The sequence below is a fragment of the Carcharodon carcharias genome, chromosome 2 (assembly GCF_017639515.1).
Source record: "Carcharodon carcharias isolate sCarCar2 chromosome 2, sCarCar2.pri, whole genome shotgun sequence".
In the NCBI taxonomy this organism is placed as follows: domain Eukaryota; kingdom Metazoa; phylum Chordata; class Chondrichthyes; order Lamniformes; family Lamnidae; genus Carcharodon; species Carcharodon carcharias.
Window position 1 is genome coordinate 84819100 of NC_054468.1, and position 141031 is coordinate 84960130.

The window sequence follows — 141031 nt, forward strand, 5'->3', positions numbered from 1 at the left end:
CTGCCACCATGGCATCCAGTTTTACAGCATGCCTGGCCTCACCCCCATCTGCCAAACTGCGACCTGCTCCTGGGTGGGCGGGGAGGGGTGGGGGGGGGGCTGTAAAATTCCACCCCGAGTGTGGTGCAGTCAGAGACAACTAAGGATTTCAAAAGGGAGTTGGATAAGTGCCTGAAAAGAAAAAAATTGCAGGGCTGTGGGGAAAAAACGGGGCAGTGGGAATAGCTAGGTTGCTTGTGCAGAGAGCCAGCATTTTTGCAGAGAGCCAGCATGGACCTGAGAGTCTAAATAGACACCTTCTATGCTGTAAATATTCTATGAGTCAATGTATGTGTGTGCATCTCAGCACAGTGTGAGGGAGTGTGAGACAGAGTGTGAGAATGAGAGTGAAAGTGAGAGTGAGAGTGAGAGTGTGAGAGTGAGATTGTGTGCGTGTGTGTATATCTCTGGACCTGGGCTATTTGCATGCCCTTGTATGTCTCAGTATCTGGTATGTATGTGTGTGTCTCAGTACCTGGTGTATATCAGTACGTGGTGTGTTTGTGTGTTGACAACTGGTATGACCTGGGTTCATTGTTTCTTGCTAAAAAAAGACATTTTGTTGAATCTTTTCATCTTGCACTCATCAGGACAATCGCAAAAATACCAATGTCAAGGGAAGTAACAACTTTATACTATATGAGAAGAGAGTGCTGATTGGTTGGCAAGTGGGCTCTGATTGGTAGAGGCACTGCCATGGAGAATGCACCAGTTAATGGCCACTGACAGTTAACTGCCGAACATTATTTGAAATTTTAAACCAGGCAACTTGACCCGGATTAGTCAAGGAATTGCCATGAGGAATGAACCAGCGAATGGCTGTTACTTATTTTGTTTAGCTGAAGCAGACACAATGTATGTATATGTTTTTTCTGTCTGCAAAGAACAGGGCCCTGTGTATTAATATATGTAGCTTCCAGTACACGCAACCATGCCACACTGCAAGCCCGACTGACAACCTTAAATTGGTTGTCAATCTAATTTTTAGCACACTGAGAATTATTTAGCAAATGTTGTCCAATCGCAGAATCACATCTAATGTTGAACATCGTGTTTTACAAGCACGGGCTGGTTGGGGACGGTCTGTACCTTGCCGTTGTAAACAACAGAAGCGACATGCTGTTTGATATGATCCACCAGTCTCTGGGATGTACAACCTACATATCTAGCAACACATTGGCACTGAAATTCAAACATCAAATTACTCATTTGTGTGATAGACAGGATGTCTTTTTGGCTTGGTAGCAGTAATACTCAAGTTCTGTACTATCAAATGACTATTCATTGTTTATGCTGAATGGTCTGTTTAATGCTGTGATCCAGGGTTCCTTATAGTGTGTTGTTCTCTTACCTGGCGTAATCTTGTTGTTGGTGCACTTTGTGTTAGTGACGGGTGCGTTGGCTGATGGCTCCTCGGAAGATTTCCGCTTCAGTAGAGGCTTTGCTGTTACCTGGTCAGGAGACATTTTGGAGGCCTTCCTTCCTCGTCTCAGTTTATTGAGATCTAAGTCTGTAAATTCCAAGTAGCACAGTGATTTTTTTCACCTTCTTCCTGCTGTTTCTCTGAGTTTTTTTAAGAGTGGTTCTGTTATGAATTGTTCTCTCAAATTCTACGGGAATGGCCAATTCTGGTAGGAAGCATTCCTGGAGTTTTGATCATGAGACATTCTGACCACATGACAGCTGACCATGTGATGCATTTTCATGTTATATCTAGTTACATGATCAAATCTTTATCCCATTCCCTTTGAAATTAAATTTTAGCCTCTATTTCAACACTTACATGTGGTAAAGGATTCCATGGTGTGCTAATGCCTAATTCAAGAACCTTCCTCCTCCCTTCATTGTTTCTTCCATTGAGAATCCTTGGTTTCTACTCTCCAGTTCCCCATTCACCCACAAGTGGAAATAATCATTCACAAATCACTCACATTTCACTGACCCCTTTAATTGGCTGCTTCTCTCCTAGTGCCGCTCTCATTTACCACTTCACTGTTGCCCCCACTTTTGCAGGAAATGCTGGATCTTACTTCTGTCCCCGCTCCATTCTCCCCCTTCCTACTTGATCTCCAGTCCAACAACCACGTGTACTTTTCTCCCCTCTATCTCTAGTCTCATCCTCGCTTTGCAACCCCATTGGTCAGCGTGCCTTTCCCCTTGAGCACCCATTCTCCAGTCTCCCTCTTCCCTCAAGTCCCAGTTCCTGCCTCGCTCTTTGAGCTCTCATTCCCTAGCTCCCTCTTGCCCTCCTCATTCTGCAGTCACCCTCCCCCCCTCCCCCATTCCCCAGTCTCCATCTCCCCCTCTCCCATTCTCCAGCATTTCTCTCTTTCTCTTTCCTCCCCACTCTGCAATCTCTCTAAGCCCCCAGTCCTCAGCAACCTTTTTCACATGTTGCCTCTCCCACTGTCAAGACCCCGCTGGATTTCAGAAACTCCCCAATTTCAGAGCCCTGCTCACTGATTTCAGATTCTCCCTTGGCCAATCATGTCCGCCTGCAGGTATTGGCTCTGAGCAGCAGTCAGTGACAAGCTCCATGGAAAAGGCTAGTAATGATTCTGTTTATAATGAGTATGGTTTAACCAACACCAAGCTAACAGCTAGTTATTAATTATACTACCTCGCATGCAAGAAATTTAAATTGTTGATCTCTAGGCTATTGGAGGCATCACTCAGGATAGGAACTCAGAATTTCTAGAAATTTGCAGTCATTAAGTGCAGGTTGGGAGTCCCAACTGGGAGCTGGTGTTCCCATCAGCAAGTTAGTCAACAGACAATGGTCAACAGCAAGCACAAGGGCAGCCATTTATTTCCCAGCATGCTCATCTGGTTAGAGATGCCCAATAAACTGCTGTATATTCTTAGTACGAAAGACAGAGAAAGAGAGTCTCCCACAAACTAACTGCAGCACATGTCCAAATGTGACAGAGACAGGGAATTGTTAGATAATGTCAGACACAGATCCAGACAGAAAGATTGAGCCACATAGTGATATTGACTGAGACAGATACAAACAGAGACATAGGCCAGACTTTCATCATCGAGGTGGGAATTGTGAGTTGGACCATTTGTCATGTCACCATCCTGCCGCCTGCTCCACATTATTTTCATGCAGGGGTGGCAGTGATTGGTTGCAGCCTCGTGAAGCAAACCTGAGGCAGGAACAGAGGTGAGTGGATGCTGAACTGAGCAGGTTAGCAGGCCTACCTCTGTTCACTGGGGCAAAAGGCCAGTTCTGTGCATGACTGTTAGGCACACTAGCCCTTACCTCTCTCCTCTACATATCCCTCATGCTCCCTCCACACTTCCATGCCCCCTCATTTCACCCTATGCCACCTCATGTCCTCATGCTTAATTACCCAGCACCCACTATGTACATAACTCATGAGCCCTATTGGGAAGTCTTTGAGATGCTCACAAAACTGTTAAAATAAACAGCTGTTCAGAGATCTGTTCAAAAATTTTTAATTCTCTTCTGAGCTCATAAGACTGTTTGTCAAAGAAACAGCCATTCAAACCCCACTTGAAAAAACACTTACTTCTCTTAAGTGGTTATAAAATTTTCATAAAAAACAAAAGCTATTCAAAAACCTCTTCAAAAGCTTTAATCTTATTAATGCCTCATAAAACAGTCCATCAAAAAAAAGTTCACAGTCCCATTGCAGCTGCATCAACAGCCCATGCTGAGTTACATCCATTAGTGGGTTTGAAACTCAGCCCAGCATTTATAATGGGATTCCATTGCACAGCTGTGTCAACAAAACTTCCAGAGTTAAATACATTAAAATCTTTGATGTCATTGGAAGACCTCAGCCATCTGTTCAATGTTTGAAGCAGGGGAACAGATGCATCCCTGTTCCACTGCTTCAAAAGGTATTAACAGCTAGGTGGACTATCACTCAAAGAAAAGATTAAATCACATGGGGGATTTGAACACTAAAATCATAATCTCAATATTCTTGAATACAAAAGAGTACTTCATTTACTGGATAAAGTACTCTAATACATCTGAACACTTTCACAATGCTAATAACTTTAATTATCAATTATCTTTTCTAAAGAAAGCCCTATCATTAAGCTAATATTAAAAACATATTTAGTTTATTATACACACATTACATTATGACATGTGAAATTGTCAACACCTTTTGAACTTACCTGTCACAAAGTTTCCTACTCCACTCTAGGTGTCTCCACAGCTTATCACTCCTCTGAGGTGCTGTGAACCATGTCTCCTACCAAAACCAGCCCAACTCCTTGAAAATAGCAGGGGAGCCAAAGTACTCATTCACAAGAACACAAGTAGTAGGAGGAGTAAACCATATAGTCCGTTGAGCCTATTCCACCATTTAATATGACAGTGGCTGAACTTGGGCTTCAACTCCACTCTCCCCACATCCCTTGATTCCCGGAGACACCAAAAACTTGTCTACCCCAGCCTTAAATATAGTCAATGATGGAGCATCCACAACCCTCTGGAGTGGAGAATTCCAAAGATTCACAACTCTTTGAATGAAGAAACTTCTCTTCATTTCAGCCTTAAACAATTGACCCCTTATCCCGAGACTGTGTCCCCTTGTTCTAGATTCCTCAGCAACCTCAGTGTCTACCTTGTCAGGCCTCTACACAATCTTGTATGTTTCAATGAGAATACTTCTAATTCTTCCAAAATCATAGGCTCAGTTTACTCAGACTCTCATCATCGGACAACCCTCTCATCCCAGGGACTAATGTAGTGAACATTCACTTCTACTTCCAGTGCAAGTATATCCTTCTTTAAATATGATGACCAAAACTACAAATAGTACTCCAGCTGTGATCTCACCAAAGCCCTGTCCAATTGTAGCAATACAACTTTATTCTTGTACTCCAATCCCCTTGCAATAAAAGCCATTTGCCTTCCTCATTGCTTGCTGTATCTGCATGCTAACTTTCTGAGCACCTTGTACAAGAACACCCAGTTTTCTCTGAATATCAACATTTATGAGTTTCACATCTTTTAAAAATATTCTTCTTTTTTATTCTTATGACCAAAGTAAATGGCCTCACACTTCCCCACTTTAGACCCCATCTTCCATCTTGTTTCCCACTCAACCTGTCTACATTTCTTTGCAGCTTCTTTGTGTCAGCCTCAAAGCTTATATTTCCACCTAGATTGGTGTCATCAACAAACTTAGGTACAATACTTTCTGTTTCTTTGTCTAAGTTTTTAATAAATATTGTAAGTAGCTGGGACTTAAGCACTGATCCTAGCGGCACTCCACTAGTCACAGCCTACCAATTTGAGAATGCCTGGTTTATGCCTACTCTTTGCTCCCTGCCCATTAATCTATCCTCTAACCATATTCCCTAACTTCTTGAGCCCTTATCGTGCCTGTTAACTACTTGTGTGGCACCTTATTGAATGCCTTTTGGAAATCCAGAAATACTGCATCTATTGTTTCTCCTTTATCTTCTCTATTAGATACATCCTCAAAAATCTCTAATAGATTTGTCAAACAGGATTTCCCTTTCGTAAAACTATGTTGATTTGTTTTAATCATACAATGCTTTTCCAGGTGCATTGCTAAGACTTCCTTTATCATAGATTCTAGCAGCTTCCCGACCACAGATGTCAGGTTAACTGGCCTGTGATTCCTTATTTTCTCTCTGCCTCCTTTATTCAATAATGGTGTCCCATCTGCAAACTTCCAACCTGCTAGGACTGTTCCAAAATATAGGGAAGTTTGGAAAATCATTGCTGTACCATTTTCTATCTCTGCAACTAACTCCTTTTAGAACCCTAGGATGTAGGCCATTAGGTCCTGGTGATTTCAGTCCTTTAAGTTTCTCCAGTATATTTTTTTCTGCTGATATTAATGTCCTTAATTTCCTCACTCTTTTTAGCACCTAGGTTACCCTCTATTTCTGATAATGCCACTTATGTCTTCTACTATGAAGACAAGCTCAAAATATTTGCTCACTCTCCATCATAATTTCTCTTGTTTGCTTCTAGGGGACCAACACTTACTTTAGCTACTTTCTTTTTTATATACTTTATTATGAACATTGTATCATTTTAAGTTGAATTTATATATATATTTGTGTGTTGAGGAAGATAAAAATGATTTCAGTTTCACTTAGGTTTTGTTTATGAACCTTGGTGCCTGGGAGTTTGAGTAGACTTGTGCATAAAAGCTTTCAGTGAAACATAGAAACTAGGAGCAGGAGTAGGCCATTTGGCCCTTCGAGCCTGCTCTGCCATTCATTATGATCATGGCTGATCATCCGGTTCAATAGCCTGCTCCCGCTTTCTCCCCATACCCTTTGATCCCTTTCGCCCCAAGAGCTATATCTAACACCTTCTTGAAAACATACAATGTTTTGATCTCAACTACTTTCTATGGTAACAAATTCCACAGGCTCACCACTCTCTGGGTGAAGAAATTTCTCCTCATCTCAGTCCTAAATGATCTACCCCATATCTTCAGACTGTAACTCCTGGTTCTGTGCTCCCCCACCATCAGGAACATCCTTCCTGCATCTACCCTGTCTAGTCCTCTTAGAATTTTATAGGTTTCTATGAGATCCCCCCTCATTCTTCTGAACTCCAGCGAATATAATCCTAATCGACTCAATCTCTCCTCATTTGTTAGTCCTGCCATCCCAGGAATCAGTCGGGTAAACTTTTGCTGCACTCCCTCTACAGCAAGTACATCCTTCCTCAGATAAGGAGACCAAAACTGCATACAATATTCCAGATGTGGTCTCACCAAGGCCCTCTACAATTGTAGCAAGACATCCCTGTTCCTGTACTCGAACCCTCTGGCTATGAAGGCCAACATACCATTTGCCTTCTTTACCGCCTGCTGCACCTGCATGCTTACCTTCAGCAACTGGTGTACAGGGACACCCAGATCCTGTTGCACATTCCCCTCTCTCAATTTATAGCCATTCAGATAATACTCTGCCTTCCTGTTTTTGCTACCAAAGTGGATAACCTCACATTTATCCACATTATACTGCATCTGCCATGCATTTGCCCACTCACTCAGCTTGTCCAAATCACACTGAAGCATCTCTGCATCCTCCTCACAGTTCACCCTCCCATCCAGCTGTGTGTCATTTGCTAATTTGGAGATATTACATTTAGTTCCCTCATCTAAATCATTAATATATATTGTGAGTAACGGGTCCCAGCACTGATCCCTGCGGTACCCCACTAGTCACTAGTTTCAAGTCTTTTGGGTTTGTTTGTTTATATACATTTTTATTGAGGTCTTACAGCCCCTGAAGTTAAAGAAATGGGTTAAAAGGGGTTGAAATTTCAGTGATTCTGGAAAAAAACAAAACACAGAGTAGAAAGGCTTTACTGTTGCCTAGCGACAGTGAACTAGTGACACAGATACAGAAAGACAGGAGTTGAAAAGGGGAGTTCAGTGTTTGTCAGAGAGAAAAAACATGGATTTTAAGCACTCTGAGAAGAAAAATCTACAAGGCTTTTGGGAGAGTAGTTAACTGAATAATCAGTTATGGGACTCAGTAAAGTGATAAGTTTAGTAGAGGTGCTACTGGAAGACTGAGTTTAGAGAACTCATTTATCTGCTCTGCAGTTGAAGAGACAGTGAGTTTAGAGTGAGGTTTTTGGATGTCTCTGGGAGAGGTTAAGAGTTGGGTGAGAAGCATCAGTAAAAGTTCAGGAATTCACTGGAAGAAAACCATTTGAACTATGCCAGTTCCAAGTGGAGAAGCCTTGCATCAAACTAGTGGTAACTGGTTTATATGTCTGTAAAGATTAAACTGGAGTAAAGAAATAGTGGGAATTTAAATCGTCTTCTTGTGTGTATTGAGATCTTTCCAACCTTTATATCTGGTGTAATATCGTTCACTTTTCTTGTTTTAATAAGTATTTTATTCTTTGTATTAAAAGTTCATCAGCAAACTCCTGTTGTTGCTCAGGAATATATCTCCATGGTTTCTAAAAAAGAATATGAGGATCTATCAAATCAGGTTTCACTCTGGGATCTGATTTGTCCAGTATTAACATCAGCTTCTAAACTTCTAAAAGCTCTTACAATCTGTTTTTATATTCCAGGGTATTTTGCCCTCATATTCTTTTTTTCCCCCTTTTTATCAACTTTTTGGTGGTCCTTTGCTGGTTTCTCAAATGCTTCCAATCCTTGCTTGCTACGGTTCTTTGCAACATTACAAGCATCGTTTTCTAAAATCTAATGCTATCCTTAATTTCCTGAATAAACCATGGATGGATCTTTCTTGCTGAATTTTTGTTTTTCAATGGAATGCATTTTTGTTGAACATTTTGATTTGTTTCTTTAAAGTTTTTCTACTGTTTATTTACAACCGTACCTTTTAATTTATTTAACCATTCAATATTAGGCAGTTCTCCCATTAAAGCAATTGGCTTTGCTTAAGTTTTGGATTCTTGTTCATGATTGGAGCACATCACTTTCAAAATTTAACATGGAATTCAATTGTATTATGATCACTAGTTCCCAGTGGATTACTTATGATGAGATTACTAATTAACCCTGCTTCATTATACAATAGTAACTCTAAAATAGCTTTAGCCTAATTGGTCCCACAATGTATTGCTTCAGGAAACTACCACAAAAACATTCTTCAAACTCACCCTTGCCAATTTGATTGGTCCAGTCTATATGAAGATTAAAGGTCCCCACAATTATTACATTGCCTTTATTGCAGGCTCCATAGTTCCTCATTCAATGCTCTGTCCTCCACCAATATAGCAACTGTTAGGTGGCCTATATACTAGTCCCACCAACATTTTCTGACTCTTGTTAATCCTAGGCGGGGTTTTCTGCTCCCGATCGTGGCAAGCACGAGAGTTAAATCTCGCAAGAAGGCCCAAAACCAGTTTTACGAAGATGTAAAATGAGGAAGCAATTCTGTGCTTCAGCCGTCCATGGCAGGCTGCGGTTCCTGCAGCCAAACATTGCATACGCCATTAGCATGAATCAGCTTCTTAGTCTGATGCCTGCTTACCGGAATCATCCCTCTACGCTGGATTAAGAGCCCATGTTGGCGTACAATTAGAATGACATATTTCACAACAGGATTTAAATGACGTATGGCTGGTGGTCTGCATTTCACTGTAGATTCTGAGGTTAGCTCATATACCTTGCATCATGCAGCGATCCCCTTGGGGGGGTGGGGGTGACTTTTACTGTGCTGCAGGGCAATGGCTCCACTGTGGAAGGGGCCAGACAGGACTAAGGGAAGGGAATGGATTTCATGGCAAAGGTTCCATGGGGGCAATTGGCCATTGACAGGTCAGTGGGTGAACAGCTGATTTCGTTGTCCACCCGCCTTCCTAAAAATTTAAATGGCCCGGGATGATGTTGTGGATTCCTCCCAACGTCATCCTGCATCATTTTCCCCTCGGCGAGAGGGCCCCATCCCCAAATCGCCGAGGGGAAAATCTTGGTCAATACTTCCAAAATGAGGACAGAGACACAGCTGAGACAGGTTAACAGCTGTTCAGTTGACATGCAGGGAGCAAGGAAAGTGAAGCAATAAGGCCCGTTCATTCAACACTGATTCCTCAAAATGGCAATGATTGTTCCTCTAGTTTTAACCCCTTGTTTGCAGCCTTCAAATTCATCAGAGTATTATGGAGCTGCAGAACTATTGGGCAACTGGACAAGTGTGAGAACCTGCTTGGAAAAGTGGCCATAGAAATGTAGCCACTCACAGAGGAGAATCCTCTGGGCCCCCTTAATTAACCTCATGTACTCACTGAACATTAACCTTCATGTTTATTCCAAACAGTGCAGTCTTAGAGTGCAGGTAATGATGATCCCAGCACCTGGGCTGAAAGCAGAACATCTAGTCACCTGGCCAAAGCTGTGGGCAGTTGGTAATGTGGGCTGGGGGTAAGAGAAGGTTTGTGGTACCATTCATGCGCATCCTGCACCGGGCATCATTTCAGGGGCCAGTGCTCTCCGGCATGTGTAAAAAGACCTTGAGCCCACAATCATAGACAAAGTGGACCTTTGGAAACAATGCTGACTCTTGCATGTTTCTTATTGATACGGCAGTGAGAAGACCATCAGGAAGATGGAGTCTGGTGTTATCGCTGCCTACATTATTGCTTATAGGCAGGAGAGAAGAATGAAAAGAAGGCGCCTGGCTTGCTGAAGGGAGGAGCAGAACCCTTAAGACCAAGTAGCAGCAAGGTGTATAGATGCCACTTGTGTTATCTGCAGACGAGCAAGAACCAGTGTTGGAGACACCTCTGCATTTCAAGGGATCTGGTGACACATTTGCCACCTTCTGCAGGATTTGGCAGCATGGGAGCTTGGAGGGCATCTATTGCCAGTGACTGTGAAAGTAACCGCCCCACTCAACCTCTATGCCAGTGGCTCCTTCCAGGGGTCCGCTGGGTACCTCTGAGAGATCTCCCAAGCGCCCACCCACAAATGCATCCAGGACGTCACAGATGCCATTTTTGCAAAGGCCCACAATTTTGTCAATGTCGACAGAGACCAAGCAAGCCAAGACGCCAGAGCACTGAGCTTTGCTGAGATTTCTGGATTCCCACATGTGCAAGTGTGCCATCGGCTGCACTCATGTGGCTATAAAAGCTCCCTGGCAACAGGCAGTGCAATACGTCAATGGGAAAGGCTTCCACTCACTCAATATGCGGCTGGTGTGCGACCATAAGAAACTTATCATGCAGGTGTGAACCAGGTACCCAGGAACTGCCCACAGCTCGTACATCTTGAGTAGGTCTCAGACCCCTGACACCTTTGAGGGTCCACACAGGATGCAGGGTTGGTTCCTCGGGAACAAGGGTACCTGCGAAGGTCATGGCTGATAAGGCCTGTGTAGCGGCCTGAGACACCTGCTGACAGAAGGTATAACGAGGCTCAGACTGCAACCCAGACATTGGTGGAACACGCCATAGGGATCCTGAAAATGCAATTCCGATGCCTGGACAGATCTGGCGGAGCACTCCAGTACTCCCCAGAGGGTCTCACGCATTATTGTGGCTTGCTGCACACTGCACAACCTGTCATTGTAAAGTGGGGAGGACTTGGCAGATGGTAAGATGGAGGAGCTGCACGTCTCCTCCGATGAGGAGGATCTCGAAGGGGATGATGGTGATGAGGTCATGGAAGCTGAGGATGCACTCGTAGAGGCCATTGCATAGGCCAGACAAGGCAGGCACGCTGGTGGGGCCTTCATTGCCAGCATATTTCAGGAGGGAGATAACGAGGTGTACTGAGGATCCTCCTGGAAAACTCTTCTCCATCATGGGCCAGCATGACCACCAGCATAGCTACTCCTCCAAGTTCATCCATGAACTTCCAGATGACAGTGCATCATTGCACAGAATGCTCACATTGTACTGATGTTGTGAAGGATGACCTAGTCTCGAGGACATGTGACCATGCTGGGATGTGGTGCTACCTGGAGGAGGACATCCTGGATCAGACATCTGAAAGTGTTGCTTCTTTACTTGTCCATCCAGAATCCCAGTTGCAACAGTGCCCTACAAGGTACGGGGGCACTTGTACGATTCTCAGTAGTCCAGTGCCTGCATACCTTCAATCTCGCGAGTCTCCTCATGGAGATTCATCAGAACCAACACAGCCACGCATCAATGGTGAAACAGAAACGTAACACTCGTGACAAGGCAGCCGATGAAATACCCTGCTGTGGCTGCACTTAGAGATGACTCAGCTGGCTGTGGTACACTTCCTGAAATGACACAGACATCCGGCAGTTTAAGTCAAAGATCCTGAGCTGCATTTCTCCTAACCCTACTGTGGAAACAGAGCAGCTGAGCATGACAAGGTCAGACACTTGGCTGCCTGATACTGAGATGCCTCCTCTTACACAAACCATGTGCCCTCATGGCCAGCCCTGCCCTTTGTGACTTCAAAGATGATCAGACAATATGAAGCCCTCAAGAGCATATGTCATTGTTAATAAAGAGCACTGTTCGGCTTCATCACATACTCATTCCTGTCCCGTTGCTCCCCTCCATATTGTCTGAAGCAACAATGTACGATCCCTTAGCATGCTTAATGGCTGTTTTGGCCTTTAGAAATCACCACAGCATCAGTAACCATTTGGAGTGTCAAGGTGATTGGATGCACACTGCTGTCTACCAACTTTGTGACCAGGCCCTTCTCCCCACAACAGTCACAACTGCAGGGTGAGAAACCTTAAGGTTGGATGTCTCAGCGCCTGCACACAAATATGCCATTGTTTTGTCACCTTGAGGTGGCAAGGTGCTCCCACTTTTTACTGAGCTCAGCAGTTTGACACTGGGAATGTCGGAAACCTGTATGGCTGAGGGCAGTGCTCATAAGCTCTGAGGATAGGCTCATTGCATTATAACCCTGCCGAGAGACAGCAGGCACATGGAGTTGGATGGTACTTGAGCCTTCTCCATGTGTGAGCACATTTCTCTTTAAACACCACACCTTTACCTTTCAAGAATGCAGACTAGATAGGGGTGCACCTCTGCCTCAATTGTACAGTGCCAAGAATGCACATGACAGGACTCTACGAAGCATGGGAACAAGGTCCATTCTACAAGCACACTTAACATGAAGGTGCAGGCATTACTGATAGGAGAATTATGTAGAAATGAGACACTCACTGTGGTGAGATGATAGCACACTGCGCAGAAGAGGCGTCCAGGATAGAGACCATTACCATAAGTAGGTGCAAGAACTAAAGTATCACATGATTGCCAGCAACACAGCTCATGATGAGAAGGAGGCATGGACAAAATGAGATATGAAATGATTGCGAGTCTACTTACATTTGTGAACATTATATACTCATGGTTAACACATATGCCAACATTGTGCAACTACATCTTCTTCACTTTCCTTACTCTGCCACTACACCTTGGTGCTCCCCCAACATGCACAGTGGAGGTGGAGGTAGCTTGCTGACTGCTACACCTTGTTGCCTGAGATGAATTTGGTGGCCACCCTCTGGAGGGCCGAGACCTGGAAGTCCCTGGCCTGCTTTGGTTGTCCTGCTGTGTGGCAACTGTACCCTCCTCGGCCTGTGGAGCTGGAGCTGCTGGGGTCACAGGAAGAGATGATTAGGATCAGCCGAACATTCCTGGAGTCATCTGGGTGGATGGCCCCAGGGTGTTGAGCTGTTGGTCCTCCTCTCTGTAGGTGCCCAAGGGCCCCTAGCTGACTCCTCGAGGAGGAGGAACAGCTGAAGTAAGATCAAGGAGCCCCACACACCTCTCACATTGACACTGATGGATACCACCAATGGTTACGGCGATGGAGCGTAGTTCCAGCACCAGTACAGGATCGGTGTCCTGGACCAAGGTCTCCATGGTGGCTGCCATCCTCCCAGTGTTGACCTCAGTGCGTTGGCATGCTGGTGCTATCACCTCAGGCTGAAGGCAGACGGATTCCTCCATCGTGCATTGCAAACTGAGGAATGCAGCTGACAACCCATCCTAATGTTCCCAAGCTTGTTGTTGCAGCTCCAGCAACTGAGGTATGACTGAGTCCAGAGGCTGGTCATTGGACTTGGACTCAGCAGCATCATGGCCTCATGCAGTTCTCCGAGAGCTGGTCACCTCTGATGTCCCTGCCTCTGCCTGCTATGGACCAGACGGTGCGCTGTGCTCACCAGATTGTGACCTCAAAGCTAATATGGAACTAGACCTCACCCAGGTATGTGCCTCTGCACTGGTGGAGGGTGTGCATGAGCGCTGTGATGAGCTTTCAAAGGTGCTGTCCTTAAGTTCCTCATCTGAGGTGTTATCGGGGCTTGAGTTGAGGGTTTGACTCATTGATGCCCTCGGCAGCTTCCCAGGAGCTGACTACAAAAGAAAGGAGAGACAATTAGTGCATGGCAGGTAACTCTGAAACAGGAGATGTCACTCACGGTATGGATGTCTAATGAAAGGCAGGATCCTCACTTGGATGTGCGCTGCCCACCTCACCGTCTGTGTAGGCCTGTCCATGTCCTATCCTGCCAGCTCTATGGCTCTGTTCTCAAAGTCCATGAGAACCTTGATCTCAGGAACTCCACCCCCACCCCCCCACCACCCACCCCGGTATGGGGCCTTGCTTCTTATTGTGAGCCAGACAGTCCTGCATGAAGACTTTTGGAGAAAATGTGAGCAAGATGCTTGAGAGGGCAGATGATAAGGATGCCTGGCATGTGTGGGTAGCGAGTGGAGACCAAGACAGGATTGGGATGCAAACTCCAGAGGAGAATAGGCCAAATGGAGATGTCAGGGTGTGTGAGAGTGAGTGGTGATGTCCCTTGAAGTGGCAGCAAATGAGATCCTTGTGAATGTGTGATGGACTTGAAAGTGTGTGAGTTGAGAGAGATGAGATAGTCGACTTACCCTGGCGGAACAGAAGAGATCATTCATTCTCTTCCTGCACTGGATGGGTGATCTCAACTGCAGGGCACTTGCACTGACCACCGTTGCGACCGCTTACCAAGCCAGATTGCTCAACTTGGTGGAAATCCTGTGGCCAGAGCGGGGGTAGAGAAGATCGTGGTGAGCCTCGACTGCATTCAACAGGCACACCAGTGAGGTGTCACTAAATTTCACAGCATGCCTTTGGGAGCCATGTCTTCACTGCAGGAGTCCTAGGCTGCAGAGAGTGCAAACACTGTGCAGGGGTGCCATTTAAATACGGTGCCTGGAGTTAGCGTGCGCTGGTGTCACAGCAGGGTGGGCAAACCAAATGCCGCCTGCCAGCGGAACAGTGTGTTCCCCATGGATGAATAATTAATGCAGTCTGAAGCGCACAATATGGTGTGAAAACCTGCCATTGTGGCTGGAGGGTGGAACACTTTTTTTATGCCCACTAATGCACTTAGTGCATTTCATGGAAAATCCCGGCCCTACTCTCCACCCATACTGATTCTACTTCTTGATCTCCTGAACCAAGATCCTTCCTCACTAATGTCCTTGCATCATCCTTCACTATCAGGGCTACTCATCCCCTTCTGTCATTCTGTCTGTCTTTTCGAAATATTGTGTATCCTGGAATACTTATTTCCCAACCTTAGTCACCTTGCACCCTCATCTCTGAAATGGTGATTAGACCTAAACCATTTGTCTCCATTTGGGCCATTAATTCATCTATCTTATTATGGATGCATTCAGATAAAGAGCCTTTAATTTCATTTTTTACTGCTATTTTCTACATGGATCTTACTTGCTGATGTACAATTACCATTAAACTTTCTGCCCCTTCCTATTCCACTCTGCTTGTTTTTACCTGCAATGCCACACAATTTTGTTGCCTCAACTTACTCTTTAGATTTCTAAATCCCCCTTCATTTGACACACCCCACCTCCACACCCCCACCCCCCACCCCCACCCCTCCCGCCCCACCCCCCATCCCCTGCCCACTCTAGTTTAAAGCCCTATCCCCAGCCCTAGTTATAAGATTCACCAGGACATTGGTTCCGGACTGGTTTAAATGGAGCCCTTTCCAATGAAACAGCTCTTTTTTCTGAGTACTGATGCCAGTGCCCCATGAATCAAAATCCTTTCTTTCCACACCAATCTTTTAGCTACATGTCGAATTCTCTAATCTGCTTGGCGCTATGCCAATTGGCATACGGCTCAGGTAACAATCCAGAAAGGATTAACTCTGATGTTCTGTATTTTGCATTGTGGTGTGTGGCATTACCACTGTGCTAAATGGGATAGATTTTGAACAGATCTAACAACTCAAGACTGGGCATCCATGAAGCGCTGTGGGCCATCAGCAGCAGCAGAAATGTACTCAAGGACAATCTGTAACCTCATGGCCTGGCATATCCTCCACTCTACCATTACCATCAAGCCAGGGATCAACATTGGTTCAATGAAGAGTGCAGGAGGGCATGCCAGAAGCAGCGCCGGGCAAACCTAAAAATGAGTTATCAACCTGGTGAAGCTACAATTCATGACTACTTGCGTGCCAAATAGCATAAGCAGCAAGTGATAGGCAGAGCGAAGCAATTCCACAACCAACAGATCAGATCTAAGCTCTGTAGTCCTTCCACATCCAGTCGTGAATGGTAGTGGACAATTAAACAACTCACTAGAGGAGGACGCTCCACAAATATCCCCATCCTCAATGATGGAGGAGCCCTGCACATCAGTGCAAAAGACAAGGCTGAAGCATTTGCAACTATCTTCAGCCAGGAGTACCAAGTGGATGATCCATCTCTGTCTTCTTCAGAGGTCCCCAGCATCATAGATGCCAATTTTTAGCCAACTCAATTCACTCCACATGATATCAAGAAATGACTGAAGGAACTGGATACTGCAAAGGCTATTGGCCCTGACAATATTCCGGCAATAGTACTGAAGACTTGTGCTCCAGAACTTGCTGCACCCCTAGCCAAGCTGTTCCAATTTAGCTACAATGCTGGCATCTCCCTGGCAATGTGGAAACTTGCCCAGAAATGTCCTGTACAAAAAAAGCAGGACCACACCAACCCAGCCAATTACCGCCTGATCAGTCTACCCTCGATCATCGGTAAAGTGATGGAAGGGGTCACCAACAGTGCTATCAAGCAGCAATTGCTTGGCAATAATCTGCTCACTGATGCTCAGTTTGGGTTCTGCCAGGGTCACTCGGCTCCTGACCTCATTACAGCCTTGGGCAAACAGCTGAACTCCAGAGGTGGTGAGACTGACCATCCTTGAGAGCAAGGCAGCATTTGATTGAATGTGGCATCAGGAACCCTAGCAAAACTGGAGCTAATAGGAATCAGGGGGAAAACTCTCCACTGGTTGGAGTCATACCTAGCACAAAGGAAGATGGTTGTGGTTGTTGGAGGTCAATCACCTCAGTTCCAGGACATCAGTGCAGGAGTTCCTCAGGGTAGTGTCCTAGGCCCAACCATCTTCAGCTGCTTCATCAATGACCTTCCTTCCATCATAAGGTCTGAAGCAGTCTATGTCAATATGCAGCAAGGCCAGGACAATATCCAGGCTTGGGCCAACAAGTGGCAAGTAACATTCGCACCTCACAAGTGTCAGGAAATGACCATCTCCAACAAGAGAGAATCTAATCATCACCCTTGACATTCAATGGCATTACCATCTTTGAATCTCCCACAATCAATTTCCTGGGGATTAGCATTGACAAGAAACTGAACTGGACTAGCCATATAAAAACTGTGCCTACAAAAGCAGGTCAGCGGCTGGGAATCCTGCAGCGAGTAATTCACTCCACAAAGCCTGTCCACCATCTACAAGGCACACGTCAGGAGTGTGATGGAATATTCTCCACTTGCCTGGATGAGTGGAGCTCCCACAACACTCAAGAAGCACGACACCTTCCAGGACAGAGCTGTCCGATTGATTGGCACCACATTCACAAACATTCACTTCCTCCACTACCGATGCACAGTAGCAGCAGTGTGTATCATCTACAAGATGCACTGCAGCAATTCACCAAATCTCTTTAGACAGCACCTTCCAAACCCATAACCTCTACCATCTAGAAAGACAAAGGCAGCAGATACATCAGAACACCACCACCTGCATGCTCCCCTCCAAGTCACTAATCATCCTGACTTGGAAATATATCACCATTCCTTCACTGTCGCTAGGTCAAAATCTAGGAACACCCTCCATAACAGCACCTACACCACATGGACTGCAGCGATTCAAGAAGGCAGCTCACCACCACCCTCTCAAGGGCAATTAGGGATGGGCAATAAAGGCTGTCCTCGCCAGTGATGCCCACATCCCATGAATGAATAAAAGAATTTTTAACTTGGACCTAACTCTTCAAACCCTCTCAGCAGAACATCATTCCTAGTTCGACACCTATGTCTCGCAATGGACATGGCAAGGTTGGGATTGTTGGGTACAGGCTTGCTACCTGCACACCATTAGCTCAGGGCCATAAAAATCCCACAAATGTGAATGAGGATGGGAATCCTGGAATCAGGTCATTCTGTGTGTCATTTTAAAATCCTGCCTTCCTCAGTTCCAACATGGACAGAGGCACGAAAATCTGGCCCTTGGACTGAGAGTGAGAGAGACAAAGAAGGCTTGATTGAGAAAGAGGTATGGTGGAGAGAGGGAGAAACACACATAAGGGAAAGACACTGACACACACAATTTGTTTGTTTCATGTCTTCAGGTACACTTTCTTCCTCATGGGGAATAGTGGGGAAGTGTTGGAAGGATTAGCAGGCTGATTGTCAACCTGTTGAACTGTATCATTAACACTCCAATAAGTCCTGGAGTCGTACCATGACCAGGAACTTCTAGCTTAGAGGCAGGAGCACTAGCTACTGAGCCACAAGACATCCACAATGCTGACAGACACAAACAAGGACAGGGACAGAGCTAGGTGCATGTAGAAGAGAGACAGACGGGGAGAATGACATACAGAAGTTGAGAGAAAGACAGTGACAGACAGTAAGAGAGAAATAAAGGGATGTTACAGCCAGATAGAAGAGAGGAGCAAAGACTCAAACAGAGATGTGTGCACATGCATATATACTTAGCACAAGAAGAGAGGCTGGAAAACCTAGAGTAAACCTAGAATAAAAAGAGCCATACATAGAGAGAGATAGGGAGGGGAAAACTGACAGACCCAGTAGACAGAGAGCAACAAAGTAACTACATTTGAACTATCTCCCCCTCAGGCTCTCGTAACACACTCTGCTCAGACAGAAATAAAAAGAGAGACATGCAGATAATTGAATGGAGCCACAGGGGATAATTTTGGCTTTGCATGGTATTGTAGAGTGAGTGTTAGTTATTGGGAGCACAGTTTATCTCTTCCTCGATTAAAATCAGAAGAGATGTAAAAACAGTTGTCAATATCTCACTACCACCTGGCTCTCACTGTCAAATAAAGGGAAATGCTTCCCCGCTGGACAAGGACTGAGACACAGAAACACACTCACAGAAACAGAAACAGGAAACTGAGAGAAATAGAGAGAGAGAGGGCGAGAGACATGCACGGGGTGGTGGGGCGGGGGGGGGGGGGGGGGGGGGGGGGGGGGGCGGCGGGTGGCGGGGCGGGGTGGTGGTGTGTGTGTCGGGGGCTGGGGGGTGGTGGGGTGTGGGGGAGAGCCCAGACTCAGAAAGAGAGGGAGAGAGAGAGAGAGAAATATTGAGGGATAAACAAAATAAAATCAACACCGACAGACAAGCAGCATGCACAAGGAGAAAAACACTCTCTCCTTCATCTCATTGTAATACTCTCCCTGCAAGATCTCTTTGTATTGTATTGATGTTCTGTTCACGTGTTTATGACATTATCACAGCTTCCTGAATTGTAAGAACCTTTGTTACAAACTTGTTTGTTTCCTGTGTGCTCAGTGGCAGATATGCATCAGGGCCATGAATTTACACCTACTTTTTGAAAAACTGTGGTAAATTGGTTGGAGTTTGGGGTACCGCTCCAGATTATAATCTTTGAAGAGATTCCTCCAGAACTCACTGATGGAGCCGTTGCTCTTCTCCAGGAGCCATGTGAGGACAGTGTACACAGCCTTGTTGCTGCCTTTCTGTTCCTTCAGTTGTAATGTTTCCTGTTGAAAATAAATGAGTAACTTGTCATTAATCTGAAACCATTCGGGGAATTCAGAGGGAATGAGAGTTTGAGACTGGGTGATAGAAGGATAGAAACTGTTCTTTCAAATGTTAATCAAGCTTAAAGTCAAACACATCTGCGAAGTTCAGGTCTTCTTGCTATCACTCACACCTCTTTCATATTTTCATTTGCAGCCTATTTCACACAGCTTCTGTGTTTCTCATTTTCTCTATTCTCTCTTTCTCTACTTTTTTCTTGGCTTGCTTGCTTGCTTTCTTTCAGACTTTCATGTTCACTCCCTTTGGCACTCACATTTTCTCTCTCTCATTTTCTCCCACCTTCTAATTGTTTCTCATGTTTTCTTGGACTCACTTTTTTCTTGTTCTTGCCGTCATTGTCTTTCTCGCATCATTCTTTCTCTCATGTTTCCTCTTTCGCCCTTTCCCTACTCTGATTCTCATATTCTCTCACTCTTTCCCTCTCTCACATTTTCCCTTTCTCTCAGGCTCCCTCACCTTCATTTTCTCTGAATTATTTTCCTATCTATCACAATTCTGCACATGTTCTCTTGTCGCTTACGCTCCTTTTTTCTTTCTCAGACATTCTCCTATTCTCTTAGGCTTCCTTTCTCTCACACACTCTCACTTTCTGTCTATCCCACCCCTCCCAAATGCATTCTCGCCATATTCCCACTTTCTTCCTCACATTTGCCATCTCTCATATTCAGTTTCTCACACTCTCTCTGCAGAACTAAGCCATGAAGTGGATTTATGGTCAGCACGGAAAATGGCTGCATGGACCTGTCACTGGAGGTCAATCAGCCTCACAGCAGGCCATCAATTTCTCAAAGAACCTCACACAAGAACCTGGGTTAAGCAGCTAATGATGACTAAACCAGATCTGCAGCATTGGCTGGGAAATGGTTTGTGACCATGTTGTGGTCAGAGGATAAGCTGTGGCAATGCACTTGCACACTTTACAGTGAGTGGGACTTTACATTATGCTGCTTTCGAGAAGCTCCTAGTTTCTTCCGTCCAAGTGAGAGCTCCAACCCATTTAAAAGAGATTTTGAAATCTGATACGTGAGCCAGGCACTGTTGATGGGTGAACAGGTAGCCTAAATGAATAGACTTGATAGACTTTCTTGGTGCTGAGATTTCCTATGTTTCTGCAAAATGAAAGCAAGGGATGGGATAAATTTGTTCTATCACAGGCTCACTTCTGAGTACCTCAATTTGCATTGCCAGGGTCCATTGTCATGAAGTCAATTGCTTGGCTGAGGGTGTGATCCAATTTCATACCTTGAATACTTGCTCTGTGATGACATCATGATCTACCAGTCCATGAAGAAAGGGGAAGAGATCATCGATGGCCATTGAAATCTCTGTCCTGTTCACCCTCAGTATCTGCATGAGATCCAACTCAGGAGCTTTATCACAGCCTGACATTCTGTGGATGAAATGAAGGGTGTAAACAGTTTATGGAGGCATGTCTACTGATCTAAACATAAATTGGAAAGAAAGCAGCACCTTAACCAGAACCAGGATCTATAAACCAACCAGGAGCAGCTCCTGAACCAGGACCTGAAATTACACCCAAACCAGGAGTAGTTCCTGAACCAGGACCAGAAATTACACCCAAACCAGGAGTTGTTCCTGAAACACGACCAGAAACTACTCACAAACCAGGAGCAGCTCCTGAACAGAAACTACACCCAAACCAGGAGCAGCTCCTGAAACAGACCCAGAAACTACACCCAAACCAGGAGCAGCTCCTGAAACAGAACCAGAAACTACACCCAAACCAGGAGCAGCTCCTGAAACAGACCCAGAAACTTTACCCAAACTAGGAGCAGCTCCTGAAACAGAACCAGAAACTACACCCAAACCAGAAGCAGCTCCTAGAATAGAAACTTTCCTCAAACTGGAAACAGCACATAAACCAGAAGATATCACGATAGATGGATCAGAACCTAAGACAAGACCAGAAACAGGATAAGCATCTGAAATGTGAACCAGAGCTTGTTCGCAAGTTGGAACCAGAAATTTACACAAACTGGGACCAGTACATCCATTAGGACCAGATTCAGGACCACTTGAACCAGGGCCAGAACCAGTAACCGAACTCAGACCAGAATCCAATCCAATGTACTGCAACCAGAAACAACTGAGAAGTCACAAGTAAAATTTATCAGCCTTGAACAGGGCTAGAGAAAGGACTTTTTCCTTCCAAGATAGTGGAATAATTGAGTTATAGATTCTTATGGCACAGGAGGAGGCTATTTTGTCCATCATGCCTCTCTACCCAATCCTTGAAAGAATTTAGTCTCATAATCACAATTCTCCCTCACAGTGCTACAACTTAGTCATTTTAAGTACATATTCAATTGCCTTTTGGAAATTCCTATGGAATGTGATTCCAGTACACTTTCAGGTAGTTGTTATAGAATTGATTTTCCATGCAACTTTTCTTGAACTTCATTTACAAGACAGCAGCAGCTATACATCCATCTAACTCGATAACTAAAGAAGGAGACTCTCCTAGAGGTTCCCCCAATGCTAACTCATTGGTTTACACAGATCATATGATCTTACAACACAGGATTAGTTTTAAAGCTACAGTCCTACATTTGTCAAAACTATAATTACTACAGTAGTGCATTCCAAATCTTACCCTGCGAAAAATGTTTTGAATTTTCCCTCCAATTCTTTTTCCATTTATTTTAAATCTGTTACCTTTGGTTACCGACTCACTAGAAGAAACAGTTTCACCTTTCTTTCTCCATCAAAACCCCTCATAATTTTGAGCAGCTCCTCCCTTCTCTGTTCTAAGGAGAACAATCCCAGCTTTTCAATCTCTCCATGTGACTGAAGTTCTATATCCCTGGTATTATTCTAGTAAAGTTCCCTTTGCTAAAGCCTTGACATCCTTCCTAAAGTGTGATGTCCAGAACTGGACACAATAAACCAGCTGAAGTGCTGATTTGTAAAGTGTAAGTATGACTTCCTTGTTTTTCCAACCAATGCCCCTATTTACATAGTCACTGATCCCATATCCCTTCTTAATTACCTTATTACATCATACAGCTGCCTTGAAGGGCGTTTTGGGTATACCGCCTCTTTGTTTCATTCCTGAAAGTGCATTATTTCACACTTACCTGAATTGTTTTGTATCTGGCATCTGTCTGTCAATGTCACCATTCTGGCTAAGTCCTCCTCATTTCTGTTATTTTCTTCCTCACTATTTACTGCCAAGTTTTTGTATCATCCACAAATATTTAAATAGTACCCCTTAAACCCAGGTCCTAGTCATTTAGAAGAAAAGCAATGATCTTAATCCTGACCTCTGGGGTTTCCACTGCACACTTTTCTCCAGTCAGAAAAACAACTGTTCACCACTACTCTCTGTCTCCTTTCCCTTAGCTAAGCATCCAAGTTGCCACCATTCTTTTAATCCTATCTGCTTCTATTTTCTGAATAAATCTCTTTTGTGGTTCTTTATCAGCTGCCTTTTGAAAGTCCATATATACAACATCTACTGCTCTATCTTCATCAACAGGCTTTGTTACCCCATCAAAGAACTCAGTCAGATTAGTCAGATATAACAAATCCACAATGGTTGTCCCTTATTAAGCCATGCTTCTCCATGCAAAAAATAATTTTGTTACGTCCTTAACAATGGACTCCTGGAGTTTTACCCACCACTGACATTGGACGGATAGACCTGTAGTGATGACATTTGTCTAGGTCTCCCTCCCCCATTTTTTTTTAACAGCGGTATAACATTTACAATCTTATTGCAAGTAGCCAGGATAGAAAAAAGAGGAGCCTCTTTGGGATAGGTAATAATCTTTCAGAAGTTTGATTCTCAGAGTCAAGAAAAGAATGTAGAGTTCTAGGGTGCATATGTCCATGGTAGAGGGTGTTATGAATGAAAGAAGTGGGCAGTTTTACTACCCATAACAAATTTGGCTCAAAAGAATACTTCATAATTTTTTGTAATATGTCTCCCTCTCTCAGTGATGGCAATCAGTGGTTAAGAATTATTCCTATTCACCACCAAAATAATTTCATAGAATAGATGGTTTCCTCTACAAACTACAATGAAGTTGGATATCAGGAATATGATATTCCCAATGCTCCACATTGCCATAGCACAAGGTTCAAGTGTGGGATTTTCCTGACCTATGCTGCTGAGCTAACCACTGGGGAAACTCTCTGTGCCATTGAAGAAGCCCTAAAGAGGGAACTTCACCAACTGACTTCAGGATCTCTTACGGAAGGAGTCTCATCCATTTGAAGTTCCCAAAAGAGAGTCTTACTCATTCAGACCCCTTGTACAGCATCTATTGGAACCCTATGTGGAGACGATATCCCCATTTTGAGCCCCTTATAGAGGAATCTTACTAGTTCAGACCCCTCATTTATGGAGTCTCTTTTGTCAGGGCTCCTCAGGGGAGAAATCTCATCCTTTGCAATACTTCAAATCTGCTTTATTTATGATACATCCACTTAAGTTGATCATTTTTGAACATCTTTAATTAGCAAACATTGGGGAGCTAAATGTCTGCGGGTGCCATTCTATTTACCTTTCCTTCAGTACGAAGTTTGTGCAACTCTTTCAGAATGAAGAGGCACTCAGTTTACTGACGTGGAACCTGCTGGGCTAACTGCTTCTGCACAACAACTGTGGCTCAACTGTGTCGGTCACTGAGCACCACAAAATGCTTTCTGCATAAGCCAACTGAGGAAGCCTCTGAAAGAAAAGATGAGGTCCTCAACTTTGCTGTTCAAAGTAGTGCATTAAACAAACAGGCTTTTATTACAATGGCTTAATATACATTAGATGGGCACACCTTTATCACAATGTAGTTGATTAGTTGATAGTACATTAAAATAACATATCTTCTTTCAAATGGATTAATTGTACAATAAACGATTTTATTTTACCAGAATGGAGTATTAATGCACTAAATTAATCTACTGTTATCAGAACTAAGTTAGCATACCTTGATCACAAAGGAGGAATCCCCTGAAGTTTCGACAATGAATGCAGGAGGATTGTAAATCTTTTTTATAAGAGCATTAACAAATGAGTGTAGCTGGAATTTTATAAAATACCTAATGTACCCTGTCAACAAAGACATGTTTAGAACAGACCAATCCAACCTCAGAGTCTATTGGCTTGATAGGGGTCTCCCATGATAGAAAATCAGATATTATTCCAGTGTTGGGCTGGGCTGGCAGAGTGCCTATTGGGGTGTGAACATGATTAACCCCATATACAAATTAGTTTGTCTTTCGCCTGAATACACCCTCACTGGCCATTAAACCATGTCTTAGACACAAAGATTAATCTGATTTTATTCTGCCAGGTTCACAGGTGAGCAAGAAATGATCCAGCGGGGTTGGGGGGGGGTGGGGTCATCAGGTCTTGAGTATCATTGGTTAAGTGGGTAGTAGGTTGTCAGGGTAACATCTTTGCAGTGGCTGAATAAGTCAACTTTTGTTTATATTGCATGAGATGCCTTTGTTTTTGCCAGATGGTCTAAGGATTGCGTTCATAATTTCATCCTTCTTTCCATGGAAACCAAACATTGGTATGTCTCACTGGTTAGAGTGACCATCAGTTCTCATGCTCTATAATGGGCTGTAACTTCCGACTGGCTTCGGAAAGTGCTGGCCCACAGGAATCAGAAGGAGTAAATGGACATTTACCTGGTCTTGAAAATTGTGCTGACACTTCCATTCGCTGGAGCTGCTTGGGGCCTGCATCGAAAAATACCCCGCAGACCCCAGCAAAGCCTAGCTCCAGCGAACTCAAGGAGGCCATGCCCCCTTTGTACAGCACTTGCTGCCATAAAGCAGATGAGTTTAAAGGGCCGGGGAAATTGACAGGCCAGGGGGAAGGTAAGTGTCTAAGGTAAGTGAATAGAATTTGGGGGGTGGGGGTGTCTGGGTATGGTCCGGGACAGGGTTGGACGGAGGTCTGTGGGGGAGGTGGGAGGGGGTTTCCTGTGGAGGTGGGGGGAGGATCGAGGTTGGGGAAGAGAGATTGTGGTGGGGGGGGTGGGGTGCGGGATCCAAGGTCTGGGGGGATCCGATGTGGTCTGATTTCCTTGGGGGTGAGTGGGTGGGTGGGCGTAGGAGGAAGTGGGGAATTGGGGGTGGGGGGTGTCAGAGGTTGGGGCTGGGCGTTCAGAGGTCAGGGCGTTGAGGTTGTTGGAGGTCGGGGTGGGGTGTGTCGGAGGTTGGATGTCGGGGGTGGGGTGAGTCAGAGGTCGGAGTCCCATGGGGAGGGGTCATGGGTGGAAAGGTAGGGAGGGAGTCCCGTGGGGTCGGTCTGGGTCTTTGCAGTAGTCACTCAGAAGTTAGATGAGGTTTTAATTGTTCTAGCTTTTTCTAAGTAAATATTGTTAGAGCCCTGTCAGAACCAATCTAATTTTTTGCGATTCAAACTGCATTTTCGGATGGTTCCCAGCACTGGGCAATTGTGCAGAAGAAGTGTGCACTTCTGGGCAATTGCCATGCAAACCCTTACCTGGAACTTCCCAGGGGGATTCCCCAGCACATTTTTGGGGTATGCCCCCAAATCAGACACTGGGGAGCTCAGAAGTTATGGGCTTTTATGTCTTTAGTTAGCTTTCATTGGCAGAAAGAATGAAAAGGCTTGTCTGTTTTAGAGCAGCAATAAGAAATTTCGGTAGACATCCCAAGGAGCTAATTTTATCTTGGTTTCCCTATGTTGCTCCCTTGTTACAAAACCAGAAACAGAAATACCTGGAAAAACTCAGCAGGTCTGGCAGCATCGGTGGAGGAGAGCACAGAAGGTTGAAGGGTCATGAGGACTCGAAACATCAACTGTGCTCTCCTCCACCGATGCTGCCAGACCTGCTGAGTTTTTCCAGGTATTTCTGTTTCTGGTTTTGTTTTGGATTTCCAGTATCCACAGTTTTTTGCTTTTATTTTTTTCTCCTTTGTTACCTCAGATCTACCATGATACCTCCTCCATTATCATGCACTTCCCATGGAACTGCTCACGGGTCCCCAGTTTTCCCACTGAGCTGTTCCAACCTCCTTGGATGTGCCAGGGGGCTGACGATATATTGTGGATTATTTTTCTACTTTAAAAGTTGGAAAAGAAAGTGATCTGTTCATTTCTGAACGTACATGAGCAATGCCATGAAGCAACAGCTACAGCGAATTTAAGGTGTTGGGGTGCATTCATTGGAAGATTTATTTTAAGATGAGGCATACTCATGTTGTCATTGTACAGGACCTTGGTCAAGTTTCACTTGGAACGGTGTGTCCAGTTTTGATCTGCGCACGTTTGCTGATCTTGAGGCTCTGGAAAGGGTGAAGAGGAGGGTCACTAGGCTAAACTAAATAAAGCACCTTAGTTATCAAGGTAGGCTAAAAAATGAAATTGGGTTTCCACATGTTAAGGAAACAAAACTTAGGATGGATCTGATCGGGTTTGTAAGACATTGAAGGGCATAGATTAGGTTCCAGTTGATGGTTTGTTCCAATTCAATAGATTAGGGAAGAGGAGGGGTCATCATTTTAAGTTGTGTAAAGCCAGTTCTAGGTGAGATGTCAGGGAATTGTGAACCTCTAGTGTGGTGGACACAGGTTTGCTGAATTCCTTCGAGAGAGCACTGGACCTGTATCTGGCTGGGAGAGAAAACACCTCTTACAAAAGCAGGTAATGCCTCACCAGTGATCTTCTGGACTTGTTTGATCGCCTATTTGGGTTGGTCCCAGACTCTTTTGCCAGATTGACTTGGGTTTTTATTTGGTTTCCCGTCCTCCCCTCCCCACCACAAACCCTCAGGTGGTCACATGGCTTTGGGTGGTGCAGCAAGTGTATAAATTGTGATACATTTTATCAAAATTGTGTGGAACAGGCTGAATGGACCAGGGGGTCTTGACCTGTGCATCATTATTCGTACATTCATTGCAACCCAGGGGTCTGCATTAATAATCCAGGGGATCATAAGCTCAAATTCCAACAAAAGTGGAAGTTTGAGAGATTGAACACAATTTTAAAAATCTAGAAATAAAAAGCTGGCAACAGTAAAAATGACAATGGGCAGGATTTTACCCCAGCAGGATTTTATGGTCCTGCTAAAGTCAATGGACTTTTGAGTGACTTGCTGCATTTTATGGCCCCGTCCCTGCCCCAAGAAGCTGTTAGATTGCTGTAAAATTCCACCTGGCTTATGATAGCGGTGGTGACAGAGGCGATGACTGATTTGTAAAGGAAATTGGATGGGTACTCGAGGGAAATAAACTTGCAGGGCTACAAGGATAGAGTGGGGGAATGATTGGTTGTTCCAAAGAGAGCCAGCACGGACTCGATTGGTCAAATGGCCTCCTTCTGCACCATAATGACTCTATGGTTCCACTGTTCTTATCTGGTCTGGCCAATATGAGACTCCTGTTCCGTACCAACCTGGTTGACCCTGAACTGCCAGCTGAAATAGCCTAGCAAACCAATCTCTTGTGTCAAAAAATATCACTTCAAGGCAAGTAGGAATAAGCAATAAATGCAGGTCATTGAGAATGAATAATAAAAAACAGACAATGTATGTATCATGCCCTCCAGACCTTATCTGGTGGTATCATGGAGTTCAGGCAACATTAACCGGTTCAAAATATCTTTTACATTTTCTACCAATATTTTATGATTTGAAACCAGGCAGTCTTGATTTGATCAGAATACCATTGCTTAATTTATTAAATTTGTTGTCATGAACCACTTTTTACTCTGTCGTGGTAACGATTGTGGGATAATGAACCCTTTTCTTCTCCAAACTGCTGTTGCACACTCAGCTCTGAGTCACAAGGTTCTTGGTTCAAGTCCTACTACATGGCTTGGGAGTAAAAATCAAGTACTGAGGGAGTACTGTGCTTTCAGAGGTGCTGCCTTTTGGATGAGAAGTTAAACTAAGGCCCCCTTTGTCTTCTTGGGTGGATGTCAAAGATCTTGTGACAGTTTTGAGGAAAAGCAGGGTTTGGTGGTGGTGGTGGGGGGGGTGGGGGGGGGGGGGGGGCGCGGGGGAGGCGGGGGGGTGGTTATCCCTGGTGTCCAAGCAGATAGTTATCCCTCAAATCAATACCACAAAAAATAACTGATTACTTGGTTAACATTTTATGGTTTGTGGAAGTTTATTGCTGCTTCCTGACTACACTTCAAAAAAGTACTTCAGTGGCTGTAAAGTGCTTAGAGATGTCCGATGATCATGAAAAACACTACATAAATGCAAGTCTTTCTTTTTTTAAAAGAGTTATACTGGGATTCATTTGAATGCAGACAGAAGCACACCAGTGGCCACAAGTAACAAACGGAGAGTGCAAATGTCCTACTGCAGATAAACATAACCTTCACAACTGAAGACTAGTCATATTGAACTCAAAACGCTGTTTCTCTCTCCACAGATGCTGCCAGACCTGTTGAGTTTTTCCAGCATTTTGTTTTTATTCCATAACCATTGACCAAGCAGAGAGAGAGAGAGAAGCAACATCAGAGGAGCAAGGCAAATTGTTAAGAACCATAACAAGAACAAAAAATGCTAGAAAAACTCAGCAGGTCCGACAGCACCAGTGGAGAGAAAAACAGGGTTAACGTTTCAAGTCTGTATGACTCTTCTTCAGAGCCAAGATCCATGTTTTGTTCGAAAGAGTGTGCTTTTGATTTCATTATACATCAAGCATAGAGAGTGCACTGTCCCATAGCACTGGAAACCCAATTGCCAGAGACACATGAATTCACTATTATTGTAAATGGCACTGACATAGGGTTTATCTGACATTGGTCAAATCTCCAGGAGCTCATTGGGCAGGGCTCACAGACATGGAGAGGGATTGTAGAGGTTAGCAACATCATGCAGGCTGCATGCCCACTGTGTGCAGCTGCAGAGCACTACTGTGGAAAGTATAGGACTCCATGGATAACCCAATAGTTCAAGCCTAATCAACACATCCTTGGAATCTCCTAGAGATAGTTCAGACAATTTCTGAATATAGTTCAGGTCACTCCTGTTGTTAGTTTAAGGTAGTCCTTGAAACAAGGATCATTCCTGGTGTTAGTCAAGGTTGCTCTTGAAGATAACTCAAGCCATTCTTGGAGATTGTTCATGTCACTCCTATGTTATAGTTAAAATTATTCCTGGAGACAGTTTGTCATTTCTGGGGATGGTGCTACATCCTCCACGGCAATAGTGCAAGTCATTTCATGATCCCTGACCCAGCAATACACACCTACACTCTTTTGCAGAAGCAACTGCTAGTGGGTACATAATCAGAATGAGCATGCATGCAGTGAGATGCATTAGTGTTTCATAGGCTAATCTTCAAAATATAGACAATGGAACAGAAAATCATTTTTGTGTATTTAGTAACTCACAATTTTGAGTATAACTCTGTTCATTGTAACACCAGATTCACAAAATATACTGGAACTTGGACTGCCCATTGGGAGATTGTAAAATAGAATTGCTGATAAAACATGGAGGCCCAAGGTGGTTAGCAACAGGGTTCTGAGAAGTACCATTTTCTCACATTGCTCTGACTCTCACCACTGTGAAGAGTCCATTGCTCGAGTTTCTCCTGTTCACAGTGAGGGCAACGGGGGCTTCAATGTCCCTCACCAGGAATGGCTTTTTATTACCACTACTGACCAAGCCAGCCAAGTCCTGAAGGAGATATCTTCCACACTAGGCCTGCAGCAGGTGTGAGAGAACCAACAAGGGGGGGGAAAAATCCAACCAGACCTGGTCCTCACCAATCTACCTGTTGCAGATTTATCTAGGTAGGAATGCCCACCACACAGTCCTTTTGAAGATAAGGTCCTATTTTCACACTAAGCATGGCCTCCATTGTGTTTTTCTGTACTACCACCATGCTAAAAGATTCAGAACTGATCTAGCAGTTCAAAACTGGGTAGCCTTGAGATGCTGTGGGCCATCAGCAGCATCAGAACTGTACTCAAACACAATCTGTAAGCCAATGGCCCAGCATATCCCCCTTTCTACCACTACCATCAAGGCAAGAAATCAACCCTGCTTCAAGAAGAGTGCAGGTGCGCATGCCAAGAGCAACGCCAGGCAGATCTAAAAATGAGGTGTCAACCTGATGAAGCTATAACATAAGACTACTTATGTGCCAGAAGCAGCATGCAATAGATAGAGCTAAGCGAATCCAAAATCAATGGATCAGATCAAAGTTCTGCAGTTGTGCCACATCTAGTCATAAAGGGTGGTGGACAATTAAACTAACTGGCGCAGGAGGCTCCACAAATATACCCATCCTCAATGATGGGGGAGCCCAGCAAAAGATGAGGCAAAAGCATTTGCAACCATCTTCAACCAGAAGTGCCAAGTGAATGATCAATTTTGGCCTCTCCTGAGGGCCCCAGCATCACAGATACCAGTCTTCAGCCAATTTCATTCACTCCACATGATATCAAGAAATGGCAGAAGGCATCAGATACTGCAAAGGGGCCTGACAATTTTCAGCAATATTACTGAAGACTTGTGCTCCAGAACTTGCCATGCGCCTAGCCAAACTTTTCCAGTATACTACAACAGTGGCATCTACTCGGCAATGTGGAAAATTGCCCAAGTATGTCCTGTCCAAAAAAGCAGGACAAATCCAGCCCAGCCAATTACCACCCCATCAGGCTACTCTTGATCATCAACAAAGTGACGTAAGGTTTCATTGACAGTGCTATCAAATGGTACTTATTCAGCAATAACCTGCTCATTGATGCTCATTTTGGGAGGGCCACTCAGCTTCTGACCTCATTATAGCCTTGATCCAAACATGGACAAAACAGCTGAACTCAAGAAGAGAAGTGAGAGTGACTGCCCTTGACATCATGGCAGCATTTGACCAATTGTGTCATCAAGGAACACTGGAAAAATTGAAGTCAATGAGAATCAGGGGGAAAGCTCTCTGCTGGTTGGAGCTATAAGCACAAAAGAAGATGGTTGTGTTTGGAAGCCAATTATCTCAATTCCACAACATCGCTGCAGGAGTTCCTCAGGATAGTGTCCTAGGCCAAACCATCTTCAGCTGCTTCATCAATGACTTTCCCTCCATCACAAGGTCAGAATTTGGGCTGTTTGCTGATGATTGCACAATGTTCAGTACCATTTATGACCCCACAGATACTGAAGCAGTCCATGTCCAAATGCAACATACCTCGACAACATTTAGGCTTGGGCTGATAAGTGGCAAGTGACATTTGTGCCACACAAGTGCCAGATAATGACCACCTTCAACAAGAGAGAATCTAATCATTTCCCCTTGACATTCATTGATATTACCATTGCTGAATCCTCCATTATCAACATCCTGGGGGCTACTATTGACCAGAAACAGAACTACAAGAACAGGGCAGAGACTGGGAATTCTGAGGTGAGTAACTCATCCCTTGACTCCTCAAAGCCTGTACATCAGCTACACAGCACAAGTCAGGAGTGTGATGGAATACTCTCCACTTGCTCAGATGAGTACGTCTCTAACAACACTCAAGAAGGTCATCACGATCCAGGGCAAAGCAGCCCACTTGATCAGCACTCCATCCACCAACCGAAACATTCACTCCCTCCACAATTGACATACAGTGACAGCAGTGTGTATGATCTACAAGATGCACTGCAGCAACTCACCAAGGCTTCTTCAACAGCACCTACCAAACCCATGACCTCTACCACCTACAAGGACAAGGGCAGGAGATGCATGGGAACACTGACACCTGAAAGACCCCTCCAAGCCACACACCATCCTGACTTGGAACTATATCGCCGTTCCTTCACTGTAAAATCCTGAAACTTCCTCCCCAACTGTGGGTGTACCTACACCACATAGAATGCAGCTGTTCAAGAAGCTGGCTCACTACCACCTTCTCGAGGGCAATTCAGGATGGGCAACAAATACTGGCTCAGCCAGCGAGGCCCATATCCAGTAAAAGAATAAAAAAAACACTGAGCTTGAGGTGGACACTCCTCTGAATATCCAGGTTCTTCAGTTCACTTTGCTTCAGGCTGCACAACAGTGACAGAGTGTTTAAAGGTCTTGTATCACGAACTGCTACAGCCCAAATCAATGGACAGTAATCTGTAGGATACCTGACCGTATTTATATCCCACTGGGGTTTGGGAATCCTGTCAGTGGGCCATGAGCCCAAACTCATGGTCACCTAAAAGCAATCACATCTTGCAGTTCTGTCGAAGGGTCATGAGGACTCAAAACGTCAACTCTTTTCTTCTCCGCCGATGCTGCCAGACCTGCTGAGTTTTTCCAGGTAATTCTGTTTTTGTTTTGGATTTCCAGCATCCGCAGTTTTTTTGTTTTTACATCTTGCAATTGTTTGAGTTCTTTGAAATGACAAATCATGCTAGGTTAGCATAAAGGCAGGCATGAATTTCAAAGGTATAAAATGGTCTAAGGTGAAAATGTTCATAGGGCAAGAGCAAATCAGTAGCCCATTTTTGCACTCTGCTCAATTCTTGCAGAAAGTTGCTTTAGCATCAAGATGTAGGTAGGTTAAAGCAATATGTGATAGATCCTCACTGACTCACAATTATGAAATATTTTTTAATATATTGCAAAGAAACACAAAGTCACGCAGAAAGGCTGGCCCATATATCCCCTGTTGTTCAAACTCCTTTGCCTGCTGATAGTGATCAAATGAAAAGCACAGAGACCTAGGTCCTTATGTTGAGAAAGGAAGTCTGTCCCCATCAATCACACATCACCTTGGAACAATAGGCCCAGGTTGCATGTTCAGCTAACAGCTGGAAGTCCCCACTCAAACCGTTAGATTGTACAAAATTTTAGCCACCCAAAATATTCAAAGATCAAATTCATTATGACGGACATCCTCTGGAACTCAGCACATGGCTGGGAGAGTACAGAATTTTAGAAAATTTCCTGAACTATTTGTCACTTTTATCTTAGGTGGCATATTACAGTGAGCATTTCTTAAATGGAAATCTGCAGTTAGACACTAAGTAACCTTTACCTTCCCAGTATAAAGATGGGTTGGGAGGGGGGGGTGGGGGGGAGGTCTTTAATTTGTGGTTCCAGCATAAAATTGGTATTGTGTCTCAGACACCCCCCCACCCTCCATTATAGAAAACACACAATTCTCATTTCCATCAGTGATGCCAGTTATATGCCCAGGTAGGAAGTTGATTACCAGGCAGATCACTGCTGAAGGGAGTCTGCCTCCACGGGGGCTGGTGTAATGCCACAACGGCTGTTTTGGAAGCGGGCATGGAAATTTGGAACGCTGCATGTTTGATATGCATGTCGAAGTGTTCCCGCCTCCAGGGGATCTTCCTGGAGGCGGGCACCCCTGTGGCAGCCACTGGCTCCCTGACAGGAGTTTAAAAGGACACAATCCCTATTTCTGGAGTCTGGTGGAAGTTTGCAAGTGGAGTGAAGAATGGATGTGCAGATAGATGTCTTTGAAGCTACATAGTGAACCTTGCATCTGCTCCACTAGAACCAGTGGCAGATACAGTGCCTTCCTGCCGTTCCATCAGTCCAACCCCCAACAGCAGTCTCACTGGAGTCTCAGTGAGGGCTGCCAGGCTCCATTGGAGAGGCTCGCAATGGCTTGAATTGAATGGCAAATGCAGATGCTGCCTCTTAATTGGTCGCCTCCCAGATGATTCCCCACTGTTGATATATTGACCTGTGCAGGGTCGGGACCCAGAAATGGTCCCAACACCCAAAATATTTTTAAAGAGGACAAGATTCTGTACAATGTGTCAACACTGATTCAGTTGTTAGCGCTGAGCTCAGGTGGAAGGCTATGGATTCCTACTCCAGAGACTCGAGCACAAAAATCTAGACTGACATTCCAGTGGAATATTGAGAGAGCACTGCATGGTCAGAGGTATCGTGTTTTGGATGAGGGGTTAAACTAAGGCCACAGCTGGCCTTTCAAATGAATGTAAAAGATACTGTGACAATTTCAAAGAGCAGAGGAGTTATTCAATATTTATCCCTCAACCAACATCATTAAAACAGATGATCTGTTATCAATTCACTATTTACCAGAGCTTGCTGTGCACAAGTTGCCTGCTGCACTTCTCACTTTATAACAGTATCTTCGTTGTAAAGTGCTTTGGGATGCCTGAGGTTGTGAAAGGTGCTATATAAATGCAAGTCTTTCTTTGTTTGCATGGACATGTCTTACATTTGCATGCACATGTACATACAGAAATATACACACATACATACATGCTCATGCACACTAATACCTGTAATCCCAGCAGAATATGCAGAATAACCAAACATACATGCACACACACACACACAAGGCACACAAACAAACACTCCCATAAATAAAGTGTAAGCAAGTGGCAATATTGCATTAATTCACCAGCTTTCCATTTTATTAAAAGGTACAGAAAATATATGTATATTTGTGTATATTAAAAAGTGCAATTAAGATTCTCTGACACATTAATCCATTGTGGTTCTTGGGTTCAATCATCCATTTGTGGGATGTAAAGGTTGTTACTGATATCAAACACCTGCATCATAACCTCTTCAAATTCATCACTAAGTTTTCTTCCAATGGCTTCAAATTCATTATCCTAGTAGGAAGAGGAGAAACCATTGGTGAGCTGTCCAGACTATAATCCACATCAACTATAAAACAGTATTATATCTCTCTCTCCTCCCAGCAGCTGTCACATTCTCATCCCCTCCATCTCCTTTCCCACTCTCCGCTGAGATCCCCTTTTCTCCCTTAGCTCTTTCCTCCCTTAGCTCTTCTCACTCTTTGCACATCCCCTCTCATTCTCTCCTTGCCCCCAGCACTCGTCATTCTATGCTCACCACAGTGCTTCTCACTCTCTCCTCCTCCAGCACCCCCTCTCTCTCTCTCCCCCAAACCTGTCATGTTCTCGTCCCAGCGCCTCTCTAATTCTCCCCAAGAGACGCCCCACTCTCCTCATAGTCCTGGACATTCACCCACTCTCTCCCTCATGCTTGCTCTCTCCACCTCCAACCAGCTCCCCTTCTCCACCTCCCACAGCCCCCTGACCCACTCCACCTCCTCTCACCGCCCCCCAGCACACCGTTCTCCACCTAGCCCCCACTCTCTTTCCTCCCCCCACCTCCTCCTCTCCCTCTTTCCTCCCCATTCCACCTCCTCTCCTTCTTTCCTCCCGCCTTTCCCAACTCCTCTTTCCTCCCCCTCTCCTTCCTCCCCCTCCCTTTCCGCCCCCTCCCTTTCTGCCCCCTCTCCCTCTCTTCCTCCCCTTCCTCTTCCTCCCCTCCCCCTCTCTTCCCTCCCCCTCCCCCCTCTCTTCGCCCCCTCCCCCCTCTTTTCCCCTATCTCTCTTCCCCCCCTCTATTCCCTCCCCCTCCCCCTCTCTTCCCCCATCTCTCTTTCCTCCCCCACCCCCTCTCTTTCCTCTCCCTCTCTTCCCCCATCTCTCTTTCCTCCCCCTCTCTTTCCTCCCCCTCTCTCTCTTTCTTCCCCCCTCCTCCCCCACCCTCCCCTTCCTCTTCTTTCCCCTCTCTCTCTTTTCTCCCCCTCCCTTTCCTTTCCCTCCCCCTCTCTTTCCTCTTCCTCCACCTCTTTCCTCCCCCTCCCTTTCTTCTCTCCCCCTCCCCCTCTTTCCTCCCCCTCCCCCTCTCCTCCCTAATCCTCCTCTTTCTGACCCCCTCCTGCCTCTGTTCCTCCTATTCTCCATGTGCCTTTTTAGTAGTTTCCCATGCTCCTCTTCTACTTTTTCTTATACTTGGCTCTCTCACATTTACCCAATTACAGGCCAAGGATCCTCCAAATTAAAACTTTTAGAAATGGCCCACCTTCCACTCGTGGCAGCAGAATCTCAGAAACAGGCCCATTCCTTTTCCGATGATCACTATCCACACCTACTCACAATTGGCACTCCACCCACTAGAAGGATGAACCAGTAAAATTTGGGAAATGACTGGTACTTGTCTTGTATACCTTAAAACGGGACTTCAGTTTGGGCCTTTCCCCAGGTTTTACAGGTTTTACCCTCTGGGCTTCACCTCAATCCCACCCCACTTATATTGACTTGCATTGTTGCAACCGGCTGCCAGTCTATACAATGACCACCAATCAATTTATTATCGTCAGAGTCTACCATATTCTGCCCTTGTCAAAACAATGTTCCAAAAATGGCCTGTGCAGCATACAGTGAAGTAACAGTGACAAGGTAGGAACCCCAAATAGTTAGTTTCTTAAATGCAAGAAAGGGAGAAAGAAGGAAGTGAAGCAAATACTGTTCCAAAATTTCCACAGGGGATCTTTATAACACAGGATGGAGCTGTAATTAATTTGCAACTCTCTTTAGGGGCCACCATAACTGCAATGATAAGTCCCTGCTGGCAAAATCATGCTGCTTTCTATATTACCTGGTTGAATCTGGCACAGTTATGGAAGATTAACCTCATGTCATCAATAAAACCGCCCACATTCTGGTATTCGTTCTTGGCCAGCTTCTCCTTCACCCTGCAGAGCCACATGGGATCTTCAATTATATCAGCGTACCCTGCAACCTGTGAAAGTGCAGACCAAGAATAAGCAAGACTGTCCAAAAGTGTCAGCATAAAAGAGCTCAGTCACTGATTACTACTGTATATGCAAGACTCTACGTCAAGATTGAATAGACCACGTGAAACCTGCTAGAGTAAAGAGAACAAGCAGGCTATATGAACCCTCCAAGTGCATTTGAAAAATCACAGATTTTAAAATTAAAATGGAACGAGTATTTCACCCACTCCAATTTAGCACCCAACCCTGTTTCAGCTGAGATGGTGGGGAGGGTGTGGTGGGCAGGGTTGGTCAGAGAAGATAAAATCCCTGTGAACATACAGGACTGTAAGGAAATGTGAAATCATCATAGACTGGCAATGGCAAGACTATACATTAAACAGCAAGATCATTGACTGAATGACCAGAACTGTATATGAAAATGTAAGAATTCAGACAATGAAAAAGGACTGTGCCTAAAACTTCTAAGAGCAGAGGGCAAGGATAACTGTACCTGGAACACTATTGGGAAAATTATTGGGAATGATGAGGACTGTATCAGAAATTATATCAGTGCTTATAGGGAATGAGTAACTTTATGTGAAACAGTACAGCCATTGGATGGGAAGAGCAGCACTGTGGGTTGAATTTTTGGGCCTCACTGAGGCCAAGAACAAAGGCAGACAGGACTTGAAAATACTGGTACTGGCCGTTTCATATTCTGGCCATTTTAGCCAAGACAGGCTCAGAGCTGGTAGGGCTACCCGCCCCTAATGAGGCAGGTAACCAATTAGGCTCATTAAGAGCCTTGTTAAACACACTGATGAGGACTGTCTGGGATTTTCCAGTCGGACTCCAGTTTCTTAACGCAATGGGGGACAGTTTAACTTCCTGGAGGTGGGCACCCAGCAGCTGCTAGGCTGGGATGCCAGTACTCCAGGCAGGCTTACATGGCCTCCCGGGGTGTGGGTACAGCCAAAGGTCACCCTGTATGGGATTTCCCCCTGACAGTGGTGACCTGTGGCCTCTATCTGTTTTTTATTTAAAATTTTTTAAATGTTCAGTAAGAGGGCACCTCGATGTTGAAGCACCCCCTTACTCACCAACCACTGGAGCTTTGCTTGTCTCAAGCCGGAAGGCCTCTGACTGACCCTTCAGCTCCGGGAGTTCACCCGCTGCCCTTAATTGGACGTGGAAGCTGTCTCCATGCCAATTAAGGAAGAGCTTCCATGAAAGTTTCAAAAGAGCGACTGCTTCCCCTGGGGGCTGGTTCGGGACCTAGAAACAGCTGTGTCTCCTGTCCCACCCCCCCCGCCACCGGGAGGGAAAATCCTGCCCTGTGTGCACACCATTGTAAAAGCGTTGACTGGAAATCAGGATGATTCCAGTAAGGAAGAATTTAAGCCCTAAGGAAAGATTAGGGAATGTAGGGGTTTGTATTGTTGGAAAGGAGACTTGTGAATTGATCAAATTAAGGTTTTCAAGATTATGAAGAGCTTTGCTAACACTGATCAACTGCTGCCTGTGTAGAACACTTTTGAACTAGGTTCTCTCATTCACGAACAAGTTCCATTTCTATAGCACAGCCAACAGGGTGGGTTCTGAATAGGAGAGAAGCGGAAGTGGGACCAGTAGAGGGCAAAAGCACAGGAAGGGAGGGAACAAGGTGGATGGGCTGTGGGATGGGGCTGTACAGGACTCTAATGCACACTAAACGCATGTACTAGTTCATGTGTAGCATTCCAATACAATCTTGCTAAACATAGATGATTTAATACACATTTACTAAATGTGAAGATAAGGCACCCATGTGAACTCTGACGTGTTACATGTGTCCACACATACACACCTTATGCTTGCTCCAGTTCTAACACAATTATGCCAAAATCCTGCCAAACCTCACAAACAGCAAAATCGTGACTGAGGGATATGCTTTTGAATGGCACTCAATTAGATAGGTTCCAGCCATGCAAAGGCAGCATTGGTTTGAGCAGTTACTCTACAGCAAATTGTTCTCACTAGTGCATGCACTTCTACCAGGGTACTGGTGTGGATCACAAAAGCTGATTTCTAAGGCCAATTGTGCCAATTCGTCATTGTCTGAATTGAAACCAGCCAACCCCATACAGATCCATAGACGATCCTAGTCTGTACAGTTCAGTTATCCAGTGAATAAATTCACAAAGGTGTCAGTAAGTGCACTCCGTGAGAAACCAACCCCAACAATTACTTGCTGTATCCTCCACCATAGCATTCCAATCCATCAGAATTCCTTACTGATGCTTCAGTGTTAAATTTGCCAGAGTATATCAGCCTCAGCTTTCAAAGATCATTTCTCCCAGGGGGAGGAGGGGAAAGGGAGAAGAAAACATGGATAAGCGAACGTTACTCACAAAGCTTGGTTAAGTGAAACCGCAAACAAGGAAGTCACGAAAGGCGGGACTTTACTGAGGAGCGTGCACTAGTTCTAACACGTATTTACTGCACCCGATAGATCTAACCCTCATTTAGCTCATCCTTATTCTCACCATGTTTAGCATGCATGCTGACTCTCATATACTGAGCACTTCTGCTGGTTACAACAGCCATTCCCATCCTCACACTTAACATAACTAAACACAAGTGGACTGCAAATGTTGGTGACTCAAGCCAAATACTTACAATGTCACAGGGGTTTTTGTCAAACACCACACATTCTGTCTTACAAGACAGATGGAGTAAAATATATTCACATTTCTGAAATTAAAAACACTTAGTTAAATATAAATAATAAATGAGAACACACAGGTTAGTGCTTACTTACTTCTCTTTAATATGTAACTCAGTATTGAGACAACCTAAACACTATCTCTGGACTGCGACAACATCAGTGGCTATTTGGCCATAGGAAGAATCACAGTCGAATGCAACCCTGTCCTTACCCAGCACGTTTACATGCCCAATATTGAGCAAGAGTTTCTGTAAAGTGATCGGGAAGAAAAATCTGGAATGATTTTTCTCCCCCTGAACATCAGGGCACTGAAGCCAACTTCTCTCATGGGTACGTAGGCTAGGATCAGCTACCTCAAACAAATGTCGGGTCATCAGGGTCTTTGTGGTTCAGTACGCTGGTTGGGGCATTAACCAAGGTTAAACTATTCCCCTTACTGAGGTTTAATAAACAAATTCAAAGGATGGCCTTTATGCACATACCCAAGGGCAAAAAAGGCTGGTTTCATGCATGCAATTTATAAAAGTACACCTTGAACCTTCCAACCAATTGGATAACAAAACTAGGAGAGGGAATCAATAGATCAAAGCACGACATGAAAAATCAAGAGGACTAATGATATTTGAACAGATACCTTGTTGGGGCTGGAATGTGCCGAGTGAAAAATTAACCTTCTCACCATAACCCTGAGTGGAGAAGACATTCACACTCTTCGTCATTTGGTTCACTATTCACGGTATGAATAATTAATCTTCATACTATTCCTTCATAGGTTCCACAGGCTTGCTGAATGTACATTATAGAGATGGGATTAGATGTTATCACAGACTTACCAGAATGTACTTTGGTGTCATGGTTGATTGATATACACCAAATTCACTGTTGGAGACATTTGCCCTTGTTTTATTTGCTGACAGTTTGTCCATTTTGCAGAAAGTGCAGACCAAACTCTCACTGGAATTAATTAACAACATTGAAATTTTTAACTGAAATCTTTCGGTTAGATACAGGTCAGTAGGAAACATCATGGGCAAGAAGAAGTCCTCTGCTCAAAGCCCATCTCTCCATTACACTAACTAACCCTCCCACTACACTCCTCACACTAACTTACCAATCAAAATCCATCTCTTCCACACATAACTCACCCATCACTCAAGTACCCTAGCTTCCCCATTAATGTTGTTGCAATTTCAGGTCTTCAATAAATATTCTCAGAATATCTAATGCCTCCTAGGACCTACAAAATATCATTATTGCTCAATATTTTGTTAAATGTTAGTGTGACCTGGGCCATATGATGACTATGGTGATCTTTCTAGGTCCTATCTTTTAAAAGTGTTCTGAACAATGTATAATTTTAAGTTGAATTTCAAAAATAGTTTATTTCACTTGGGTTTTCTTTATGAACCTTAGTGCCTGGGAATCTGGAGACTTGTGACTCAAAGGTTTCAGGTATTTTTGGTTTGTTTGTATGTATGCATTTTTAATGAAGTTTTACAACCCCTGAAGTTAAAAGATGGGTTAAATGGAGTTGAAAGTTCAGTGGGAAAAAAGAAAACACAAAGTAGAAAAGATTCACTGTTGCCTAGTAACAATGATCCAGTGACACAGACACCGAAAAAGACAGGAGTTGAAAGAAAAAGTGCTCAGTGTGGGTCAGAGAGAGAAGATGGAGATTTTTAAGCTCACTGAGAATAAAACTATGAGGCTAGTGGAACAGTAGTTAACTGAATAATCAGTTGTAGGACTCAGTGAAATGGCTAGTTTAACAAAGATGCAACTGGGAGACTGAGTTTAGGGAACTCATTTGTTTGCTCTGCAGTTGAAGATACAGTGAGTTTAGAGTGTGGTTTTTGGTGTCTCAGGGAGAGATACAAGTTGGGTGAGAAGCATCAAGTGAATGCTCAGGAATTCGCCAGAAGAAAAACATTTGCAACTGTACTAATCCCAAGTGAGAAGCCTATGTGTCAAGCTAGTGGTAACGCTTCACTGGTTTGTGTGTCTGTAAAAATATTGCTGGGGTAAAGGAATAGTGGGAATTTGAATTGTTTTCTTGTATTTGTATTGAGACCTTTCCAACCTTTATGTTTGGTGTAATATAGTTCACTTTTCTTGTTTTAATAAATATCTTATTCTTTGTATTTGAAGTTCTTCAGCAGACCTCTGTGAATATGTTCAGTAATTTTCCTCCATGATTTCTAAAGAAAAAAGGTTAGGATCTATCAAGCCAGGTTTTATTCTGGGATCTGAATTCTCCAGTATTAACAGCAGCTGAGATCGTGACATAAGGCAGACTGAAAATACACCAATGAGAAAAGGGCAATTGTAACTAAACAAACTGGTTTATTTTACATGGAGAAACAGAGCACTGTTTCTACAATGAGACATACCTATTTTCTATTGCTCCTCAGAACATTAAAAATAATAAATTAAGCCAAATTTGCACTTTGCAAAAGCCAACTCCCCTTTTTAGCCACAACATGCTACGCTCACATTAGTAGTCAGCCTCAATTTTCCGCCCTGCAACTGCAGGTTTTACTTAACTTGTAACTGTGCGCAAGGGATCAAGCAGGCTATATGGGCTGTGCTGTAAAGATGCGCACAAGTTTAAGACAGGTCCACCCAGAGCAGACCCTGCCTGGCAAATGATGGAGAAAAGAGTCTTCCAACAAAACAAATAAAGCATGAAGCTGGTTCTCAGCTAAAAGTCGTAAAACATGCAAACTCATCAAATAACTATGCTGCAGCAAGGGAATTCGGTTTTGGTGACAAAATGGTGTGAGAATGGAAGGAGGAGGAATCTGCCCTGAAGTAGATGCCCATGACCAACTGTGCCAAGAGAACAAGGACTAGCAACTGGCCCAGGATGGGTCCTCAAAAATCATCAGAATGGCTTCATCATCACCAGAAATGCAAAGCATATTAAAAAAAACACTCAAGTGGGAAAAACCCAACCTGAATGTAGCAAAGAATTCAGAGCAACAGCCTGTTGGTACTGTCACTTTATGGAATGTGTTGTGGCCGAGGACCAAGATCTAGCAGGCAGACTACCAAAAGACATTGATGTCAAAATTACCAGTTTCCAGCAGTTCATCATCAGACAGCAACCAAAGCATGAGTACCCATTATGCCACATCAGCAACATGGATGAAATGCCCATGAATTTTGATCTGTCTAGAAACCAAACTGTGGAGTGTAAAGGTTTGAAAACAATTCTCGTGAAAACCACGGGACATGTGAAGACAAGATTGGCAGTGCTACTAGCCTGCTTGGCTGACAGAACGAAATTAAAGCCTATGGTAATTTTGAAACATAAATCCATGTCTAAAATCAAGTTCCTTGCAGGGGTTTTTGTGCAAGTTGGAGAGATGACGAAGGAGTGAAGTTTCTGGATCAATAACGTGTGAGATATTGTCCTACGTAATGTAAAGAATGCAGCTTATTGGTGTGGGACATGTTCATATCTCGTATAACCAATGAGATCAAGAGGCACCTGCAAAGAAATAACACCCACATTGCAGTTATACCAGGGGGTCTAATGTGTATATTTCAATATTTGGGTGTGGGCCTCAACAAGCCATTGAAGAATCATATTTGCGCCAGAAAGAATAAATGGTGGCTGACGGAGAAAAACCCTCACAAAGAGTGGAAATATGCACACTGTCCACTTTGATGTTTTGTGTAGTTTTGTCATCAAATCAAGGGATGCTTTTCATGCACCAACTGTAATCAGATTGTTCAAAAATTGCAGAATAGCCAATTTAATAGATGGAGAGGAAGATGATTGGTTGTGGAGGGATGATTCTGAAAACAGAAGCACCAAATCTGATCCAGAGTGGGATCCTTACATTGATGCGATAACCAAGTGACTCAATGAATTTGATGAACTCTTTGTTTCTGATTTCAAAGACAATGAATTTGATGGATTTTAAAATGCTTTCATTGTGGTTAAATATATCTTTGTACAATTAATTTATTCAATAAACCGTGCCACATTAATTTAATATGAATTACTGGTGTTATTTTTTTTCTCACATTTCAAAATGGCCATCCACATCGGTGGGTCACATTTTGCTCTCATGTATAACTCGACCCCTGTTTTTGGAGATTTCAAAAGTTGACTTCAAAAGTGCTCACACGGTGCTAAGTCTGAATCTAAAGATTTCTTTCTTCTATGATTGTATAAAGACCCATTTCCATGTTGTAACACTGATTCTCTCAATGTTCTGTCCTGGCATTCTAGTACCCTAGCTCTCTGATCATGATACAATAAGTTGAAGACAAAATACAAACCTTAAGTTTGGGCTGAGCGAGGGAACGTGGCAGAGGTAGTGATAAGCCCTGGGGCATTCATCACAGCAGATCAGGTCCCCTCCATCGTCACACACTGTACACTCATCGTCATTCTCCTGCTAATGTAAAATAGCAAGTTATTCACAGAGCACCAAGCACTGAGTGACACACCGTCCAATATACACAACACACGTAACTTGGTAACACAATGAAACCAAGAGGCAAACACACAGATACATTTCTGCTCTATGTCTCCCTCTATCTGTCACTATCACTGCCTGTCTCTCCAGCTGCGTGCATCTCTATCTTTCCTCATCTTCTTGTCTGTTTCTCTTTATGAATTTTATGATCTGTCAACCTCCCTCCCTCTTTCTCTCTCTCATTTGGTCTCACTCTATCTCTGCCTGTTTATCACTATCTGCCTATCTCTCGGTCTCTGTTTAACTGTAATTGTACTGGGATCAGTCTGGTCCATAACTGTGCTGGGATCAGGCTGCTCTGGAAATAACAATGGGGTCAGTTTGTATCATAAGAATACTCATGTGAATCTGCTCAGTTAAGAGTGACATTTTGGGATCTATTTACCTGAGAGTCAAAATCTGGAGATGTGCACTTTTCACACAAGCAGTCAGGCTTGTGAAGCTTCAAGTAGCCTCTCTGGAAAAATACAATATAAAGAAAGAATCAATAGCAATAGACTTGGGAATAAAAATGAAATCATATTAAATTATATATACCAGGGTTCCAAACCTGTGGACATATTCTAGGATGTGGCAGTATGGCAGAGTACAGAAAACCATGGCACAGGAGTGAGACAGGGGACAGAATGCATCTGACAGTGGAACAAAGTCATGGGATGGTGTGAGCGTAATGCAGAATCTATGAATGGCATAGAGCAAAAGTGGACAAAATGACTGAGACTGGCGGAATGTGTTAGGGCAGAGTGAGTGTGACAGGAATTCTGTGTTGATAACGTATGTGGTGGTATCAAAATTATGAAGATGGAAATGGGATGGGAGGCAATGGGGGAGCCCATGTTCAGTAACACAGACTGCAGGCTATGGGAGGGGTAGTTACATTGCCCAGCAGCATGTGAAAAATTAGATTAATACACAATTTTAACTATAAGTTTATTTAAATGCTCAAAACTGCTGGCTCAGAAACTTGCTATTTAATATTTTATAGTTAAATTCTGGCTCTTTTCGTGCAACTATCTCTGTTCATTTCCATTTAGCGTGCAAGACACTGGTGTGGGAATTTGTCTGGCCCATTTTTGGGAGGCTGGTTCAAAATTGGGGTTTGGACATCTGTAATGGGTGGCTGTTTATGACTTAAAGACAGGAGCTCGAAGGGTGACTCTGAAATGGTGGGAGGTGTCGTGGACAGTAAGGGACGATCATGATAGTGGAGTCAGGCGATTACTTTACATCTTTCTTTGACAGCTGTGCTCAAGAATCCTGAGCAAGTCAGGCCTGCTCTGTTTATCGAATCAAGTATCTTAGAGGGCTCCTTTAACAGAAATAAGGCCCCGAATAAACACATGCAGGGGACCATTGGCCTGTTTTAGGTGCCCAGCTGGAACGCCTGAAAAATGGGCCAAACAAATTTGGCAGTGGCCTGAACTCGTGTGCAGATTGGGCGTGGGGCAATCCAGTGCTAAATCCATCAGTGTCACTTCCATTTCACGCTTGCTAAAGGGTAAAACACAAACCAATTTTAATGCACTGAGCACCATCAGAGACTGCTCTCCAGTAACACCTTGCAAAGCCCTGTAAGTGGATTTCTCTATTGCTGGTAACCTGAAATATTAAAATGTGAGCATTGGAAATGTGCCTGATGCTAAAGATATAGGTTTAAAAATCACAATTAAATGTACGTCACCTCACCCAGATATTGGATTTGGTGGAACAGACCTGGATCAGTTTGCCCAAAGTCTCTGATTTACAGCGGATATTTCTCTTCCAATATCGAATATCTTTTCTGACATCACTCATTTTTTCAAACTCCGATGGAGTCAGCCATTTAGTCTCTGTTCGAATGCATTTTCCATTAATTCCTTAAAGACAGAAAATGGAAAGAATGTGGTACATATATCTGTTGGAACTGCAGAGAAATCTCCAACAACTGGGACAAATGGCATGCATCACATGCAGAGAAGGCGGGCACATCTTGAACATTACAAGAGGAAAAACAACAGTGTACAGTAGAGCCATCACATGGTAAGTGAGCTTAGGTGTGTAGGGAATGGGGAAGTAGAAGGTCTGAAAGCTGGGGATCAGGTAAGGTAGAGGAAGGTCAATCTCTATTGGCAACTAGGACATAAGAAGATAAGAAAAAGGCGGAGTCCACAGCACCCCTCGACCCTGCTCTGCCATTTAATAAGATTATGACTAAACTTATAAATTAACTCCATCTTCCTGCCCTACTCCCATGACTTTTTAATGTTCAAATGTCTGTTGATTTCATGGTGGAATATATCCAATGATTGAGCGTCAGATGCCCTCTGGAGCAATGTTCCCTCATAGCTGTTTGCATACACAGCAATCTGAAAGTTTCCACACAGGCCGTGCACAAGTTTGTCCCTTTAAATTACTACATATTCAAGGCAGCACAAAAAATATTTAAAGGGGCTGAACAGTTAAACAAATTGCATACGCATGAAAAAAAAAATGATAGGGTACTCTGCTCTCGGGGGTGGTGAGTTGGGGGCGGGGCCAATTCCAAAGATTCACAACCCTTTGAGTGAAGAAATATCTCATCTCAGTCCTAATTGGCTGAACCCTTGTCCTGGGAGTATAAACCCCCAGTTCTAAAGCCTCCAGTCAGGGGTTAACAGCTTTTCAGCATCTGATCTGTCAAGCTCTCTAATAGCTTTATACATTTCAAAGGTATCTATAATGAGACTCCAGAGAATATAGTCCCATTCTAATCAATCGCTCCTCAAAGGACAGGTCTCTTATCCCACGAATCAATCTAATGAACATTCATTACTTCCCCTCAAAAACAAAGGATAGGGGAAAAGAATCAGGGAGGGTAGATAACAGGGGTGTCCACAGGCCATTTAAGTGTCCTGGAAAAAGAAATCTCACTGAGACCAGGGCTGTACAAGGGCAGCACATTTCGGGTTTGGTGCTTCTGTCAAGATCCAAGACAGGGGACACGCAGGAAGAATCTTGTTGGATTGAATTGAACAATATGGAAGGATTCATGCCCACTAAAGACCACTAAACAGTGCAGGTGGAGGTTGAAATTCACAAACTAGAGAGCTGGGAGTCAACAACAGTCATGAGATTTTAATGATTCTAAAATAACCTGGGTGAGAAGCTATTTTTAACGAAAAAGGACAGAATTTTCCACATAGATAAAAACAAAAAAACTGCGGATGCTGGAAATCCAAAACAAAAACAGAATTACCTGGAAAAACTCAGCAGGTCTGGCAGCATCGGCGGAGAAGAAAAGAGTTGACGTTTCGAGTCCTCATGACCCTTCGACAGAACTTGAGTTCGAGTCCAGGAAAGAGCTGAAATATAAGCTGGTTTAAGGTGTGTGTGTGGGGGGCGGAGAGATAGAGAGACAGAGAGGTGGAGGGGGTTGGTGTGGTTGTAGCGACAAACAAGCAGTGATAGAAGCAGATCATCAAAAGATGTCAACAACAATAGTACAATAGAACACATAGGTGTTAAAGTTAAAGTTGGTGATATTATCTAAACGAATGTGCTAATTAAGAATGGATGGTAGGGCACTCAAGGTATAGCTCTAGTGGGTTTTTTTTTATTTTATATAATGGAAATAGGTGGGAAAAGGAAAATCTTTATAATTTATTGGGGAAAAAAAAAGAAGGGGGAAACAGAAAGGGGGTGGGGATGTGGGAGGGGACTCACGACCTAAAGTTGTTGAATTCAATATTCAGTCCGGAAGGCTGTAAAGTCCCTAGTCAGAAGATGAGGTGTTGTTCCTCCAGTTTGCGTTGGGCTTCACTGGAACAATGCAGCAAGCCAAGGACAGACATGTGGGCAAGAGAGCAGGGTGGAGTGTTAAAATGGCAAGCGACAGGGAGGTTTGGGTCATTCTTGCGGACAGACCGCAGGTGTTCTGCAAAGCGGTCGCCCAGTTTACGTTTGGTCTCTCCAATGTAGAGGAGACCACATTGGGAGCAACGAATGCAGTAGACTAAGTTGGGGGAAATGCAAGTGAAATGCTGCTTCACTTGAAAGGAGTGTTTGGGTCCTTGGACGGTGAGGAGAGAGGAAGTGAAGGGGCAGGTGTTGCATCTTTTGCGTGGGCAAGGGGTTGTGCCATAGGAGGGGGTTGAGGAGTAGGGGGTGATGGAGGAGTGGACCAGGGTGTCCCGGAGGGAGCGATCCCTACGGAATGCCGATAAGGGGGGTGAAGGGAAGATGTGTTTGGTAGTGGCATCATGCTGGAGTTGGCGGAAATGGCGGAGGATGATCCTTTGAATGCGGAGGCTGGTGGGGTGATAAGTGAGGACAAGGGGGACCCTATCATGTTTCTGGGAGGGAGGAGAAGGAGTGAGGGCGGATGCGCGGGAGATGGGCCGGACACGGTTGAGGGCCCTGTCAACGACCGTGGGTGGAAAACCTCGGTTAAGGAAGAAGGAGGACATGTCAGAGGAACTGTTTTTGAATGTAGCATCATCGGAACAGATGCGACGGAGGCGAAGGAACTGAGAGAATGGGATGGAGTCCTTACAGGAAGTGGGGTGTGAGGAGCTGTAGTCGAGATAGCTGTGGGTGTCGGTGGGTTTGTAATGGATATTGGTGGACGGTCTATCACCAGAGATTGAGACAGAGAGGTCAAGGAAGGGAAGGGAAGTGTCAGAGATGGACCACGTGAAAATGATGGAGGGGTGGAGATTGGAAGCAAAATTAATAAATTTTTCCAAGTCCTGACGAGAGCATGAAGCAGCACCGAAATAATCATCGATGTACCGGAGAAAGAGTTGTGGAAGGGGGCCGGAGTAGGACTGCAACAAGGAATGTTCCACATACCCCATAAAGAGACAGGCATAGCTGGGGCCCATGCGGGTACCCATAGCCACACCTTTTATTTGGAGGAAGTGAGAGGAGTTGAAGGAGAAATTGTTCAGCGTGAGAACAAGTTCAGCCAGACGGAGGAGAGTAGTGGTGGATGGGGATTGTTCGGGCCTCTGTTCGAGGAAGAAGCTAAGGGCCCTCAGACCATCCTGGTGGGGGATGGAGGTGTAGAGGGATTGGACGTCCATGGTGAAGAGGAAGCGGTAGGGGCCAGGGAACTGGAAATTGTTGATGTGACGTAAGGTGTCAGAGGAATCACGGATGTAGGTGGGAAGGGACTGGACAAGGGGAGAGAGAAGGGAGTCAAGATAACGAGAAATGAGTTCTGTGGGGCAGGAGCAAGCTGAGACGATCGGTCTACCGGGGCAGTTCTGTTTGTGGATTTTGGGTAGGAGATAGAAGCGGGCCGTCCGAGGTTGGGTAACTATCAGGTTGGAAGCTGTGGGAGGGAGATCCCCAGAGGAGATGAGGTCAGTGACAGTCCTGGAAACAATGGCTTGATGTTCAGTGGTGGGGTCATGGTCCAGGGAGAGGTAGGAGGAAGTGTCTGCGAGTTGACGCTCAGCCTCCGCGTGGTAGAGGTCAGTGCGCCAGACAACAACAGCACCACCCTTGTCAGCGGGTTTGATGACAATGTCAGGGTTGGACCTGAGAGAATGGAGTGCAGTAAGTTCAGAGAGAGACAGGTTAGAATGGGTGAGAGGAGCAGAGAAATTGAGACGACTAATGTCGCGCCGACAGTTCTCAATGAAAAGATCGAGAGAAGGTAAGAATCCAGAGGGAGGGGTCCAGGTGGAGGGAGAATATTGAAGATGTAAAGATTTTCCTTTTCCCACCTATTTCCATTATATAAAATATAAAAAAAAACCCACTAGAGCTATACCTTGAGTGCCCTACCATCCATTCTTAATTAGCACATTCGTTTAGATAATATCACCAACTTTAACTTTAACACCTATGTGTTCTATTGTACTATTGTTGTTGACATCTTTTGATGATCTGCTTCTATCACTGCTTGTTTGTCGCTACAACCACACCAACCCCCTCCACCTCTCTGTCTCTCTATCTCTCCGCCCCCCACACACACACCTTAAACCAGCTTATATTTCAGCTCTTTCCTGGACTCGAACTCAAGTTCTGTCGAAGGGTCATGAGGACTCGAAACGTCAACTCTTTTCTTCTCCGCCGATGCTGCCAGACCTGCTGAGTTTTTCCAGGTAATTCTGTTTTTGTTTTGGATTTCCAGCATCCGCAGTTTTTTTGTTTTTATCTCTGTGTTTAATTGACTGCCACTGCTCTTCAAGAAATGCCTACCTCCTTGAAGAAGTTCTGTTCCTCTCTGCGACAAGATTTCCGGATTTCTCTGTTGCCTTGTTCACCTTCATTGCTTTCCATTTCTCTCCTAGTGTTTGACAAGGTGTTTACTAAAACCCGCTTTCACAGCCATATCTCCTTTCTCAGTGACTGTCTCCGTCTCCGACTTACCCCACATGGATTTCAACTGAAATTCCACCCCTCATGTTTCGAACCCACCCAGGATTACAGGTATCTCCGGGACATAAAACGTTTCTCGGACTGCTGTTCCCGTCACATTCTGAAATCCACTCTCAGTGCCATGCGCCGCCATATGAACACACTCGACCTCTCCCTCCAGCAGCACCGCCGTACCCTTTTTCAAAGCTGCGCGTGCCCCCAGTTTCATTTTATCCTTCGGCTCATCCGACGCCTCAACAAGAAACTTTTTCTCTTTCTCTCAAGTGCTAAGGAACGCAAGCTCCAACAACTCATCGACACCAACACCCATCTAGGACCCTCCACCCCTGCCTGTCCCTCCGTCCCCACCCCATCTTCCAATCCCAACCCCAGCCGTGTATTCACTATACCCCCTGACCTTCCCCTCTCCGATGCTGAACGTTCAGTGCTCAGCAAAGGACTTAGTTTCATACCCTTACGCCCTCACCTCAATGAATTTCGGGCTCGGCATGATACTGAACTCTTCTTCCGCCGTCTTCGTCTCCGGGCTCACTTCTTTGGGCAGGAGTCCTCTCCCAGTTCAACGGATCCTTTTACCCGTCTCCAATATTCTCCCTCCACCTGGACCCCTCCCTCTGGATTCTTACCTTCTCTCGATCTTTTCATTGAGAACTGTCGGCGCGACATTAGTCGTCTCAATTTCTCTGCTCCTCTCACCCATTCTAACCTGTCTCTCTCTGAACTTACTGCACTCCATTCTCTCAGGTCCAACCCTGACATTGTCATCAAACCCGCTGACAAGGGTGGTGCTGTTGTTGTCTGGCGCACTGACCTCTACCACGCGGAGGCTGAGCGTCAACTCGCAGACACTTCCTCCTACCTCTCCCTGGACCATGACCCCACCACTGAACATCAAGCCATTGTTTCCAGGACTGTCACTGACCTCATCTCCTCTGGGGATCTCCCTCCCACAGCTTCCAACCTGATAGTTGCCCAACCTCGGACGGCCCGCTTCTATCTCCTACCCAAAATCCACAAACAGAACTGCCCCGGTAGACCGATCGTCTCAGCTTGCTCCTGCCCCACAGAACTCATTTCTCGTTATCTTGACTCCCTTCTCTCTCCCCTTGTCCAGTCCCTTCCCACCTACATCCGTGATTCCTCTGACACCTTACGTCACATCAACAATTTCCAGTTCCCTGGCCCCTACCGCTTCCTCTTCACCATGGACGTCCAATCCCTCTACACCTCCATCCCCCACCAGGATGGTCTGAGGGCCCTTAGCTTCTTCCTCGAACAGAGGCCCGAACAATCCCCATCCACCACTACTCTCCTCCGTCTGGCTGAACTTGTTCTCACGCTGAACAATTTCTCCTTCAACTCCTCTCACTTCCTCCAAATAAAAGGTGTGGCTATGGGTACCCGCATGGGCCCCAGCTATGCCTGTCTCTTTATGGGGTATGTGGAACATTCCTTGTTGCAGTCCTACTCCGGCCCCCTTCCACAACTCTTTCTCCGGTACATCGATGATTATTTCGGTGCTGCTTCATGCTCTCGTCAGGACTTGGAAAAATTTATTAATTTTGCTTCCAATCTCCACCCCTCCATCATTTTCACGTGGTCCATCTCTGACACTTCCCTTCCCTTCCTTGACCTCTCTGTCTCAATCTCTGGTGATAGACTGTCCACCAATATCCATTACAAACCCACCGACACCCACAGCTATCTCGACTACAGCTCCTCACACCCCACTTCCTGTAAGGACTCCATCCCATTCTCTCAGTTCCTTCGCCTCCGTCGCATCTGTTCCGATGATGCTACATTCAAAAACAGTTCCTCTGACATGTCCTCCTTCTTCCTTAACCGAGGTTTTCCACCCACGGTCGTTGACAGGGCCCTCAACCGTGTCCGGCCCATCTCCCGCGCATCCGCCCTCACTCCTTCTCCTCCCTCCCAGAAACATGATAGGGTCCCCCTTGTCCTCACTTATCACCCCACCAGCCTCCGCATTCAAAGGATCATCCTCCGCCATTTCCGCCAACTCCAGCATGATGCCACTACCAAACACATCTTCCCTTCACCCCCCTTATCGGCATTCCGTAGGGATCGCTCCCTCCGGGACACCCTGGTCCACTCCTCCATCACCCCCTACTCCTCAACACCCTCCTATGGCACAACCCCTTGCCCACGCAAAAGATGCAACACCTGCCCCTTCACTTCCTCTCTCCTCACCGTCCAAGGACCCAAACACTCCTTTCAAGTGAAGCAGCATTTCACTTGCATTTCCCCCAACTTAGTCTACTGCATTCGTTGCTCCCAATGTGGTCTCCTCTACATTGGAGAGACCAAACGTAAACTGGGCGACCGCTTTGCAGAACACCTGCGGTCTGTCCGCAAGAATGACCCAAACCTCCCTGTCGCTTGCCATTTTAACACTCCACCCTGCTCTCTTGCCCACATGTCTGTCCTTGGCTTGCTGCATTGTTCCAGTGAAGCCCAACGCAAACTGGAGGAACAACACCTCATCTTCCGACTAGGGACTTTACAGCCTTCCGGACTGAATATTGAATTCAACAACTTTAGGTCGTGAGTCCCCTCCCCCATCCCCACCCCCTTTCTGTTTCCCCCTTCTTTTTTTTTTCCCCAATAAATTATAAAGATTTTCCTTTTCCCACCTATTTCCATTATATAAAATAAAAAAAAAACCCACTAGAGCTATACCTTGAGTGCCCTACCATCCATTCTTAATTAGCACATTCGTTTAGATAATATCACCAACTTTAACTTTAACACCTATGTGTTCTATTGTACTATTGTTGTTGACATCTTTTGATGATCTGCTTCTATCACTGCTTGTTTGTCGCTACAACCACACCAACCCCCTCCACCTCTCTGTCTCTCTATCTCTCCGCCCCCCACACACACACCTTAAACCAGCTTATATTTCAGCTCTTTCCTGGACTCGAACTCAAGTTCTGTCGAAGGGTCATGAGGACTCGAAACGTCAACTCTTTTCTTCTCCGCCGATGCTGCCAGACCTGCTGAGTTTTTCCAGGTAATTCTGTTTTTGTTTTGAATTTTCCACATAGTTTGCTCAGGATTGTTTAGCAGCCAATAGTGACTTAGAGATTGATGTGGGAGAAATGGGTTTTGAATCATGGGGCACTGGCATCAGTACTGGGGAAAGGAGGAGCTGTATTGTTTGGACGGCCTTCAGTTGAACCACACTGGTGTATCATATAACTAAGGCTGTAAACGGAGCTTTGAATTGAATAGTCATGGGAGGTGGTTGGGTGGTGGGGGGGGGGGGGGGGGTTTTGCGATGCTTGAGGGCTCACATGAGAGGAGATTTGGAAGGTTAAAGGGAAAGGGCAAGGCAACAGTGCAAGGTAATAATGCAGCTAATGATAACCAGTGTGCGACAGGAAGGGGCTGAGTGTACAAACATAAGAGTGCACCAGCAAATAAGGTCAGAAGAGAAAAATGGTAAAAAGACAGAAGCAAAGGCTCTTTATCTGAATGCATGAGGTGGGTGAATTGATAGCACAAGTAGAACTAAATAAATATGATATGACTGCACACCAGCATTTTTTTTCACACTGTCAGGAAAATACCTGAATGTAGGATTTCATAAAGATGAGTTTATACTGATAATCCTAGGCCACACTCAACTGGAATTTTTGCAATCTAGAACCACATTATAATCTAAAAACTCAGGCTCCTGACTAATGGAACTTGACCACCAATCCAAACAAGTTTAGCTTTCCGAGAATCAATGAGGCTCACAGCTTACGTAGAATTTGACTGTTATATGCCTTTTCTTAGAATCAGAAAGAGCTATCCTCAAGTAAAAATTACCAGTGATCAAGCCAAACTTGAATATAAAGGGGCTATTGCTGTCCCTTAATCTGCAGTTGCCTGGGGGGTAGCCCTCACCCCGACAGGTGAACTGCTCTTCTGTTTCACGACTTGCCAGACTCCAGTTGATAACTGCCCCTTGATGAGGGAACTATGTGGACACATGCCCACTAAAAAGAGAGGGGGTTGCCATGGATGGAACTCTCCAGGTGAACCCCTTACCTAGAAGCAGAAGGGCCTTCTGTATATTGAAGCCCAGGACTTCAAAAGCATTGCTAGGATACAATTGATGGGAAATGTCATCTAATGTATTTTGTTCATTTGCATGTGAACCTCAGCTGGAATTTTTGACACCCACCCAACTCAGGCTAGTTTCCAGAGCAATAAAGGAGAAAATTCAAAGCTGCTGTAAAGCAAAATGAAAATAAGATTCTACTGCATAACACAATACTAACCAACAACATCAAGACACATGTGCAATATATGCACGCTCACTAACTTACACATTTGCACAATTACACACTTGTCCATAAATGCACAGTGTGAATCTACAGTTCACAGTCACATCTACATAAATACTCAAACATACATACACACAACTATGTGCATATATATTCCCAGTCATGTACATGCACACATATACAATCATACCTACACACAAATGTACATGGACACATAAGAAAACACGATTGAATCCATACCTGTTATAAACCTGCACTTGTGCAGGACCCCTGTCATAGAACCGCACGTAACTGGAAGCTCGTTAGAAAAGAAATCATCCTTTCCTTCAGTATCCTCAGCCTCTGTACCTTATTAGAAAACCATTTCAAAAATTAATTACTGCTGCACAGGTTGTGACGTATAGGAGTGCTTGTGGTGCATGAGGGCAGTAGCATACAAGGAGGGCGGTGCATACGTAGGGAGGCAGTTTATATTCAGCGGGGGAGAGTGGGCGATTGCACATGTGCTGCACAAACTGCCCCAATATGAATGTGTGTGCATACATGCAGACCGAGTGTGTAATGTAGTGTAAGATTTGTTGCTCTCCAACCTTATTTTAGGAGGGCATCAGCTCAAATGCTGCTGTATTCTGATGTCCGAATGGCCTGGCCACCTGACCTGCCTCCATGAAAGAACTGTCAAATCGTCAGTGAGATTCCGTCATGTAAACTAATAACGAACTGGGCCTTTGCATTATTCCTAAAAGGATTGCATGTGGGAATGGAAATGGCTGTAACATGTGGGATGGACATCGATGGCTTAAAGAATAAAAAAAACACTTGCATATAGCACCTCTCAATGCCAGATGCTTCAAAAGGGCATTACCGCCAATGAGTTTTTTTGAAATGAAGTCCTTTTGTAATGTAGGAAACGTGGCCATTAATTTGCACACAGCAAACTCCCACAAACAGCAATCTGATGTGCTAATTGCCAGATAACCTGTTTTTGTGATGTTGATGGAGGGGTACATATTACTCAGGGGAGATAGTGGTGTAGTGGTACTATCACTAGACTAGTACTTTAGGTATCCAGGTAATGGTCTGGGGACCTGGGTTCAAATCTCACCATTGCAGATAGTAAAATTTTAATTCAAGTAAAAAAATCTGGAATTAAAAATCTAATGATAACCATGAAACAATTGTAAAAACCCACCTGGTTCACTGACATCTCATCCAATCTACCATCCTTACCTGGGCTGGTCCACGTGACTCCAGACCCATATTAATGTTTTATCCCTATTTTCAATCCTTTTTCCCTTCCCCCACCCCCACAAGGGCCATCTGTCAATTGCTCATGTTGTTCTTTTCGGAGTGCTTACCCTTATCCTGATATTATTACATTCTATTTTCTTATCTTAATGCCACTTTTAGCACCTTTTTTTAGCCATTACCACTACCATTAACACTCCCTTTGTCCTTTTCTTCATGACATCTTTGTCAATCTCTCCTTTGTCCCCACCTATCGCTGGCCTTCTATCCAGCTTGACCTGCTCCAACCCCCTTAAACAGTACAAACTTCATCACATTCTGACTTCTCTTGTAGCTCTGAAGAAGGGTCATACGGACTGCCCTGTCCCTGCAGGGCCCAAAAATAGGCCCCCTTAATTCTTACATTTTTTTTAAGAAACGGAATAGATCAAACTCAAACCTTTTCTGTGTTCATTAGAAGATCCATCTTCATGCTGGATGGCAAATTTCTTCATCAACCCAACATGTTCCTGGAATAGCAACAGATTCCATTTTACATTACACACCTTTTTAAACAGCACCTCCATCATGTAGTTTGAGCCTCACTCAGACTTCCTTCACATCCAGGCTCAAAATGATTTAATATTCACGATCTGTCCATTCTGTACTAAAGCTAGAATTTTATGCTTCCTCTCCCCAGCAAATTTTGAGGTGGGGTGTGGCGATGGGGCAGGGGACAGGATGGTGTGGTGAAAGAAGGGAGCGTGAAATTGCATAGATGGGATTCCCTTTGGGTTCCCACCTGCTGCAACCTGGCAGCGATTTTACACTAGGGTGGGCAGGGCCTCAGACGTCAAACTCACCCTTTTCCCAGTTGAGACTCTTAAATGGCCACAAAATGGCAGATGATAGATCAGGGGGGAAATACAAAAATAAAATAACTTTGATTTCAGGAGGGAGGACACCTCCATCAGAAGCCTCCTTCTGACTGGGATGTCCTCCCTTAAGGCCCAGTGATCTCTGTTCACCCACCCTCCTGGCCTATCCCCTGAGACCCTGATCACCCACCTTGTGACCTACCCTCCCTGCCCTAGTACCGCTGCCACTTACCTGTCCTCCAGTTCCCGGGACTTAGTGCCAGACAGCTGCCTGAAGTGCCTCTTCCGGCCACTACAGCATTATGCCTGGAGGGACTGTAGAGCTGTTGGCCAATCCGATTGGCCAACAGCTGCCCAAGGCAGAACTTCTCCCAAGTGAGGGGCAGAAATCCCACCTTATGTCAATCAATGCTCGCTAGAATGTAACATGGCATAGGGGCTGCAGTATTCGTCAGGGATGTGTCCCCCGCCAAATCCACCATCCTGAAAATTCAGCCTAAGAGCAGGACTCAACCCAAGCAAATGAGTTTCTTGAGGCACTTACTTGGGAAGACAGACCGAGGTGCTTTCCCATTGCCACCCTCATGGTTTCTACCTTCTTCTAATTGATCTGTAACTAAGGACCCAAGAGCCCCACTTATGTAAACAATGGAGTAGGGTCAATGGGGTGCCTCCACTCATCAGATGCAAATTATATCACTGAATGTCAATCCATTATGGAAACCAGTGCTCCAGCCTCTGCCTCTGAGGACTGTTTGGAATGGATCAGAAACCTATCCTTCTGAGTCAGTAATTGGAACACTACCGTTGTCTGGATGTGAGTATCTCACTGGGATGCCAATCTAGTTTGTATAAACCACATTGTAGTCTGAATATACACAGGCTGTCTGGAGTGGGCCCGAACCCTTTGCCTTCTGACTCAGAGGTTGAAATGCTACCACTGAACCAAAGGTTCACATCTAATGTTCATGATAATTTACCCCAAATAACAATCTTAACAGGTCACTCCAGCTTTCCCTCAGATGATTGGGGCCAAGTGTGTCCAGGAGAAAATATCGGGAGGGTAGGTGATCCAATTCAAAAAACTTTGAGACATGTGAGTCAGCTAAGCTGAATCTTGATCTTCCTAGTTGGCTGATATCAACCAACACAGCAGTTAGGGCACTACCTATAGTTTAAATGCACTTGATTAGTCAGGTTCCAGCTTCTCATTAGTACACTGGACATCAGACAAGGACAGGATCAGGCTGTTTTTGCCACCTCCCACACTTGACATTCTTTGGGTACTCTCCCGAAGAATGATAACTTGGTTGGGAAGTGGAGGGAGAAGTCGGGATTATCGGCTGTGGAGAATTATCACAGTGAAAGAGGGGACACTGGGTGCCTGGAAAGGCAACAAAGTAAAGACTGCCTACATTGGCATCCAATATCACCCACCTCAACACTAACCTCTACCATCAATATTAATGCCAGCTTCATTCACCAGCTCATTGGAACCTCTGCTGCCAAAATCCTGTCCACATCAAAACGTAGAGGGGTTGAGGATGAAAAATGCACCATGGTGGAGAGCTATCTGGCTGCTGGTAGGTGTTTATGGTCATGTGTCCATGATCATGTCTATTAACCCCTGCACTGCCTCTGTTGTCATACTAATGTCTGACATCTAGTCTTGTACAAGGTACACTTCCGCCAGTTAAATCTTGGGAAGAATAGCCCCCATCCCAGTATCTATCTGCTTCTTTGCCACTGACTCCATCCTCAGCTTTAGGCCCTCTTGGACTGTTAGTGTCCTTGAAGTGTTCAATTCCAAGCTGAGATTCTGACCTTTTGCATTGTAAAAATGGCCTATTTCCACCTTTAACATCGCCTGCCTCACCACTAACTTCTACCATCAATACTACTGCCACCTTCAGAATTGACTATTCCAAAGCCAGGCTCCCATTCACTAGCTCACTGGAGCCTTGGCTGTTGAAGTCCTGCCCACATCAAAGTGTAGAGGTGTCCAGGGGGAAAAATGCACCATTGTCACAGTCACAGATGTCATTTGGACTGTTTCAGAGTGGTGTCAAAAGGTAGAGTCCTGAATTGGAGAGGTCCAGTCCGGGATTTGGGAGGCAACATGTTCAAGGTCCTTGGAGAAGACGGGGTGGGAGATGGGGTGGGAATTTGTATCGACAGAGCGATAAAAAATGGACTTTTTGGAGGGCGAGTGATGATGGATGATTGGAAAGGGAGAGGTAAAAGAACGTGAGGGGAAAATCCTTTTACATGGAGTAAATAAAGGGAAGGAAAGTAACCTCAAGGAAATGGAACATTTCTAAAAGATTTCCTTACCTCCATGTCTGATTCCAATTCACTTTCGGAGAATGAGGATTCATCGCTGCTGTTGCTCTCAATTAGAGTTTTGCGCTTCTTTAACTGCAAACATAGAAAATTGTTACAGCATGAGCATCACTGCGCCCTCCATTAAAAGCTATACCCTCCACCATAACTGTAAACCAACATTACTGCCGCCTCCATCATAACCTGCACCCTGGCATCACTGCAGCCTCCATCATAACCTGCACCCTGGCATCACTGCAGCCTCCATTATAGCCTGCACCCTGGCATCACTGCAGCCTCCATCATAACCTGCACACTGGCATCACTGCAGCCTCCATCATAACCTGCACCCTGGCATCACTGCAGCCTCCATCATAACCTGCACCCTGGCATCACTGCAGCCTCCATCATAACCTGCACACTGGCATCACTGCAGCCTCCATCATAATCTGTACACTGGCATCACTGCAGCCTCCATCATAACCTGCACACTGGCATCACTGCAGCCTCCATCATAATCTGTACACTGGCATCATTGTAGCCTCCATCATAATCTGTACACTGGCATCAGTGCACACTCACTATATGACGGTCATTGCCACAGCTTCAGCCATAACCTGTATGTCGACAGCACTGCATGTTTGACCATAACCTATGTATTCATCACAGAGATGGAGCATCACCACATCAGCTGCTTTGTCCAGAGTTTAGAGCAAAACCTCTTTCTGCCTCTTCAGATTATAGAGTTTAACGCTACCAGTGAAGAGTCACTTTGGAACGAGAGACAGAAATACTTTAAAAAGAGTGGGGGAGAAAAATCACTAATTATATACATGCCTCCTGTAATTCAGAATATTTTGAGCTGAGGAAATTTGTGCACTCCATGTTAATTGCTGCTTAAAAAACAATAAATGCTCTGGGGTTTTACTCCATGGTGTGTGTTTGGAAGTGTGGGGTAAAGTTCACCAACAATTAATTAATGCTATCTACAATATTTTTTTCTTCCTTAACACATAACTAATATTTATGCCAGCTGTTAAACTTAGTTCTTGCCAATGCCAATTCTAAACACAATTATTCTGTGGCAGCTGTAATTACAATTACTGTGTTTGCCAACTCAATGAACTTACATCAGTTTACAAAGCATTTACAACACAACTACCGATCACTGGGCTGAAAGGTCGATGCTGATTTTTATGCTTCACACAACCTCCTTCCATCATCCTTTATTTAATGCCATTAACATATGATTCTATTCCTTTCTTTCTTGTATTTTTTTAATTCATTCATGGGATGTGGGCTTCACTGGCTGGGCCAGGATTTATTGCCCTTCCCTAGTTGTCCTTGAGAAGATGGTGGTGAGCTGCCTTCTTGAACCGCTGCAGTCCATGTGGTGTAGATACACCCACAGCGCTGTTAGGGAGGGAGTTCCAGGATTTTGACCCAGCGACAATGAAGGAATGGCGATATATTTCCAAGTCAGGATGGTGAGTGACTTGGAGGGGAACTTCCAAGTGATGGTGTTCCCATCCATCTGCTGCCCTTGTCCTTCGAGATGGTAGTGGTCGTGGATTTGGAAAGTGTTGTCTAAGGAATCTTGGTGCATTCCTGCAGTGCATCTTGTAGATGGTACACACTGATGCTACGGTGCGTCGGTGACGGAGGGAGTGAATGTTGGCGGATGGGGTACCAATCAAGCAGGCTGCTTTGTCCTGGATGGTGTCAAGCTTCTTAAGTGTTGTGGGAGTTGCACTCATCCGGGCAAGTTGAGTGTAATCCATCACACTCCTGACTAATGCTTTGTAGATGGTGGACAGGCTTTGGGGAGTCAGGAGGTGAGTTGCTCGTTGCACAATTCCTAGCCTCTGGCCTGCTTTTGTAGCCACAGTATTTATAAGACTAGTCCAATTCAGTTTTTAGTCAATGGTAACCCCAGGATGTTGATAGTGGGGGATTCAGTGATGGTAATGTCATTGACCATCAAGGGGTGATGGTTGGATTCTCTCTTGTTGGAGATGGTCATTGCCTGCGACTTGTGTGGCGCGAATGTTATTTGCCACTTGTCAGCCCAAGCCTGGATATTGTCCAGGTCTTGCTGCATTTGGACATGGACTGCTTCAGTATCTGAGGTGTTGTGAATGGTGCTGAACATTGTGCAATCATCAGCAAACATCCCCACTTCTGATCTTATGATTGAAGGAAGGTCATTGATGAAGCAGCTGAAAATCATTGGGCAGAGGACACTACCCTGAGGAAGTCCTGCATTGATGTCCTGGAGCTGAGATGACTGACCTCCAACAACCACAACCATCTTCCATTATGCTATGTATGACTCCAACCATTGGAGAGTTTTCCCCCAATTCTCATTGACTCCAGTTTTACTAGGACTCCTTGTTGCCACACTCAGTCAATTGCGGCCTTGATGTAAGGGCAGGCACTCTCACCTCACCTCGGGAGTTCAGCTCTTTTGTCCATGTTTGAACCAAGGCTGTAATGAGGTCAGGAGCTGGTTGGCCCTGGTGGAACCCAAACTGGGCATCAGTGAGCAGGTTATTGCTAAGCAAGTGCTGCTTCTTAGCACTGTTGATGACCCTTTCCATTACTTCATTGATGATCGAGGGTAGATTAATGGGGCGGTGACTGACCAGGTGGGATTTGGTCTGCTTTTTGTGTACAGGACATACGTGGGCAATTTTTCACACAACCAGGTAGATGCCAGTGTTGTTACTGTATTGGAACAGCTTGGCTAGAGGTGCGGCAAGTTCTGGGGCACAAACCTTCCGTACTATTGCCAGAATATTATCAAGGCCCATTGCCTTCGCAGTATCCAGCGCCTTCAGCCGTTTCTTGATATCACGTGGAGTGAATCGAATTGGCTGAAGACTGGCATCTGTGATGCTGGGGATCTCCAGAGGACGCCGAAATCATTCATTTACTTGGCACTTCTGGCTGAAGATTGTAGCAAATGCTTCAGCCTTATCTCTTGCACTGATATGCTGGGCTCCTCCATCACTGAGGATGGTGATATTTGTAGAGCTTCCTCTTCCAGTGAGTTGTTTAATTGTCCATCACCATTCACGACTGGATGCGGCAGGATTGCAGAGCTTAAACCTGATCCCATTGGTTGTGGGATCACTTAGCTCTGCTTATCATTTGCTGCTTATGCTGTTTGGCACACAAGTAGTCCTGTGTTGTAGCTTCACCAGGTTGACACCTCATTTATAGGTATGCCTGGTGCTGCTCCTGGCATGCCCTCCTACACTCTTTAATGAACCAGTGTTGATCCCCTGACTTGATGGTAATGGTAGAGTGGGGGTTATGCCGGGCCATGAGGTTACAGATTGTGTTTGAGTACAATTCTGATGCTGCTGATGGCCCACAGCGCCTCACTGATGCCCAGTCTTGAATTGCTAGATCTGTTTGAATCCATCCCATTTAGCATGGTGATAGTGCCACTCAACATGATGGAGGGTATCCTCAATGTGAAAGTAGGACTTTGCCTCCACAATGACTGTGTGGTGGTCACTCCTGCCAATATCATCATGGACAGATGTATCTGCCGCAGGCAGGTTGGTGAGGATGAGGTCAAGTATGTCTTTCCCTCTTCTTGGTTCCTTTACCACCTGCCGCAGACCCAGTCTAGCAGTTATGTCATTTTGGATTCGGCCAGCTTGGTCAGCAGTGGTGCTACCGAGATACCCTTGGTGATAGACATTGAGGTCTCCCACTGAGTACATTCTGCACCCTTGCCATCCTCAGTGCTTCCTCCAAGTGGTGTTCAACATGGAGGAGCACTGATTCATCAGCTGAGTGAGGGTGGTAAGTGGTAATCAGCAGGAGGTTTCCTTGCCCATGTTTGATCTGATGCCATGAGACTTCATGGGTTCCAAAGACAATATTGAGGACTCCCAGGGCAACTCCCTCCTGACTGTACACCACTGTACTGCCACCTCTGCTGGGTCTGTCCTGCCGGTAGGACAGGACATACCCAGGGATAGTGGTGGTGGTGTCTGGGACATTATCTGTAAGATATAATTCCGTGAGGATGACTATGTCAAGCTGTTGCTCAACTCGTCTGTGAGATAGCTTTCCCAATTTTAGCACTAGCCCCCAGATAGGAGGGCTTTGCAGGGTTGACAGGGCTAATATTGGCGTTGTGGTTTCTGGTGCCAAGATCGCTGGCGGGTGGTCCATCCAGTTTTTTGAGACTTTGTAGCAGTTTGATATAACTGAGTGGCTTGCTAGGCCATTTCAGAGGGCAGTTAAGAGTCATTCAGATTGCTGTGTGTCTAGAGTCACATGTAGGCCAGACCAGGTAAGGACTACAGATTTCCTTCCCTAAAGAACAATGGACTTTTTCTATCTCTTTTTTTAATATGTAAGAACATTAGTTGTACCAGTGTATGACACCATACACTTTTCTAATGATTTTTTTTTATATACTCAGAATCAGCTCTACTATCCCTTCCCTAACTTCTTTTAATGTGCACAATTATTCTATGCATACCTGCTCCAATGCATAATTATTTGTGTATACCAGTTCTACATCACAACTAATTGTGTGTACCAGTTTTAAGGGACAATTACTTGTGTGTACAAGTTCTAATGCACAATGTACATCCAGCTTTGCTTTCAATTAGCGTGCATATCAGCTCTAATAATGGTGGAGTGGTAAATAGTGAGGAGGATAGCCTTAGATTACAGGAGGATATAGGTGGGCTAGTCAGATGGGCTGATCAGAGGCAAATGGAATTTAACCTGGATAAGTGTGAGGCGATGCACTTGGGCAGGACAAACAAGGCATGGGAATACACAATGAATGGTAGGACCCTGGGAAGTACAGAGGATCAGAGGGACCTTGGTGTGCATGTCCACCAGTCCCTTAAGGTAGCGGGACAGTAGATAAGCTGGTTAAGAAGGCATATGGGAAACTTACCTTTATTAGTTGAGGCATGGAATATAAGAGCAGAGAGGTTATGCTGGAACTGTTTAAAACGCTGGTTAGGCCACAATTAAGAGTATTGTGTGCAGTTCTGGAATCTGCAGTATAGGAAGGATGTGATTGCACTAGAAAGGGTGCAGAGGAGATTTACCAGGATGTTGCCTGGGCTGGAGAGTTTTCGTTATGAGGAGAGATTGGGTAGAACAAAGAACAAAGAAAAGTACAGCATAGGAACAGGCCCTTCGGCCCTCCAAGCCTGCGCCGACCATATTGCCTGTCAAGCTAAAACATTTTAAGCTTCCAGGGTCCGTATCCCTCTATTCCCATTATATTCATGTATTTGTCAAGCTGCCTCTTAAACACCACTATTGTACCTGCTTCCACCATCTCCTCTGGCAGCGAATTCCAGACACACACTACCCTCTGCATAAAAAACTTGCCCCGCACATCTCCTCTAAATTTTCTCCTCTCTTCTTAAATCTATGTCCCCTAGTAATTGACTCTGCCACCTGGGCAAAAGCTTCTGACTATCTACTCTATCCATGCCACTCATAATTTTGTAAACTCCTATCAAGTCGCCCCTCAATCTCCATCGCTCTAGACTGGAGTTATTTTCCCTGGAGCAGCGGTGGTTGAGGGGGAACATAATTGAGGTGTATAAAATTATGAGGGTCATAGATAGGGTAGACAGGAAGGAACTTTTCCCCTTAGGATTAGAATAGTTAGGTACTTGTTTGACCGGCGCAGACTTGATGGGCCAAAGGGTCTTTTTCTGTGCTGTAGACCTCTATGACTATGGCTCTATGACCCAATTATTACTTTTGACAGCTCTAACTTAAAATTAGTGTGTGCTCATCGCTTCTAATTTACAAAGAAATGTAGGAGTAGGATTATGACAGGCTTAGGGAGTGGGCAAGAACGTGGCAGTTGGAATATAAAGTGGAAAAATGTGAGGTTATCCACTTTGATAGGAGAAACAGATGTGCGGAGTATTTCCTAAATGGTAAGAGATTAGAAAGTATAGATGTACAAAGGGATCTGGGTGTCCTTGTCAGTAAGTCACTGAAAGCTAACATGCAGGTGCAGCAAGCAATTGGGAAGACTAATTGTATGCTAGCCTTTATCACAAGAGGATTTGAGTACAGGAGTGGCAAAGTCTTTCTTCAATTGCACTGAACTTTGGTTAGACTGCACCTGGAGTACTGTGTGCAGTTTTGGTCCTCTTAACTTAGGGAAGGATATTACTGCTATAGACGGAGTGTAACAAAGGAAAACCAGGCTCGTTCCCAGGATGATGGGACTGTGCTAAAAAGAGAAATTGGAAAAACTGGGCCTGCATTCCCTAGCATTTTGAAGAATGAGGCATGATCTCATTCAAACCTACAAAGTACTTAAAAGGGGTTGATAGGATAGATGCAGGTGAGATGCTTCCCCTGGTTGGGGAGTCTGGAATCAAGGGGGACAATTTCAAAATGAAGGGGAATCTACTTAGGACTGAGATGAGGAGAATTTTTTTTACTCGGAGGATTGAGCGTCTTTGAAATTCTCTACCCCAGAGGACTGTGGAAGCTGAGCCATTGAGTATGTTTAAAGTAGAGATTGACAGATTTCTAAATACCAATGACAATGGGATATGGGGTTAGTGTGGGGAAAATGGCATTGCAGCAGATGATCAGCCATGATTGCATTGAATGGTGGAGCGGACTCAATGGCCTACTCCTGCTCCTATGTTCCTATGAGGAGAAATTTAAGATGCTGGAACTATTTCCACTGGAATGGCTTGTCAAAAAAAGAAAGAGCTGGCAAAGACCAGATTGGCTAAATGGCCTCTTCCTGTGCAGTAAAAATTCCTCGCCTGTCTCCTCCACTCCAACACAAATCCAAGGAGTTCATTGACTTCTTTGTCACCAAGGTCAAGGCAATTCAATCTACTGCCTCCACCATGTCTGTCCCTGCCACTACTCCACAGGACCAATCTTCTTCTAAAGCTCCCCCTGCCCTAGCCCAGGATTGCATCTTTAGTTTCTCTCCTATCACTCCTCATTCCCTGAGCTCAGCTTCTCCACCAGAGTCACCTCCTGCTCCCTCAACCCTATTCCCACTAAACTGCTGATCTTCTCCTTCTAAATCCCATGCTAATTGATATTAATAATAACTCTCTCACTTCAGGTACTTTCCTTTTTTCTCTTAAATCTGCCATCATCACCCATCGCAAGTAACCAATCCCTGATGCCCCCCCCCACGCCCTTACAACCCATCATTTCATCTCCGCTCCAAAGTTTTCAAGTGTGTTGGCACCTCAAATCTATATCCATCTTTCCCGGAATTCCGTGTTTGAATTCCTGCTACAGTATTGGAAAGGCTCAAAGTCACAAATGGGACCCTGTCACAAACAAGCTAAACTATTCCTCCTCATCTTTCTCAACCTGTGTGCAGCCTTCGACAGACTTGACCACACCATCCTCCAACTGTCGTCCAGCATGATGGGACTGATCTTACATGGTTCTATTCTCATCTATCTAATAACAGTCAGAGCATCACTTGCAATGGCTTTTCAGCTCTAGCTCACTATGGCTTTTCTCGACCCATCCACTGCTGCTAAATTATCAGACTGCTTATCTAGCATCCAGTACTGGATGAGGGGAAATTTGCTCCAATTAAATGTTGGAAAGACTGAGGCCTTTGCCTTTAGCCCCTACTCCAAACTCCATTCCTTTGCTAACCAACCCATCCTTTTCCCTGGCAACTGTCTGAGATTAAACCAGGCTGTTTGCAACCTTGGTGTCCTAATTAACCCTGAGATGAGCTTCTGACCACATGGCTGTGCCATCACTAAGACCGCCATTTTCCATCTCCGTAACATTGCTCGACTTGCATCCGTTTCTGCTCCTCTGCTGCTGAAAACCTGTTGTTACCTTTAGCATGAGGGTTTCAACACACTTCTGGCTGGTCTCCAACATTCTACATTTGTAAACTGGTCATCCAAATCTCTGCTGTTTGTGTCTTAACTCATCAAGCCTCATTCACCTATTGCCTCTATGCTCACTATCTAATACTGGCACCAGGTCAAGCAATATCTTTACTTTAAAATTATCATCCAATTTGCAAACTCCTCCCTGGCCCCATCCCTTCCTATCTCTATAATATCCATCCTCCTCCTCCTCCTCCTCCACACCCCCCCCCCATCCCAAAACCCTGCCGCCTCTCTAAACCTTTCTTCCTTTAAGCCGCTTTAAAACCTACTTCTTTAACCAAGCAGTTGGTCATCTTCCCTAATATTGCCTTATCTGGCTCGCTGTCTAAGTTTGCTTTGTAACACTCCTGTGAAGCTTAGTGATATTTCATCACATTGTTAGAAATGAGCAATATGCTTCAAGGAATAGGCTAATGTTATACGATTTGTTTTACTGGAAACTGCTCAAGGTTTCATTTCTCTAGAAATTAAATTAGTGAAATTATTCTTAGATGGATGACAGCAGGGCCTAGCCTGAAAAGGGGCTCATGCATAGGTCAGGCCTAGTGTGAGAACAACAGTTAGATACTTGAAACAAACAGCCATAGTCCAAAGCTGTGCTAGGCTTTTTGTTTAACCTTGCTGAAGTACAAGGGTTCTTTGCCATAGGGAACTAGAATGGAAATTACTTTAGTGAACACCTCATAATTCAACAGCCTGGGAAGGAATAAGAACAGCTAAACTGAATGGCCATTAAGACCCAGACAACAATCAGGCCTGGGCTGATCAGTGCCAAGAAACATTTGTGCCATACAAGTGCCAGACAATGACCATCTCCAACAAGAGAATGTAACTATCTCTGCTTGACATCAATGGCATTGCCATTGCTGAATCCCCCACTATCAACATCCTGGGGGGTTACCATTGACCAGAAACTGAACTGGACCAACCATATAAATACTGTGGCTACAAGACCAGGTCAGAGTCTGGGAATTCTGCAGCAGCTAACTCACCTCCTGACTCCCCAAAGTCCCACTATCTACAAGGCGATAGAATACACTCCACTTGCCTGGATTAGTGCAGCTCCAACAACACAAGAAGCCTGACACCATCCAAGACAAAGCAGCCTGCTTGAATGGCAGCACATCCACCACCTTAAACATTCACTCCACCAGTGATGCACAGTGGCAGCAATTCACCAAGGCTCCTTTGACAACACCTTCCAAACACGTGGCTTCTACCACCTAAAAGGACAACAGCTACAGACACATTCGAACACCACCTGAAAGTTCCCCTCCAAGCCACACGCCATCCTGACTTAGAACTATAATCACCGTTCCTTAGCTGTCGCTAGGTCAAAATCCTGGACCTCTTTCCGAGAAGCGCATGTACCTACACCATACGGACTGCAGTGGTTCAAGAAGGTAACTCACAACCACTTTCTCAAGGGCAGTTAGGGATGGGCAATAAATACTGGCTTACCTAGTGACTAGCAGATTCCATGAAATAATATTTTAAAAATGAACTTGTTAACAGATCTTATGAACAACCTTAGATGCAAACAACTGATAGCGGAATAGATACAGATAATAAAATATTTGGGAGTTAGCTTGATGCCAGAGATGAATCTGTTACTGGGAGGATGAAACTAGTGAGAGAAAACAGCATGAAGTGCATAAGGAAATGAGGAGGTAAGATTGAGTGAACGATCAAGGTCAGGTCTGTGCAAAAGCTCAAGAAGCTCATGGCAGATGAATGGCATTAATGGCTGGATTTTCAACCCGAGGCTTAGACAAAGTGTGTGACATTTTATGTGGTATTTCCAAAAAAGTAAATTTTTATAGGGCAAAAAGGCATCACCATGCAATTGCTGTAAGCTGTCCTTTGATGATGTCTACTAAGGGTCATAAATTTCTGCCAGGAGTATTCATGTGGCTGAGCAGGCCGATTCTCAACCCACAGATCTTTGAGCGCATGGGACTAGATGTCCCATAGGGTCTTAGTATCAGGAATGCAGGATTTGCTTCCTCTTCTTTCCTTCTCTGCTGCCACTCTGCCTCATCATTAAGTCATTGTGATTCAAAGCATGATGCAACTTGAAGGGCAAGTCATTGCTATTTTGAATGGTTGGTAGCACACTCCTCCCAGTCATTAATGTCATGCAGCCATGCTTCAGGGAGAACTTTAGAGTGTCTTTGAAGCATTTTCTTTGTCCTCCCCCGAACGTTGACCACGTGGGAGTTGAGAAAACAAGGTCTGGTGAGGGAGGCCCTTTTCAGCCTTCCAATCTGTCGAAGCTGATTTTGCAGGAGTTTTGCCCGAATGCTTGTGGAGCTGGCTTAAAAGAACATGAGCATTTGTTCCATGGTTATCCCATTGAATCCGAAGGACGCGGCAGAAGCATTGCTGATAGAATTTCTCTAGTGCTCTTGTGCATTGTTGATACATAATCCAGGTCCCACTGCAGTACAGGAGTGTGGTGATGACCACTGTATATTAGGATTTTTGACTTGCAGGGGTTTGTGTTGTCAAACACTCACTGCCGTAGTTTGCAGGAGGCTGAGCTGGTGCAGCTAATCTGGTGTTGGATCTCCTCATCAGTGGTGGCCGTTTGAGAGAGGTGGTGAAGGCAAGGGAAGTGCTCAATATATTCCAGAGTGTGTCCAACATACATGAGAGATGGAATATTTGGTTGACCATTTTGTCACCATTCAAGGACTAGTCAAGCTTTTTGTATGCAGAACTGAAGAGATCAAAAGTGGCTTGCAAATCTGGTGCAGAGTGAGCAACAACACTGCAGTCATCTGAAAAGTGTAGATCATATATACCTATGGTGGTCAGTTTAGTTTGGGCACAAAGATGAGGTTAAAGAGCTTTTTCATCAAGACTGTATTTAATACTCACATCTGAGAGCAGCCAATTTTTTAAAAATTCATTTACAGGACATGGGCATCACTGGCATTTATTGTCCATCCCTAATTGCCCTTGAGAAGGTGGTGGTGAGCTGCCTTCTTGAACCACTGCAGCCCCTTTGGTGTAGGTACACCCACAGTGCTGTTATGGAGGGAGTTCCAGGATTTTGACCCAGCAACAGTGAAGGAATGGTGATATATTTCCAAGTCAGGATGGTGAGTGACTTGGAGGGGAACTTCCAGGCAGTGGGTGTTCCCAGCAGGTCTTGTCCTTCTAGATGGTCATAGGTTTGGAAGACACTATCTAAGGAGCCTTGGTGGGTTTCTGCAGTGCATTTTGTAGATGGTACACACTGCTGCCACTGTTCATCGCTGGTGGAGGGAGCGAATGTTTGTGGAAAGGGTGCTACTGTCAGGCAGGTTGCAAATAGTGTGGATGTGGAGGCCATCACACAGCCTTGCTTGACTTTAATCCGGCTTTTGAAGGCACCTATTTCAAATCTCCCCCTCAAGACAATTGCAGTCATATTGTCCTGAAGCAATTGCAGAAGTGTGATAAAGCTTCTGGACATTCAAATCTTGAGCACATTCCACAGAGCCTTGTGATTTACTGAGTCAAATGCTTTGGTCAGGTCGTTGAATGCAATGAAGAGTTCTGGTGTTGCTCTCAACATTTTCGTTGTTTTTGTCTGGTAACAAAGACCACATCAGATCTTCCTCTGGAAGTTCTAAAGCCACTGTCTCTGGGAGGATTTCCTCAGCCACAAGCAGTAAGTGATTCAGGAAAATGCGTGTCAGGATTTTCACTATGGACAAGAGGGAAATACAACAATATTTTCCACAGCATGATTTATCTCCCTTCTTGAAGCTAGTTACAATTAGCACATAACTCTTGTACTCTCAGTGCCCATCATTCCTCCTGGTAGCCATCAGAATTCAATGCTTCCAATATTAACAAGCAGCTTGCATTCCAGCTGTACACATCATAGAATGATACAGTTCAGGAGGATGCCAATCAGCTGATTGTGCATGTGTTGGCTTTGAAAGAGCTATTCAATTCACCTCACACACCTACTCTTTCTATGGAAGAGTCAAAAGTTGCAAAGGTAAAGTATCTATCCAATTCCCTTTTGAAATTATCAAATTTCTTCCCACCATTCCTTCAGGCAGTGTATTTTCGATCACAACTTGGTATGTGAAGAAAATGCTCCTCATTCCTCCTCTGCTCCCTAATCACCTCAAATCTGTGCCCTCTGTTAATTGACCTCTCTGCTAGGGGAAACAGGCATTTCCTGTCTACTCTATCTAGCCCCTTCATAATTTTGTACACCTCAATTAAATCATCCTTCAACCTCCTCTGTTCCAAGGAAAACAATCCTAGCCTATCCAATCTTTCCTCATAGCAGCAATTTTCAAGCCCTGGCAACATTTTTGTAAATATCCTCTATACTTTCTCCATAGCAATTATGTCCTTCCTGTAATGTGGTGGCCAGAACTGTACACAAAATTCCATGTGGCCTAACCAGAGATTTATGCAGTTCCAGCATTACATCCCTGCTTTTGTATTATATATTCCATCCAATAAAGGAAAGCATTCCATATGCTTTCTTTACCACCTTATCCACCCTATCCTGCCACCTTCAGGGGCCTGTGGACATGAACTCCCAAGGTCTCTCACCTCCTTTACCTCTGTCAGTGTCTTTCCATTTGTTGTGTATTTCTTGCTTTGTTTGCCTTCCAAATGTATTACCTCACACTTCTCTGGATTGAATTTCATTTGTCACTTTTCCACCCACTCAACCAAACCATTGATATCATTCTAGAGTCAACGGCTATTCTCTTCACAGCCAATTTGTATCAGTGTTAATAGTATACTCGTTACATACTGAAACTGTGATGGTTAGATTTGGAGGTGTACGTTTATGTAATGATCAGGCTCCAGTTCCTTCACCACCTGGCTATCTGCAAGAGACCAGATGGCACAGCAAACAAAAATATCTGTCCCTTGCTAAAAAGTGTAGTCGTTATTCTCTCGCTTTAGCTGGTACTTTATATTCCCTATAAAACCATTTTAGGATTGGGACTTAGTCATAATGGCACAGAAGGAGGCATTTTGGTTTATTGAGCCCATACTGACTCTTTGTAGAATAATCCAGTCAATCCCATTCCCCTCCCTAACTCCACAGCCTTGCAAGTTTCTCTCTCAAGTGCCATCTTCTTTTGTATGGGTTTAGTAGCAGAAGCTGTTATTTCAGTTTTAATGTCAAGTTCCCTAACCAGTCCAATAACCTGCTGGAGAACAAGTGTAACTCCACTGTGTCACCCTCAGACTTGAGTCGGAGAGGTGGGTGAGGAGATGTTATGTGCTCCATGGTTTGGTCAAGGTTTCCACAATCGCAGCCAGGCAAGATTTTGAGTTGCCACTTGTACATCAGGTGATCACGCTGGCCATTTCCAGTCCATATTCTACTGCTCCAGGGGAGATTGAAGCCTGGTGGTTGAGGTGTTGGGTTGGGGACAATATGTTTATGTGGGAGTGTGCTTTCTGCCCAAGTTTTCCTCCAGGTTTCAATATTATGGAGTTGGAGATGTTTGATTCGTGTTCAGAGAGGGGGGGTTTGTACAGTCATATAACTGGTTGGGAGTCATAAAGGTCTCTATGGGATGGTCCAAGTTGTCCAATGTGGTCACCAGAATTGGATGCAAAACCTAGTTGTGGCCTAACCAGATCTTTATAAAAGGTTCAGCATGACTTCCCTGCTTCACACAGGCTGAAAAGAGATGATTCTCCCGACCACCCCTCCATCTCACTGAGGATATCCCCTTTGCACTGACACTCAAGTCAATGAAGCTATCATGAGCCATCTGTTTCTTGCCCACATTGTCAAGGCCATGACTGCACGAGCAGCGTATCACTTCTTACAATTATCAGTGACCTCAGCCAATCTGCTCGGTAAGTCATTTATGGCAAGGCCAGCAGATATGCACGTGCAGTCATGTCACATTTTCTTGGGAGCACAAATCATACCACACACATTACCATCCAGTAAAGATTGGCCCCTAACACACTGCCACATTGTCGCCAACACAGGTGAGATGTCCCTCAGTGGCAATAACTGCCAGACATGAATATGCCCTCTGAAGGAGAGCACCCCAACAAATGCACACACTAGTCAAGTGAACAAAATATAGTGATATCTATTTACATGTGCATACCAGTTTCTCAGCACCTGTGTCACCATTGTGCCTTCAATACTTCTTAATTTTGCTTTTATAACCGCTACACCTCGTGGTGACCCTGATATCAACAGCGCATGAGGAGGGAGGCTGCTGAGCGCGGTTGTCCGTCCAACATTGCACCTGGGAGACACATACACTTAAAAGATGCACTCTGCATGCATTGCAGCTCCTGACATCAGGAAAAGTGTCGCCCACTTCCTGCCCCACTGCTGGGTACCATGCCCTTCTTATTAAAGTCCACCCAATAGGTTTGTTTGGCTCCTCTATATAGCTGCAACCTTCTCTGCTTCCAAAATAAATACCAAATTCAGGGATTTCTTACCTTGGTACATACTGCTTTAACTGTCCTTGTTTTGCTTGGACTCTGACATAGCAAATATTTCCACTGCAAGTGAAAGAAACTGGTCAATAGATAGAGAAATTGCAAATAGAATTGGAATTGTAAAACATGTTTCTACCTGTCTATTCATATTCAGGAAAAAGAGCAACAGTAAAATGGGACTGAAAGCTTATGCTGCATACATTTCTGGTACACTTAACCCCTGGATCATGTACAATATAGGTTAGATAGAGAATAAAGCTCCTTCTATACTGTTCCACCAAACACTCAAGTCAGGTGCAACACTGCTAGGTACAAAATTAAGCTCTCTTGTAAACGGGAGAAATTCTAAGCAGAGATAGAACAGCAGTGGGAAATAATTGAAACTGTGATCAATAAAGTTCAGGAGGAAAATATTCTGCTAAAAAGTGAGAACAAGCTAACCAAGAATGAAACACCATGGATAAATAAAGAGCAGAGAGTAAAATTGAAACTAAAAAAAAACACACACAGAAGTATGTAGACAATAAAGCAGAGGATTTTTTTTGTCTTGTCCTGGCTTTCATCTGTCCTCATGCCAAGGGTTGGCCGCACGATGAACAATCTTTCACCAAAGATTTCTATTCTCTGCTACCCTCACTGCCTGTCCATAGAGGGCAGTCCATGTTCTGATAGTATCCATCCATGCCATTCTGGGTCTTCCTTGTACATCTTTTCCAGGTGGTTTGCCCTTCATTATCTCTTTTTCCTAACACCACCACCCCCATTCACATCACGAGGCCAAAATATGTGAACTTTCTCGATATCACTGCCTCAAACAAGTTTTTCTTAACACTAGCTTTCTTTAACACATTCATTTGTCTGCTTGGCCGTCTGTGACACAAGTAATATCCATCCGAGTCCTTTCATTTCAAATGCTCTAACTCAAGCTTCATCACTTATCTTGATGGTTCAGCTTTCATAATCTTACATTGTCACCAGCCACACAAGGGCTTTCAGAAGGCTAATTTTCATTGCAATAGAGATGCTATAGCTACTCCATACTCTTTTAAGTGAGTTTACAATGCCATGACCCTAGTTAAGTCTAGTCCCGAATTTCTTTGCTGGACTCTGCTTCTTCCATGATAAGTTACCGACACAGCTAAAATCAAGCTGTTCAAGCTGAACTCTGTTAATCAGAATTTTGCAGGTCTTTTCACCCATCCCTTTCAACTTTGTCTTGTCGACATTGATCAAGAGACAGAATTTTGGGTTAACTTGATCAAGACGATCCACCAACTCATGGAGCTCTTCCACTGAGTTGGCTAGCAGAACAATGTCATCAGCATATCGACGATTTGAAATTTGCTGCCCAGCAATCAGTATCCCATCTTTATATCCATTTCTCTCTCTCTCATAACCATTTCTCAACATCCTAGGAGAAATATGGTGAACAGCAAACACCCCTGTCTAACACCCTTTCTGACTCAACCGTTCTGAGGGGGTGCCGGCAACTCTGACCCTAGCTCATTGCTTATGATAAAGTTTGGCTAGCAAGTCGATTAAAAACGGTCTAACATCATTAAACAGGGTTTCTGCTGCGAGATTGAACCAAGCACCTTCTCAAAAATCAATAGAAGGCATGCATTATGACTGCTGATGTTCTTGGACTATGTACATTATGGGCAGAATTTGACACCTCGCAGGCAGGCAAGCGCTCGACCCGATCGGTTGTAAAATAGGGTGAGAAAACGTCGAGCCAGCGCCCCGGCGTCATCCGGCATGTGAGCAATATTCAGGTCAGTGGGAGCATGTGGCCATTGGAGCTGTGCCCGCCATCAATTAAGAGGCCACTTAAGGCCATTAAAAACCCAATTAAACTCAATTTTACCTTGCCCGTAAGGTTTTGCACTCATCGCATTGGCAAAACGGGCAGCCCACATTTTGCAAATCCTCATCCAAGGGCGGGATTAAAAGGATCAGCAGCATTGTCAGTGTGAGTAGTGAAGAGTTTAGGAGATAGTTTACTGCTGGTTGCTTATTTGAACATGACAGCTTCATCTCTGCTCTGAACCTCATTTTTAGCATTTGTAGGCTTCATTTCAGGACTCCTTGGTGTCTACAAGGACCCCTGAAGGATTTTGATTTTTGGACCCTTTCAGGTATCAGATAGCCTTCTGTTACCCTGGTAATGGGGATTGTGGTCTCCGCTGGAGGCACATCCACTGAGGAGGAAGAGAGGGACAGAAGGGAGAGGAGCCAGGTGTCCTAATGCAGCTTCCAGGTAGGGACCTTTGGGAGGACAGACGCAGACACAAGGGGTGCAGAGCCAGCAGGTAGTCCAAAGCCACAAAAGATGCCTCTATCCTGCTGCCAGGGTTACAGGTGGCAATGCAGCTCCCTCAATATGTCTGAGGTGCAATGCCGAAGGAGGCTCCCCCTCTCCGGGGAGACTGTGACCCCAATCTGTCAGATGATTGGGCCTGAGATGACCTTCAACTGTGTGGGTGGAAACCCCATGCTAATGGCTCTGAAGTTCACAGCAGCCCTCAACTTCTATGTCTCCGGCCCTTTTCAGTGGGGGATCTGTATGGAGTCTCCCAATCAGCTGTCCGCAGTTGCGTCAAGCTGATGACAGAAGCTCTGTTTAGCCAGGTAATGACACGTATTCATTTCCGTACAGACGGGGCCAGCCAGTCTGAGCTGGACAGAGGCATCACAGTGATTGCTGGGCTCCCCCGCACCCAGAGTGCAATCAAATGCACACATGTGGCCATCAAGGCGCCAGTGGGTGAGCCGGGAGCCTTTGTCAACAGGAAGGGGGTTCCACTCAGTGAACGTGCAGATAGTGTGTTACACAGGACGCAGATTCTGCAAGTCTGTGCACGGTACTCTGGCATCTCCCAAGACACTTATATCCTAAGACACTCTCAGGTGCCAAGGCTATCAATACTGCCTGCACCGCAGCCAATTAATGCTCCAACAAGCATTAATTGGCTGGAGGCAGTACTTTTGCCCTTCAGTTGGGAGGAAGTTTTGTCCAGTTGGTGGGCAGCCCTTTAGTCCCTGCAGCACTAGAAGCTGCAGTGGACAGAACTGGGACCGCAAGCAGTCTCCAGATCCAAGTCCCAGAACCTCAGACCAGTTAAGTGTGGGAAACAGAAACAAAAACAAAAATACCTGGAAAACTCAGCAAGTCTGGCAGCATCTCCGGAGAGGAGCACAGTTAACATTTTGAGTCTGAATGACCCTTCAACAGAACAGTTAACTGTGGTGTTCTTAGGCTGGGATGAGGTAGTGAGGCACAGGAGATGGGGGCATTGATAGAGAGGTCAGGTTGGGAGAGGTGCAGTGGGGAGGGGAAGACCCACAGGGGCCAGTCCTTTTTGGTGGGGGGAGGCACCTGATGTTTAAGGGAAGCTTCCGATGGAGGCCACCCTCCCATCACAAACTCCTCTCCCCAGCCTGAAAATTAAGGCTGGGTGGAAATAGCCCTTAAGCGGTCGATAATTGGTCACTTAAGGGCCTCAATTGAGGTGAGGACAAGTTGGCCAGCCCCGACCTCAACTATCTCAGCATAAAATTAGGAGAGGCCGGGGTGGGTGGGAACCTGGTGAGAAGGCCATCTGAGAAATTATGGCCACCACCACAACCTACAGTCGGGGGCGACGGCGGTGGTGGTGGTGGTGGTTGTGGGGGGGTGGGGTGCGAGGTACAATTCTGCCACTGATCTCTGGTTCATCTCCTACCTCAAAATCCAGCTTGCTCACCAATCTCACTGTCTTTTTCCAGATCTGTTCCAGGATGATCCAGAGCAAGGTTTTACTAGCATGAGAGATGAAAGCAATTGTGTTATAATTGGTGCACTGTTTCAGGTCACCTTTCTTTGGCGTGGTGGGGGTGAAGGCTGAATCAGTCCGTGAGTCTCCTCCACTTTGAGCTGAGGTACAGTGCACCTTTCATCAGTCAGTCAATTGTGAGGCCATGGGTCCGGACAACATACTGACAGAGTGACTTAAGATGGGAGGAGAATAATAGTGGATTGGATGGATAGAAAGCAGAGGATAACAAAGGAAATACAAAGAGGTTAGGAAACAAGTCCAAAAAAAAAAGAAAAGCAAAGAGGAACTATAAAATCAAATTATCAAAAACTGTAGTAAAAAGAAATTGTAAAGAATTCCACGGATGTATAGATTGCCAAGTAAAATCAGGGTAGGATTTAAAGGATGAGTAAGATAAACTCAAGGGTAATGACAGAGATATTGAATAGTTATTTTGCATCAGTATTTACCAGGGTAACTAATAATGAGGGCATGATATTATATTTTCTCCTCTCTCCTTCTAAAGACAATTAAGAGATCCTTCATCTAGTCAGACTTACAGAGGATAAAATGCCTCATCTTGATGGATTGTATCTGCACATATTAAAACATGTTAGTAAAGGGATAGCAGAGGCAATATTACATATGTAACAATTCATTAGAAAAGAAGTATTGCCAGGACTTGTGGACTGCCAGTGTTACTCCAAAACTTAAAGGACATGCCTGGGCAACTACAAGACCAAAACAAAAACAGAAACAGAAATACCTGGAAAAACTCAGCAGGTCTGGCAGCATCGGCAGAGGAGAGCACATTTGACGTTTCGAGTCCTCATGACCCTTCAACAGAACTAAGTAAAAATAGGAAAGGGGTGAAATATAAGCTGGTTTAAGGGGTTGCAAAGCGTTGCAGAACACCTTCGGTCTGTCTGCAAGCATTACCCAGACCTCTCTGTCGCTTGCCATTTTAACACTCCACCCTGCTCTCTTGCCCACATGTCTGTCCTTGGCTTGCTGCATTGTTTCAGTGAAGCTCAACGCAAACTGGAGGAACAGCACCTCATCTTCCGACTAGGCACTTTACAGCCTTCTGAACTGAATACTGAGTTCAACAATTTTAGATCTTGAACTCTCTCCTCCATCCCCACCCCCTTCCCATTTTCCCCCCCTCCTTTTTGTTTTTTCCAATAATTTATATAGATTTTTCTTTTCCCACCTATTTCAATTATTTTTAAATGTATTTCCACCCATTGTTTATTTCTACCTTTTCGTATTCTCCCACCCCGAATTGAGCTATCTGTACCTTATCTGTCCTGTCTTCTACTCTTAATTAGCACATTCCTTTAGATAATATCACCACCTTCAACACCTCTGTTCTTTTGTCTGTGACAGCTTTTGGTTATCTCCACCTATTAGTCGCTGCTGGTCCCAACAAATACCCACCCCTTAAACCAGCTTATATTTCACCCCTTTCCTATTTTTACTTAGTTCTGTTGAAGGGTCATGAGGACTCAAAACGTCAGCTCTTTTCTTCTCCACCGATGCTGCCAGACCTGCTGAGTTTTTCCAGGTAATTCTGTTTTTGTTTTGGATTTCCAGCATCCGCAGTTTTTTGTTTTTATCTTAGTTATACTGCTTATCAGTCCTTCATTTGAACTGCTGCTCATAATTTGACTGGATGAAACTGATTTTTTTGTTGGATCTCCTCCTAATGGCTGCTTCATGTTTTCCATTAGTAGGGGCATGGAGGAAGAGGGTCAACATAAAAGTCTCTGCTCCCTAGGTTGATACGGTTTTAAACTTTACAGTTTTAGGAAGGGCAAAGACTGAAACACACCAGTAAAGCCACAGATATCCCCCTTTATACCATGTATTATATGATCATTCCTAGTGAATACACTTCCCATTTACTGGAGTATGTTAGAGCACATGCACATCTGGTTTCCTGTCTCTGATATATAAAATAATTTATTTTTCTGGGTCTTAAAGGGGCACTGTGACCATTTGGGTAGAACAAAAGTAAACCCCACAGATGAGACTTTAAAGCGAGGCTGTTGTGTGTGCCTGTATTCCATTGCAATGTAAAGGTGCTCAGTAGAGCAAGGGCTAACGTGGGACTGGGAAATAGCACTGCCCACTGTATGATGTATAGAGTCACATGATAATAGTCTTGGAGTACAGTCCAGATGGAACCTGCATGGCAGTAACTGGGATCTATACATAGTTAAGCATTACCAATAAATGGTTCATGTTTAAACACACAAGCCTCAAGACTTCAACAAGACACCAAGTGAACCCATAATGCACAAAGGTCGTGTCTCTGTGCCCCATCAGGTGGACATTAAAGATCCCATGAAGCTATTTCACAGAACAGCAGGGGTTGCTCCCCAGCATCTTGGCCAATATTCATTCCTCAACAAACACCACTAAACAAAATAGTTTATCTGCTGGCTCTTTGTGGAATCTTGCTGTACACACATTGGCTGCTGCATTTCCTTCATTACAGCAGTGATTACACTTAATAAATATTTAATTGATTGTGAAAACATTCTGAAACCATGAAAGACACTATAAAAGTTCAAGTCTTTACTTCCTATCATCCTGCCTCTTCTCAAGTCCGGTACAGATGGAATTAGATACATAGCAAAGCTCCATCTAGACCATGCCATTAAACATTCCCAGGTCATTAAGGTAGTGATTAGGTACAGAATAAAGGAATTTTTGACAAGAACTTCTGTCCTCCAAATTTCTCTCCACTTTCAGCATTACCAAGCTTATCCTAGTTAGTGAAAGTGACTTGCTTTGGTTGCAATGAATGAAGTTATATATACATAGCCAGCATTAATATGTAGGAAAGCATAACACAAAATGTACCTCTATCAACTTGGACAGTTGATAGCCTTTGCATCGAATACTGAGTTTCCAATTCTTGCTTTTGCCTCGACCGCCCTTTGCTTCAAATTGACTTGGTGTATACCAGACAGTCTCAGACTTTATGCATGCTGTTTTGCTTCCTAAATAAAGAGAGATCAGGTGGAACATATGAGGGCAGGAACATTGCTCAGCACAGTAACAGAGAATAACACAGAATCATTGCATAACATAGCATACAGGATAGAAACGATATAATATAATGTGATAATATAAGCACAGAAATATTACACAATACACAGAGGGAATGTCACTCAATTAGTAACCCAGAGAACCTGGTTAAGGTCCTGGGAACAGGCTTCAAAGCAGCTGGTGGAATTTAAATTCAATTAATTGATTAAAAAAATCTGAAATTTGAAAGCTAGTCTCAGTAATAGTGCCATGAAACCACCATCTAACCCATTACCATCCAAAAGGTACAGAATACTGGTGATTTTTCCTCACTGCTGTTTCACAGCAAGGTTACATAAACAATCAACTGCTATGTTTTGCCTGCAACATAATGATCACAATTCAGTTCCAGTTCATTCACTGTGAGGTACTTGGGTTTATTCAGAGGATGTGAATGACGTTGCTTAATATAACCTTTTTTACTTATGATGTGGTGCTGCACTGTTTTGAAAGACCAAAGTGTAATCATATAAAGATACAAGAATAATTGCTAATCATGGTGTGCAGCTATTTCTTGGTCACATTACCAAAACATCATTTATGTTGAGGATAGGCCATTTTTGAATGATTGCAGACTTGGGACCCACCATGAGAGTGGTAGACAACACCAGGAGCTGAAATGACTGAGGGGAAAGTGGTTAGAAAACACCCAACGATGGAATAACTACCAAGTGCTAGTCGTTTCTTGTCCAATATTCCAGTGATGCCACCACAAGAGACTGGCAGTTCATTGGAGTCAAAATCCACTTTGTCTGGCAGAGATGGAAGCTTTCGGGTTTTCCGAACATTTGGTTTGTCATCTTCCTTTTTCATTAGCTGCCAATTTACACACTCTTTTCCTGAGTAAAAAGAATAATAACCAGAATTTTAATCTAAACTAATAGAATTACAGAAAGTACCAGCACAGAAACAGCCCAACAAATCTGTGACAGTCTTTTCTCCATCTAAGTCAATTAGTTTATTCCCATTCTCTATTTAAAACCATGAAAACCTATATCTTTTTAGGAGTGTAACCTCTTGAGCTCTGGTAACATCCTAGCAGTTCCACACTGCTTCCTGTAATAACTGGGTTACACAGAAATCCACAAAGTGCTCCAACTGCGGCCTAAGATCTGGTATAAGTTCAGCGTCAGCTCCTTGCTTTTTCAATCCAGGTATAAAATTCAAGAGCAAAAACAAAAATACCTGGAAAATTTCAGCAGGTCTGACAGCATCTGCGGAGAGGGATACAGTTGACGTTTCGAGTCCGTATGACCCTTCATCAGAACTAAAAAATATAGAAATGAGATGAAATATAAGCTGGTAGAGGGGTGTGGGACAGGAGGAGCTTGATAGGGGGCAGTGATGGGTGGAGGCCAAGAAGAGACTGCCAAAGATGTCATAGACAAAAGGACAAAGGGATGTTGACGGTGGTGATATTATCCAAAGGATGTGCTAATGGGGACATTAAGGGTAGCAAGCAGGACAAGCTAGTGGCACATGGCCTTAGTGGGGGTGGGGTGGGGGGAAGGGATCAAAATGGGCTAAAAGGTGGAGATGAAACAATAGATCGAAATAAATTAAAAAATAGGTGGGAAAAGAAAAAAGTATTTTTTTAAAATGATAAATGATTGGAAAAAGGGGGATTGGAAAGGGGGTGGAGATGGAGGAGAGAGTTCATGATCTGAAACTGTTGAACTCAATATTAAGTCCGGAAGACGGTAAAGTGCCTAGTCGGAAGATGAGGTGCTGTTCCTCCAGTTTGCGTTGAGCCTCACTGGAACATTACAGCAGGCCAAGGACGAACATGTGCAAAAAGGTATTTTTGTTTTTGTTCTAGATTTCCAGCATCTGCAGTATTTTGCTTTTATAAAAATCAAGGATTCTCTTGCAAATTTTATTTGCCTGTGCAATCATTCATGACTTGTGTATCTATGCTCAAGGTGAAGGGAGATTCAAAGATGGAAAGCAGTGGGAATGGAGAATGATGCAAAAGAATGAGAGATAAAGAGACAGAGAAAGCCAAAGACAGAGACATAGGGAAAGAAAGAGAGAGTTCGAGAATGTGAGACAGAGGGAGTAATTTTGATCTACCACTGGCATTGAGTGCCTTTTATAGAAATATAAAATTTACACTCTGGTATCAATCTACAAATTAACTATGAATAGGGACAGAGATAGATAGAGTGAGATAGAGAAAGAGACAGATATAGAAGGCCGAGAGTTTGTGCGTGGAGTGAGGGCCTTGTGAGAAGGGTAACAGCTCACGGCTTGGGTCTTTGCTGCATTCTAGGCTTTGGTCTCTGCTGTTCTTCTGAGTTCTTCCACTGGCTGAGTGATGTGCACATTCTTCATCAGGATGCTTTTTCCTCTTTACACTCAATCCAGTCTTTATACTCAATCCAGTCTTCACAACAGGAACAGTTGCGGGTTCATATTTTCCTCTGTCTTCACCAAGATCTGATGATGGGCCAGAGGAAATAGTCATCAGTACATAGGAATAAACAGGATGAGGGAAAATAAAATTACTCCCTCCGTTTAGTCAGACACTGAGTCAAAAATCAAAAAACTTTATTCACTATCTGAATCCCTAAATTAGCTTTCTTCACCCAGCTCTTTAAAATTACTTAAACCATCTGCCTTGATCACCTCCTGTTAGTCTGTTAATTTATAAATCCTTCCACTACTTCAATCTTCTCCAAGGTAAGAGTGTAAAAATAGAAAAACAGTCTCCCTAGGTAGCTTATTCCAAATAGCTGTGAATAAGTTATATCTTACCTGTCCATAAGCACTTTGAATGTCCAGTGCTTCTCACTAACTCTCTCTCAGGATCATGGTAAATAATTTCACAAGATCCAAACTGTTGGTACTCCTAAGGATTTTAACTAACTCAGTAGGATCCTCCCCCAGTCTTCCCTAGTGTGAATGGTGCTCAATTCTAGTGTTCTGGTGTACAATTCATGAGAAGATTCATAAGAAGATTGGGGTAATTATGCAATATCAGTAACAGAAGAATGAAGTTTGTCTGAAATGCCACTCTTGGTTATTTAATACCCCCAGGTCAGGTGCAGCATGGGTCAAGTACACAGTAAAGCTGGCTCTACAATAGGCCTAATCAGTGCCCAAGAGCAAGATCTATCATCTATAGCCTATACTGAGCCAGAGTCTCACTTTTAACAGCAATGACTCAGTGTTCTGGGAATTTAAAGTACACACAGGTGAACGCTGAAAGCAAAATAATCTGATTAGTAGGACATGATAACATCACTTGGAAAAATACTCATATTGAATTATTCATTCAATAGTTAAACAGAAACATCGCAAAACACAGAATAAAGGAATCACAAATGCATCGATCCATGTGCAATTTGAGAAGGAAACTTAGGCTATAAATCAGAATCATAAAAAGTTTGGTACCAAAGGAACTTCTCCAAATCCGACACAGCTGTACCAGTGCTAGCTTCACATTGGAGCAATGAACTCCAATCCATTTTCTGCTCTGCCCTCGTACTCATCATTATTTTGATTCTTCAAGTCTTCATCTAATTCCATATTAAGCCTCAGGAGCTATTGGGGAAATGCATTCCATCATCTGATAATGTGGAAAATATTGCTTCCTAGAAAGATAATTCTGGAAAACTACAGGAGGGCAGTCATCGCCCAAAATAAAAAAAAAATGGGTTTCTTGATCAGGTGGAAATAATAGATCGATTTGGGCAACTGTGGTAATTATGGGTTTATAAAGGATGTTATAAAGGCAGATCACATAACCTTATGTGACCAATAGAGTAGCATGGGCTACCTCTGTAGTCAGTAGTATGGAGATAGGGTTGACTTGAAAGCACACAAGTGTAGCTGCTGAGTACATTTGTAAATAAACAGAATGTGTTCCACCCAAGAAATGTCAGCTGATTAACCCTTGTCTATTGTACCAACTTGGCCATCCCACAACAAGCATGCAACCAGGATCCATAAGTCCCAATAAACTGGTGACTAGGATCCGACAAACTGGTGACAAGGATAAAGCATAGATACAATAAATTGGCTTTGAGAATAAAACAAGTTAATGGAAGAAATCAAGAGAAACAAAATCGGGCTGTACCTCGCACTGTAATTGTAAGTAGAATTTCCGTTTCATTATATCGGTCATTATAATGAATGCCTTGCCTTCTTTTTCTAAATGAACGACATTGCGGGGGAAGAGAAGAGGTGAGTGATCCTCTTATCCACATGTGGGAGTAAAGCCTACACTTGATTCAAAGTTTGACAGCACCCAGTGTCCCAGATTCAAAAAGTTTTGATGAATTGGTGGACATGGTGAAGGGTCTTTACCAACCAAAGCCCTCAGTAATGATGTAACAGTTCAAATTTAACTCAGTAAAGAGTCCCCCAGGGGAGACAATTCCTTGTTATGTAGATAATTTGAAACAGTTAACAGAACGTTATGAGTTTGGTACATCTTTAAATGATATGCTCAGAGATTGTTCAATGTGCGACGTTATTGAGGACATGATTCAGAAGAGATTACTGTCTGAAACAAATTTGGGTTTTAAAGGGACTTGACATAGCACCGGCCATGGAAAGCACAATAAGGGATTCAAAAGCCATACAAGGAGCGCAAAATGGCACTGTCCTCCATTTTGGGAAGCCCCAGCCAGAAAGGGCACAAAAATGTAAGACTCTGCTGCGAAGCGGGAAACAGCCACTGCTCGCAGAAAAAAAAGAAATAACCTAGCAGAAAAAACAAGGATTAGTTGCAACAGAGTTGGAAACAAGCAATCTTATGATTGGTAGTTTAAAAAAAATTGAATGTTTTTATTGTCATCAAAATGGGCACAATGAGACAGTGCAAGGAAAGAATCAGGCAACCTTTCAAACAAAAGAAAAAATCTTGAGCTCTACAATGTAGAAGAGCCTGAAGTAACAAATTCAGATATTTGATATTCAATCTGAAGGTTGGAAAGACAGAACCAATACATTTAACGGTGAAGGTAAATGGCAGACCTTTTAGAATGGATGTAGACACATGAGCTTCCACTACAGTAACTGGTGAACACACCTTCAAATATCTGAATTATGGTGAACATAAATTAAATTTGGAAGAAACTGATGCCAAATTAAAAGCTTACACAGGTGAAGTTATCCAAGTCAAAAGCATAAGAGTTACTGTCCGTTACAGAAGCCAATTGGTAAAACTACCCTTGATGGTGGTAGCAGGCGAGGGGCCAACTCTCCTTGGATGAAACTGGGTAAAGGAGATTAAGTTAACTGGAAAATTTCAGCCCATTCTGAGAGTAAGTGGGTTACCAGAGCTACTGCAAAAATATCCCTCAAGTCTTCAAGGGTGAACTTGGGAAGTTGGGCGAACAGGGGCTGCAAGCAAAAACTCATGTGGACCCAGGGGCAACCCCCCAATTCATGAAGGCAAGACTAGTGCCTTATGCACTGCGGGAAAAGGTTGACACCAAACTGGACAGATTAGAGAAATTGGGCATTATACAACCTGTGCAATTCTCAGAACGGGCAGCACCAATAGTCCCCATCCTTAGACCTGACCAAAGCACCGGAATTTGTGGAGACTACAAAATGACAGTTAATAAAGTGGACAAGACACCCCATACCAAAAATTGAAGACCTGTATGCTAAGCTGGCAGGTGCAACCACCTACACGAAGCTTGAAGTCATGCTTACCAACAATTAGAGTTAGAGAAGGCCTCCCAGGAATTTGTCACAATTAATACACACAAGGGGTTGTACCAATATACCCATTTGCCTTTTGGAGTCTCCTCAGCTTGCACCATATTCCAGAAATCAATGGAAATTTTACTGCAGGGACTTCCCCAAATTGTAGTTTATTTAGATGATGTTCTGGTGACAGGACTCACTGAAAAAGGAGCATTTGGTGAACTTAGAAGTCTTAAAATGTTTCTTGCTGGCTGAAGTGCATTTACAAAAGAAAAGTGCACGTTCCAAGTGAGGGAGGTAATCTATTTGGGACACCGAGTAGATTCACAGGGCCTCCAGCCGGTTGAGGAAAAAGTGAATCATTAGAGAGGCACCTGCGCCAAAGAACATCTCTGAGCTCAAATCATTCTTAAGAATGATCAATTATTATGGGCAGTGCTTACCCAATTTGTCTACAGAACTGGCACCCCTGCATTATCCACTCAAGAATCACCAACGTTGGTCTTGGCAGACACCACAGAAAAAATCTTTCATAAAGGTGAAACAATTGTTGCACTTGTCAAACCTATAAGTGCACTATGACCAGAGGAAAGAATTGGAGTAGACATGTAACACATTTCCCATGGAGTGGGAGCAGTGCTCTCCCATTGAATGGGTGATGGCATTGAACAGCCTATAGGATATGTATCAAGAATGCTCACCACAGCAGAAAAGGGATACTCGGAAAGAAAAAGGCAGCCTGTTAATCATCTTTGGTGTCAAGAAATTTCACCAGTATGTGTATGGCTGTCATTTTGTTATCATTTCACGAGCCATTGCCAGTATTGTTCAGCACGGACAAGACTATACCATCCATAGCCTCTGCAAGAATACAATGATGGGCTGACCCTGGCAGCATACTAGTATACTTTCATCCATCGGCCTGAAAATTAAATTGAAAACGCTGATGCACTGAATCATTTACCCACAAGAAAAGGATGAGGATGTCCCAGTTCCACAAGAATTAGTTTTATCGTTAAGTTTCTTAGATTCATCACTGGTATGTGCTAGACAGATCAGAGACTGGACAAATCGAGACCCAAAGTTAACCAAAAACAAGAACAAGTGCTTCAAGGTTGGTCACAAGAGCACGTGTTTGATGAAATGAAATTGTACTTTAACAGAAGACGTGAAATAACCAGCCAGGGTGGTATCTTATTTTGTAGAGCATAAATGATTGTTCCTCCAAAAGGAAGGAAGCCATTGTTGATTGAACTACACAGTGCACATCCAGGAACTTCCCGAATGAAGACCATTACACGCAGCTATCTATGGTGGCATGGGATGGATGGAGAAATAGAGAGCTTAGTGAAGAACTTTGTGCAGCATCAGCAATTGCAAAAGTTACCTTCAACAGTTCTATTACACCCTTAGGAGTGGCCAGGAAGGCCATGGATGCAGTTACACATTGACTATGTGGGACCTTTCATGGGAACAATGTTTCTGCTCATTGTCGATGCCCACTCAAAATGGATGGACAAAAGAGGTAAAGTCACTAATGTTTTCTGCTACAATTGAGAAGTTACAAAGTTTTGCCATTATTGGTCTACTAGAAGTGGTCATATCTGATAATGGCATGGCATTTATGAGTGCCGAGTTTCAACTGTTTATCAGCCTCAACTTTATCACTCGTAAAAATTTCATCATACTACCCCTCCTCAAATGAACTGGCCAAAAGTGCAATTCAAACATTCAAGCCAGGCATGAAAATGTTAACTGGAGATTCCTTAGCAACCAAGCTGGCACACTTTCTTTTTCATTATAGGACTACCCCTCACACAACCACAACAGCAGGTGTCACATCTGTGGAATTATTGATGAAATGCCGTTTCAGGATGAGATTAAGCTTAATAATGACAAATTGGGGGTGGGGGGGTGGCGGAAGTGGAAAGGAGTCAAGGAAGTCTGAAAACTGGACACAAATGGTATAGTCGGGACAGGAAGTTTACCATGGGAAAGACAGCATATGTGAAGAACTTTGGAGAAGGACCAAAGTGGTTACTGGATTAAATAATTGCAGTGACTGGACCTCTATCTTACCATGTGAAGATGGAAGGCTGAGTAATACAGAGACATGTGGATCATCTAAAGAAGAGGGAAACAAATCACCAAGAAATTACAGGCCGATTAGCCTGACTTCGGTTGTTGGTAAGATTTTAGAGTTCATTATTAAGGATGAGATTTCAGAATATTTGGAAGTGCATGGTAAAATAGGGCAAAGTCAGCATGGTTTCATTAAGGGGAGGTCATGCCTGACAAATCTGTTAGCATTCTTTGAGGAGGTAACAAGTAGGTTAGACAAAGGAGAGCCAATGGATGTTATCTACTTGGACTTCCAGAAGGCCTTTGACAAGGTGCCGCACAGGAGGCTGCTCAGTAGATAAGAGCCCATGGTGTTAGAGGCAAGGTACTAGCATGGATAGAAGATTGGCTGTCTGGCAGGAGGCAGAGAGTGGGGATAAGGGGGTCCTTCTCAGGATGGCGGCCAGTGACGAGTGGAGTTCCGCAGGGGTCAGTGTTGGGACCACAACTTTTCACTTTATACATTAATGATCTAGATGAAGGAACTGAGGGCATCCTGGCTAAGTTTGCAGATGATACAAAGATAGGTGGAGGGACAGGTAGTATTGAGGAGGCAGGGAGGATGCAGAAGGCTTTGGACAGGTTAGGAGAATGGGCAAAGAAGTGGCAGATGGAATAAAACGTGGGGAAGTGTGAGGTCATGCACTTAGGTAGGAAGAATAGAGGCATAGACTATTTTCTAAATGGGGAGAGAATTCAGAAATCTGGAATGCAAGGGAGTTGGGAGTCCTAGTCCAGGATTCTCTTAAGGTTAACTTGCAGGTTGAGTTGGTAGTTAGGAAGGCAAATGCAATGTTGGCATTTATTTCGAGAGGACTAGAATATAAAAGCAGGGATATGCTGCTGAGGCTTTATAAGACTCTGGTCAGACCACATTTAGAATATTGTGAGCAATTTTGGGCCCCATATCTCAGGAAGGATGTGCTGGCCCTGGAGAGGGTCCAGAGGAGGTTCACAAGAACGATCCCAGGAATGAAAGGCTTAACATATGAGGAACGTTTGAGGACTCTGGGTCTATACTCGATGGAGTTTAGAAGGAGAGGGGGGATCTGATTGAAACTTACAGAACACTGAAAGGCCTGGATAGAGTGGACGTGGGGAAGATGTTTCCATTAGTAGTAGAGACTAGGACCTGAGGGCACAGCCTCAGAGTAAAGGGTAGACCTTTTAGAACAGAGATGAGGAGAAACTTTTTAGCCAGAGGGTGGTGAATCTATGGAATTCATTGCCACAGAAGGCTGTGGAGGCCAGGTCATTGAGTGTATTTAAGACCGAGATAGATAGGCTTTTGATTGGTAAGGGGATCAAAGGTTACGGGGAGAAGGCGGGAGAATGGGGTTGAGAAACTTATCAGCCATGATTGAATGGTGGAGCAGACTCGATGGGCTGAATGGCCTAATTTCTGCTCGTATGTCTCATGTTCTTATGGTCTAAATGATTCCACCAGTTCATGACCAGGTCAACTTTTCCTTTTGAGAGAACTCAACCTCATACAGATGTGTCAGAAGTGCATGCTGTACCTGAAAGAGCTGAGGAAACAGATTTGCAGGTGCCTGCTGAAGAACCTGTTGTTTAGACAACTACAGAAAGAAGAGGTTCTTGACAAAGCATCTGAAATTGTAAAGCTGAGGTGTTCTACACACATAGGTAAATCCTCAGAAAGACTGAATTTGTAAATTACTTCTGTATAAATAATTTGCCATGTTGAGAAAATTGTAAATGTAAAATGTGTTTCCACATAAAGGGGGAGGGGTATCATAATTATGGTTTTATGTAAAATGCAGTATACCTTTAAAAAGTATGTCATAAAGGAAGATCACATGATCTTACGTAACCAGTAGAGGGGTGAGGAATATTGACCAGGGCACCAAGAGAACTACTTATTCTTCCAGGGATAATAGCATGGGATCCATTTACATTTAACCTGAACAAGCAAACAAGACCTCTTTCCTTCTCCTTTGGAAGGTCTGCACCTTGCACCTTTGACAATGCAGTGCATTCTTACTCAGTCATTGAAGTGTCAGCTTAGATTGTGTGCCCATATGCTGCTGAAGGATGTGAAATTGCTACCGACTGAGTAACCTCAGCTCTCATACAATAAAGATTTGGACCATTATGATTCTCTACAATGGCGAGGGATTGATCCATTGGAATTTTAAATATCAAGGGTGAATGGGAAGGTGCTCAGTCCATTGGATTCTCTATAATGGGCAGGAATTGGTCTGCCAGGGATGTTAGGAATCTCCATAATTGGAATGAATGATTTGTTATTGTTGGGATGTCTTGGAAGATGATGGGTGTCTTACTTAGTGAGAGATCTCACTGGAAGCAAAGATCCTTTCTTCAAAGTACTTTTATTTACATAATTAACGATATACAAGTTTACAGAACATTAGGACTGAGCTACCGCTCCTCCCCAAGATTCTTCTCACTGTTCTCAGTGACATCATTATGACATAGCTCCTTAGTAGTTATTAATAGAGTGCTAGAGTTAACCCTTTACTCTACAAACACAACAGGTTTTGCTCAGATTCTACACATTTTCTTTGTTGTTTATTTACTTTCCTTTAAAAAGAAATAATGGCTCTGAATGTGCACAAGTTTGTATCTTTAATATGAACACAGCAGGAGGCCCTAGAAATTGTCTGGAGCCTGGATACAGTAGGTTCTCGTCTTCACTGGAAGGTTCTGCAGAGCCTTGCCTAGGTAAGATCCTTTAACTGCCCCAAACAGGACCCCTCTTTTCCCAAGCTAGGGATAACCACTTCCAAAACCTCAGATTGTAAACTTGAAAACTGGTATAACCAGAGAGATGAGTCGTACTCCCTCCAGAAGAGTGCAACTGGGCACCAGCTGAGTAGAGGCCGAGATCCTCAAGGAACTAAAGTTATCAGCCTTTTACGAAGGTTGAAAAATATAGTCTCAGGGTGGAAGAGAGGGGAAAACTGTATAGCTCGCCTGTGGACAGCAACAGGTATATGATTTGATCTGATAGTCAGCCAAATTCAGGACTTGGAATTTTACCCTCATTAATAAGAAAGCAATGCAGTCCAAGAAACCTTCCAAAAATGGTAATCACTAATAAACCCCAGAAGGAATTCAGGGGAAACTTCTTTATGCAGAGTGATTAGAATGTGGCATTTACTGCCACATGGAGCAATTGAAGGGAATAAAATAGAAACATTTAAGAGGAAATAAGGTAAGTGCATGAGGGAGAAAGGAATATAACCTGTTGATAGGATGAGAGGAAGTAAGGTGGGAGGAGACTATGAGGAAAATAAATAATGGCATAGGATCTGTTGAGCTAATATGCCTTTTTCTGTACTGTAAATTCTACCCTAGGTCATGTCAGTGCTGCTTCTCATTTGAACCATCATAAGTTACACTCCATATGCTATTGCCAGCATTGAGAAATTACCATGAGCCCAGGCCAAACACTCCACCCAAAAATAACCAGCCTCAGGTAAGGAAACTGAAGTCCCAGCACTGGCTACATGTGGGTCTCAGACTCAGAGATAGGAGTGCACACTGTCATTTCCAGGATCAGGGCAAAGAACAAAGGCTGGGAAATCCTTGCAGCTTATATGAGAGCACTAGAAGACCATAAGGCCCGTCAAGCCTGCTCTGCCATTCGATTGTGAACACATTGGAGAGTGTGCAGAAGATGTTTACAAGAATGGTTTCAGGGATGAGAAGTTTCAGCAATGAGGATAGATTGGAGAATGTTATCCTTGGAGAGAAGGCGGCTGAGAGGAGATCTGATAGAAATGTTCAAACTCATGAGGGGGTTGGACAGAGTAGATAGGGAGAAGCTGTTCCTGCTCATAAAAGGATCAAGAACAAGAGGGCACAGATTTAAAGTGATTTTCAAAAGAAGTGTGACATGAGGAAAAACTTTTTCACACAAGTGGTCCGGGTCTGAAATTCACTGCCTGGAAGTGTGATGGAGGCAGGCTCAATCGAGGCATTCAAGAGGACAATAGATGGTTATTTGAATAGAAACAATGTGCAAGGGTACAGGGAAAAGGCAGGGCAATGGCACCAGTTCAATGCTCATTTGGAGAGCTGGTGCAGACATGATGGGCTGAATGGCCTCCTTCTGTGCTGTTAAGATTCTGTGAATACGATCATTGCTGACCTTGGGCTTCAACTTCATTTCTCGCCCGTTCCCCATATCCCTCGATTCCCTAAGACATCAAAAATCTGTCCATCTCAGCCTTCAATTTTTCAGTGATGGTACATCCAAAACTCTCTGGGGTAAAGAATTTCAAAGGTTCACAACCCTTTGAGTAAATATATTTCTTCTCACCTCAGTCCTAAATGATTGGCCTCTTATCCTGAAATCATGCCCCCTTGTTTTAGATTTCCTAGCCGGGGAAACAAGCTCTCAGCATCTACCCTGCCAAGCCCTTCAAAGTCTTGAATGTTTCAATGATATCACCTCTAACTCTTCAAAACTCCAGACAATATAGGCTTAATTTGTTCAGCCATTTTCTTTCTTAATTGCTTGCTCAACCTCCATGCTAACCTTTTGCATTCCTTGTACAGGTATACTAGTCTATCTGAACACCATAATTTACAAATTTCACGCTTCTAAAAATGTTATGCTTTTCTGTTTTTATTTCCAAAGTGACTAACTTCAAACTTCCTCACATTATACTCCATCTGCCATGTTATTGGCCGTTCACTTAACCTGTCTAAATCAGTTTGCAACCTCTTTGTGTCCTCCTCGCAGCTTGCATTCCCACCTAGCTTTGTATCTTCAGCAAACGTAGATACATTACCCCTTTTCTCTTCGTCGAAGCCATTAATATTGATTGTTAATACTAGAGGCCCATCACTGATCCTTACGGGACTCCACTGGTCAGTCTGCCAACCTAAAAATGCTCCATTTAACCCTACACCCTGCTTCCTGTCCTTTAACCAATTCTCAATCCATGCTAATATATCACCCCCAATTCCATGAGCTATTATCTTGTGTATAAGCTTTTGCTTTGCAATATATTGAACACCTTTTGAAAATTGAAGTATAATAAATCTACTTGTTCACCTTTATCCACTGTACTATTTACATCCTCAAAAAACTCAAGTCTTATTAGCCTCTAGGTTATCCTCTATTTCTGGGATGCAAATTGTGTTGTCTTCGACTGTGAAGACAGACAAAATATTTGTCAAATGTCTCTGCTATTTCCTTGTTCCCAATTTTATTTTCCCTGTCCCTGTTTCTAAGAGAGTAACATTTACTTTAGCTACTCTCTCCCTTATAAATGTGTGTAAAACCTTTTACAATTTAAAAAATATTCCTCGCTAATTTACTTCAATTCCTTTTGTTTCCTTGTCATCAACTTTTTGGTGGCCTTTTGCTAGTTTCTAAAACATTCCCAATCCTCAGATTTACTACTATTTTGCAACATTCTAAGCCTCTTCTTTTAACATAAAACGATCCTGAATCTCCTTCATAAGCCACAGATGGATATTTCTTGCTGAGTGTTTGTCAATGAAATGTATTTTTGTTGGACATTTTGAATTGTTCCTTTCAATGTTTTCCATTGTTTATTTACCCACCGCCATGTCTTTGGAACTCCCTGCCTCAGAAGGTGGCAGAAATGGGGTCACTGATTATTTAAGGTGGAGTTAGATAGATTCTTATTAAGCAAGGGAATCAAAGGTTATCAGGGGTAGATGGGAATGTGGAATTCAAAACACAAATAGATCAGCCATGATCTTATTGAATGGTGGAGCAGACTCAAGGGGCCGAATGGCCTACTTCTGCTCCTATTTCGTATGCATGTTCATATCTTGTAGTCTATTTATCCAATCAACCTTAGCCAGCTCTCCTTTCATACGTACAAAATCGACTTTGTTTAAGATTCTTGTTCTTGAGTGGAGTATGTCATTTTCAAGCTTAATGTGGAATTCAGTTGTATGATGACCACTATTTCTCAGTGGATCTTTTACTAAGGTATTGCTAATTAACCTTACCTCACTGCACAATATTAGATCTAAAATAGTTTTATCCCTAGTTGGTTCCACATCATAACTCTCCAGGAAACTGTACAAAAGCATTCTACAAACTCATCTTCCAGAGCACTTATGCCAATTTTTTTGGTCCAGCCTATAAAGATTAAAAGTCCCCCAACTATTATATTGCCTTTGTTACACATTCCAATAATTTCTTGTTTAATGTTCTGCCCAACCGTATAACTATTGTTATGGGGCCTATAAACTACTCATCAGTATTTTTTGACCCTTGCTTTTCCTAATCTCCAGCCATACTGATTCCTCTTCCTGAGTTTCTGAGCCAAGATCCTTTCTTACTAATACCTTTATATCATCCTTTATCAGGACTACCCTTACCTCTTTTCCATTCTGCCTGTCTTTTTGAAATGTTGTGTACAATGCAATATTTATTTCCCAAACTTGGTCACCTTGTAACCATGCCTCTGCAATGGCAACTAGATCTAAACCATTTATCTCTATTTATGCCATTAGTTCAGCTATCATATTGCAAATGCACAGTGCAATAAGATAAAGTGACTTCAATTTTACTTTTTTAACTACCATTTCCTGTACGGGGCTTACTCTCTGATGTACTATTACCACTAAACGCTTTGTCCCTTCCTGGCACACATCAATTTACTTCTCTATTGCCTCAACTTTAATTTTTGGATTTCTAAATCTCCCTTCACTTGAACCCTCCTCCCTCTGTTAGTTTAAAGCCATTTTCCACTACTTTAACCATATTTGCTGGTGTCCTTTTATGCTATGTCCCTTCCTGTGACACTCCAGTTACCATTACCTATATCACTAACCAGCTCTAATGCCTTGCCTTTTCTTTTTGATTTTCCAAATCTCCCCTCACATAGACCCTCCCTCAGTGCCAGTGAAATAATGTCAGTGGAGTGGGAGGAATTTACCAGTCAACATTTAACAGTAAAAACAAAAACAAAAACAGAATTACCTGGAAAAACTCAGCAGGTCTGGCAGCATCGGCAGAGAAGAAAAGAGTTGACGTTTCGAGTCCTCATGACCCTTCGACAGAACTTGAGTTCGAGTCCAAGAAAGAGTTGAAATATAAGCTGGTTTAAGGTGTGTGTGTGGGGGGCGGAGAGAGAGAGAGAGAGAGGTGGAGTGGGGGTGTGGTTGTAGGGACAAACAAGCAGTGATAGAAGCAGATCATCAAAAGATGTCAACAACAATAGTACAAAAGAACACATAGGTGTTAAAGTTAAAGTTGGTGATATTATCTAAACGAATGTGCTAATTAAGAATGGATGGTAGGGCACTCAAGGTATAGCTCTAGTGGGGGTGGGGAGAGCATAAAAGATGTAAAAAAAAAAATTTTTTTTTTTTATAATGGAAATAGGTGGGAAAAGGAAAATCTATATAATTTATTGGAAAAAAAAGAAAAGGAAGGGAGAAACAGAAAGGGGGTGGGGATGGGGGAGGGAGCTCACGACCTAAAGTTGTTGAATTCAATATTCAGTCTGGATGGCTGTAAAGTCCCTAGTCGGAAGATGAGGTGTTGTTCCTCCAGTTTGCGTTGGGCTTCACTGGAACAATGCAGCAAGCCAAGGACAGACATGTGGGCAAGAGAGCAGGGTGGAGTGTTAAAATGGCAAGCGACAGGGAGGTTTGGGTCATTCTTGCGGACAGACCGCAGGTGTTCTGCAAAGCGGTCGCCCAGTTTACGTTTGGTCTCTCCAATGTAGAGGAGACCACATTGGGAGCAACGAATGCAGTAGACTAAGTTGGGGGAAATGCAAGTGAAATGCTGCTTCACTTGAAAGGAGTGTTTGGGCCCTTGGACGGTGAGGAGAGAGGAAGTGAAGGGGCAGGTGTTGCATCTTTTGCGTGGGCATGGGGTGGTGCCATAGGAGGGGTTGAGGAGTAGGGGGTGATGGAGGAGTGGACCAGGGTGTCCCGGAGGGAGCGATCCCTACGGAATGCCGATAGGGGGGGGTGAAGGGAAGATGTGTTTGGTGGTGGCATCATGCTGGAGTTGGCGGAAATGGCGGAGGATGACCCTTTGAATGCGAAGGCTGGTGGGGTGATAAGTGAGGACAAGGGGGACCCTATCATGTTTCTGGGAGGGAGGAGAAGGCGTGAGGGCGGATGCGCGGGAGATGGGCCGGACACAGTTGAGGGCCCTGTCAACGACCGTGGGTGGAAAACCTCGGTTAAGGAAGAAGGAGGACATGTCAGAGGAACTGTTTTTGAAGGTAGCATCATCGGAACAGATGCGACGGAGGCGAAGGAACTGAGAGAATGGGATGGAGTCCTTACAGGAAGCGGGGTGTGAGGAGCTGTAGTCGAGATAGCTGTGGGAGTCGGTGGGTTTGTAATGGATATTGGTGGACAGTCTATCACCAGAGATTGAGACAGAGAGGTCAAGGAAGGGAAGGGAAGTGTCAGAGATGGACCACGTGACAATGATGGAGGGGTGGAGATTGGAAGCAAAATTAATAAATTTTTCCACGTCCCGACGAGAGCATGAAGCGGCACCGAAGTAATCATCGATGTAAATTACTGTGCCAATAATCAAATTTCTTGCAAACGATGTCTGTGTAGTAAGTAAAGTTGAATTTAAATGAACTCTGAAAGTAATGGTTAGCAGGGATTTACTTTTTTTATTTAACAGTAAATCCCTGCTAACCATTACTTTCAGAGTTCATTTAAATTCAACTTTACTTACTACACAGACATCGTTTGCAAGAAATTTGATTATTGGCACAGTAATTTAGTGGTGGGGAGGGGAAGATGGAGGGAGAGAAGCCTGGATACCTACTAGAGGTATCACAGCTTCCATTGAAGCATTCTAGGAGCTGCAAATGTACTCATGCCCAATACCTCCATATGGTGGAAAAAGGAACAAGACTTGTATTTGTATAGCACCTTTCACAACCTCAGGTATCACAAAGTGCTTTAGAAGCAATTAAGCACTTTGGAAATGTAGTCATAAGCTGGTAGGGATGGAAGGAAACTTTAAGAGGAAAACTAAATTATTCCTGTCTGTTTTAAGGAGTAGATGCTTGTACCACCACCCAGATACCTTCACTAACATACCTTCAATCAAGCTGGCTTGTAAGGGATACAGCTTTGGGTACTCCTGCAAGTTATAGTCCTGAAACAAGTTACACCAAAACTTGCGAATGGTTGAAGAGCCACTGTCTTCCAGCCACTCCAGCAACGAGTACACAGCCTTACTGCAGTCCTGTTTTCCTTTATTTGAGATTTCCTACAAGAGAAAGATTTACCTTAGATTTGTGTGTGGTACCTTAGACCCTGGAGTAAACAAATAATTGTAATGACTGGGTTGCAGCAACCCAGTTTATTTAGTCCAATCAGTAACATCACTACTCAAACACACGTGAGGAACACTGGTTTCTGCCTGTGTGATTTGCAACCATTAGATTTCATGGCATTTTTAACTCTTTCCAGTCATTGGAAGTCAATGGGATCTTCAGTTCATTCCAATCATCAGAAGCTGATTGGTCATAAGCTTCCTGCCTTTAATTTAAAGCATTTATAAATTGGAGGTATGCAGAGGACAGAAGAATGCTTTTGCTAATCTGAAATTAATTATATCTACTACTACTTTGGTAATGTTGCTAACTTTTACTGACCAGCTTACCACATTAGTTACTTCTACAATAGCAAAATGGTTTTACCTTTCTTAACTTTTTACTTGCCCTTTTTTACAATTCTCTAGTAATTGGTTTGTGACTTTTTTTTATCCTTTACCAGGGCTGTGCAACCCTTTTATCTTTTAACCTCCTGGACCCTTGCTCCTGACCACCAAACTTCCCTTCCTGGCTCCCAAATGAGCTGATATTGTTCATGGTTCTCTTTTTTCAGGTACTGTACACTTTTCATGCAAATCTGCCATCATCACCCTTCTGCTTAGTTTACCAGCCCTTGACCACTCTACCCCTGTGAACTACTGGCCCATATCCAACCTCCCTTTCCTCTCCAGAGTGCTTGAATGTGTTGTCTTCATCTTCCAAATTCATGCCTACTTTTCCTGGAAATCCATATTTGAATCAAGCCAATCAGATTCCTGTCCCAGTCACAGTATTGAACTGACTCTCATCAAAATCACAATGACATCCTATGTGACTATGACAAAGGTAAATAATCCTCCCTCATCCTTCTCGACCTGTCCGCAGCCTTTGAGAAGGTTGACCATACCTTCCTCCTTCAATGCCTATCCACTGTCATCCAGCTGGATGGGACTGCTCTCATCTAGTTTCATTCTGGCAATGATTAGATAAATATCATCCCGCTCTTGTACCATTATCTCTGATGTCCTTCAAGGAGCTATCTTTGGCCCCCTCAAATTTCTTACCTACATGCTGTCCTGCAGCGACATCATCTGAATACACAGTATCATTTTCCATATATACACTGACAATACCCAACTCTACATCTCCCCCACCTCTCTCAACACTTTTCCACTCTCTCTAAACTTCAGGCTGCTTGTCTGACGTTGTGGGAAGACTGAAGCCATTAACTTCAGTCTCTGTGACAAACTAAGTTCTGTGGCCACCAATTCCACCCCTCTCTCTGAATTGACTGAACTGACCCAGACTGATTTCAACTTTGGTGCCATGCTTGGCTCAGAGCTAAACTTTCAAACACATATCTGCACCATCTCTAAAGTAGCCTATTTCCACTTATGTAAGATCTCCTGACTCTGCTCCTGCCTCAGCTCATTTGCTGCTGTAGCCCTTTGTTACCTCTCAACTTGACTATTCCAAAGTGCTCCCTGTTCTACCCTTAGTAGAGATCATGCAAAATTCTATTTCTCCTGTCCTAAATCCCATTCACCCATTGCCTGTAATCTCTCGTACACATTGATTCCTGATTTTGATTTTAAAATCTCATCCTTGATTTCAAATCCCTCCCACCCTATCCCTGAAATCTCCTCCAGCTTTACAATCCTCCGAGACAGCCTCTGCTGCATCCCTTATTTCAATTGCTTCAGCGCTGGTGGTCATTGACATCAGCTGCCTTAGCCCTGAGCTCTGGAATTCTCTCCCTAAGTCCCTCTGCCTCATTTCTTCTTTAAGACATTTCTTAAAACTTATCTTTTTGATCAAGCTTTTCATCATTTTCCCAAATGTCTTCTTATCCAGCCTGGTGTCACATTTTGCTTAGTAATACCCCTGTGAAACTCCTTGAGACATTTCATTACATTAAAGAGACTATACAAATGTAAGCAGTTGTGGTTACTATTAACCAGTGGTAGGTGACTCTTCCTATCCTTTAAACAGCAGAATGTAAATCTTTTTATCCTTTAAGCAGTGGTGTGCCTTCCTTGAATTTAAGAAGTAACTTCTGACAATAATCCAGACTGCCACCTGGGAAGAAGAATAGTAGCTTTTATGCCGCTTGTTTTCAGGTGATGCAACATAGAAGATGCAAAGGCCTAGATTTTCCAAAAGAAAGATCAATGGTGTGATGACTGTCACTTTAAAATCAGTTCAACTGAGTAGGGGGTCATGTGATTTGTTCAAGCAATGTGCGGCTAGCATGGAAGAATGAATTCTAGGGAGGGGTTTCCTAGGAAAAAATGGCTGTACGAGGGGCTGTCTGGATACAAGCAGCCATGGAAGCTCTCATGCAAATAAAGTTTGTTTTGTTTGACTAAGAAGCCTACCAGAGTGTGTTTCTACAAATGGTAACCCTAATGACATCCTATGCTGCTTTCAACTTGATAATCCATAATGTTATTATCAGTAAACCATACCACAGGACTTCCTGCCAACCACTTGTCCCATATTCATTGTTGGGCCCTTTAAAATTACTACAGGTGTTTTAACTGCATGTTCAGTTAGCTGGAGCTTGTTAAACTATAGAATCAATTAGTCCACTTTTCCCATCTGTCAGGCTTAACTGAGGGCCCCCTGAAAAGGTTGCAATGCAGCCAATGACTGCTCAGGAGTGTAACAACACAGATCATGTAACTCATTTAAGTGCACCAGCAGCATTAAAGCTGAGGAGATAGAAGGGAGGAGAAATGATAGTACTGCAGCTAAGTGGCATGTTCAATGTTACTGTTAATCTTTTCACTGCTCCGACCTCTCATGTCTAACAGCTCACACCTTGAAATGTTTGATTCCAGCATGTTGCTCATCTATGGCTGAACTCTTCAGGAATCCCTACAGAAAACCAGGAGAGACACACAAACACAGGAGGAAGAAAGGGGAGGGGAAAGAGGAAAAATGAAAAGAGGTGAAAGGAAGCTGGGGTAGGATGTCAGAGTCGGGTGTGAGGCTGTGAGAATATTTTGGTAGATCCAGTTCAAGGAAGTTTTCAGAAACTTGGTTCAAAAGTATTAAGAACCGTGAAACTTCACAAGGACAGAATTAAATGGCATTTAGGAAAAATATGGGCTAATAGATCAGACACATAGGGAATGTTTCACAGAACCCATAGAAAGTTATAGCCTAGAAGGAGGCCATTTGGCCCATTGTGCCTGTTCTGGCTTTTTGCTAAAGCAATTTCAAAACTCACCCAATGTCCCTAGTCACTTCCCATAGCCCTGTATCTTCATTTGTTAAAAATGTCTATTTATGCTCTCCTTAAAAGTTGCAACCTTCTCTCCCTCATCTACTCCCAGTGACAAAGCATTCTTGCTTGCATTTTGGCAACTTTATGATTGATGACCTTTTGTCACTGATTCCCCAAGGGAAGGGTATAGTCTTTCCTTGTAAGTATCAAATCTCTTATTCTCCTCAACACCAGTGGAAATATTACCAGTGTCTCATCCTAAGTATCTTTCCATGCCTGGCATCCTCCTGGTAAATCCATACTGCACACTCTGAGGTGTTCAAAACTGCATTCAGTATTTTAATTGTGGCCAAGCTTTCCTGGGGTTGTCTGTCCCACCAAGATGTTACTCACTCACATCGAATTTTTCTTTGGTGATCAACAGCTTGTCTCGAAGGCCATGAAGGAAGGGAAATACTTTATGGATCGCAATGGAAATATCCACTTTGTTGGTGACAAGCTTCTGCCTGAGTTCTGCATCAGTAAAATAACCAAGGAAGGACATACTGTGGGAAAAGATAATGAAAGCATTCATCAATTAACTTCACATTAAATTATATAACACACCAAAGAAGGACTTTGAAGTGGGCAATACAATCGGAGTTAAAAGCCATTCAGATGTTTCTGGGGAGAGAAAAGATTGAGGGAAATGTTGAGATGATGAATAAATGGGTTTAACGTTAGAGAAAAAAGGATGGACTTGTTGGCAGTAATCTTAGACCTCTTCCCAAAATGGATGTGAAGTTGGCTGAACTGCCCAGCTGCCTACGTCAAGTTGGTGTTTGGACCCCAGAACCATTCTTGGGTTCGGGTCTCCTTTGGCCACTTTGTCAAGCTGTGGGTATCAAACAGGCACCCCAGGGTGGTGGGGAGTCAAAGGGTAGTGGAGGGTGAATTAATCCTGGTGGGCTGCAAGTGGCCTGAACTACTTTACTAGAGCCTTAAAGAACACTTCTGCACCTCCTGACTCAACAATTCTACCCAAAAAATAATTTGGATCCTTTTTTCAGCCGCCACCAGAAATGTCATTTAGGATCATTGGTTAACCCAGTATGCCACCACCACAAGTGAGCAGTGTGCCCACTGTACACACCTGTTATTGTTCCATGAAAAGTGCCAACTTGCAAGCAACTCCAATATGCATATTTAAACTACCTCCAGCCAAAATCAGGCAAACAATAGATGGAGGAAGCGTAAAGAGCCTGCAATGTAAAAAAAAAGTATCAACTAATATAAATTATACTGAAGACCAACACAATAAAAGCAGAATAATGTCTCATTGTTCGTGCATTTACAGGCTTGTCTAAAAATTACATTAAAAAAAAGATTTGCATTTATACAGTGCTTTTTACTGGATGTCTCAATGGAGTTCTTTTGAAGTATAGTCATTATTGCAGAGTAAGAAATCAGATGAGCATTACATAAAAGCATACAAATTAGCAGCAGGCGTAGGCCATTCAGCCCCTTGAGCCTGATCTGCCATTTAATAAGATCATGGGTGACCTGATTGTGGCCTCAAATCTGCTTTCCTTCCTACCCCCTATATCCTTTGCCTCCCTTGTCAATCAAGAATCTATCTAACTCAGCCTTAAAAATATTCAATGTCCCTGCCTCCACTGCTGTCTGAGGAAGAGAACTCACAGACTCCAAAACCCTCAGAGAAAAAAATCTTCTTATCTCCTTCTTAAATGGGAGACTCTTTATTTTTAAACTGTGCCCCCAGTTCTAGTCTATTTCAGCTTCCACCCTGTCAAGTCCCCCTCAAGATTGTAAATGTTTCAGTAAGATCACCTCTCATTATTCTAAACCCCAAAGGATACACTCCCAATCTGTCCAACCTTTCTTCATAAAATAATCCCTTCACCCCTGGAATTAGTTAAGTGAACCTTCTCTGAACTGCTTTTAATGCAATTATATCCTTTCTTAAGTAAAGAGAACAAAACTATACACAGTACTCCAGGTGTGGTCTCATCAACACCCTTACAACTGCAGCAAAACATCTCTACTTTTATATTTCATTTCTCTTGCAATAAGCAACAACATTCCATTTGCCTTCCTAATCACTTGCTGTACCTGCATGCTAAATATTTGAGATTCATGTACCAGGACACCCAGATCCCTCTGTACCAGAGTCCTGTAATCTCTCTCCATTTAAATAACATACTGCTTTTCTATTCTTCCAACTAAAGTAGACAAGTTCACATTTTTCCACATTATACTCCATCTGCCAAATTATCATCCACTCACTTAAACTATCTAAATCTCTTTGTAGACTCTTTATGTCCTCTGCACAACTTACTTTCCTACCTATCTTTTTCATCAGCAAATTTAGCAACCATACATTCGATCCCTTCATCCAAGTCACTTTTACAGATTGTAAATAGTTGAGGCCCTAGCATTAATCCTTGTGGCACTCCTCTAGTTATAGCTTGCCAACCCAAAAATGACCTATTTATCTATACTCACTGCCTCCTATTAGCTAACTAATGCTTTATCCATGATAATATGTTAGCCCTTCCACAATGAGCTCTTATTTTATGTAGTAACCTTTGAATTGGCATTTTATCAAATGCCTTTTGGAAATCCAACACAACAGGTTCCCTTTTATCCATGTTACTTGTGACTTCCTCAAAGAACTTTAGTAAATTAGTCAAACATAATTTCCCTTTCATAAAACCATGTTGACTCTACCTGATTGCAATAAATCTTCTAAGCGCCCTGCCATAACCTCCTTCAGAATAGATTTTAGCCTTTTCCCTATGACAGATGTTAAGCTAAATGGCCTGTATTTCCTGCTTTCCGTATCCCCCTCCTTTTTTGAATAGAGGACTTATATTCGCTATTTTCCAATATAATGGGATCTTTCTAGAATCTAGCGAACTTTGAAAAATTACAACCAATGCATCTATTATCTCCACAGCCATTTCTTTTAAGACCCTAGAGTGAAGTCAATCAGGTCCTGGGGATTTGTCAGCATTTAGTTTGAGTAATTTTCTCAGGGCCCTTTCCCTGGTGATTGTAATTGTTTCAAGTTCCTCCCTCACTTTCATCTCTTGATTTACATGTATTTCTGGGATGTTATTTGTGTCTTCTACAGTGACGACACATTCAAAATATCTGTTCCACGCATCTGCTATTTCATTGTTTCCTGTTACTAATCCCCAGACTCACTCACTAGATGACCCACGCTCACTTTATTTACTCTTTTCCTTTTTAAATACTTGTAGAACTCCGACTAACTGTCTTTATATTTCTAGCCAGCTCATAATCTGATTTCTCCCTCCTTTTTACCCTTTTAGCTAATCTTTGCTGGTTTTTAAAGTCCGTCCAATCTTCTGACCTAATTAACTTGCACAGAATTGTAAGCTTTTTCTTTCAATTTGATATTGCTTTCCTAAGTTAGCCATGGCTGGTGCATCCTTCTCCTAGAGTCTTTCTTTCTCAAAGGAATGTATCTTTGCTGAGTGTTATGAAATATCTCCTTAAATGTCTGCCACTAGACCTCTACTGACCTACCCTTTAACCTAATTTCCCAGTTCACTTTCACCAGCTCTGCCTTCATACCCTTGTAATTACCTTTATTGAAGTCTTAAGCACATGTCTTAGACCCAACCTTCTCTCCCTTAAACTGAATACTAAATTTAATCATGTTATGATCACTCCTACCTAGAGGTTCCTTTACCATGAGGTCATTAATTAATCCTGCCCCAGATCCTGCTTTCTGGTTGGCTCTAGAATGTGCTGCTCTATGTGTTCCAAAAATACTCTATGAGCTTATTTTCCAGGCTATCTTTGCCAATCTGATTAATCCAATGTATATGTAGATTAAAATTACCCATGATTATTGCAGTACCTTTCTTATAAGCCCCTTTATTTCTTCCTGTGTACCCCATCCTACAGTGTTGTAACTGTTCGGAGGCCTATAAACTACTCCCGCAATTGACTTCTTACCTTTGCTATTTCTTAACTCTACCCAAATTGATTCTACATCTGGATTAATGTCATGCTTAATCAACAGATACTTAACGTGCATTGGGCATCAATGGGGAGGTCAAGGTACGCAAATGGTTTTCAACTGCTGCTTGCCTATTTTTGAGGTGATTAATTTGCAGCCAGCAATTGAAAACACTACTCCGCCCCTCCACAACCCTACAACTACATTGGATATAATGGTCATTTTCTAGTCCGAAAAATTCCCCATGTCACATTCCCAGAATAGTGGCGATTTGTGAGTTTTCTGAGGTCTCAAACATATGCTTTTCTATCAATGTCCTCAACAGAATTAAGAGCTTAAGATGATTGGAATTTTCTGTGCTCTTTGGTTATTTTGGGCTTCTAAAGGTTTTTCACGCTAAAGAACTTCATGAATGGTTGATTCACATATTTCAGTGGGCATTGTTTACCTGAGGCAAGACACTGTTAGACTCCAAGAGACTTTAAGAACCAGTAGCTGATTCTTTAACTGAATATTCATTTATTTTTATTATTAAAAATCTTGAGCAAGGTGCCACCTCCTGTCCACAACTGTTAGTCCCTGTAATGATTTTCATGTCAACGTTTACAGTAATCTCCATCAACCTGCTTACCAATCTTAACATTTCTGTCAATTCTTTCTCTCTTAACATCTTTTGTTATTCTTTCATGGGCTGTAGGCATCGCTGGCTAGGCCAGCATTTATTACCTATTCCTAACTGCCCTTGAGAAAATGGTGCCAAGCTGCCTTCTTGAACTGCTGCAGTCTATGTGGTACACCCACAGTGCTTCACTCGTAAATGCTTGACTGTCACGAGGAGTTACAGGCTCCAACTGCTAGGTGGTGCTGTGATGCCTCTCTAAACATGGTATTTTAACTGATGACCGAATCTGTGATGCAGAAAATTGAAATGGAGTGGTAGAAATAGGAAATTGCGGGTAGGTGAGGATTAGATCTCACAACTGGGGCAGTGGCAAAGCTAAATGGGGGGAAAAGCCCATGTATCAATGGAAACTTGTAGCACTGGGTGGGAAGCCCAGTGGACATCGAAAAAGAGGAAGGCCTAAGGCTTGAAGCAGGCCTGATGGTCATAAATAAAAGGTCATAAATAAATATAATGCTAAATTTAATTAAATTTAAAATCAGTGAAATTAACCTGTAGCAAAAACAAAAATTGCTGGAAAAACTCAGCAGGTCTGACAGCATCTGTGGAGAGGAAGAAAGAGTTAACGTTTCGAGTCCGGATGACTCATCAGAAATCTACCTGTAGCCCCATCTTGAGGAATGGTAGGGTTTGTCATAGTAGCAATGCCTCCAGGTATCAGTGGTTGACTGGCTGTCTTAATAGATGAGAGATTCTATCCATGCATGACACCCACTACTCACGTTATACATGACACAAATGGTTACAACTCAAAATCATGAAAGGGGAATAAAAGAAAATGTACAGGAAAAGTGTATCATCCACTAACCCCTTAGTATATTGTTGACAAATAGGCAGAGAATGGCTGGTTATATACAACACCATGCCAAGGTATTCTTGCTGCATTGCCCATGTGCAATTTGGGGATATTCTGGTTTGAAATGTGGGTTGGGCAATTGCTGATGGAAACAGGATGTTCAACTCTGGGCAAAAAAATAAGGGACACTTTGCCATAGTGCATGCTGATGAGACCTTGAGACTCAGGAGCTGGGTAGAATGGAGAAGTGGGGGAGAACTGTTGAGACCTTGAGATCCAGTATCCAAAGTGGGTGGGGAAATGCGGATGCTGGTGAGTTCTTGTGAGCAGAGATGGGGGTGGGGTGTCCCTCCCCCACAATTCTCATGTTGGCAGCTCATATCCTACCCTCTGGACATCCACATGACCACCTCCACACACCTTACTGTCCTGATGCATGCTCATTAGAAAGGGCGGACAGAAAAAATTCCAGGACAAAGCGCATCCCAGGAAGGCCAAACTCAGGCCTGTCTGGCCTTTCTAATGTGCATGCATTGGGCACAGTAGGGTGTGTCGGGACTGTCATGTGGGTGTCCAGAGGATAGGGTTTGAGCTGCCGGGACCTAGGAAGAAAGGCCAAACAACAGGACTGTCCTACAAAAGTCCAGGAGATTTGGTTACCACAGACAAAAAAATCTCCACCATGCTCCCGGCAGGAGTAGGGAAACACAGAGTCAGCACAATGGCGGAAGGTATAAGCGATAGAGCAAATCCAGGAGCAGTGGATAAAGTAAATAAACAGAAAGCAAACATTCAGTCATATTCCACCTGACTAACCAAAATTGCTGTCCACCTATTAAAAAAACAAAAGTGAATTATTCCACACCCTGAGGCTTTTCAGTGTTTGAGGTTTTGGGCCCTAACTGATGAATATATTCCCATCTTGTATTCGTCTACGTTCTCACAGCAGGTGTTGTGTTTTGTGCCTCAGAGGTTTGCAGGGATGACACACCACATTGTGTGTGTGCTGGAGCTTTAGTTACAATGCTTTTTTAAATGTCTGCTCTCTCATGCTTCCAGCTTCTTGCTCTCTGTTAAGTTTCTGCTTCTACCTGTAACCACACACAGGCTCAACTAACAGCACACAGAGAACAGACATGCACAATAAAATAATGAATAATTGAATAATTGCATACTGCATCCTTTCCCCCTTATTTTAAACCTATTTTAAGACTTTATTTTAAATTAAATCATTTCTTAGAGTTTGGATCATCCGTTTTCTGTAAGTACAGAAATTGTCTTTGAGATATGAAGGTTGTTGATGATGGTACTGAGATCTGAAAAATTGAGGTTGTGGTATCGCAGGATCAACTTGATGAGGCAGATGATCAACATCACAGTCACTCATCGGAAAAGGAAATATATCCTCATAATCACTGTCCTCAAAAAAACCTGGTCAGCTCGCTATCAAGCAGTTTGTGTTCCACTTGTCATCCAGATAAGTATTAGTACGAAGCATCAAGCAACTGCTTAACCTGCTTTGAACCTGATAGAGATGATGCAAGTTTGTTGTTGCAGTTTGGCTATTTGATGTGAACCCAATCTCCAACTTCAAATCATGGTGTCCTTGCTTGTGTTCGCTTGTCGAAGCATGCTTTTACTTTGTCACTTTGTGATTTCTTCTGCTTTCCATCACTTTCATTGGATAGCGGTGATGGTTTAAGAATGGTCAGCAGCATACAAAATTCACAACCACTCATAAGTTCAGCAGGTATCTTCCTGGTCAGGGAGTGTGGGGTGGATCGATATGTCCAAAGTAGGATATGAATGGGTTGTTCAAACTTTTTCCGCTCCGAAATGCTAGCTCTCAGACCATTCTTGATGACCCTATTGAACCATTCTAGGTCACTATTTGATTGTGAGTTGTATTGAAATGTCAGATGATGGTGAATTCTGTAGCTTGCGAGGAACCCCATGAACTGACTGAAAACAAACTGCATTGTCTGCAGTGATAGCCTCTGGCAAACCCCATTTTGTAAACAACTTGTCCAAAAATCACTGAAGTGGTGGTTATGGAATTTATTGTAGTGATTTCCAGCCATTTGCTATGAAGATAATGAACAACAAACAAAAAACATTGATTACTTGGGGCTGTTTGCACTTCTCCTAAAGTATCAACTTGGAGTTGTTGCCCTGGTTTGGTAGCCGTGAGGTCAGTTGCAGAGGTGTGGGACACGGTTTAACAGGTAATTCACTGAGCAAAGTAGACACACAACCTTTAAAGATCTCGTCTATGCATTGATCTATTGCTGGCTACCAGACTGTTAAGGGATTGTTGTTTCATCTAAACACCCAGATGTCGTTCATGGACACATGGTAATGCACATTGCTGTGGCGCTTTTGGGATAACCGCTTGAGTTCTGCATGCGCTACAGTTGTCATCAATCAATGAGAATTCATTGCATGCTCTGTAGTATGGGAACGGTCCTTCAACAATTTCTCAAGATCACTTTTTTTTTAGGTTCTGGCTTACTTTCTGCAGTAACACTGTCGCCGCTTCTGCCTTCAACTCTTCTCACATAACAAGATTTGCAGTTGCGTGTGAAATCATTGCAATCACTTAGTCTTCAATGTCGCTAACCCTGTCTGTGATAGTAGTACAGCTAAGCATGTCAGCTACTTGGGTTGCTTGAACCTGCAAGATACTCAACCTTGACGTGTACTGATGAAGATGGTTTGACCATCTGTAGATGTGTAGAGGTCAATGATCAAATCCTGACGTGACTAACAATGTAGTCAGCACTTGGTGATCGGTGCAGTGGGTGAACTTTAGACCATAGAAATACATCTGCCAGAGTATATGTGCAGATGCAGGCTAATGCATCTTCCCGCTCTTCAGTACAGTATTTGCATTCAGTTTCTGAGAATAGGCACATAAGTGATTGGCTGTTCGCTTCCTTGAATGTACTGTGAGAGTGCAACTCCAATCACATTTCCCTAGTCATCTATTGTGACTTCCACATGTGATTTGAAATGCCGAGGACTGACAGAGATGCTACCTTTGCCTTTAACATGTCAAATGCTGTTTGCTGTGCGATTGTCCATTCCCATCATGCATCCTTGCATAGTGGCTTTCAAAGAGGCTCCGCAAACTCTGTATACTTAGGAACAAATTTGTGATAAAAGTTGGCAGCACTGAGGAATGATGTCAACTCTTTCATGTTAGATGGGGTTAGAAGTGCATGAATGGCTTGGATATTGTCATGTGTAGGCTTTACTCCAGCTGTTGTCACTCTGTACTCTAGAAAGTCATTCTCAGACGCTGCAAATGTACGTTTGTCCTTGCTGCGTGGCAAATTGTGTTGTTCAAGCTGAGTGAGCACCACACCTCTAATAACCACTGATCATATTCTGCTTTGACCCTTCCATGGACAATGATGTCATTGAATAGGTTACGATCTCTTCAATTCTGACAAGACTGAAGAAATGATCTTCTGGAAAGCACTGGATGCTGAATTTAGTCCACAGGGCATTCTGTGTTCTTGAAAACACCTTGGTGAGGAATAAAAGCTGTAAGGTACCAGCTTTGCTCCGCTAGGAGGTATCTGAAGATATCATGTCGAGCTTAGTGGAGACTGTGGAGTCCTGAAATGATGCTGATAGTTTTTGAGCCATAGGAAGTGGATACCTGTCTGGAATTATTGTTTTGTTGATCACTTTAAGGTCAACATATATTCTAAGTTTGACACTTTTGCATCATGCAATGACTAGATTTGATATCCAGACTGATGAGTTGATATGCTCAATGATACCAGCTGCTTCTAGTGGTTTCAGCTCCTGTGACACTTTGGTACAAATTTTCAAATGACAATCGTGTCAAATTTTGCAAAACTGATGGAATTGACGTCGACATAAGGAGCATAATAATACCCCTTAGTCTCCCCAAATCTGGTTAATAAGGCAGGACCTTTGCGTATAATCTATTTCATCAAATGATTTTGTGCTCCTGTGGGGTCTTCAAGTTTGAAGCCAAGCTTATTGAAAAGGTTTAGCCCCATGAGGTTTCTGCCTTCGGTTACATGGAACATGAACCTGTCTAGGGTGATGTTTTTGTAACATACTGGAACCATGATTGTTCCAAAAACTGGAATAGTAGAGTCATCTTAAGCTTGAAGCATGTCTATTGCAGGAATGACAAGAATAACAATGATCGAGCTGGTTGCTGAAACTTTCATGTCAACATCGATGCAAAGCAGCACTAAAATATCTGCAATCTCAACTGAGCATTTCTTAAAATGACCTGGTACTTAACCATGTATAATGGTGTACACATGCTATATTTTTCTCAGGAGGAGACTCTCCTACTCCCCTAAAGTCCTCTTCCTCAATACCTACACAGCTTTGCAAAGTGATTCCACTTTAAACATGAGGTACACTTTTTCCCTTGATCTGGACATAGTGTAGTGAATTGATGGGTACCTCCACAATTTGGGCCGATGTTTGAGGGTATCTAACCATGATGGGCTCTCTGGTATTCCTGGCAGAAAGTGTACCATTTGATCATCACACTTTTCTTTGGCCCAAAGTATTTTTTGAGAGCACTTACTGCTGTGTCAAACAATGAGCTGTTTGAATATTTACCTGCCTTTTTCCTCCAAAACAATGTACAAATATCGACTTCTTACAGGCCACTACTACATCCAGACTGTCCATCCCCGTAGCGAGCAAGTAGGTCTTGAACCCTGAAATCCATCAAGCCCATGGCTCGGCTGGATCTCACAGCGAAGAAAAGTGCTGGATCTGATAAATTTAAACTCTTCTCCATCTTGTCGCCAATTGTTGTGTATTCAGCCTCAAGGGTATGTAAAGATGACACACCACGTTCTATGTGTGCAGGAGGGTTATTTACAATGCTTTTTAAAATATCTGCTCTCTCATGCTTCCAGCTTCTTGCTCTCAGTTTAGCTTCTGCTTCTGTCTGTAATCACACCCAGGCTTGACTAATAGCACTCAGAGGATAGACACACACAATCAAAGACCGAACAACTGAACAATTGAATACTACAAGCAGGATTTGAATGTTACATATCTGGATATTTTAGGAAAACACTGCTAAGCCAATGATTGCTCCTGATCAGGTTTCATCAGAACAATTTGTGTAACTACCAACCCACAAGCATATCGACAGGTATTTCAATCCCACTGTCTCATAAATCAAGGGACAAACTCTAAAAGAATCAAGAAATTTGATATAAAAATCATATGTCTAACAATTAGAGTTCTTTACAAAACCTATATTACCGTATCTGAAAATGCTACAAAATCTTTTTATAAATCCCACCTGCTATCACTGCAGGTGTTACCCACCATTTTCCACACCAGTCAAAGGAGTTAAATTGATGGTAAATGCAGGTTTGCGATGTGATTCCAGCCCCTATTAGGAAGCAACGGTATTGTACCTCGGCTGGATTAAAGTCCAGGCTCCAAAAGTAAACAAACAATGCATAAACCATTGCATAAACCTGCTCTTCACCTCTCCCCAAATCCTTCCTCGCAAAACCAGCAGCCAAACCTGGGCTACAATTCCTGGGACAAGCTGTAACTTCAGATCAAGGTGGACACCAGCCTGGACAGTTCCCCCACCCTTCCAACGCCACTGGCTTCAAGAGGAAACGTCTCTCAAACTGTTAATAACAGCCCAGGTACCATCACTTAGCTGGCACAGGCATGATCTGGGAAGTGCTACCTTCTGTGTTGGAGCAGTAAACCTAACCCTGACCTGAGAAAAGCAAAATACTACAGGGGGGGAATTTTCTCCCCGTTGGGTGAGCTGTTCAGGAGCGGATGTGAGCAGGTGCGGAGCCGATTGCCACTCACGATCGGCTCCATGCCGCCATTTTACATCAGCGGGCCAATTAAGGCCCACCCAGCATGAAATGCGGCTTCCGAGGACAGGGGGAGTGAGCGGGTGGTGGCAGGAGTGCAATGAGCGCCGGGTCCAATGGCAACCTGGCAGCCTGTTCAGATAGTGCGCAGGCAGCCTTGTAAAGGCCGTTCATCATGGCCAACAGAAGGGCTCCCCAGGGCGCTGCTGGAGAACAGGCCAGGCAGGAGGGTAGGGCAGCAGGGCAGTGTGCCCCTCGCTTTTCTGATGAGTGCCTAGCTGCCCTCCTGGAGGAGGTGGCAGAGTGGCAGGAGATCCTCATTCCGAGGGATGGGAGGAGGAGGCTCCCCCACCTGACCAAACATGCCTGGGAGGAGATGGCAGACATAGTCAGCTCCCATGACGTGGTGCGGCACATGTGGGTCTAGTGCTGCAAGTGATTCAATGACCTCTTGCGCTCGGGAAGGGTGAGTACCGTGTTGGCAGATGTTACTTAACGCAGCGGGTAGGCTTCCCCCCCCCCCCCCCCCCCCCCCCCCCCCACCACCTCCCCCCCCCTCCAACAACACTTCAACTCTGAGTGCAGTTACAGCATTGAATCATTCATGGCATGTGTCCCTCGCTGGGCGGGCCTGCAGATATTGCCCACGCCAAGTTCACCCTGAGAGGGTAGTGCTGAGATGGGCTCTGCATCTGCAGCATGTGTTAGACTGACACCCACAGTACTGTTTTGGGGGCAGCCTGGATCTGCAAAACATGTCAAAGTTACTGACTGGGAGGGGAGCTTCCAGGTGGCAGGGCACCCATCCATCTGCTGCCCTTGGTGTTCCACGTGCTTGTGCATCCTTGCTTTGCAAGGTTAGACCATGTGGTGGCAAATATAATGGAGGAAAGGAGGTCAGCCCTGGCTTCTTGGTGTGAGTGTGCTGCAGCTGTGGGGTCACGACTCACTGGAGCCCTGCAATGTTTCACTCAGGTGGGGGTGGCAGGGATGTGATGGGAATCCAGGTACAGGCTGGACCAATCAATGCTCCTCTCTCCATTTCAGGTGAAGACCACACACAATGCCGCCGAGCGGATGCGGACTGGCGGAGGCCAGGCCCAGTTGGCCATCATCACCAGATACGAGCAGGAGGTGATGAAGCAGGAGACCGCCATGTGCTCAGGTCCACTGTGGCGGTGAAGCTTGGTATGCCACAGGGAGGTAAGAGTGCCGTGCACTGAGGTCACCATGTGTGTCCCAGCAGCCATCCCCACTGTTGAATGTTCAGTGATTGAAGCTTCCAGCATGGGTTGACCATTGATTATGGAAGGATGTGCGCATACTGATCCAGGGGCCAGGCATACACATTGACATTATCTCCACTTAAACTAATAAAAAGCCCTTGTTCTTCCTTTTAGCATCACTGGAGCAGGGCCAGGAGGAAGAGGCAGAGGGGCCCCCTCTCACACCTGAGGGCACTAAACAAATGGAATCATCAGCATCACACCACCTCTGCCAGGCAGGCACCAGCGCAGACGCTAGCACCTCGGTGGGAATTAAATTATTGGCTAGTGTCCTGGGACACTGTGGTGAGGGCACTTCACACTCGCCTGAGGTGCAGGCAGAGGCATAGAGTGCCCATGGCGCTGGCAGTCGGAGGACTGCTGGGGACCAGGCACATGCTCTGTCGGTGGCTGACGATGTGACTCTGGAGTCGTCCATGAGGCAGCGAATGCTGGAAGTCCAGCAGGGTATGTGGGGGGATCTGGTGGAGATACATGAGGCAAAGTGTGACATGGTCGCCATGCTGGAGGAGTCCATGCGGAGCATCAGCATTGCAATGAGCCTCATGGCTGACTGCAATGCTTCCTTAATGGAAAGAATGGCGAAGATCTTAAAGAGGTTCCTCCAGGAGAACAATCAGGGCCTCCTGGGGCTGCGCTTGGACCTGCAAGCCCTCAGCTGGTCAGTGCCAGTATGGGAGATGGATTGGGCACCAAGTATCCCAGCTCAGCGCCCATCCATCAGTGGTGAGCAGGGAGGTCCGAAGTGACCTCACGTCGCGCAGGAGCTGCCTCTCGTCTCTGTGGGCTCCTCTCAGGTCGCTCCGAATGAGGGTAGCAGCTCCTCCGACCCTCTGCCAGTGACTGTGGGATCTGATGAGGCTGCGGTGACTGGAGAGATGCCAGCCATGGCACTGGCTGCTCTCTCCCAGGCGGGGCCATCAAAGGCTCCACGGGCCAGAGGACGCCCATCAAGGTCATCAAGGCCAACAAGACAGCAGAGTGAGCAGGCTGTCTCAGATGCCAGCGCCAGCAAGGGGGGAGCACCTAGACATAGTACCTGGAAACGTAAACTTAAGGCACCTTAGGCACATCACAGGCTTATCACTGGTGGTTCTATGTTGCCCCACTATTAGCTGATGACAAGTTGGTCACTTAACACCTTTGCATTCAGTTTATTTTCTGCTTCATTTTGTTAATTCATTAAATGTTTATATGTGAGCAAGGCTCAGGGAGCTTCATTACTCCTACAGGTGGACAGGAACCCATGATGTTATGAGTGACTTGTTTGTCATTGAGTTTTATTGACAAGGCACATAGTTAACGTTCCTAACCAGGCAGATGTTGCTTTCAGGTGTCGAGTATGGAACCTGCAGCCCTGGCTTGTGTTGAAGGTCCATCTGTGGTGGGCTAGCCAAAGGTTCAAGCCTCCCGGGTATCCCTGCCTCCCTGGAGTATGACTGGATCAGTGTCTACCCCCTCAGCGTTTTCCTGTGCGTGCTCATCCTCGGACTCACTGCTGGAGTGTGCAACTGGAGTAACTGTGTCTACATCTTCCTCGTCCACTGCATCCACCCTTTCCAGCACCAGATTATGGAAAGCACAGCATGCAACCATTATCAGTGACACACGATCTGGCAGGTTCTGTAGTGCGCCCTCTGAACGGTCCAGGCATCGGAAACGCATCTTGAGAAGACCGATGGTTCTCTCTACCACAGCCCTTGTGGAGGCGTGGCTCCTATTGTACCACCGCTCAGCCTCTGTTTTTGGATGGCGGAGAGGTGTCATGAGCCACCTTCTGAGGGGATAGCCCTTGTCACCCAGCAGCCAACCATCCAGCTGGGCTGGAGCACCGAAGAGTGTCTCAGAATGTAAGCGTCATGGGTGCTGCCTGGTACTTTGCACAGACTTGTAGAATCTGCATCTTGTGATCACACACTATCTGCATGCTTATGGAGTGGAAGCCCTTTCTGTTGACAAAGGCACCGGGCTTACCCGCTGGCACCTTGATGGCCACATGTGTGCAGTCTATTGCACCTTGGACGAGGGGGAACCCAACAATCGCTGTGAAGCCTCTGGCTCATTCTGTCTGACTGGCCTTGTCCCAGTGGTAGTAGATGAAAGTCAATGCATGCCTGAACAGAGCTTCTGTCACCTGCTGACACAATTATGGACAGCTGACTACAAGACTCCGCAAAGGCCACCCACCAACCCCTGGAAAGAGCCGGAGGCATAGAAGTTGAGGGCAGCCATGACCTTCGACACCACTGGCATGGGGTATCCACCCGCACAGTTGGCGCAGATCTCAGGGCCTATCATCTGACAAATGGAGGTCACTGCCTCCCTTGAGAGACGGAGCCACCTTCGGCGCTGCACCTCAGACATATTGACTTAGATGCTTCGCTGCCTGTAAACCCTAGCAGCAGGACAGTGGCATCTTCTGCAGCCCCTTCCGCCTTGAACTTCCTGTTGGCCCTGCGCCCCTTGTGCCTGTGCCTCTCCTCCCAAAAGTGGCTCCCCTGGAGGCTGAATGTGGACTCCTCGCCTCGTCCCCCTTCTGGCCCTCCTTCCTCCTCAGAGGAGGTGCCTCCAGTGGACAGCACAACTCCCATTCCCAGGCTAAGGGAAGGCTTCCTGAAACCAGCAAGGCCCCAGAAATGATGGTTACTCCAGAGTCCTGACCTGAAGGCTGTTAGTCCTGTCCAAGCAGCTGTGAAGAGTTTTGAAGTATTCCTGCTCACACAGGCAAGTAGGAATAAGTTTAAACATTAAATGTCGAACAAATAACACTCACAAGCCCACTCACCCCTCTTATCCCACCCGTGGATGAGGTTTATAAAAATGTGGTCTACTCGCCTGCCCATTGTGCCCGTGCGACGGCCTGAAGATCGCACAGCCCTCAAAAAATCGGTGTCAATTGGTGCCTCAAGGGCCTTAAGTGGCCCGTTAATTAATGTTGGACGCGCATTGGAGATCATCGTGCGCCCGCCCACCGAAATATCGTGATGGAGCACGGCGACATCGGGATGCACGCCAGATGTCACCGTGCGTCATTTTATGCGTTGGCATGTGGGGCCCACCCCCGCACGCCAACGTGAAAATTCTGGCCCAGAAGTTAACAGATTGAACTTCCAATGGTGGAGCAATAGAAATCAGGGATGTGCAAGAAGCTCGAATCAGAGGAACGCAGTTGTCTAGCAGGACAACGTAGGGCTGGCGGAGGTTACAGAGATATGGAGGAACAAGGGCATGGACAGATTTGAGAACAAGCATGAAAATTTTAAAACCGAGACAATTACCAGAGTGGAAACCAATGTATGTCACAGAGGCCACAAGAAGTAAAACGAAACCACATAAATGTAGCATCAAAAGATATACTTTGACATCAGAGAATGATTGGAGTATGAAACCTGTGAGTTTCCAGTAAATATAGTTACTTAACCTATTGCTGACAAATCCTTGATTGTGTATCAACAAGACAAGAACCAGAACAAACCAGCATTAGTATTTGTAGTTTACTCATGAGAATAAATGGTAAATTTTAGGGGGAAATTATTTATTAAATAAAAAATAAAATATTTCAGCAAACAGTTGTGGTAGAAACAAGGTAAAAACGAGGCTAGTGAGTAGCATTGCTAACTCTCCAGGATTGACCTGGCCTTTCCAATCATCAGGACATTAAAAAAGGTTGTTTTTTTTTTGTCATTTTCTTTAAACATTTCTCTTTACCAGAAATAAAAATATTGAAAATAGGAAAAAGGCTTTTTTGCTGACAGTCAAGCATCATCCAGTTGGGTAATGAGTCTTTTTGCCTTCCAACTGGGGTAGGAAGGCAATGCATCACAAGGGTGGATGTGTTGGCCAACTAATGGCCAGAGCTTGGGAGCAAGTCAGATGATGAAACCTCCAGGAATACATTTAATCACAGTTGGGAACTCTACTAGTGAGTTAGAACATGTCTGAGTAATACTAGCTTATATGCAATAACAAATGCTTCAAAGCTTAACTGAAGAGGTTGTAAGCTGTCTATTAAGGAAGATCATTTACTTCAAGTAGGGATTTATTTGGAGAAGATACTGCTTTACTTCTAGAGGTACTGAACTAAGTTAGCCAATGAAAAAAAGTGCTGTTTATGGGACCTATTTTGCATACAAATTGACTGCTGAATTTCCAGAAAAATAAAGATGAATTTTCCCAGCCTCCTGGTGATGGGCCAGGAGTCAAGAGGGCAGGTGGAGACATCAGGAGAGGAGCCTGAGTCTTCCTGCCACCATGCCATACCACCCACAGTGGGAAACAAGGCACATAATGGCTTCTTGAGCCACTTACGTGACCAACTAAGGGCCGTTTCCTGCCTCTGCCACATGGTGGCCCACCTTTATGAGTATTCAGAGCCAAAACAGGAGCCCCGTGGCAGCAATGGCATCGCTGGTGCTCCTCACCCCCAGTAACCCCCCCACCCCCCACCCTGATCGTTGGGGCCTGGCCCCTCCAAACCTATCTCAACTCTCTTCAAAGGCACTCAGCCATTGAGGCACCCTCTCCCTTTAGCTGTAGCCTCAGCAATGGCCACTTTTAGTGGTGGTGCTGCTGAGGCTGCTGAGCTGTCAGCCATTTGATTGGGCCAACAGCTCCTGGGGTTGCCTTTCTCTTTCAGCCCCAGAAGTGGGACTTGGCAGTACGAGGCAAAATTCAACGTTAAGTGCTCATGCCTCAGAAAGAATTCAAGGACTGCAAAGTGTTTTGGGATGTCCTGAGAAGCTGATATAAATGAAAGTCGCAGCCCGTAAATTCAACATTTAACCCCCGAATTTTGCATCTACCATGCCTGAACTACAACAAAAGTAATCCCAAAGCAAAATTGGATCAAGCAACCTTTAGTTATCCTGGGTAACAGGGTCAGAAAAAGGAGTTATATGCTCCTTAAATTGTCATGAAACTAACATTTTTTCATCAGATTATTGTGGGTTATTGTAAAGTAAGTTTATGGGTGTGAGTGTGGATGGGTCTGCCTGAGTGGTTTAATTGAATTAGACAGATAGGCTGCAAGCTTGAAATCAGCAAGAGAAGTTAGGGGTAAAAGGCATTTGAAATGCTAATGAGTAAACATGGATGAGGGCTTAGCATGTAAGGTGTGAAGGAAATTTACATTTCTAGATACATGAAGGGGTTGTTTAGTTTTCAAAGGGATGATAGGAAGTTTACAACGAACAAGATAAGCAAGGCCAAGCTGTGTGTTTATTTTTCCCGAAGGAACGGACCATATTGGCAACATGAACGATTTTTATATTATGGGAAAAGTACATTTCCAAAGATTAATTTATAGATTAAAGAGAGAAAGAAGCATATTTCAGACAATGGAAGGCTATGTTGGGAGGCCATGTAAGATCTAAGGGACCTTGTAAAACAGCCTTGGGGAAGCCTCCAGCCACTTTAGCAGAAGTCTACTGTGTGTAGTAACCAAAGGTGGAGGAAAGCCTTTGGAATTCCACTGTCGAGTGGTGCTGTGGTAAACTTGCTGGCTCAATTATTCAAATTTGGAATCTATTTTGGACTGTTGCCTTAAAAGGGGGGTATAGCTGGGAGTCAGGTTGATTAGGATTTTTGGGATTTGTCATAGTATTAAGTAACTATAATCTTATGTATGTGCTTGAAATCTTTTCTTTAGTTAATAAATGTTTTAATTTGGTCTTTTAATCTCTAAAGCTGTTAGTGGACTCATTACTTCTGAATTCAGCCCACAAATCTTCTCGTAATAAATACAAGTTTCCCTTGTGGATTTAGTCCTCCTGGCACACGTTACCTGCCACGTCATAGCAAAGCATTGAGATCAAGGCCTTGGGTCTGTTGTAGAACCATGAATGTGAAATTCAGGTACAAATGGGAAGAGCGTGCAGCACACTCTACCTAGTTATACCAGGCATAGAGAGGCCAAATCAGTGATCATTAAAGTGACTGCAAATGGCTTCTAAAAGAAAAGTCAGTCTTTATTTTTATGTACCCAGGAGAAGAAGGGAGAACAAGTTACAGAGACAATCCATGAATCTTTATTGCTGTGTAAGCAACTAGTGCAGCATTATCAGTGCAGAGGAGTTCTCTGATCAAGATGTGTTGTATTTTTGTCTTTGCTTTCAGTCTGGACAGATTGTACAGCTTGTTGACTGACCTAGAATGCAGATAAACATCTTCTGTGTTTGCAGGGAAGGCAAAGGTCAGCAGCTGACTCTTAGGAACAAGGTGTTAGTTTATGTGCTGGTCTGAACTGTTTATTGTATGATTGTGAAGTATGAACAGCTTCCAGCTATCAAGAGGTGAAGCTCAACGATTTTCATCTTCGATGTTTACGGCGCATTCTCAGCATCTCACGGCAAGACAAAATCATGAATGTGACTGTGCCTTTCAAAGGCAACTTTCCCATGTATGCAAGCACTGAAGTAGAGGTGACTTTGCTGGCTCAGGCACGTTTGCAGGAAAAGATGGATGCATTTCCAAGGAATTTTGTATGGCCAGAAAACCAGAGCCAGACAAACCAGCAGAATGCCCAAAGCTCCACTTCAAGGATGTTTGCAAATGTGACATGAAAGCCCTGAGAGACACAAGACTGAAGGAAGTGGTGAAATCACCTGTGGGCCGGTGACATGGGCACTAACTATCAGTGGCTACAGCTGCTTGACAACAGTCACCAACACTGAAAACAACAGCCCATGATAACACCTGATGACCACCTCATGTATGGCACTTGTGGCAGATTATGCCTCTCATGGATAGGTCTCTTCAGCCATCAGCAAAAGTGCACCATATTCTATTCTACCCCCAAAGGATATGCTGCCATGTCCAGCACCATATGTAGATGGAAGGATGCCGACGATGAGAGAAGGAGGACTCCTCCTGAGCCTGTAAATACTCTGGTCCATTCAGTATCCTCCCCAGGATCACCTCTTCCCCCCATGGACTCAACTGCTAGCCAGTTCGGAGTAGGAATGAATCAATTCTCGTGCCACCCCCCCCTCCCCAAAAATGGCAAACTACAACCTGGCATCTGTTTGGTAACCGTAGCTCACCTGTGGTACTTAAATGAATCCCAAAACCAAATTTGACTCAGGTCTCGGAGCCCAGTTGCTCACTTTGTTTTGCGCCAAATTCAAATTTAATGCCGAACATTGTTTTTTACCCCCTCCCTTTCTTTATTCCTTGACATTTTCTGCTCCCGAGGAAATAGTTTGAATTTCCCAAGAGTCACTCCGTGACTGTTGTCACTTATCTCTGATATCAACATTGTATACTTGCTAACATACTTTCTATAAAGCATTGTCTATAAAACTGCACACAGTACTCAAGAGTAACCGAAGCGTGGTAACATTGCTTCAGCATTTTGGTACTCTGTATCACTGTTTATATGATCCAGCATTGCCGCGCGTCAAACCGCAGTGAGAATAAAGCTGTACAAATGGAAACTCATTTGGCTCTTCAAACAGGGAACTAATTGACTCTGGTGACTGACCCTTACCTTGAGTGCTGATGGTCTTGGTGGGTGGCAGCTGCACTGAGGGTTTGAAGACACAAGCTAGTTCTGAGCTTTGCTCCGTGAATTCAAGTTACTCAGATATTTCAAACCTTTAGTTTCAGTTGAGGCTTGTGATCGTCACATTTTAACAGGAAGTCATTTTGCTGCCTTATAGGGAGCATCTGCAAAGTGCCTACCATTGTTCAAAAGGCACAAAACTAAAGAAACATCCTTCCTTTCATTTATTTTCCTTGAGTGAAAGAGCGATTTACCCTGCCTTCCCCGACATCCCGCCTTTTCATTGCAAATTCATTAATTATTGCCTGACTGCTGTGTACTGGGTATATATGATGGGGCAGTGCAGGAGCTTTACTCTGTATTTAACCCACATTGAACCCACTCTGGGGATGTTTGATGGGGGAGTGCAGAGGGGGTTTTACTCTGTATTTACACTGAACCCACTCCGGGAATGTTTGATGTGGGAGTGTAGAGGGAGCTTTACTCTGTATTTAACCCACACTGAACCCATTCTGGGAATGTTTGAAGTGGGAGGGTAGAGGGAGCTTTACCCTGTATTTACACTGAACCCACTCTGGGGATGTTTGATGGGAGAGTGCAGAGGGAGTTTTACTCTGTATTTACACTGAACCCACTCTGGGAATGTTTGATGTGGGAGTGTAGAGGGAGTTTTACTCTGTATTTACACTGAACCCACTCTGGGAATGTTTGATGTGGGAGTGTAGAGGGAGTTTTACTCTGTATTTACACTGAACCCACTCTGGGGATGTTTGATGGGGGAGTGCAGAGGGAGCTTCTTTTTGTATTTAACACACACAGCGCCTAGTCAGGGAATGTTTGATGGGGGAATGTAGAAGGAGCTTCTGTTTGTATTTAATCCACAGTGTACCCAGACTGGGAGCATTTGATGGCACAGTGTATGTGGTGCTTTACGCTGTATCTAATCTACACTGTTCCCGGATTGGGAATGTTTGATGGGATAGTGGTCAAGCTGCTATTTCCTTAATTTTCAATTAAATGGTTTCTTACTTCTTTTTTGAATGTAGCAATCTTCCAAGTTAGAAATGTTTCCATTAATGCTTATAAATACCAAAGATGTACCGGTTTGTTTTGTAGAAAGAGTTTTGTTCTGTATCTAATCTATGCTGTATCTTACCTAAGGGTGTTTGAAAGGGCCACTTTATTCTAGGCCAAACCCATCCTGAGTATGACCTGGGAGTCACCCTCGAACAAAGGCCTGAACAATCCCCATCCACCACTACTCTCCTCCGTCTGGCTGAACTTGTTCTCACACTGAACAATTTCTCCTTTAACTCCTCTCACTTCCTCCAAATAAAAGGTGTGGCTATGGGTACCCGCATGGGCCCCAGCTATGCCTGTCTCTTTATGGGGTATGTGGAACATTCCTTGTTCCAGTCCTGCTCTGGCCCCCTTCCACAACTCTTTCTCCGGTATATCGAAGATTGCTTCGGTGCTGCTTCATGCTCTCGTCTGGACCTAGAAAAATTTATTAATTTTGCTTCCAATTTCCACCCCTCCATTATTTTCACATGGTCCATCTCTGACACTTCCCTTCCCTTCCTTGACCTTTCTGTCTCAATCTCTGGTGATAGACCGTCCACCAATATTCATTACAAGCCTACCGACTCCCACAGCTACCTCGACTACAGCTCCTCACACCCCACTTCCTGTAAGGACTCCATTCCATTCTCTCAGTTCCTTCGCCTCCGTCGCATCTGTTCTGATGATGCCACTTTCAAAAACAGTTCCTCTGACATGTCTTCCTTCTTCCTTAACTGAGGTTTTCCACCCACGGTGGTTGACAGGGCCTTCAATCGTGTCCGGCCCATCTCCCGCGCATCCGCCCTCACACCTTCTTCTTCCTCCCAGAAACATGATAGGGTCCCCCTTGTCCTAACTTATCACCCCACCAGCCTCCGCATTCAAAAGATCATCCTCCGCCATTTTCGCCAACTCCAGCATGATGCCACCACCAAACACATCTTCCCTTCATCCCCCCCGGTGGCATTCCGCAGGGATCATTCCCTCCAGGACACCCTGGTCTACTCCTCCATCACCCCCTACACCTCAAGCCCCTCCCACGGAACCTTCCCATGTGACCGCAGAAGGTGCACCACCTGCCCCTTTACTTCTCCTCTCCTCACCGTCCAAGGGCCCAAACACTCCTTTCAAGTGAAGCAGCATTTCACTTGCACTTCCCTCAATTTAGTCTACTGCATTCGTTGCTCCCAATGTGGTTTCCTCTACATTGGAGAGACCAAACGCAGACTTGGTGACCGCTTTGCAGAACATCTTCGGTCTGTCCACAAGCATTACCCAGACCTCCCTGTCGCTTGCCATTTCAACACTTCACCCTGCTCTCATGGCCACATGTCCGTCCTTGGCCTGCTGCCTTGTTCCAGTGAAGCTCAACACAAGCTGGAGGAACAGCACCTCATCTTCTGACTAGGCACTTTACAGCCTTCCGGACTGAATATTGAGTACAACAATTTTAGATCATGAACTCTCTCCTCCATCCCCACCCACTTTCTGATCCCCCCCTTTTTTTTCTTTTTTTTTCCAATAATTTATATAGATTTTTCTTTTCCCACCTATCTCCATTATTTTTAAATATATTTTCATCCATTATTTTATCTCTACCTTTTAGCCTATTTTAATCCCTTCCCTTCACCCCACCCCACCCCCACTAGAGCTATCTGTACCTTGCTTGTCCTGCTTTCTACCCTTAATTAGCACATTCCTCAGATAATATCACCACCTTCAACACCTCTTTGTCCTTTTGTCTATGATACCTTTTGGTTATCTCCACCTCTCACTGGCCCTCTATCCAGCTCTACCTGCCCCACCCTCCTCTTAAACCAGCTTATATTTCACCTCTTTTCTAATTTTACTTAGTTCTGTTGAAGAGTCATACAGACTCAAAATGTTAACTGTGTTCCTCTCCGCAGATGTCGCCAGACCTGCTGAGTTTTCCAGGTATTTTTATTTTTGTTTTGGATTTCCAGCATCCACAGTTTTTTGCTTTTAGCTATGACCTGGGAGTGTTTGGTGGGATATATAAGTAAAGCAAAAACAAAAACAAAAACAAAAAACAAAAGCAAAAAAAACAAAAAAAACAAAAAACAAAAAAACAAAAACAAAAACAAAAAAAAACAAAAAACAAAAACAAAAAACAAAAAAAAACAAAAACAAAAAACAAAAAATTGCGAATGCTGGAAATACAAAACAAAAACAGAATTACCTGGAAAAACTCAGCAGATCTGGCAGCATCGGTGGAGAAGAAAAGAGTTGACGTTTCGAGTCCTCATGACCCTTCAACAGAACTGTCAAAGGGTCATGAGGACTCAAAACATCAACTCTTTTCTTCTCCGCCGATGTGCCAGACCTGCTGAGTTTTTCCAGGTAATTCTGTTTTTGTTTTATATAAGTAAAGCTATGCCTCACCTGGGAGTACTTAATGCTGACAATAGAACACGCCTCTTCCAGATTCTGGCTCTGATATTGTTCATCTGTATCTGTGCAGTTTGCATAGAAACAATTAAAATTTCAATCAGAGTCTTCTGTACGCTTCATATCAGTATGGAATTTTGAGATGATCCCTAACAACCATCTGAATCGAAAGTGCAGCGTATGTGAAGTATCACCAGAGGAAGGAGCATGAACAACAATCCCAACCTCTAGGCTTCAAGCCAACACACAGCCCGCTAAAAAAAAGTTTTACACCAATCATAGGGAGAAGTGCTTTTCTCTTTGAATTTAAATTTAACATTTTACATTACTTAATCCCTTCAAATGGCTCTGTGTTGAAGCAAAGTCAGATTCTGCTAGATCTGATATGTGGGAGGCCCTGCTTCAGGGGAGGCAAAAAAAAACAAGTAGAGACAGGTTAGCGTTGAGTCCTGCTAAGAACTATTTCAAATATCAGAAACTCGATCCAATGTAAAATCAGCCTGAATTTGCTGCATGACAACCTTGTGTCTCGTTAGGGATACATTTGCATACTGATTGGTGCAGTTTCTCTCCCTCTTCAGGGATATATTTGTATACTGATTGCTGCAGTTTCTCTATCTCCCTCTTCAGGGATGTATTTGTATACTGATTACTGCAATTTCTCTCTCTCCCTCTTCAGGGATGTATTTGTATACTGACTGCTGCAGTTTCGTTAGACCGATGGACCTTCATTTAATGTCTCATCTGATGAATCGGATCGCAGGCAATGCAGCATTCTGCCAGTACTGCGTTGAAGTGTTACTTTGATTATGGGACCATGTCATGGTTCAATCCCACAACCTTCTAATACAGAAGCTGCAGCTGCAATTCTGGAGAATTTCTATAGTGAGTGAAACTTACTGTTTAAATAATAGCGGTTTCCCCAGCTACATGGGATTGCACTGCACATTAAACTTACGTTCTTTTTTATTCTCAATATGGTTGGTTTCTGTGTCCCAGACTGTTCTAGTAGATAAAGCCTATTTCCATACATCTCCAAAAAAACATTCTTGCATTCCCAGATATCCAGGTAAATGTGCAGCAGTTCAGAAATAGACAGAGGCCTTCTTTCATCAATTTAAGCTGCTAATTATATTCTCTGATCTCGTGATTTTCCTTCTCCCCAGAAGGCAACAGAATACCAAAACTTTGGACTTTGACCCTGGTTTTAGCTGTCAAAGAGGTTTGAGAAGCAGTAATAGACTGGCAGCAGCACAACATATATTTTTGCATTAGTTATGTTTTGTGAACTGTGCTACACTGTGATAGAAGTAATGTTAAGCAATTGTATTTTTTCTTTCCTCAATGTTGATTAAAACAATAAAGACTTTCATGGAGGCAACAGAGTGGGGTTATATTGGCAGCTCAGGGACAAGCAGATTGCTGCTGTTGAGATGGCATAATGTCAGCGTTAGAACATGGACAGTTTACAATACAGACCAGGCTGGGGACAGAATCATCCCAGATTTGCATTGAGCACAGTAGCGGGCCACAATTGCGATTGTTCACGCTGTATCGTCTCAAACCGTCATTAATTATGTAGCCACAGGAAACACTTTGTCTCGCTAGCAGGAGGCCTCTGAATTGCCCACTGCTTTGAACCTCACTGTTTCCTCACTCCGGGTGCCATACCTGAACTGCAGCCACACACACATTTCTCAATGCTTGCAGCCCAGGACTGCTCCAGTGAAGACATGGCTCTGAAAGCCAAGAAGAGTTCAGTGACCCATCACTGGAATGCCTTCTGGAGGCCCACCGTGATGCTCTCCACCCTTGCTCTGGCCACAGGATGTCCATAAGACCATAAGAACATAAGACATAGGAGCAGAAATTAGGCCATTCGGCCCATCAAGTCTGCTCCGCCATTCAATCATGGCTGATAAGTTTCTCAACCCCATTCTCCCGCCTTCTCCCCGTAACCTCTGATCCCCTTACCAATCAAAAGCCTATCGATCTCGGTCTTAAATACACTGAATGACCTGGCCTCCACAGCATTCTGTGGCAATGAAATCCATAGATTCACCACCCTCTGGCTAAAGAAGTTTCTCCTCATCTCTGTTCTAAAAGGTCTTCCCTTTACTCTGAGGCTGTGCCCTCAGGTCCTAGTCTCTCCTACTAATGGAAACATCTTCCCCACGTCCACTCTATCCAGGCCTTTCAGTATTCTGTAAGTTTCAATCAGATCCCCCCTCATCCTTCTAAACACCATCGAGTATAGACCCAGAGTCCTCAAACGTTCCTCATATATTAAGCCTTTCATTCCTGGGATCATTCTCGTGAACCTCCTCTGGACCCTCTCCTGGGCCAGCACATCCTTCCTGAGATATGGGGTCCAAAATTGCTCACAATATTCTAAATGTGGTCTGACCAGAGCCTTATAAAGCCCCAGCAGCACATTCCTGCTTTTATATTCTAGTCCTCTCGAAATAAATGCCAACATTGCATTTGCCTTCCTAACTACCGACTCAACCTGCAAGTTAACCTTAAGAGAATCCTGGACTAGGACTCCCAAGTCCCTTTGCACTCCAGACTTCTGAATTCTCTCCCCATTTAGAAAATAGTCCATGCCTCTATTCTTCCTACCTAAGTACATGACCTCACACTTCCCCACGTTTTATTCCATCTGCCACTTCTTTGCCCATTCTCCTAACCTGTCCAAATCCTTCTGCAGCTTTGCCACCTCCTCAATACTACCTGTCCCTCCACCTATCTTTGTATCATCTGCAAACTTAGCCAGGATGCCCTCAGTTCCTTCATCTAGATCATTAATGTATATAGTGAAAAGCTGTGGTCCCAACACTGACCCCTGCAGAACTCCACTAGTCACCGGCCGCCATTCTGAGAAGGACACCCTTATCCCCACTCTCTGCCTCCTGCCAGACAGCTGATCTTCTATCCATGCTAGTAGCTTGCCTCTAACACCATGGGCTCTTATCTACTGAGCAGCCTCCTGTGCGGCACCTTGTCAAAGACCTTCTGGAAGTCCAAGTAGATAACATCCATTGGCTCTCCTTTGTCTAACCTACTCGTTACCTCCTCAAAGAATTCTAACAGATTTGTCAGGCATGACCTCCCCTTTATGAAACCATGCTGACCTTGCCCGATTTTACCATGAACTTCCAAGTATTCTGAAATCTCATCCTTAATAATGGACTCTAAAATCTTACCAATGACCGAGGTCAGGCTAATTGGCCTGTAATTACCCATCTTTTGCCTCATTCCCTTCTTAAACAGGGAGGTTACATTAGTGATTTTCCAGTCCTCTGGGACCCTCCCTGACTCCAGTGATTCCTGAAAGATCGCCACTAACGCCTCCACTATCTCTTCAGCTATCTCCTTCAGAACTCTGGGGTGTAATCCATCTGGCCCAGGTGATTTACCCACCTTCAGACCTTTCAGTTTTCCTGGTGCCTTCTCCTTGGTAATGGCCATCATACTCACCTCTGCCCCCCAACTCTCTTGAACTTTGGGGATGTTACTCGTGTCTTCCACTGTGAAGACTGACGCAAAGTACCTATCCAGTTCCTCCGCCATTTCTTTGTTCCCCACTACTACTTCTCCAGTGTCATTTTCCAGCAGCCCAATGTCCACTTTTGCCTCTCTCTTACCCTTTATATATCTAAAAAAACTCTTGCAATCTTCTTTTATTTTATTGGCTGGTTTACCCTCATATTTAATCTTCTTCTTCTTTATTTCTTTTTTAGATGTCCTCTGTTGGTCTTTGTAGGCTTCCCAATCCCCTGGTTTCCCACTGCTCTTCGCCGCATTGTATGCTTTCTCTTTAGCTTTTATGCTGTCCCTGACTTCCCTTGTCAGCCATGGCTGCCTCGTCCTCCCTTTAGTATGCTTCTTCTTCCTAGGGATGAATTTTTGCTGTGTCTCCCAAATTACTCCCAGAAACTCCTGCCATTGCTGTTCCACTGTCTTTCCTGCTAGGCTCATCTCCCAATCAATTCTTGCCAGCTCCTCCCTCATGCCTCTGTAGTTGTCTTTATTCAGCTGTAATACCGTTACATCTGATCCCAGCTTTTTCCTCTCAAATTGCAGGGTAAATTCTATCATATTATGGTCACTTCCTCCTAAGGGTTCCTTCACCTTAAGCTCCCTTATCAAATCTGCCACATCACTAAATCTAGAATTGCCTGTTCCCTATTGGGCTCCACCACAAACTGCTCCAAAAAGCCATCTCATAGACATTCCACAAATTCCTTTTCTTGGGATCCACTACCAACCTGGTTTTCCCAGTCTACCTGCATATTGAAATCCCCCATGATCACTGTAATCTTGCCTTTCTTACACACTTTTTCTATCTCCTGGTGTACCTTGTGCACCACATCCTGACTACTGTTCGGAGGCCTGTACATAACTCCCATTAGAGTTCCTCAACTCTACCCACACAGATTCTACAACATCTGACCCTACACCATTTCTTGCTATCGATTTAATTTCACTTCTTACTAACAAAGCAACCCCACTCCCTCTGCCAACCTGCCTATCTTTTCGATAGGATGCATATCTCCAGAAATCTCACCCCTCCAGCTTGGGAGGCGGTGGCAGTGGTGGTCAGTGCCAATGCTGCACAGAAGAGTTTGGCTATCCAGTGCAGGAAGAGGATGAATGATCGCATCTGTGCTGCCAGGATAAGGCAATTGTTTCATCATTCTAAACTCACACACTCTCAAGCCCATCACACATTCGCTGGCATCTCACTCACTGCCAGCTCAAGGGTCATCACCACTCAATTTCTTACACACATTCTCACATCTCCACCTGGCCTCATCTCCTCTGGGGACTGCTTTCTCATCCCTTACCATCTTGAGGCCACTTGAGATCAACACATGTCCCAATACCTTGGGATACTCCTCTTCCCCAGTACAGCCCTCACCCTGCAACCTCTTCCCTTGCCTGAGGCCACTTTTCCCCCTTCCCCAAGCAAGTCCTAACCCTACAGCCGTTGAATAGCCACCCCTACCTTACAGCAGGTAGGTAGAGACCTGCCCATGAGCCCCCCTATAAGTGATGTGGTGCTGCCTGCGAAGCCTGGTGCTGATGACTGTGAAAGCTGCCCAAAGCCAGGTAGGCAAACAAACCTCGAAGTCCTGAGCAAAGTGCAGCTCGCCAGGTGCAGGTCATTCATGTACAACTGTGAAACATGTCGACATGTAATCACACCGACATGTTCGGATTATCCAGTTTGACAGAATCAGCCACAGATGACTGGTCTCAACATACAGAACATCTTGGGTTCTATTTTCAAGCCAACAAAACCACATGGGAGGAAAAGAGGAGAGCGATTCTTCTATGTATTTGTGGGAGCAAGACCTACAGTTTAATTTGAAGCTTGATGGCCCCCAGTGCTCCAGATTCAAAGACTTTCAGTGAATCAGTTGACCTCGTTAAGGGACATTTTCAACCCAAACCCTCAGTTGCAATGCAGAGGTTTAGGTTCAATTCACGGAATAGAACCCTAGGGGAGACCGTTCCTACTTACGTGGCAAAATTAAAACAGCTAACAGAAGATTGTGATTTCAGTGAAACCCTGAATGACATGCTCAGGGATCGTTTGGTCTGTGGTGTGCAGGGTGATGCTATTCAGCAAAGCTTGTGGTTGAAGTGGATCTTGATTTTAAGAAAACGTTAGAAGTAGTGCTTGCAATGGAAAGTGCTGTAAGGGATTCACAAGCGATTCAAGGTGCACAAAATGGTGCCGTTTTCCTAGTGGGGCAGGAACAGTCAGCTGAAAGTGGTGTGAAAAGCCGGGAGTCCGCTGCGAAGCGGGAAACAGTCCCTGCTAACCAAAGATTTAAAGGAAACAGCTCAGCAGCAAATTCAAAAACTGTTATCAATGTGGAAACAATCATACTCCTAACAATTGACAATTTAAAGAGGTGGGGTGCTATTTTTGTCACAAAAGAGGGCATATATTGAAACACTGCAAAGCAAAATTAAAACAGGCTTCCTTCGTTAATTTTTAACGAAGTCAAATGAAGTATATAGTCTGGAAGAACCAAAAGCAACCAATCCTAAAGTTTATTTTTATTCCTTATTCAACATGAAAGTAGGGGAGACAGAGCCAACCACTGTCACTTTACCGGTTAATGGGAAACCCTTAAAAATGGAAATAGGCACTGATGCTTCTACCACTAGTAAGAGAGCACACTTTCAGATTTTTAATTAAGGTGCTTAACAATTAAATTTGGAACAGACTTCTGCCAAGCTGAAAATGTACACAGGCAAAGAAATCCAGGTAAAGGGCATTACCAGTGTACCTGTTTATTATAGACACCAAAAAGTACAACTACCCATGATGGTATTAGAAGGCAGAGACCAAACCTTCAAGGTTGGAGTTGGTTGAGGGAAATTAACCTTGATTAGCCATTGAGATTTCAAAAGTAAATAGATAAAGCTCCTCAGTTGGAAAAGGAACAAGGCAAGGTACTTTGGGAAGAGCCTGGGGAGTCCAAGGACTACAACAGGATGAAAAAGGAATCTATAGCCATTCAGCAACCTGAGGAAGTCTGTCTTAAACAGCAGCTTGGAAGAACAGCAGAAGAAACTCAAGGAGACCCTGATGAATTACAGAATTCAAGATGAAGCGACTGAGCTTCGCAAAGAAAAGGAAAACCTGTTGAAAGACCTTCACACACGACAAGGATCCTTCAAGTCAAAGTTTGTGCCTTTGGAAAATTATGAAGAGAAACAGGATGAATTTAACATGACTTTGAACAAGCTGAAGGACCAGTTGGCAGAGAAAATGCAGCAATGTTCAAGTTTCCAGGAGGAAACCAACAGATACAAGAAGGAGTCAGAAGAGCTGAAGAAGCAGCTGAATTAAGCGAAAGAGGTTTTAAAAGCAAAAGTTGTGGAACTTTCCAAGATGCGAGTAGATAATGAAGTCATGGGGAGCTCAACCACTGAACTAAGACAAATTAAAATTTCACTTGAGAGAAGTCTAGCTGACAGTGAAGTCAAAATGACGGAAAGGACTAAACTCTGTGGTAGAATGAAGACGAAAAAAAGGAAGAAGGCTCCAAAAAGACAATAAAAGACGAGAATGAAAAAATTAACAGGTGAGTCATTGGAAACTAAACTTGTCCTCTTCCTATTTCACTACAGAACAACCCCCCACATTGCAACAGGTGCAACACCTGCAGAGTTACTGATGAGGTGCCATCTTTGAAGAAGACTAAGCCTGATACTTCCCAATTTGGAGGGGAAGGTGGAGAAAAATCAGGGGAACCAAAAAGCAACTCATGATTTGCATAATCGTGAGCGAGAATTTACTGCTGGTGAAGCAGACTATGTAAGGAACTTCAATGGCAGACCGAAGTGGTTAACTGGTAAAGTAAGCTCTATGACCAGACCATTGTCATACCATGTAGAAGTGGCGGTCCGGATCACCCGTAAGCACATGGATCATTTAAGAAGAAGGGAGATACCGCAACAAAATAATGTTCCACCTGTAACCAATGTTGAACCTGTAAGTCCTGTTGAAATTGTTCAACCAAGGGTAGACATGCCCGATTTCTCTGTCGGAGTGAATGACACTGAACTGCCTGTGCCTAATGAGGTACCTGATGTTCCAGAGAATGTGGTTCCTGCAAAAGATTTGGAAGTTGTGGAGCTACAATGTTCTACATGGATCAGGAAATCGCCTGAAAGAGCGAACTTATAATTTCATGACCTGTGTAAATATTGTAATATCATGAGACAATTATCCTTGTAAATAGAAAATGTACAGAAAAGTTAAAAGGGGAGGAATGTAGTAATTGTAGTTTGATAAACGTAGGACTGTAGCCTTGAGAATATTTCTGTGTTGTAAGATCACATGATCTGTGTAAACCAACCAGTTTGTAGCACGGGGAACCTCTAGGAGAGAGTTCTTCTTTAGCTATGGAGTTAGATGTACATGTAACTGCTGCTGCTGTCTTTTAAATAAAGTTCAATGTTTCCACCAAGAAAAGTTGCCTCGAAAATCAATTCTATAACAGCAGGTAAAAATATTTGGTTGTGGTGGAGGCTTCTCAGAATTGGGGCACCGTTCCATTGTGGGCTTGCAATTGGAAATAGAAGCTAAACCCAACAAACCTGTCTCAATCTCAAGTTCACTGCCAAATTGTGCACAGTGTGTGGCAGAATTTGGTGGGAGATGGTTATTATACTTCTGTCAACCCCATAATGTCGAAAAGTGACTTTGAGGGATGTCTGGTAGTTGAATGTTTGTGAGAGAGAGAGAGACAGTGTCAGAATATGTAGAGAAAACAACAGAACACAGCTGCCAATATACTGTTTAAGCCCAGGTTGTAACCGATCTTGATTGTGCAATGGGGCAGTGTTGAGGGAGCTTTACTTTGTTTCTAATCTGTACTGAACATGTCCTGGTTTGATGGGATTCACCGAGTTCTGTTGAAGGGTCGTGAGGACTCGAAACGTCAACTCTTTTCTTCTCCGCCGATGCTGCCAGACCTGCTGAGTTTTTCCAGGTAATTCTGTTTTTGTTTTGGATTTCTAGCATCCGCAGTTTTTTGTTTTTAACAATAGACAATCGTTAGGGATGGGCAATTTCATCCTCTATTGACTGAGCAAACTGTTTATGCCCAAAGGATTTTCTTTCTTGGTTCCACCCAACAATTTTTCACAGCAGTGCTGAGGTCAGGCTGCATCCAACTCTGGGCTGTGAATGAGTGTTGTAAAATAGTCTGTTTGGTGAAACCTGAGGGCTGATTATGGGAAAAGATATCCCAATCATTGAGGGAGTGGGGAGACTAATTAAGGGGGGTGGCAATGGTAGTCAGCGGGGGCGGGTTCTGACTGTATTAGGGCAGGGAAAGTCCAATGGTGGGGCGAGGAAGCAGTCAGATTGTAGCAGTGGGGTGGTTTACTGGGTAGCTTGTTGGGTCTGGTGGAAATGTTTCTGCTTCTCTTGGTCCTCTTTGATCACTTGGTGGGTTCAACGCTCCTTGTCTGCTTTCACTCGTCGTGTTTCCTGAGACCCGGGAAAGCTGGACAATATCATCAAATAGGAAGACTGTTAAAATGAAGGCTTGAAAGCTCAATGTTTTTTTATAGATATAACCTTTCATAGGACATGGCCATTGCTGGCAAGGCCAGCATTTGTTGCTCATCCCTAATTGCCCTTGAGAAAGTGATAGAAGGATCTGGTACCTAAAGGGCTAACATGAGACTGGGTACACCACTGCCCGCACGATGATGTATGAAGGCATATGAACTAGAGCTAGGGCCAGTGTAGGGATGAGGTGCAATGTCTAAGCACCTAGTTTGAAGTCCTCTACATATCTACTGTGAAAATATACATAGTTAACTATTGTTAATAAATACTTCCTTGTAACTTATATAAGACTGCTTCACAGTATCCAAGCAGTATTCTACAAGGGTAGCCTCAACAGAATACATCATAGTACCTGTGGTAGGTTTCATCTTTATAGAGCCAATTTCCAGAACTACTGCACTTCATCTGATGCAGGTACACACACAATGTTGTTAGGGAGGGAGTTCCAGGATTTTGATCCAGTGACAGTGAAGGAACTGTGATATAGTTCCAAGTCAGGGTAATGTGTGGCTTGAACCTGCAGGTCATGGTGTTCCCATGCATCTGCTGTCCTTCCCCTTCCGGGTGGTAGAGGTCATGGATTTGGAAGGTACTGTTGGTGAGTTCCTGTAGTGCATCTTGTAGATGGTACACACTGCTATTACTGTGCATCAACGGTGGAAGGAATGAGAGTTTGCGCTGGTGGTTGGGGTGCCAACCAAGTGGGCTCCTTTGTCCTGGATGGTGTCAAGCTTCTTGAGTGTTGTGGGAGCTGCATTCATCCAGGCAAGTGGAGAGTATTCCCTCATACTCCTGGCTTGTGCCTTGTAAATGGTGGACAGGCTCTGGGGAGTCAGGTGGTGAGTTACTCACGGTAGATTCCCTTGTAGCCACTGTATTTATATGGCTGGTCCAATTAATTTTCTGGTCAATGGTAACCCCCCAGGATGTTGATGAGCAAATCAGCAATGGTGATGCTATTGAATGTCAAGGTGGTCATTGCCTGGCACTTGTGTGGCATGAATGTCACCTGCAACTTATCAGCCCAAAGCTGAATGTTGTCAAGTCTTGCTGCATGTAGGCACAGGCCGCTTCAGTATCTGAAGAGTCATGAATGGTACTGAACATTGTGTAATTATTATATTATACATTATATTATATATATTATATTACTTAAATGACCAATCTGCTGCCTACAAGCCCTACCCCTTGTCCCAGCCCCATTAACATCAGAAGAGATTGGGTTTGAAGCGGATTGGGTTCCTGCTTCAGATTTTTTTGAATTTTCATCTCTCTCACGGCTCCAATCCACCCGTTTTTGGAAGGCAAGATTCAGCTTCAATTTCAGATTCAGTTGGTCACAAGGCCTATAATAGGGGAATTAAACTCATGCCCATTGCATCTATAATCCACAAATACATCCAAAATTCCAGATCACCACATTTATAATGCTTACTCACCACATCTATACTTGCTGAAAAAAACAGACATGCCTAAGCTTTTCATCTTGTACTCATCAGGACACTCACAAGAATACCAATATAAGGGGGAAAACAACAATTTATACTGTATGTGAAGAGACTGCTGGTTGGTTGACGAGTGGCGTTGCCATGGAGAATGCAACACTGATGGTGACTAACAGTTAACTTTCACGCATTGTTTGAAATTTAAACCAGGCAGCTTGAACCTGATTGGTTAAGGCATTGCCCTGAAGAATGAGTCAGTGAAAAGCTGTCACTTATTTTGTTTAGCTGAAACAGGCGCAATGTATGGACATGTTCTTTCTGTCTGCAACGAACAGGGCCCTGTGTATTAATATATGTAGCTTCCAGTACACGCAAATGCGCCACATTGTGAGCCCAAATAACAACCTTAAATTGGTTGTCAGCATGATTTTTAGCACATTGAGGATTATTTAGCAAATGTTCTTCAATCGTGGAATCATGTCTAATGTTGGACACTGTGTTTTGAATCTTGCAAGCACTGGTCAATACACGCATTGGGATTCTTACAGTTCCACACACTATAAGGTTGGTCTTATTGGCAACATTGTAATTAGGGTCCTAGCCATTTGCTCACCATGCAAGCTTGACGCTGAAATAGGGCACATCAAAGTAATCCTGCAGGGTAATGGCTACCCTGATCAGATCATTTTGCGCTGTATATCATGCAAACTCACGAACGGGTCTAAGGTCATCACTTTCAGCACTGAAAAGTGCCCTGTCCATCTCAGATTACCCTGGAAGGGCAAGGAATCACAATTTGAGCAACAGGTGAAGCTAGCTGTTTCATGCTGCTACTATGCAGTAGCAACACAAGTGGTATTTGCCACTAACAGGAAGCTGCCGTCAAGCCAAAAAGACATTCTACCTATCACACAAATGAGTAATGTGGTATATGAATTTCAGTGCCAGTGTGATGCTCAGTATGTAGGCCGGACATCCCAGAGATTGACGCATCATATCAAGCAGCATGTCCCAGCCATGGTTCGCAACAGACCGCACCCAACCAGGCCATACTTGCAAAACTCAAAACACAGTGTCCAACATTAGATGTAATTCTGTGATTGAACAACATTTGCTGGACTAGTAATCCACAGGCCAGACTAATGCTCTGGGTACATGAGTTCAAATCTCATTACGGTAGCTGGTGGAATTTAAATTCAATTAATTAAGAGAAAAAAAATCTGAAATTGAAAGCTAGTCTCAGTAATGATGACCTTGAAACTATCATTTGATTTGTCATAAGAAACTATCTGGTTCACTAACACCTTTTAGGGAAGGAAATCTTCCCTCCTTACCTGGTCTGGCCTCCATGTGACTCCAGACCCAGAGCAATGTGGGTCTTAACCACTCTCAAAGGCCATTAGGGATGGGCAACAAATGCTTGCCTTGCCAGTGATGCCCACATCCCATGAAAGAATTTTAAAAATCCACACACACATCGATAATCCATACACACCACATCTATAATCCAAATATTTACATTTTGCCTGAAGTCTGATGTCCAGAATTATCCACATTATTCCAGGTCTAACCAGTGATTTATGTAGTTCTGGCAGGACTTCATTTTTTGTAATCTATTCTTCTGTTTATAAAACTAAGTAGCCAAATGTTTATTTTTTTCAACACCATTTCAACTTTCTTTGTTACCTTTAAGGGTTTGTGTACATGGACACCAAGGTCTCTTTGCTCATGTAAAATTCTCAAAATGGTGTCATTTACAGTACGCTGGCTTTTCACTTTAGTCCATCCTAAGTGCATCACTTCACACTCCCCCGCATTAAACTCCACCTGCCATCCTTTCTTTCACTTTTTCTGACCCTCTCTTTTAGTATTCTTTTGCTGTTTGTATGTTCCTTTCAAATTATTTGCTAGCCTTTTTAATATTTCTTCTTCTTCTGTCTAATTCCTGGTAGAGGCTGTTACCTCCTCACTACATATTAAAACCATGGAACCACAGAAGTGAGACCATTTAGCCCATTATGTTTGATCTGAAATTTTATTAGGCAATCCAAAAACTAACCATGCTCTTTCTACATAGCCCTGAGTCATCAAATATTCAAATATTTATTCACTTTTCCCTTGAAAGATGTACAAATCTCTGCCTCGGCCACTCCCTGTAGCAAAGCACTCCTTTCTCCAATAATTATGGGTCTGATGTTACGTTCCAACAGCATTGATTTCCCACTGAGAGGCTCTCTCGGGATTTTTGGTACCTTGTGCCTCCTATACCCAACTGCAGATCATTGACAAAGAGAACAGCAATGGCCCTAAAGAAAAGAAAAACTTGCATTTATATAACACTTTCCACAACTATTGGATGGCTTGAAGCACTTGACAGCCAACAAAGTACTTTTGAAGTGTAGTTATTGATATAATGCAGGAAATGCAGCAGCTAACTTTGTACACAGCAAACTCCCATAAACAGCCATGCGATAATGCCCAGATAATCTATTTGTGTGATACTAATTGAGGTATAAATATTAGCCAAGACATTGGGGACAACTCAAATAAAAACAGAAAATGCTGAAAAAACTCAGCAGGTCTGGCAGCATCTACGGAGGGAGCAACAGAGTTAACGTTTCTTCAAAATATAGCAAACAAGAACCTTTGCATCCGGGAAAATAGCCAGATGAGACCCCAATTTAATGCTTTATCTGAAAAACAGCACTTCATGCCCTCAATATCTCACAGGAGTACTTGGTTTCTGTGCTTAAGTCCTGGAGTGAGACTTGAATCCAGAACCTTGTAATTCAAGCGGCAAGAGGGCTACAACTGAGCCACAGCTAACACTGGGACAACAGCTTAAAGCTGTACATCCATTTTCTGTGAGTGGTTTAGAGAGCAGTTTTGATGAAAATGTTGGAAGGTGAGTGCAAAGTTTGATGGGGATGGTTGGCTCTGAAGAAGAGTCATATTGGACTCAAAACGTTAACTCTGTTTCTCTCTCCACAGATGCTGCCAGACCTGCTGAGTTTCTCAATCATTTTCTGTTTTTATTTCAGATTTCCAGCATCCGCAGCATTTTGCTTTTATTTTATGGTTGGTTCCTTTATTGAGAGATGCTTGGAAGTCATGCTAGGAGAGGTGCAGGAACAGAGGCTCTGGTTACAAGTGGCAATCTCCTCACCAACATGGAGTGACAGCTGCAAGGCAACAATTGTGCAGACAGTTTAATGCAGTGTCTGAAGCTTAGTGGGAATCCTACCAGATAAGGAAGAAAAGCCCACAAGAAGTTTGCCAAAGTATGTGAGCCCTCACTACTTACCTGTGGTTGAATATCCTGTCAGCATATCACATAAAAATAGCCATGTGGGAGAGGTATCAGCAAATGGCCAATGTCCTGGAGCTGCTACCATAGTGGGCATTAGGACCAGCCAGGGGGAGAGGAGGAATATCAGAAACTAGATAAGAAAAGAGAGCTCCCTAACAACAACAACATAGCACCCTTAACATAATAAAACATTTCAAAGCGCTTCACAGGACTATTATTAAAGCAGAATTTGTCACCAAGCCACTTAAGGAGACATTAGGGCAGATGCCAAAAAAGCTTGGTCAAAGAAACAGGTTGTAAGGGGCATCTAAAAGGAGAAGAGAGTGGTAGAAAGGAGGAGAAGTTGAGGAAGAGAGTTTCAGAGCTTAAGGCCTTGGCAGCTGCAGGTGGAACAGTTAAAATCGAGGATGCACAAGAGGCCAGAATTAAGTGAGCACAGTTATCTCAGAGCGGTGTAGGCAATATTCCCTCCAAACTCCACAGCCGCACAGCCACCCAAAGGTTCCCATGCAGGCTGTGCACAAGACTGCCCCTTTAAATTATCAAATGCAAGCAGCTGGGCAAACAAATTTAAAGGGACCACTCAACTTTTAAAAATTGCCCACAGACTCAAAACAAAATCGAGGGCATGCTGGTTGTCGGGCTGGGAGATGTTACAGAGATAGACAGGGTAAGGCCATGGAAGGATTTGAAAACAAGGGTGAGAATTTTTAAATCAACGCATTGCTTAACTAGGAGCCAGTGTAGGTCAATGAGGACAGAAGTGATGGTGAACGGGACTTGGTGCCAGTTAAGACCCATGCAAGAGTTTTGGATGACCTCAAGTTTATGGAGGGTGGAGCTTGGAAGCCTGGCCAAGAGTGTGTGAGAACAGACAAGGCCTGGTGGTAACAAACGCTGGTTTGAGGGTTTCAGCAGCAGATGAGCTGAGGAAGGATTGGAGTAGGGTGATGTCACAGAGCGATGAGGTAGGTGAGTTAGGAATAGAAACTAAAAAGTCGAACATAGATTTTGAGCAAATGTTTAAAGATGGGGAAAGGAGTGGCGTAGCAGTGATAGGGAGTGAGTTCCAGAGAGTAGGGCTGAGCTATTGCCAGTGAAGTTGGGCCGAAGGAAGGGGCAGATGGCCTGAACCTAGACAGGATAGCGCAGGGAACATTAAATGCTGGGGGCGTATTCAACCAAGGATGGTGTCATAGTGAGTGAGCCAGATTCTTGCACTCATGCAGTTCCCAGTAAGAGATATGGGATTATGATCAGACGTATGAATGCAAGTTGATATCCTCCTTTGTCTGAGGGACTTGAAGCTCCTTTTGGTGCCCAAATCCTAGCCTAACTGAGATCAGCTCAGTCAGCACCAACTGGCAATTGAACCAAAAACATTCTTACTGATTTTAATTCAGCGTGTCTTTAGTCTAACAAGAATGGAGGAAGTTCTGTATTATAAATTAAGTGGGGAAGATAAGTAATGTAAAAATAAGGAATCATCTCAGAAACAGTGACCATGACAAAATTGGGCTCAATATAAGTAACTGAAAAAGAGTAGGAAGAGTCAAAGATTAAAGTACACAACTGCATAAAAGCCAGTTTCAACACAATAGAAAGGGAGTTGGCATAGATAATTTGGAAAGAAAGATTTTCAGATAAGTGGTAAACTTTTAAACAGAACCTGGTTAGATTGCATACTACAAATTTTGCCACAAGCAGTAAAAGGAGTTCAAAGAATTACTTACAATTATGCAGAATTAACAGCACACAGCCAGGCCATTTGGCCCAACTTCTCCATGTCACTGTTTGTGCTCCACACAAGCATCCTCCTAATCTAATTTGTCTAATCTCATCAACAAACATTCTATTCCTTTCTCCCTCATGTACTTAGCTAGCTTGTCTTTAAAGGCATCTGTGCTATTCACCGCAACCACTCCATGTGGTAGCGTTTTCCACACTCTACCCACTCTCTGAATTTCTTATTGGATTTATTAATGACTATCTTCAATTTATAGCCCCTAATTCTGGTCCCCTCCGATAAGTGGAAACATCTTCTCCACATCTACTCTATCAGACCCCTTAATAATTTTAAATATCTCAGTCAGGACACCTTGCAACCTTCTCCTTTCTAGAGAAGAGTCCCAGCCTGGTCAGTCTTAATTATACCTTCTCAGTTCTGGTACATTCTTGTAAATCTCTTTTGCACTTTCTGTAGTGCTTATATCCTTTTTGCAATAAGGAGACCAGAACTGTGCCTAATATTCAAAGAATGGCCTAACAAAGTCTCTGTAGAAGTTTAACATCTCTGTTTTTGAATTCCATTCCTCTAGAAATGAATCGCCTTGTCATGTTTGTGTTTTTTATGGTAACCTGTGTCCCCCTTTTGATGATTTGTGACTCCGTAATCCTCAATGCTTTTGTGCCTCAATTTCATTTAGACTCTTATTTTCCAAGGAGTATGTGGCCTTGTTATTTATCCGGCCAAAACCCTTTACCTCACACTTATCTATATTGTAATTCATTTACTATTTAAACACCTTTACTGCAAGTTTGTTAATATTTTCTTGCACCTCCATATTAACTGTACCCCCAAATTGGTGTCATTCACAAATTTTGATATTAGGCTT

At 43.9% G+C, this 141031-nt stretch overlaps 1 protein-coding gene across 4 annotated transcripts; it reads right to left on the reverse strand.

Annotated features, from left to right (window-relative positions):
- Positions 1 to 34966: 34966 nt before the first annotated feature.
- On the reverse strand, positions 34967 to 121213 carry LOC121275431 (nuclear body protein SP140-like protein). 4 transcript variants are annotated; one of them, XM_041183021.1, is made up of 18 exons: positions 121067 to 121213; positions 102091 to 102199; positions 101356 to 101503; positions 97509 to 97680; positions 82905 to 83096; positions 81326 to 81496; positions 80430 to 80569; positions 73762 to 73824; positions 59405 to 59488; positions 56653 to 56722; positions 55206 to 55313; positions 46033 to 46175; positions 44705 to 44776; positions 44120 to 44238; positions 40660 to 40780; positions 39778 to 39852; positions 36999 to 37142; positions 34967 to 35197 (listed from the first exon to the last, which is right to left on the reverse strand). In XM_041183021.1, exons 3-18 carry the CDS (start codon positions 101500 to 101502, stop codon positions 35087 to 35089), a joined length of 1932 nt encoding a protein of 643 aa, XP_041038955.1. In that variant the 5' UTR covers position 101503; positions 102091 to 102199; positions 121067 to 121213; the 3' UTR covers positions 34967 to 35086. The 4 variants fall into 4 exon arrangements, with proteins under 4 accessions (XP_041038955.1, XP_041038957.1, XP_041038956.1 ...); XM_041183023.1 differs by lacking the exon at positions 102091 to 102199 and having other exon boundaries at positions 55206 to 55307; XM_041183022.1 differs by lacking the exon at positions 102091 to 102199 and having other exon boundaries at positions 44120 to 44235.
- Between the last annotated feature and the right edge of the window lie 19818 nt (positions 121214 to 141031).

Bases quoted from the DNA above. Each gene is read 5' to 3' on its own strand.
- LOC121275431 (XM_041183020.1), bottom strand. From the start codon at position 101,502: ATGTCCTTCCTTGGTTATTTTACTGATGCAGAACTCAGGCAGAAGCTT. The intron at 97,681-101,355 runs GTGAGTGAGTAA...TTTCTCTTGTAG, and splicing joins TCACCAAAGAAAAATTCGAT to GAAATCTCAAATAAAGGAAA. The intron at 39,853-40,659 runs GTAAGTCTGTGA...TTTTAATTTCAG, and splicing joins TGACACCAAAGTACATTCTG to AAATGTGAATATATTTTACT.